General features: G+C 42.3%; 2 protein-coding genes across 4 annotated transcripts; both read right to left on the reverse strand.

Moving 5' to 3' along the window:
• Nucleotides 1-21,879: 21,879 nt before the first annotated feature.
• Rassf (Ras association family member) lies at nt 21,880-100,888 on the reverse strand. 3 transcript variants are annotated; one of them, XM_076191045.1, is made up of 11 exons: nt 100,783-100,888; nt 100,307-100,550; nt 98,072-98,166; nt 97,710-97,843; nt 97,442-97,517; nt 92,836-92,985; nt 81,633-82,007; nt 81,223-81,415; nt 68,274-68,395; nt 67,613-67,710; nt 21,880-28,097 (listed from the first exon to the last, which is right to left on the reverse strand). In XM_076191045.1, exons 2-11 carry the CDS (start codon nt 100,344-100,346, stop codon nt 28,043-28,045), a joined length of 1,338 nt encoding a protein of 445 aa, XP_076047160.1. In that variant the 5' UTR covers nt 100,347-100,550; nt 100,783-100,888; the 3' UTR covers nt 21,880-28,042. The 3 variants fall into 3 exon arrangements, with proteins under 3 accessions (XP_076047160.1, XP_076047161.1, XP_076047162.1); XM_076191046.1 differs by having other exon boundaries at nt 100,789-100,821; XM_076191047.1 differs by lacking the exon at nt 100,783-100,888 and adding an exon at nt 100,663-100,782.
• A 1,007-nt stretch (nt 100,889-101,895) lies between these two features.
• Nucleotides 101,896-103,176, reverse strand: LOC143028123 (uncharacterized). Its single transcript, XM_076189756.1, has one exon. It carries the CDS (start codon nt 103,174-103,176, stop codon nt 102,070-102,072), a length of 1,107 nt encoding a protein of 368 aa, XP_076045871.1. The 3' UTR covers nt 101,896-102,069.
• Between the last annotated feature and the right edge of the window lie 14,774 nt (nt 103,177-117,950).

The raw sequence follows: 117,950 nt of genomic DNA on the forward strand, positions 1-117,950 counted from the left end.
GCCGGTCGGAGCTCAGCAGGAGACCACGCTAATTGAAGACGTCTCCACAAGCAAGACACATATTAAGTACAAATAATTTAACAATTACATAAGCTAGGAACGCGCGCAGGGAATAGATAGGATGTATGTATGAAAGCCAACTGTTAAAACCCTTATTTAATGTCAAGTAGCATATTTCTAGTGTTTAATTATTTAATTCATTAAAACTTACAATAGGAGTTCTGGGTTTCATTGGACTAGGACGGTTCACTTAATGAGTTGTCCCATCATACCCCTTACCCCTCCCCCTCTTTGATTTACTCTCACGCTTGCCTTGGAGGGAAGGCGAGTGGTCCCGAGATGTGATACAAATCGCCTGGACTTCGGTTCCCCAACTGCAGCTATCTTCCCCCTCCCTTCATCAATCACTTAAGGTACGTGTTACCCACACCACCTCATCTACCACCTTCTTCCACTGTCCAGGAATTTGCGTAATGCATAACAAAGCAGTTGAAGAAAATAGACAATATTTAAAGCACTTAACAAACGCAGTGTTATACCTGTGTAAACAAGAGTTACCTCTACGTGGACATGATGAAGGAAGTGACAGCCTTCATAGAGGAAATTACCGTGAACTATTGCAGTGCTTTGCTGAAATCGACAGCGTGTTTGCTTCTAGACTCTCTACTAAAGAGGGGACGAAACAGTTTTCAGGTATCTCAAGCACAATACAAAATGACCTAATACTATGGTAAGTGTCCGAATGGTTAGGCTATTGACTAAAACACATAGAATGTGTTAGCTCTTTTATTATGTAGCACAGAATATGAATGTGTTGCGGAGGCTGAATGGGGAAGAGAACTATCGGCAACAAATGAATACCACACTTACTCTTGCGTTCTGTAACCAGCACCTGCTTGCGTATACGTCCATCTACTAGCGTAGTCAGAGAGAATCTCTTTTGTCTGGCCGCGGCCTAGACGCTTCAAGCGTCGGCCTAGCACGTCTACCAATCAGCTGCTAGCATCTGGGTCACGTGATGACGCGCCGCACATTAATAGTAATTCTAGGTCGCGTCCCACGCTGACCTTACGCGGGGATGCTACGAACACACGTGACCTAGCGTGACTCTCAACAAAATAGTAACGCCGATCTCGGCGTTGCCTTTACTCATACCACAATACAAGCGATTGGAAATGTCATCTCTGATGAAATTAGAAGCGAAGTTGATAAAGCTCCGTTTATGTCTGTACAAGCCGACGAAACTACAGACTGTGCAATGCATGCCCATCTGTCGATCATATTAAGATATGTATATGAAGACAAAATATGTGAACGATTTCTTGGCTTCTGTGAAATCAGTGATGATAAAAGTGCTACAAGACTGGCTGATGTAATCGCAACTGCGTTGAACTCTTTCAATGACGCTACAGATAAATTAGTGAGCCAGACTTACGATGGAGCAGCTGTAATGGCAGGAACGCTAAACGGAGTACAGAGCAAGCTAAGGGATAAAGGATTTAAACACGCGCACTTCATTCACTGCCATGCACATAAACTTAACTTAGTCTTGAATAAAAGTGCAGAGAAGGTGAGTGGAGTCAAAATGGTTTTTTTTTTTTTTCATTTACGCTCATTTAGCAAATTAACATCTTCCAGTACCAAACGGAAAAGTGTTTTCAGACAATTCAATGTCAGTATTCCATCACTGTGTGAAACAAGATGGTGCTTTTGGTCAAGAACGGTGTCATCCATAAAACTATTGTATGAAAACTTGAAAAATGCTTTCACAAGTATTCTAGACTCTAGTGAAAAGTGGGATGAAGATACACTTTGTCAAGCAGACAATCTATTGGCAAAGTTGAATGATTTCACATTCATGTTTTTCATCAATTGCTTTGATAACATACTTTCTCAGGCTGGAAAACTGTTTGATGTCTTACAGTGTAAGCTACTTGACATAAAGTATGGTCAGAGTAAACTAAATGACTTCATTCATTGTGTTGAAGGTTATCGTAAGGACGAACATTATGAAAACATTTTGCGCGATACAGCTGCTGTAGTTGAACAGGCGGATAAGTTCGATCCTCCTCCCAGAAAAAAAAGTCCGAGGTGAGCAAATTGATTACAAAATTACCTATTTCACAATAATTAATAACATTCTGATGTCCTTACGAGAGCAATTTTCTGGCATGCAGGAGTATGCATTTTTTTAATTACTAGACGTTAATAAGTTTGAAGAGTTTGCTAACTCATTTCCCATGCAACATATGGACTGTCTAAAAAAAAAAGTACCCCGGTATTTTTTACTGTAAGAGCTTAGTGAACGAGCTAAAATATATGTATATTGACAGTGATTTCAAAAAGTGCAAGTCAATCAACACCATTTTAGAATTACTGTATAAATTGGAGCTGACTTCCGCTATGCCTGAATCCATTAAACTAATTAAGCTACTGCTGACCATCCCCTTAACATCAGTTGCTAATGAGAGAAGTTTCTCCACGTTGGATAGAATCCGCTCATATCCGAGAAGCACAACGTCTCAAGAACGGCTGTCCTCATTGGCTCGTATTACCATCGAGAAAAGCATTTTGAACGACTTAGACAACAAAAAGGAGCTGTACGACATGATATTACAAGAGTTCGCCATCAAACCAAGACGACTGGAGTTCATGTATAAATGAAGTGAGTAATTTTTATTAAAAGTATACTTCTGTCTTATTGTTAAGTTATCTGTGATGGTGGTGGTGGTGGTGGTGGTGGGAGGGGGGATAGGGTAAGGGGAATATAGGGGGATAGGATATGGGTGTAGTGGTAGATCAAGGTAAAGGATAGAAAGGAAGTATAGAAGTAAGATAAAGAACGGCGCAGCTGCGTAGTTGTTTGTTTGATATTTATATTTGATATGGATATATTTTATTTGTTATGTGTGATGATTTGATTGTGTATGTATGTTTTATTATGCTATGGGTTATGTCTGACAATGTCGTATATGGGGTCGGGTGGTAAACTGTTAATATATGGCGCTATTCTACGCCAACAATAGTGATCCCTAGTTATCTGTGCACATATAAGTCTACGATGTGCATTACGTCTCTTACCTTCATTTATTCATGTGTCTTAGGCGAAATCTGTGATGAGCCCGAGTGACGTTGATGACCTGGAGTCGCCTCTGATATATATATACATATATATATGTATATAAATATATATATATATATATATATATACATATATATATATATATATATATATATATATATATATATACATGCAAAGAAATCACAAAACACACGTGATGAACTATTTTTGCAGAAACCACCGGGAAATTGAAAAAAAAAAAACAGATACCGAACGTTTTCGTCTATTAAGACATTTTCAAAGGTACCTTTGAAAATGTCTTAATAGACGAAAACGTTCGGTATCTGCTTATTCAATTTCCCGGTGGTTTCTGTAAAAAATATATACATATATACACACCCACACACACACACATATATATATATATATATATATATATATATATATATATATATATATATATATATATATATATATATATATATATATATATATACTCGTATGTATGCAGAGCCTTTACGTGCCTTAGTGCCGCTCCGGGGCAAAGTTCTCAGTGATGACCACCCTCCCCCATCACCATGACTTCCTATCTCCACCATCCCTTACTGCCATTGGCTTGCGAAATAATTAAGAAAAATAAAAGTGTTATCTAATGTCCCTATTGCAGAAAGGATATGGGAAAAACAGTATATATTCTGTTGATTCTAACGCAAAATTCGCACATTATGGTAATATATTCAGGGCTTCATTGACCTTGTAGGTGCCATGTCCAGACTAGAATTGCCGTCCATATATATGTGCCGCCCCAGGGCATATGCACCCCCCCCGCCCTCCCCCATATCGAGGGCCCTGTATGATTGTATATATATATGTATTATTTCACTGAACTTCAAAGAAGATGAGATCGCCTTCAATCCTGATTCAGAAACAGCAATTATATCAGTTGCCAGAGGATTAACGGACTGAAACTATCGAGGGGGCTGCCTATTTGCCTGATGATTAATCCAGACTTGGTTGAAATAAGGTTTAGTATGTTTCAACGGGGAATAAACTTTTGACGAAGTAAAAAACTTGGTCCAGGGGGGCGAGTATGGATTTGCGATTTCTGTCGAATTAAATTGGCTTTACTATTTTACACAGAATTCAAATTATCATTCTCATTGCACTCCATTCTCAATTGAGAGTACTTACTCGGTATCTCTACGGAGAATGGTTCCAATATGAGCATTCTTGACTCCTCTGTAGGCTTTAACAGTCCTATAAAAGGCTATAATGTCTACTTATGCTTTTCAAAGACTTTTATAAAGTTTAGATATAGATTAAAGAGTTCATTTAATTTCGTATTTTTACTTCAATCGACTTAAATTAGTTCACACGTGCAATACAATTTTATATGGTCTTTTGTTTACTGGTTCATTTTCTTTTAATTTTTAGAATGAGTAAGAGTACGAATAAATTTAGGGCTGACAGTTATTTTGCATAGCTACCCTTATTTGTCACAATTTTTTAAATTGTGACACCCAGCTCGTTGTCTCCCTTCCCATTTTCTCGTCTGTTTTCTCTCCGTATCAGCCCTTAATTCCCCATACTCGGGGGAATTTCCAGTCCTTAAGACTTCTAGTAGCAACATCCTGTCTTTTCTCCTCCTCGATATCCTCTTTATTTGTCATGTCATTTTTGACAACCAATTCAATGCCTTAACGAAGGGAGAGACTTCTAATATCTAGAAACACCCCCCCCCCCTTTTGATTTGTGTTCTCGGAGCCATGCTCAACGATTCGCACTCACACAAAGCACTCAAACACACCCCCTTCCCGCCCCTGCGCGCTGCCACATATTTGATTAAGCTAGGCAATTAGAATTATTAGGACTGTGTTTAACCCGCTCGTGAACAGTGTCTACCTCAAAGAACACTTGGAACTGTGTCACCCTCCCGCATGAACATTATTCGTAGTACCCTTCGCAACTAGGGACGGAGACATAGTACTATTGGCAACGTCGGAAGCCGGCTAGCGGACATCGTGACCTGACCTGTCGCAGGACACAGGCAGTCTAAGCATCGAGTTCGAAAAAGGAGGTCAGACCGCTCGATCTCGGAATAGTAAGCGCGTCCTTTCCTCCCTCAAGTGACTGTTGGGGATTTATATCCTCTTGAATAAATCGAGTGTCGATTATTTGGGTATAAACCCCTCAAGCAAAAACTGAGTGTAGTGCGATTGACCGGGAAAAGTACGCCGACGAAGTGACTTACAACCCCCATCACAGCGCGCCCAGGCCGTCCACTCCCCGCCCCCACCAAACGAAGTGGCGCCGATCGAAGCTCAGCAGATCATGCTAATTGAAGACGTCTCCACAAGCAAGACAATTATAAGTACACATTAAATAACAATTTCTTAAGCTAGGAACGCGCGCAGGGAATAGATAGGATGTATGTATGTATGTGAACCCAACTGTTAAAACCCTTATTTAATGTCAAGTAGCTTAATTTTAGTGTTTAATTATTCAATTCATTAAAACTCACAATAGGAGTTCTGGGTTTCATTAGCCTAGGACGGTTCTCTTTATGAGTTGTCCCCACACCCCTCTTTGATTTACGTACATACACGCTTGCTGTGAGGAAGCAAGCGTGGTCCCGTGTGGTAATGCGAATTTCCTGGCCTTCGGTTCCCCACTGAGATTATCATCCTCCTCCATTCTTCACTCCCTTGAGGTACGTATTTCCCCACGTTCCCTCAACCACCTCCTCCTCCTTCCACTGTCCAGGAAATTTGTAATACGACATGATTAGTGGTCCTTCGAACCGGATATTCATTCCATTACCTATGTACAGAACTCGTAAATTAATGCGACTTCACTAGTTCAATAATCAGTATGACAACTCATGAAGTAGATCACAACATGTTTCCCTGCGCATAGGTTAGCAACTCAATGCACTGTACAGGAGTCACTCCTGCTCGTTAAGGCACGCACTAGGTCAACCATGATATAGTAATTTTATGTCACATTAATTTACCCTTCCTACTTTTACCTTTCTCTTGTGCAACATTTCGCCCCCTAAGTAGAATTAGATTGTGCTGAAATTACACTGGTCCCTTTTTCACGGGTAATTCCGCCCGGCCTCTTCATTCAGCGGCATCCTCAGCCGCACATCGTAATTTTAAGTTCAGCCATTTTCGGCTTAATTTAGTTTCGGCTCGGCCCAGCCTTCCAAAGCGGCGCAAATACCCCCCCTTTTGGCGCCATCCGCCACCACGTCCTTGTGTTAAGCCTAGCCGTTACCGTTACGGATGACCTGACGCTAACGGCTCGCATCGGCCCGGATTCAAGCGGCCTTATATTTAAACTTTCGCGGTTTCACGCGAGTATCCTCTCTCCCACCTCCTTTGTCAGACCAGCTCGTATGACAGCACAATCTTCTGTAGTCACCCCCTTCGATTCTCCATTTTCGTCGTGCGATTCTTTCGCTCGACTCTGCATCGTTCTTGAGAGAGAGAGCGGACACCCCCCCCCCCTCTCGGCTTATGATTCAGTGACCGCAAGCATACTCAGACGGCGGCCACCATGTCTTATTACAGCCCTAACGAAGACGCAATTACGAACGCAACACTGACCGAGCTCATTGCCATCACGCAGAATTTCCTTGACGCTGTCACGGAATATTCTGAAACGTACGGGACTATCAACGTTGAGAGCCTGAGTCCCAGTGCGGCTACGGAAATTCTTCAAGAAGGTCAAGACCATCACCAAACATGGCGGTTATTGGAGCCCGCCTGGGCCCGTAACACTCCAAATGATCAGCTCACAAAACTAGAACAGGAACTGAGACCCCTCAAGAAGGTCCTATTAAACCTAAAAGTCCGAGCAGATGCGCGAGTGAACGGCGCAAATACCGCCGTTCAAGCGTCAAACAGCCAGCTTAATCAAAGCCCACTTGTCACATACATAAGGGAAGAAAATCATACCCCCTCTTTCGATGGGGATCTGGAAATGTTCTCCAGCTGGTGGAGCATTTTCAAGACAATTGTTCACGAAAGCAATAGGTACACAGAGGGAGAAAAGTTCAGCGCTCTCATGCGCTCTCTAACGGGGCGTGCCAAGCGTCTTGTTGGATACCCCGTGTTCAACAACACCGCGTATGAACACACCATCCGACGGCTGCATGATGCCTATGACAAGCCCTTGGCAGTACGAAGAAGTCTGAAGGAACGCCTCGTCGCCATTCCCGCACCTACGGACGAATGTGAGGACTTGTCGAGGTTCCTCGCCGATTGGGATGAGTTGGGCGAAAGGTACAGGAACGCAGTAGGACAAGCCCTCTCCGATGAATTTGTAGAGGATGTCCTAGTGCCGAAACTACCCCGACAGGTTCTTTCATCAATATACCTGTTCAAAGGCACTTCTGAACTAAGTGCACCAGAGCTTCAATCAGCACTCAAAGTTTACTCGGGTGCCATCACGGGCAGTCGACTCCATACCCCGGTGTTGGTACGCCCAGTTGCCGCAGCTACCCCCACACCCGTTCCTACTCAATCATCAACACGCCAGCCTCGACAGACATTGACGTGGGCTCCGACGCCACCGAGGAGTCAAGGTCATACGTCAAGGCACAGCACTGGACGGCCTGTACCCACGCCCCCACAACCGGCATCTCCGGTCCCCGACGAAGCACAGCTTCGCGCCAACTGTTTGTTTTGCGGCGGCCCACATAGGCCGTCACACTGTACCACGTACCCGGACATCTCCACCCGCACCGACAGACTATTAGCACTAAACAAGTGTACCATCTGCTACTCGAACAGGCATCTGAAGAACCGCTGCGACTTCCAGGCAGGCTGTATGAAATGTGGCCAGCGCCACAAGGCCCCCCTATGCCCTCAAGCCATCAGCATAACAACCAACGGCATCATCGTTTCCCCTACACAGAATGCAGTTCCTCCTCACCTCTGGAACCAGGCTCCGTTAAGCCACGCCCACACTCCCCCCTACAGCGCGGCTTCATCTCAGCCTCCTGCTGGTTACCCACAAGCTCCAGGATACCATCCGTATTACCCCCCCTTCTATCAGTATCCGGGGGCCTACCCCCCACATCACCAGTCCCCCTACCATCCTCCGTTACAACCAGCGCCACTTGGCACGAGAACAATGCAAGATGGCACCACAACCCCCACACCATCAACCTCTACCAGCTCCCACGACGCCCTCAGAGCACCGCCAGAGGTAACCCACGCCCCTGCTTCCACCAGTGCTCCCTCTTCAATATACATGGCTCCCATCCTAGTAACTCCAACCGTCTTGGAATCCTCTTCAGCACCCACTGAAGTAGTGCTTGAGCACCCTCTGACGACCACAGTCCCCATCACGACGTCGGTTCAAACTTCCGCTGTACCTGATATCCCCTTGCATCAGGACCCGGAACCAGCACCAGTCCTCGTCATTGAGAATGCACAAGTTGCCACTGACACTCCAAGCTCTCAGAGCACCTCTGCTCCCACCACATCAACGTCTGTCAGCTCTCACCACGACAGCTCCTGTGCCACGCCCCCAGTAGGTCACACCCCGGAAGCCACCTGCACCCACTCTTCATCGCACTCGGCTCCCATCTTACCAACTTCAGTCAGCGCTTCCACGGCACCAGATGCCACTTTATCTCAGGACCCGGAACCAGTACCAGTCCTCATTGATAATATACAAGTTGCCACTGACGCCCCAAGCTCTCAGAGCACCTCTACTACTTCAATAACGTCTACTAGCGCTCGCCTCGACAGCTCCTGTGCCACGCCCCCAAAAGGCCACGCCCCGGAAGTCGCCTGCACCCCCTCTTCAATGCACGCGGCTCCCGTCCCGCAAGCTGCAATCCGCACTTACACGGCACCAGATGCCACCTTATATCAGGACCCGGAACCAGTACCAGTCCTCATAGAAATTACTCAAGATGCCACCTATGCTTCTACTTCATCCACGGCTGTCAGCTCTCAACATGACGGCTCCTGTGCCACGCCCCCAGTAGGCCACGCCCCGGAAACCACCTCCACCCCCTCTTCATTACACTCGGCTCCCATCTTAGGAACTTCAATCCGCGCTTCCACGGCACCAGATGACATTTCACATCCAGAACCGGAAGCAGTCCCGATCATCGTTGGGACTACACCAATTGATAAAGACGCTCGAGGTCCTCACATTACACCATTTGATCCTGGAACCACTGTTACGGTCCCCAGAGAAGACGATGTCATCAGCTCCGTAGGAGTCCGCACTCTTAAAGGAGAATACGAGCGGTCTGTCATACGAATCATCCCTCGAGAGATCAATTCGAGCGCGGACACGCCCCCTCATTCCCACGCGGACCGTCACGAACCGACCGCGGAGCACCTTCCCCCCGCGGGGGAAGGCGAAGCGGACACCGTAGACGACGGAACCTCTCCGGCGGCGAACGACCCGATTGAAGTCGCCTGTGAACACGAGTACCTCACCACGCCACCTACGCTACAACCCCGCACGGCCTCGATGACCGACGTCACAACGAGAGCTTCAGCCACGTCACTCAACGAGCCAGCAGCGGCTCCATTAACAAGAGCACGACCAAGAAGAACGGCCGCCTAGCAAGCCAGAAACTGGTTCTCCACTCTTGATGAATGACCAGGCCGTCCACCCACCGCCCCCCCTTTTCTGGTTCATAACCTGTGTCACAATTTTTTAAATTGTGACACCCAGCTCGTTGTCTCCCTTCCCATTTTCTCGTCTGTTTTCTCTCCGTATCAGCCCTTAATTCCCCATACTCGGGGGAATTTCCAGTCCTTAAGACTTCTAGTAGCAACATCCTGTCTTTTCTCCTCCTCGATATCCTCTTTATTTGTCATGTCATTTTTGACAACCAATTCAATGCCTTAACGAAGGGAGAGACTTCTAATATCTAGAAACACCCCCCCCCCCTTTTGATTTGTGTTCTCGGAGCCATGCTCAACGATTCGCACTCACACAAAGCACTCAAACACACCCCCTTCCCGCCCCTGCGCGCTGCCACATATTTGATTAAGCTAGGCAATTAGAATTATTAGGACTGTGTTTAACCCGCTCGTGAACAGTGTCTACCTCAAAGAACACTTGGAACTGTGTCACCCTCCCGCATGAACATTATTCGTAGTACCCTTCGCAACTAGGGACGGAGACATAGTACTATTGGCAACGTCGGAAGCCGGCTAGCGGACATCGTGACCTGACCTGTCGCAGGACACAGGCAGTCTAAGCATCGAGTTCGAAAAAGGAGGTCAGACCGCTCGATCTCGGAATAGTAAGCGCGTCCTTTCCTCCCTCAAGTGACTGTTGGGGATTTATATCCTCTTGAATAAATCGAGTGTCGATTATTTGGGTATAAACCCCTCAAGCAAAAACTGAGTGTAGTGCGATTGACCGGGAAAAGTACGCCGACGAAGTGACTTACAACCCCCATCACAGCGCGCCCAGGCCGTCCACTCCCCGCCCCCACCAAACGAAGTGGCGCCGATCGAAGCTCAGCAGATCATGCTAATTGAAGACGTCTCCACAAGCAAGACAATTATAAGTACACATTAAATAACAATTTCTTAAGCTAGGAACGCGCGCAGGGAATAGATAGGATGCATGTATGTATGTGAACCCAACTGTTAAAACCCTTATTTAATGTCAAGTAGCTTAATTTTAGTGTTTAATTATTCAATTCATTAAAACTCACAATAGGAGTTCTGGGTTTCATTAGCCTAGGACGGTTCTCTTTATGAGTTGTCCCCACACCCCTCTTTGATTTACGTACATACACGCTTGCTGTGAGGAAGCAAGCGTGGTCCCGTGTGGTAATGCGAATTTCCTGGCCTTCGGTTCCCCACTGAGATTATCATCCTCCTCCATTCTTCACTCCCTTGAGGTACGTATTTCCCCACGATCCCTCAACCACCTCCTCCTCCTTCCACTGTCCAGGAAATTTGTAATATTATTATTGTGGTATATATACTGTATATATATATATATATATATACACACACACACACACATATATATATATATACATATAAATACAGTATATATATATGTTTTCCCTAAAAAAGCGTAGACTCAGAGGTGACTTGATACAGGTCTAAGATTTTAAAGGGAATTGACATCGTGACAAAATTTTCGCATTGAATGAGAATCGGACAAGAAACAATGGTCTCAAACTGTCCGTAAATAGATTCAATTTGGAGGTAGAAATAAATTTGCCAACCGTGTAGTTAATGAATGTAATAAACTTCCTGCACAGGTAGTGCAATGTAGTTCAGTTCGAAGCTTTAAGAATCATTTAGATAAACACCTAAGCAAGATGCTGTAATGATTATAATTTATCTTATATTATTTTGTTTTGTTTTGTTATCATTTGTCTGTCTGATTTTCATTTATTATAATAAATGCATAGGTATAGTTAAATAATAAACAAACAGGTAAATAGTACATAATAATAAATCGACATATAACTAATAATTATTAGTTATATGTCGATTTATTATTATGTACTATTTACCTGTTTGTTTATTATTTAACTATACCTATGCATTTATTTATGTATTTTATTTGTTATTTACATTATAGTTTTTATTTATTATTTTATTAATATGATCTTTTTCACATCCGACCTAGATATGGACCAAAAAGTCTCCTGTCGGCATGCTCCGCCTTTGATATATATATATATATATATATATATATATATATATATATATATAATATATATATATACATATGTAGTATTTGGTTCGGAACAACGGCAGGACAAATAAAAAACAAAATATCTACTCTCTTTTGGTAATTAGCCACAAGGTGCGACACTAGAAGGGTCACATGAGAAATGTAGGTGAAGCTCGGACTAAGGCCACAACTTAGTGGAGCTTATGGTTGTAGCTGGACGTGGAGCCTAACGTCAGCGAGGCGGTAGCAGATAATGACGGCGAGGCTCGATGGGACGGCTAGAAGATTGGACGAGGAGATGTTGTTGTGTGCGCTGGTTGGTACTGTTCTGCCCATCTCGGTGAAACGCCGACCTTTTAAAGGAGGCTGGCGGGAACGTGAGGAGCTTTGCAAGTTCCTGATTGGCTGACCGCTGGCTGGTCGGGACGTCCTTGCGAACTACGCACTACGGGAACTTGGAAAGGCTAGCTCCGAAGATTTCTTTGTTCAGTGTGTGACGGGTTGTAGGGTGCGTCACGTCACTATATCACTCCCCCCACTCTTCGCAAGCAGGCGTCGAGGAGGATAGGGAGTGACGCGCGCGACGTACTTGAACCGGTCTGGCCTTCGGATCAATCGCCCCGAACGAGTGGTCATGCTGTCAGGGGCCATGTCTGGCGAGGAGGGCCTTGATGGAGGGGGGCTCGAGTGCAGGGTGGTGTTGTCGAGGTCGGAGGCCTGGTAATGGGAGGTCGGTTGAGTATGGAGCTGTGGAGACATAAGGTTGGGTGAGAATTGTTGCATTGCATGGTAGAGCGGGGGCGTGGGGTGGGGAGGATCTTGGGGAGTGCCGGGAACAGTTGTAGAAGGGTGTGGTTGTGGGATAGGAGAAGGATAAGGTTTCGCCGTCGCGTACGCGTGATCTGTGTGAGTTTGGGGGGGAGGCTGCTGCAGGTGCTGTGGAGTTAGGGGCAGGAGGGGAGTATTGGTTTGGAGGGGAGAGTTTTTCGGGGGTGGGGAATGACTTGATTCGGTGGTGAGGATGGGGTTAGGACCATGTTGTAAGATGTATTGTAGTGGCCCTGGAGGTTTGGTAGGGGGAGTGGTGGGGAGGTGGGCCGGCTTGAGCCTGTCGATGGAGACACGATCCGGTTTGGCATCTCGGTTGATCACGAAGTGTTTTGTTGATCTGGTGAGGACTCGGAAGGGGCCATCGTATGGGCGTTGAAGAGGAGTTCGTTTAGAGTCTCGCCTGAGGAAGACGTAGTCGCTTGTAGACAGGGCCAGGGGAAGGTGCTCCGGTTGAGGTTGTGGTGGGCGAGGGGGGATTGGACGGGTGTTGGCGAATGTCTCTTTGATAAGTTGGAGGAGGGCGTAACGATCAGGATCGCCGACGGCAGGCGTGGCAATTTCCCCAGGGAGGCGAAGGTTCTCAGCGTAAAGTAGCTGAGATGGGGAAATGTCGTTGTCGACCTTTGGTGTGACGCGGATCGTGAGAAGCACCAGGGGAAGGGCATCGACCCAGTCGCATGAGGGTTGTGCCTTCAGCGACTCCTTCAGTTGGCGGTGGAACCGTTCCACGAGTCCATTGGCTTGGGGGTGGTAAGCGGTAGTCCGGTTGCGTTTGGTGCCAAGGAACTTGAGGAGGCTGGACCATAGGTCAGATTCGAATTGAGGGCCCCTATCGATGACAATGATGTGAGGTGCGCCGAATCTGGATACCCAACTGGAGAGGAAAGCACGGGCGGTCGTCTCGGCGGATATATTCGGAAGGGGGATCGCTTCTGGCCACCTGGTGTACCTATCGATACACGTAAGGAGGTAACGCATGCCACGAGAAGGCGGAAGGGGGCCCACAATGTCTACATGGACTGACTGGAAACGTGCCGTGGGTGTAGGAAAACGCTGGAGTGGTGCGTGGACGTGGCGCGTAACCTTGGCCGTCTGGCAGGGGAGGCAGGTCCGGGTCCATTGTCTGACATCCTTGTTGATGCCTGGCCAGACGACTCGATCCGTGATGAGGCGTTGTGTCGCGCGGATGCCAGGATGACTGTGGTCATGGAAGGAGGTGAAGACGTCCTTACGGTGGCAGGCGGGGATGTACGGGCGGGGTTTGCCTGTGGAGACGTCACACCACAATGGTACGGGGTTGTTAGGAAGCTGTCTTAGCTGTAAGGATGAGGTGTCGTGCATACGTAGGAGGCGGAGTTCACTGTCATTATTTTGAGATGCGGCGATGCGTGAGTAGTCTATGTTGTGGTCAGGGAGGATGTTGGATGTGATTCTAGACAAGGCGTTGGCCACCTGGTTATCCTCTCCCTTGATATACTCAATTCGAGTATCAAATTGGGAGAGGAATGACAGCTGCCGAGAGACTCTTGGGGAGTGATGGTCGGAGACCCTGTCTTGGGCATGGGTGAGTGGCTTGTGGTCTGTAAGGATGACGAAAGGCCGGCCTTCAAGGAAGTAAAGGAAGTGCTTGACGGCCGAGACTATTGCTAGCAGTTCCCTGTCAAAGGCGCTGTAGCGAATTTGAGGAGGGTCCAGACGTTTGGAGAAAAGGGCGATAGGCTGGAGCTGGCCGTTGATCTTCTGTTGGAGGACGGCGCCAATTGCTGAGGAGGAGGCATCGGTGGTAAGGAATGTGGGGGCGTGAGCTACCGGGTAGGACAAGCGGGCGGCCTCAGCGATTGCCGCCTTGACTTGCCCGAATGCTTGGGTCGCTTCGGAAGACCACTTCACAGGTTTGACCGACCGCTTGGAATGGTTCTTCGTGAGGTCGTTCAAGGGAGCGAGTTTTGCAGCTGCGTCGGGGACGAACCTATGATAATAATTGACGATTCCAAGGAATCGTCGGAGCAGTTTGATGGATGTTGGCTGTGGGAAGTCTTTTATGGTGTCGATTTTTTGAGGGATAGGATACAGGCCTGCCGTTGAGATACGGTGTCCGAGGAAGTCGAGAGATGAAACTCCGAGGAGACACTTGGACGGGTGTACCCGGAGACCATAATCTTGGAGGCGGCGAAAGAGGAGGCGGAGGTGTTGGCGGTGCTGGTCGTGAGTATCGGAGGCTACGAGGATGTCGTCGATGTAAACGGTGATGAAGTCGAAGTCTCTCAGGGCATGGTCTATGAACCTTTGGAACGTCTGGGCAGCATTCCGGAGACCAAAGGCCATCTTCTTCCATTCGAAGAGGCCGAACGGAGTGGCTATGGCTGTCTTCTGGACGTCTTCCGGCGCTACAGGGATTTGATGAAACGCCCTGACCAGGTCGATCATAGAGAAGACCTGTTTCACGTGAAGCTTGAAGTGGAAGTCCTGAGCGTGAGGGATGGGGTAGCGGTCGGGCTTCGTGATGCGGTTAAGTTGACGGTAGTCTCCGCAAGCCCGCCATTGGTTGGGCGGTGGGGGTGGCTTGGGAACCATGTGGAGTGGTGATGCCCAAGCACTCTCCGATGGTTGGATGATGCCCTGGTCTAGGAGTTCTTGGAACTCCTGTTTGGCAGCGGCCAACTTTTCTGGGGAAAGTCGTCGAGGCTTGCTGTATACTAGCGGTCCAGATGTCTGGATGTGGTCCATGATGTTGTGAGGGGTGGTGGTGGTGTTGGTCTTGTCTGGCGATGTTAGCTGGGGAAACTCCTGCAGGATGCGTGCATAATCGCCATCGGGCTGAAGTGACGATATCTGGTGGGTAGTTGCGTTAGTGGTGGTTCCTGGTATGCTTGTTGTGCCATGGTACAAGCAGTTATCCTTGGCGCTAACTACTATATTGTAGTGCTGGAGGAAGTCGTAGCCAAGGATGGGTTCCTGTACCGCTGCTATGACGAATGTCCAAGGGAACTTGACATCGTGGAGTTCCAGGACGCTGTGGTGGCTGCCGTACGTTGCGATGGGCGTACCATTGGCTGCAAGCAGGTCGTAGGATGGCCAACGTATACCGTGGTTGGGTTCTTCCGTCGGGGGTATGATGCTGACGGCTGAACCTGTGTCTACCAGGAAGGATAGGCCAGAATGGCGATCATGCACTGAGAGGAGGGTGTGGGTATGGTTAGCGGGGGTAGGGGTGGTTACTGCCCCCCGCGTTTGGCGTTTCCCTGCGACCAGCTGCATGGTTGCGTGCATCTGAGCGCCTCGGCTCCGAAGCGGGTATGGTACCGGCAGGAGGTAGTATCCTGTCGTGGAATGGGGCTACGTGGTGGTTGATGGCTTCCCTTCTCGGCTAAAAACTGGTTGAGCAAAGTCTTCATGTCGGCCACTTCCTGTCGTAGCTGCTGCACAGTTTGGTCACTGGAACTATATGACACGGGAATGTTTTCACTCACAGCACTAATGTCACTAACACCTGGATCGTCACTACACTGAACACCTTGCACTGGTTTGTCATTGGGGTGGAAGCTGCTGGTTGACCGGACTTGTACAGAGATATGACGTTGGAACAATCTATCTGCTATTTCGCAGTATTGTTCGTCGTCCTTATCGCCGGCTAGAGCTTCCAGGTGTAAGTGGAGGGCGTCCGGCATCTTGGAGAGGTGAATGGAGCGGAGGAGTTCCTTGGGCAATGACACCTTTGCCCGGGTGTTGAGGGCGGCCATACGGTTGTATAATTGTGACTGGGTGGTGTCGCCGAGTTCACTATGCTGGATATCTCGGTAGAGCTGGTCGTCGGGCTTGGTGTAAAGCTTCCGCAAGGCAGTCTTGAGGGCGGAACACTTGCCTTCTTGCGGAGGAGAGGAGACGACGTTACGGACAAGGGCGATGATGTCCGTTGGTAGAGCGGCGATGTACGCGCCGAAGGCTTGGAGGTCCGGCACGTTACCTTGAGTGGCTAAGTAGGCCTCTGTGTGAATTAGCCAGCTCTCCAAGTCACGGGAGAAACTGGGAAGTTTCACTTGTGTGCTTTCCATAATCCTGGTTGTCCTTCACCGGGGTCACCACTTTGTAGTAGTATTTGGTTCGGAACAACGGCAGGACAAATGAAAATCAACACAAACTATCTAATCTCTTTCTTTTGGTAAATAGCCACAAGGTGCGACACTAGAAGTGTCACATGAGAAATATAGGTGAAGCTCGGACTAAGGCCACTGCTTAGTGGAGCTTATGGTTGTAGCTGGACGTGGAGCCTAACGTCAGCGAGGCGGTAGCAGATGATGACGGCGAGGCTCGATGGGACGGCTAGAAGGCTGGACGAAGAGATGTTGTTGTGTGTGCTGGTAGTCACAGTTCTGAATCTGAATCTCTAGGAAAGACCACCTCGCTTGCGCGGGATCGGTTTTTGTGGGAGGGCAAGAATGTCTGTTGGAAAATGAAAAGATAGTAGCGTATAAAAGAGGGTTATTGCCACCGGGCGAATTGCGAGCCATTAGGGGTTTATTGGTGGTCGTGGCTCGGGAGAAATGGACCGGGAGCTTGGAGGGCAGCGCTTGACGCCGGGGTTAGGATTAGGATCACCAACGAAAGTTTAGAAAATGGTAGGAGGCGTAGTAGTAGAGAAAGGTGGAAAAACGGAAAAATCTTTAGTGGGAGGTAAACTGAAATGAGAAGATGTAGTAGAAGAGAAAGTTAGAAAGGAAGCGAATTTTAGTCGAAGAAAAAGTAAGTGTAGATGTTTGTGCGTGTGTTGTGGCACTGTTTGTGAGAGGTGTATGTGTGTATCTTACGAGAATTGAGTTGAGTTCACTTCCCGCGTGTAGAGGGCGGTCCTGATAAGCCACACGTGGGGCGAGCGTAACCTGTTTTTCCCCAGGGTTTGGGTTTGAAGTCCTGTAGAGCTGATCCAGTGGCGGTGCGAGGGGGGGGGGGGCAGACGGGCGGTGCACACCCGCCTGCCGACGTCAACGAAGATATCGGTCCGTAACCAGACCGGCAGCGGCAAAGGAGATAACTCCTCGCCACCACCGCTGGCGAGCGCGTTCCTGATGAGCCACAGGTGGGGCGAGCGTTGCCTGTTTATCCCCAGGTTGGGTTTGGGTTCCAGAAGAGTTGATTCAGTGGCGGTGCGAGGGAGGGGCAGACGGGCGGGTGTTGTATGGTCTCTTTCCTTCCAATCACAACTCTGAAAACAGAGAATTACGCGATTGGGAATTGTGTGTAAATGTCAGAAGTGTAAACTCGCAGCGTCAGCGAGAGGCCAGCGTTAGGTTGCGGGCCGGTTGGACAGAGAGGTGTCCCAAGTCTCTCCGTCTACCAGCCTGCGATCAGATTGAGCGTTCTGAGTGAGACGGTTTGGGCCTCTGCTTTTGCCAGCGAGCAAGTGTGCGTGTGCCTCTTTTCTTCCAAGCACTGCTCTGAAAACAGAGATTTACGTGACTTGGGAAATGTGTGTATTTGTCTTGGTGTAAACCCGCCTGCCGACGTCAGCGTAGAGGTCGGCCATACCAGACCGGCAGCAGCAAGGAGATATCTCTCCCCACTACCACCGGCCGGCGAAGATTCCTTGGAGCTTGTTGAGAGAGCTGGTAGAAGAAACGTCCGACCTCTACGAGCGCTGTGTTGGGATGCGTCACGTCACTACAAGATAGTATTTTTGCTTTAGTCTACAGTTGAAATCATAAATATCCTACTGTTTGGCAACACAGCAGTGGGAGAAACCACGAAACTGATGGAGTGATGGAAACGACGCATATGGAACTTGACAGGAATATTACAGCTCTCGTGACTGTGTGTCAACAGAAGGTGTAACATGGAGGTGTTTATCTAATTTATTCAAGAAATACTTTGGATGTTTATCGTTCTATGTATAAATTTGAAAGCCAGCGTTGCACAAGGACGTTTTGGGGGTTTAGTGGAATGACCACGAAGATAAGACGATGAGATTTATTACATTTTATAAAATTATTTTCTTTATATAATCTACTTATAAGGAGTGTGCACTGCATAACTCTACAGACAAAACGAAGACATTACAAAGATTAAATTTAACTGGAGTCGGAGTCTGTATATTTTTACCGACTCCGACTCCAGTGACACCGTAATTGCTTCCGACTTCAGTGACCGTAATTGCTTCCGACTCCGACTCCACAGCCCCTGCATATATATATATATATATATATATATATATATATATATATATATATATATATATATATACATACATACATATGTAGATGAACTGGGTAGGACAGACTGGTCGCCAGTACTAAATTGTACCGATGTTTATGAGGTCTGGTCTAATTATAAGTACCGTACACATTTCTTACTATTATTGACAGAGTAGCGCCTCTCAAAGAGATACGAATAACACAGAGGACGGAACCATGGATGAAACGAAGTATTAAATTATCATATCGTCGTCGTCGTCATCGTAAAGTCGAACAATCGTAAGTCGCGGCCATCGTAAGTCGACGTTTACCTGTACTGGGTTTAATCCACCAAACACAACTTCTCTGGTGCAGCCCTGTGACCAAGGAATCATTCAAATATTCAAGTCCTACTACCTGAAGTCTACAATGGCTGCAGTAGTGAAGGCAACAAATGAAGACAACGTGACACTGCGAGATTTCTCGAGGGGTTTCACTGTCAAGGATGCCATAAAATTCATAAAGCAGGCCTGGGAAGAGGTGCCAACAAAATGTTTGAATGGTGTGTGGAATAACGTGTGTCCACAGTTTGTGCATTTATTCAAAGGTTTTACTATGGAAGAAGTCGTTGCCAAGGCCAACAAGGACACCGTCACCTTTGCAAAAGATCTCAGCCTTACAGAGGTGGAAGAAGAGGATGTTGACCAGCTCCTACAGTCACACAGGAAAGAACTAACCAACGAAGACCTGCTGGAAATAGAAGCTGAAAGCAAACGGGAAAGAGAAGAGGCAGAAGCGGCAGCAGAAATAGTGGCAGCAAACGACACTCAAGGACAGGGATTGACAGCCAAGGGACTTAGTGAAGTGCTGGCACAACTTAAGGACTCTATTGACAAATTTGAAAACATGGACCCCGATGTGGAACGTAGCAGCACAGTTATAAGACAAGTCATGGATGCAGTGTTCTGCTACACACAGAATTTCAAAAGAAACAGCGCCAGACCACCATGTTGAAATTCTTCAAAAAAGCACCAGTGCAAAAAGACATGAAGAGTATGTGATGACCCTGCAGCTGTGGAAGTGCAGGTGGATGTAGATGTGCCAGAACAATTGGACAGTGAGGGTAGTGGGTGACTGTTGTGGTGTGAGTGATGTGTGGTAGAACTACATAAGTAGTACAGTGTGCAATTGTTTTTCTCTTTTATAAATACATTAGAAGGTTTAGAATTAGATATTATTAGTACGAGTATTTTACAGTATGTACTGTACGTTTATTACCCAAATAAAATGTGTTTTTTGTACAAACATTGCAACTTTTATGGACCAAATCCCGCATACCCCCCATATTCCATTGTTTCTTATGGCAAAAATTAATTTGATTTACCGTATTTTCCGGCGTATAGTGCGCGACTTTTTTCCGTTGGAAGGGCCTAAAAATGGGGGGTACGCATTATCCGGTGGTGTGCATTATCTACGGCCTATGATAAAAATTCTGCGGCTGTGTGTGTAATTTTTTTCACAACAACGTGACGATGTTGGCCGTCACAAAGTCGGGACGGCACACTTCTCCGTGACGTTCTGTGAGAACAAGAAGAACAGCCATGGTGACATGAAAGAATACGCCAGCATGGGCTACCGTATATAAATGTTTGGTATAGGTAGGTATCTATCAAATATTATTTTTCATGTTTAAATAGGCCTAAACTCCATGAAACAGGATCAATATTCATGATATTTGCCCATGTTCACAGCATCCTAGTTTGAATTTTTATGTTGGCTTTGTTGCTTCACTTTAGGTATGGTACAAATTCTGTTGCGGCCGTTCATAAACTCGTGTCAAACACCTGACTACAACACCCTCTTTCGGGAGTTATATTAACTAAACGTCACCTTGATGAGAGACTGTCCTATTTCACCACTGTCATTACAGGTTCAAAGCTAAAATGAAACAGTCTGTAGTTTGTTTCAGTATTAAATAAAAAATGGTAAAGGCGAATTATTTCCTCAAGATATAAAATGAACATTTTCTGTAAAAATCCCAAAATTTTTCTGTATATTTTACTTTCAATAAACTTTTTTTAGATCATATTTCCTACAAACTATTTAAGCTACAAAGTAATAAGGGACCAACGTTGAGATGTGGAACTAAAATTGGTTCTCGATTCTCTCGCTAGATGGCGATTGGGCATGCGCGTTATAAGTCGGTGCGCGCTATCTGTGTACTGAGATAACGAAGTGCATGGGTGCGCATTATAACCCGATGCGCATTTTAAGCCAGAAAATACGGTACACAATTTTGATATACGCGACGTCTCTAGGAACCTATATCTTGCGTAAATCGAGTTACCTGTACACACGAAAAGGGCTGCAGAGGTCCTTGTGAAAAGTTGTCTTGGGATCCTGAGGGAGTTGATAGATGACTTCGGTGTAAAGATGAGGGTGATGGAGGTGCCATCAGGCATGTAATTATAGGAAATCTTAATTCAAAAGAAAGAAGTCTTTAGACATATCTAAGGGATATCTAAGAAAGGCAGTTGAAGAAGGTACCAATAAATAGTCTGTTCGAGTGGGAAGAGCATTATCTGAATGCATTGATGGAGTGTCTTTGCCAAGCTCTTTGGGGGAAGAGTAGGTTTTGACATCAATTAGGACTGGGTGGTTGTTATGGACTGTGATTTACCAGTGTTTCTATCACTGAGGTCAACCTTGTGATGCCATCATATCTTATATATTTCATGTGTTGGTCTGGGTGATTGAGGTTTGGTTTTAGTTGAGATTTTATATTTTCCTTATGGAAGTTGTGCACCTTCCTTAACTTGTCACAATGTGTGAACCCCTGACCAACCTCACCTCCTGAAGGAGATGAGGATATTGATGGGATTACAGGGTTAGTAGCAGGGAGATGATTCTCTCCATCATTTACTCGTATTTTGCAGAATGACTTTGTGCAGTTTCCCATCATTGGTCTCTAAAGACCAATGATATTCGTAGACCAAACTCAAAGAATCCATTTCAATCCACAAAAACCTATATAAATATCTGGTTTATGTATTTATTTTTGTTAACTTTGTTAACACTTTCAGAGTTACTATATAAAGGATCTTTAATTGAAGTTGGCTGTCTAAACATCTCTTAATTATTGGCAACCTATATTTCACAATTATTACAGACAGGTTTATTAATGTTTGGTGTGCATTTTTTTCTTTAAAATCTTATCATTTACTGTTCACAATAAGTAATAATAATAAAACTAACAGTTATATCTATAACCACCTTATAATTCTAAAACCTGCTTGTGCAACCAGTTCTTCCAAAAAGTCAACTTTCTCAAAACCTGTTTGCTGTTGTTTTTTAGAAGATGTTTCTTTAGGTTTATACAATTTATGGGAAGAAAATAAATACTTCCAGTTATCCTTACATGCACTTTCCAATTCTTCTATATAAACCCTAATTCTTTCCATTCCTTTGAGGCAATACTCTTTATCTTGTTAAATGAATGAAAACATTATCAAATATGCAGGCAGAAGTCACATAAACAATACAGGACTTGTGCTTTGTTTACCAAATAGCAGCTTTCATTTTCAATCATCATTTCATATGAAATCTCACTGTAAATAATGAACTTTGTTTAACACAAGAATTTTTTCTTTACGAACAAGGTCAAGACCATTGTAACATACTCCACATTACCAAAAAATCTGGATGTATCCTGCAGCAAAGATATATGCCATACCAAAACTGTAACAATAAGTATATTATAAATATGAAAATATAGATGGATTCTGACAGTAGAAGTTCAGAAGATAGCATGTTCATCTAACAACTGAAACGGAATTAGTTATTAATTTTTCAGTAAATTTGTATGAAATACCTATGAAAATATATAAGAAACAATATTGAATAACTAGAATTAATATATACATAATATTTATAAATGTATATACATATATGTGTCAACAGGTGTGAAACTTATACATGGAAAGTTCATGTCTTCACAGAAGATGCAGCACATGAGTAATATGCAAGCCCCTATCTATTACAAAATTCTGGTTGCATTTTTTATATCTTTGAATCAAATAAGTTGAAAGTAGTTAAATATTGACTACATTTACATGTGCATACTGACATCCTGATGAAATAATAAATTTCACATAAGCATATGCAATTGTGAGTGAAAATCTGACCATGAAACATTGTAATAACTCCATCCTTGTGGTTCTTTTCCACAACCAGAGATTAAAGACATGAAAATAATACCAAGTTGCTATTCTTTTTGTTCATTTAGTAAGTGTCTGTAAAAACATGGCTGTAAAAACAGAGCCATAATTTTGCTATTACTGCAACATACAAGATATAACCAGAAATAAGATAAAAAATTAACCAAATATTGTGTTCTTACTAATTGTTACATCTGAGCAATATCTAAAACAGAATATTGTTCATAACTCAATAATAATAAATACCTTGAGTTTCACTGACTGGAAACATGGCCCCACAGTGGCTGGCAACAGTCTTCAGGTCTTCTCATAGATCTTTCTCAGAAGTAAATTTGGACTACTGTCTGTATTGTATAACTTAAGAAAGTTTATACGTCTCTAGCTTATAATAGCAGAAGAGCTGTCAACCAGTTGCTAGCTCACCTCACATGGAAAAGTGAAGGTAATACAGTTGATGCAGAGAGTGAGAGAACTTGAGTCAATTCCAGACAGAGAGCCAGGCTCTTAGGGATGCATTTCCAGATGCCGAGAGTTCTGAAGACGGGTGCCAAGGAAATGATTCTTCTTGACATCCATCTTGTAGGACCACCATTTGCAATTACCCATCATTGGTCCTTGGTCATACCTAGCACACATATATGGTATATACAGTGTATATATATATACATACAAGATTAGAATGTCAAAGTTTAATAATGCAAATAAAATTAGAATAATGTTACTTAAAATAACTGGACTAAGATAACTTTGTGTTACTGAACTGCCATCTTTTAGTCTTTATGACATAAGTGAGATTAATCACATTACCTATGCATTCTATACAAGCAAGTCATGTGTCAAGTTTAGCCGTCTCAGATACCTTCAACCAAATTCTTAAACTTGTACTCTCAAGCTTGCTTACTTTATAATACAAATGTATTAGGCAGTTGTGATACTGAATCACAATATCCTGAATACGAAGCTGTGGATTAATGTTGGAAATGCTCGTAATGCATTACTAACTCAATGGAGAATCTTCTGCTGTACTGAAAATGGAAATTGCCTTGAGTCACAAGATTCAATTACTTAATTTTTGTAAAATTAAGTTTGGTCATCAGCATAACTGGAAGTTAGGCCTTACTAAATACTGTGAATTTTCTTTGTTTCGCTTAGGATTTTTCAGTATTATTTGCAGAGACAGCCAGAAAACTGGGGAGGGAACTATGGCATTAATGCATGCTAAAATGTACTTCTAAATACATCCTTCTTCAACATTTATAAATATACATCCAAAAGGTGCTCATTTTCACTTTGGAGTAAAATTAATAGAATTAGACATTTTATTTTGGTTGATATGTTATGTTATACAATTCCTCATTCAGTTATGATTGTCAGTCAGTGCAAAATAATTAAGTGTTTTATCATATCTTTTCAGTTATAAGAAAGAAAACAATTTCAGAACTTCCCCATGTTTTTTCTTTTTTGTAGAAAGTGCAAAATCATACAAAATATAAAAAAAGTGAAGGTCCTCAGTGAACCTACTATCCCTAAAAGCACTGTCTGGCATTAAACTAATCATTTTAAAAATTGTAAGACAATCTTACAGGACCATCACAGTGGCAGACTGTACACAGTGGTCAACTGCATACAGCAAAGATGAAAATGTTTTGAAAGACAGCACTATCACTAAGAAATTTCTGATACCAATAAAATCTGTGCTAAAAACATAGATGAAATTCTCCATGACCATCAGGTGCTCAGTAAAGGTTAATGGTGTAGGAGATGGCACCTGTTGGACCCTCAACTGAAATTCCTGTGTAAAGAAGTTTATCCTGAGTTACCAGAGCTCTAGCAAGAGTACAGGGATGATTTTTTGGCAAGAAATCCTAAACAAAGAAGAAAAGAATGCCACACCTGATTTATACAGACAAAACTAAGATTTGAGATAGCCTAAAAATAGATGGGAAGCCAAAAAACACCTTAGTTTTCATTAAGGAATGTAAACAATTGAATGCATTTTTAAGCATGTCAAGGCATAATTGTTATTATGTACACACCAAGTTAACCAATAAAAAAAAAAAAAAAAAAAAAAAAAATGTATTCTTCATCATTATTGTAGCATAACAGAAATACTTCTTCCTGACAACAATGACCTAAATGAACACAGCTATAAGGGAACAATTATTTTGTAAAGTTGTGCAAAAACAATGTAGGCCTACATATTCAACTGGCTTCTGAAGTTAGCAATAGTTGATCAAGGAGATATGCCATAAGCTGACAGGTCTCCTGTGGACTGGTGAATACTGGCAACAAAGAATGCTCATCATAACAAAGTATATATGAATAAAAATGATACTGCATTAACTGGTGGTGCCAGGGGTGAAAGAAAGGAGTAGACTATGGAAGAAATTGGTGGATGGGGTAAATAAATTCATACTAACTTATGGTCAGGATGTTGAACAAGCACAAATATCCATAAGTGACAGTTAAGAGAACATATAGATTAAGGTAACAATCTGTTCCACGAGAGAAGTGCACTGGGGATGAACAAGCAGTAATACTGGGAAAGTGATGTGTAAGTTTTGCACATTTTAAGCAGGATTTTCCTCTTGTGCCACAGCCATCTTGCTTTGTAGGTAATGGATGATTGGATGGAGGGTTGTTGTTGTTGTTGTTGTTAAAAATGACACAAAAACCTTACCCAAAAGCAAGTGTTTCACTTCTACACATCTGGCAATCATAGAGATAAGTGCACATTTTGTTTCTACACCCTGGCACAGCTGGGGAGTGAAACAACAGAAATCCAAGTGCCCCGACTGAACTACAATGAGCAAAATCGTCATCATTACTGGCTCTTCCTCTAAAGATTTTTTAATATAACTTGCAGAAGCCACAGTGATCTCACTGAACAAGAGAGATAACTGATGGCAATCCATTTAACCCCTTTAACAGTGGCATATCTTGCACTACTGCTGTAGCTAAGGCAAGAAAATTTTATTCAAACAATGAATTGACTTGGGACTGATGAGTACTCAACGAGTTAAAAGCCCTTTTCAGTCCAGGGTTTACCTTTCAGCTGACAACTGCCCAGTACTTCCTGGAACAAAATCTATAAGGTATGACATCTTAATGAGGTAAATGACATCAACTGCCTCTTGTTGGCTCAATGCATCCTTACGACATTAAGAACAAAACTACTGTAGCTGTGCACATCAATTAAAGCTAAAATTTGCAATCCTATTAATGTAATAACTTTAATACCATCTGCTAGAACATATAACCTTAGAAGTCAATGGAATGAATATCATTAACTAAGCTATTACACTGCATCTTGAATTTGAAAAACAAAGAGAGCACATCACTTATACCTACATTTTTTTTTCTTCCATCACTTTGGATAAACAAAATGGGGGATCATGATGGTAAAGTGGACTAGGGTGCTAGCATATGGAGAGATGAAGCCTGAAGAAGGGTAGTTTGAACCCCACTACAGACCATGTACAACAGCTGTAAAGGCATACAGCTTTAAATCTCCATGCTCTGACAATGACATCAATACCTAGCCACCTCACAGAGCAGGTCACAGCTAGGGAAAAAAGTTCAGCTTCCTAGAAATGTCCTGGTACTACTGATAATGCTGAAGAGTACACTGCCCTAACATTGTCCTCTATGTGCTCTGCCAACCCTGCACCTCACACTTATAAACAATCACAGTTGCATGATACATATAAAATTAGAACTTTTCAATACATAGTATACTGTAATATGTTAGGCATCTGTTCTAATGTGTAACATACAGGAAACACATTTTGTCATTTGCCTCAAATTACACTTCTCATGCTACTCACTCTAAAATGAGCATATTTACTATTAAATTGACTTTTAATTGTCATAAAATCACTAAAGCTTGAGTAACTAATCTTAAGATATATATTCAAAGAAAGTTATATCATAACAACTTACTTTTTAAAAAAGTCCTCAGTAAATATTAAAACCCCCTACAAATTATGTGAATTTACTTTTCTAAAGAACCCCGAATACTTCTATAATTCCTCTACCTATTCATTCTCCTCACATCTTCACCATGAACATACAAAATTAGAAATACTGAAACCTGTTTTAAATATTTGAGCACACATTTGAGTTTTGTGACAAATATTTTATCTTGTATCAATAATATCAAGTTTGAGAGCATAAGAGTATATTTTTGTTCATGAGAGGGAGTTTTCCTCTGATTTGTCATGTTGTAAAAGCTTCCGACATACTTTTTTTTTAGGGACCCAACCCACAGAGTTAATGGTCCCTGATGTCATATTCAACATGATCATAAATTTCTTTCAAAATTGATTCAAGAAATAAGTGTCAACATGTTAAATTGAAAATTATAGGGAAGAATCCCTAACCAGAGGGTCTTTCCCATCTTGGTCCCTCCAATACTACACAGGGTCATGCCAAAAGCACCTGTAATTACAGCCAATACTAACCTCTCCACATAAATATTTGTTACACATCTACACATCACGTCCACTGGATATGTATTTTCATATGGCACAAATGCATGCAATTATTCTTTTGGTCCCATAAAAAGGTTGGGGAGTTTGCACAAGTTAACCATACCAATAAGGCATTTCATGTGAAGGTAAAGGATCTATGGCTTAAGAAAATATGATGCCTAGTTTTCATGTAAAGATCTGCACTTACGGGACCTGATGGATTGTGTTTTAATCAGATCCTTTCTAGCATTATATGAAGATACATTATAATTTATATCACAATTTAAGAACAAGAAACCCCCTCCATTCCAGTTGCACATTCATGAATATTTTTTCTTTTAGCATATCTAATCCTTCATACTATATGAAAAAGAAAGGAAACTGCCATACAAAAATTCTTCTTCTGGTATGCACTGCCAGGAAAGTCCAAAAACAAACTTAAGGAAATCGTAAACATCTGAGCCTGCACTGCTGTACTCAGTAACCTTTAAACCTTAAGTATTTAGCCCATGAACCACCTAAGGCAACGGCACCATCAGCAACACTTATCCATCTTTCCAGGTGTTCTTTAAGTCCTTTTTTCTTCGTTGTAACATTGCAGAATTTTCAGGCTCTCAACTGCTTCATTCGATATTCAATGTATAATTTCATATCATCATACCTGAAAAATTATAAAAAGGATGGGATTTTAGTATTACATCAATAGGGGGGGTGATTGGAGTGCACGCATCTTAGGCTAAGCTATTCTTAGCCTTCCTATAGCCTCTCCTCCTAACTGCTTGCATGCTACCTTCCCGTGGTCCCCCTGTCTATTACAGAAAGTATGTAAGCGACCGAGTGTCAGACGGTATAATCAGACCCCCCTGCTGCCTTGTAGGGTAGGCCTCTTTAGGTAAAGGCTAGAAGGAAAACTCCAAAATAAAACCATGCCAGTTGGTCTGGCTGGAAGGCGAGATCTGGTGGACTAGATTATCGGCAGACTGATGCAACTCCACACCACAGTCTTGCACATCACATCTATGTGCCACAGGAGGAAGGTGTAGAGCCAGAGTGTGTGGGCATCACTCTGGGAAAATGTTGTCCACCCTAAACAAAGTCATGCCAATGGCCTTTTCAGTCTAACTAATGTCTCTCTAACACCCTCCTTATTTCCTTTCTCTTCCTTTCCTCCTAACCCTACCTAAAAAGACCAGTGGCAATGGGACAAGGGTGGTGGGAGTATGCATGGTGTAGCTGGAAGCTCTTAGCCTGGACCTGCACACTGATGGCAGGCATGTGATGGCCACTTCTCCTGTGACTGTGACCACACAGGAACTCAGTCCTGCACCTGTGACTGAGCAGGCCTATTCAAGATTACAGCTGCTCACCCCAACTGGGGAAGGCCCTATAAAAAGTGGGCTAAACATCGGTGGTCACCCCATCCCAGTCATCAGGCAGCTGCACCCAATGAAGCACCATATATGCAGCCATGAAAGAAGGAATGATTATGGTAAATTGTACCTTAAAGTAGGTGAATAGAATGTGTGCACCCTTATGAATGCCGGAGACACAGACCACCCTGAAAGACGAACAGCCTTAGTCTCAAGAGAACTCACCAGATTCAACGTTGCTGTGGCTGCTCTCAGCGAGACTAGAATACCTGGCGAAGGGCAAATAACAGAAGTTGGGTCAGGAAAAGGAAAAACCCGGAAAACCACCACTCCCAGGGTGTTGGCTTTGCAGTTATGACCCAATTAGTGAAAGCCCATAACCTGACACCACATGCGATTAATGAAAGAATCACCTCACTAAGACTACCACTCCCGAAAAACCAATTCATCACACTAGTATCAGTATGAGCCCCAACACTAGATGCAGAAGATCATGTCAAAGGTGCCTTCTACCAACAGCTTGACACTGTCATATCCCAAATTACAGCTGGGGACCATCTCCTTCTCTTAGGGGATTTTAATGCCAGAGTGGGGCGAGAACATGAACTCTGGCATAACATAATCGGTAGGCAAGGCATGGGTAACTGCAAAGATAATGGCCTCCTCCTCCTTGGCCTCTGTGCTGAACAGGAACTGTTCATCACAAACAAGCAGTTCAGACTCCCGAATTGATTTAAAACCACCTGGAAACATCCTAGATCAAAACACTGGCATATCTTAGATTATGCCATTGTCAGACAACAACACAAAAATGAGGTTTTGATCATGAGAAGCATGCCTGGAGCCGATGACTGCTGGACAGACCACCGGCTGCTCATCACAAAATTAAAACTAACCATCTGAAGGAAGCCACATAACATCCAACAAAATGAAGCCAGAAGAAGACATGACACTGGTAAATTAAAAGATCCTGATATATCTCGAGCTTTCCAAGCAGCAATCCAGCAGAACCTACCAGCCAGAGAACCTTCAATCGACGCTAATGGACTAACAAATGAGATGCCATCAATGAAGCTGCTAGAACCGTAATTGGCTACCAGAGCAAACAGCACAAGGACTGGTTCGACGACAATGACGAAGATATTAAGTCCCTCATTAACGCCAAAAGGAAAGCCCACTTAGCCCTCAACTAAGACCCTAATTCCCAACCAAAGAAGGCTAGATATGCACAAGCAAAGTCACAGTGTCAAGCCAGGCTTCAGGAAATACAAAATGAGTGGTGGCAGCAAATGGTGCAAGACCTACGAGGTTATGCCGACAGCAGGAACCTTAAAAGCTTCTTTGTAGGCACAAAGAATTTTTTTTGGACCAAAGCACACTGCTGCAGGGACACTTCTGGCAGCTGACAACACTATCCTCACAGAAGACAATGAGATCCAGACCTGTTAGATAGAACATTTCAACACCCTCCGAAAAGTACCACAACATCCACCCCAACTATGGATGTCCCAACCACCATTTCAAGAATTCAATGCAGCATTAAAATAAAAGCGCCAAGGGAAGGCCACTGGACCAGACAACATTCCCACTGAACTTCTGACCCATGGAGGTTTAGTCCTGAAGATGCATCTTCATTCCCTCATGCTAAAAACATGGGAAGAAAAACAGGCCCCCAATGATTGGAAAGATGCACTCCTTGTCACCATCTTCAAAAAAGGAGATAGAAGAGAATGTGGGAATTATAGAGGGATATCCTTGCTATCAATTGCAGGGAAGGTTTTGGCAAGGATCCTACTAAATAATTACAAAACATAGCAGAAATAATCCTGCCAGAATCCCAGTGTGGTTTCCGCCCATCTATGGGAACCATAGACATGATTTTCTGTGCTCGCCAACTACAGGAAAAATCAAAAGAACTGCAAAAACCCATATTCCTAATTTTCTATGACCTCGAACAAGCATTTGACAGTGTACCAAGAACAACCATGTGGTCTGTCCTCAATCGCTTTGAAATCCCTGAGCCTTTTGTTGACATGAGCAAAGCCCTACATTATGGGATGACAGCTAAAGTAATCCACCAGAGTAGCCTGTCAGCCCTTTCCCAATCACATGTGGACTAAAACAAGGATGTGCAATGGCACTGACCCTTTTCTCTTTATACTTAGCTGCCATGCTATATGAAGTACCCCACAACAATCCAGAGGTTGCAATAAAATACAGATTAGATGGAGGAATTTTTAAACTAGGCAGACTCAAATCATGACATAACATCAACACCATCAATGTGACAGAACTACAATATGTGGATGATAACGCTGCCATAGCCCCCACCCAAGCAGGACTCCAAGAATCAGTGGATAATTTCCATGCTGCCTACACATGTTTTGGCCTAACAGTTACAAGGCCAAAACTAAGATATTGGCCCAACCAAGACCAGGGGAAAATCCACCAGCAACTAACATCACCATGGATGGAACCAGCATTGAATGTGTTGAACACTTCCCATACCTGGGAAGATTAAAACAGGTTACAAGCTGGCCACACTGCATATGGGAGACTATCCACCAGGGTGTTCAAGAACAAAGACCTAACCACCCATACAAAGGTGATGGTATAAGTATCTAACCTGTTATATGTATGTGAAACTTGGACCCTTTATAGTAGGGACCTCAAAAAACTGGAACAATTCTGCCAGAAAAAACTGAGAGCAATAATGAAAATCAAATGGAACGAATATGTGTCCAATACAGCAGTCCTTGAAAGAGCCAACGTCACCAGCATCGAGGCCATGATCATGAAACACTGCCTAAGATAGTCTGGCCATGTGGTGCATATGGAGGACACAAGACTACCAAAGAAAATTCTCTTCAGTGAGTTAAATACAGGTGATCGCCTTAGAGACCGCCCTATGCTCCGATTTAAAGACCAACTCAAGAAATCCCTCAATGAAGCTAACATAGACCCAAACACCTTCAAAGTTTCAGTGAATGACAAGAATGAGTGGAGAAGCAAAATTAAAGTGGGCATGGACCTCTTTGAAGAGAATAGAAGAGCCAACCTGGTAGCTAAACAACAGCAACGGTCCTGGAGCTGCAGCGTCTACGTCGTGGGACCAACCCCAAGAGTTGGGGGCCAAACAGCAGCAACCACCCCTAGCCATCAGCTCTATGCAGGTGGCACCGATCCCCAAGAGGAACGCCTGCCTTGGGGAGTACCACAATCCTTTTTCCCAACATGCAATGTTACGTTTTTTTCTGCACCGAGGGGTGATTTTCCGGCGATCACCCCTCTTCTTCTACTTTTAGCCGGAGATGTAGAGAGCAATCCTGGGCCCACCACAAAATACACATGCCCAACATGCTCTAAACCCATTACTTCGAGCAGACAGACAAAGGGCTCAGTTCAGTGCAATATGTGCAAAAACTGGGCCCACCTCACTTGTACAACACTTGCTGACACAAACCAATACACAAACACTTGGACATGTTCTACCTGCCCTCCAGTAACCCCACTCCCACCTCCCCAACCACAGCCAGCACCCTTACCCACTCCCAATTTCCCTTTGCCCTTATCCCCGATCAGTACTCCCCTTCCTTTGTCCCCGATCTCTCCTTTCCCCCCCTCTAACCCAGATCCTACACCTTCCCCATTACCACCCCAACCTCAACCCCAAACGGCAACATACAACACATACAAAACACACAACATCAACATATAACAACACAACATTGACGGTATTAACACAAAAAAACATGAACTTGAACACTTTCTTAAACAACACAACATACACATTGCGATTATACTAGAAACAAAACTAAGACACTCACACAAAACACCATCATTTCATAATTACACCACCATCAGACAAGACCGGACCGACGGCAATGGCGGAGGACTCATCACCCTGATCCATCACTCCATCTGTTTTGTGGACACAAGTGCCACAACCAAAATTCTCCTCCCAACCACAGATAACACAACAGAAATCCAATCCATTCGAATCTGCACAGGCAACAAATCAACACTGACAATAGTTAACATGTACATTCCCCCACAATCATCCCCCACAGTTCCAAACACCTTCAGGCCTCAACTTAGCCAACTAGCCTCAATCCCCAACCTGATCATGGGTGGAGACTTCAACGCCAAGTCGTCTGCCTGGTATGTCGACAACCCTGACACAGACAGAGGGCTTGATATACAGACTCAGTTTGACTCATTGACTATCATGAACAACACACATAATCATACACATATCCCACACCAAGCCCTCTACACTCCCTCCTCTCCTGATATCACCTTCTGCTCCCCCTGCCTAACCCCAACAACATCATGGAGAGTGGTCGGAGCCCTTGGCTCTGACCACCTTCCAATCATCATCACCACCAAAACAAGATGCACCCCAGTTGGCCACAGACACACATACACCAATTACAAGAGAGCTAACTGGGAAGCTTTTACTGAAGAGACAGAACAACATTTTGAAACACTTAACAGTACACCAATCACAAACATAAACAATGCTGTGCACACTTTTAATACAATCATACAAAACGCAGACAAGAGATACATCCCTAGAGGCAACAGAAAATCACACAACCCCAACTTCACACCAGAAATCCAAGACCTCATCACACAACGTGACACACTTAAACACGATACCCCCACACATATCCCTCAAAACATAGCAGACCAAATACAAACACTAAACACTGTGATTGCTAATAAAATACATGAACAAAAAACAAAATTGACAACTTTATCAATGCACTTGATCACAAAACAAACACCAGCAAATTGTACAAAACACTCAACAGCATTACACTATCCAACAGTAACACTACACGCTCTCACGCAGCAATAATCACAACAACAGATAATCTACCCTCAAACAGACAACAAGCAAACGCACTCATACGTCATTTTGCACAGACAAGCCATCTCACTTCTCACCCTGACGACCGACGCACTATTCGACGTAAGAAAGACTTCCCCACAGACTCAGACTATACACCCTTCATAGACAGTCAGACAAAACTCATAATACATAATCTCAAGCACTCATCTGCCTGTGACCCTGATAACATAAGCAACATCCACCTAAAACACATTGGACCACAAGGTATACACGCACTCACAAACATTGCAAACTACAGCTATTCACACCACACTATACCTGACATCTGGAAGCATGGTAAAATAATCACCATTCCAAAACCGAACAAAGACCCAACAATCCCAACATCGCACTGCCCAATCACACTTCTCTGCACCCCCTCTAAAGTCACTGAACGCCTAATACTTAAACTTGTCACACCACATATTCCCCTTGCTGACACACAACACGGTTTTAGGCCACTACACTCCACAAACACTCTTCTGATAAACCTCACACAAAGAATTTTAGATGGCATCAATTCAGATAGGCCCCACCCCAGAACACTTCTTATAACATTGGACATTAGTAAAGCTTTTGATGCTATCCCCCGCCACAACCTAACAAATAAAATATATAACACAGACATGCACAATAACACCAAAAGATGGCTGGCCAATTATCTGGCAGGTAGGAATGCTTACGTGTCATATAATGGCCAATCATCGCACATCAGAAACATTAAGAATGGAGTACCACAGGGTTCAGTTCTATCCCCCACACTATTTAATCTATACATGCATGACTTACCCATACCAGACAACTCAGAAATACAAATCTCTTCCTATGCAGACGACATAACAATCGCATGCACACATCGTAACACAAAGCTGCAGAAATAATCCAGCCATACCTTGATACACTCAACACATGGTTCATCACAAACAGACTCAAAATAGCTCCAACCAAATCTACAGCAACACTTCTCACCAACTGGACAAAAGAACATAAATACATACCTCATCTCTACATCAACAACACTCTAATACCACACACAAACACACCGAAAATTCTTGGTGTAACATACAATACATCCAAGTCTTTCAAACAACACATCACAAACATAAAAAGCAAATGCACACCTAGACTTAATGCACTTAAGTCAATCACTGGAATGACATTTGGACAAAACAAAGAAACTAATATAACAATATACAAAGAATGCATACGCTCAGTGTTGAATTATGTGAGTCCTGCATGGGCTCCTAATCTCAGTGAGACACACCACAACACCCTTCAAATCATACAAAACAAAGCCCTAAAAACAATTACAGGCTGCACAAATACAACACCAACAGACCATTTACACCATGAAACAAAAGTCCTCAAAGTCAAGGACCACCTCGACATGAGAGGCACACAAACACTTGCCGCAGCCACCACAAACACATCACACCCGCTACACTACATAGCAGAACACTCACACACACCAAGAAACATTAAAACAACACCCAAAGACCTTTATTACGCACAAATACTCTCCTCTCTTCCTCCACAACCACCAAATACCAGCCTCCGGAAACATATTCATAATCATATCACTCACCGCTCCATTAACACACTGAAAGACAACACACTGCTACATGCCAGACCCCCTGATATCCACCCTTCTGAATCCTCTCTCCCACGAAAGGGCAGAGTCCACTTGGCCAGACTGCGGTGCGGCCACCACCCAGCACTTCTAAGCTACCAGAAGAGGCTGGATGACTGCATTGTGAACAGCTGCCCAGGATGTAACACTTCACCCCATACCATACAACACATAATGGAAGACTGCATTATACACAATCATGCACGCAAACAACACAACATACACTCTATAAAGGATTTGTAGGAAAACCCAGTTTCGGCTGTAGCATTCCTTGGGGAGACGGGACTGCTCGGACAGACAGTCTAGGGAACGACAACAACAACAACAACAACAGCAACGGGCAGAAAGAACAAGTAAACCACAACCACCTCCCACGATTCAGTGCGATCAATGCCCTCGATTGTTCAGGGCACGAATTGGTCTTATGAGCCATGAGAAGGCTCACCACCCTAATAATAACTAACCTATTATGACCCCCTCCTCTATTCAACCTTCTATTGGGACTGGAAACTATGATACTCGCATACGAGTACATGCCAACGCCGACAATAGGGGACTCCACCCCATTTTCCCCATCTTCTCTATTTTCTGTACGAGGGGACAGGGGACTGGGGGCTCATTGATAAAGTGAAGTGGCCTGTTGTGAATGTACTGTGTCCTGCTGCATTGCTTCTGACATGGGCAGGAGTCAGGGATGACCCTTCATCCATGAGGAGCTAAGATAAAAAGGGAAACAAGGGTGGTGAATGGGAGTGGGTGTGTGGCTTTGACTTAGCTACCTCCCTTATATGTGGAAAGAAGCCCTTATTATATAGATAGAATAGATAGGTAAATTAAAAGGGAGACACAGGGAAATACATACATACATATACCAAGGCTTTTTCCCCCTTACAAGGGAGGTAGCCAAAAAGGAAAAGGCATAAAACCATTCCCACCCATTCCATCCCTGAAAACACTCCACACCCCTCCACCCTCCCTCCCATCTTAGCACCTCCTAGATGACGGGTCATCCCTGCACCCTGTCCACTGCCCTGGGTCAGAAGCAGTGTCACAAGACACAGCACATCCACAGCAAGGCCGCTTCATTAAATCGGCGACCCCCCCTCTCCATCCCCCCATATAAAGGAGAGGACGGGGAGAAATCCCTTCGGGCTGCGTCAAAATTTTGCTCACACACACTACCTCGCCACCCATTCCCCCGTCCATTCCACTTCATGCATCACAACATTTTCCATATACAACCATTCTCAATTCACCCGTCTTCTGTCCTCTCCCGTCCTTCCTCAACAGACATTCCCCTCTTCCCCAAAGCCCCCTTCACCCCATCCATCCACCTCATCCTAGGACGTCCCCTCATGTTCACACTCCCTCCACATCTGCCTTCCATACCTCCTTTACTAGTCTTTCTTCACTCATTCTTTCCATGTGTCCAAACCATCCTAATACTCTTTCATTAACCCTATCTCCCAACTCCCTTTCCACCCCTGTTCTCCTCCTCACCTCCTCATTTCTCACTCTATCCAGCCTAGTAACCCCTATCATACTTCTCAGACACCTCATCTCAAACACATTCAAACTCCTTCTCTCTTCTTCTCTTATGTTCCATGTTTCTGCTCCATACAGTGCTGTTGGCACAATCACTCCTTCATACAGTCTCCTCTTAGCATCCATTCCCAAATTTCTATTCCTCATTACACTTTTTAATCCACCAAGGCATTTACTCACTTCTCTCAATCTACATTCTACCTCCACCTTTACTCCACCTTTTCCTGCCACATTTGCACCCAAGTATCTAAAACTATCCACTTCCTCCAGTTGCTCTCCCTTAATGCTCACTTCCAGATTACTGCCACTTTCACCCCTTGTACATCTCATCACCTTACTTTTACCCACATTTATCTTCAGCTTTCTTCTATCACACACTCTCCCAAACTCTGTCACCAACTTCCTCAATCCCTCCTCCAATCCTGCCACAAGCACAGTGTCGTCTGCAAACAACAGCTGGCTCACCTCCCACTTTTCTCCATTTTCTTTAACTATCTCCAATCCCTGACCCACTACCCTTGCATTTACCTCTCGCACTACCCCATCCATGTATAAGTTGAACAGCCAGGGTGACATAACGCATCCTTGACGAAGTCCCACCTTTACCTCAAACCACTCACTCTCTCCATTTCTAATCCTGACACAAGCTCTACTACACTCATAAAAACTCTTGACAGCTCCCAGAAGCTTTCCTCCTATCCCGTATATCCGCATAACCTCCCACAGTGCCTTTCTGTCTACCCTGTCGTAAGCCTTTTCCAGATCCATAAAGGCCCAAAAAACATCCTTCCCCTTTCCTATAGCTTTCTCACATATTTGTCTTACCACAAAGATCTGATCTACACAACCTCTACCTGTCCTAAATCCACACTGTTCCTCACCAATTACTCCCTCTGTTCCTCTACTAATCCTCTCAATCAAGATCCTCCCATAAGCCTTCCCAACTACACTTAACAAGCTAATCCCTCTGAAACTACTATATTCACACTTGTTCCCCTTTCCCTTGTAAAGTGGAACTATACAAGCATTCCTCCAGTCCTCCGGCACTCTACCTTCTCTCCAGCAAACATTAAATAACCTCACCAACCAGTCCACCATCACTGTACATACATACACATATACATACCATAAGGTCTTTCCCCCTTATAAGGAGTTGGGCAAGTCAAAGCATATACATATACCAAAGGCATTTTTCCTCCTTATAAGTGAGGTAACCAAAAAACAAAGGTATAAAACCACTCCCACCCATTCCATCTCTATCACACTCCACTACACTCCACCCTCTTCCCTCTCTCTATCTTGGTACTTCCTGGATGACAGGTCATCCCTACATCTCACCCACTGTCCAGTGTCAGAAGCAGTGTTGCAAGACACAGCACATCCACAGCAAGGCCATTTCATTATATTAGCGACCCCCTCCTCTCTGTCCCCTCATGCAGAAAAGGAGATGGGGAGAAATCCCTTTGGGCTGCATCAATTTATTTTTCACACATACTCCCTCACCTCCCATCCCCCACCCATTCCCCCTCACGCATCACAACATCATCCATATAAAGCCATTCTCCATTCACCCGTCTTCTGTCCTCTCCTGTCCTTCCTCAACAGACATTTCCCTCTTTCCCAAAGCCCCTTTTATCCCATCCATCCACATCATCCTAGGTTTCCCCTCATGTTCACTCCTTCCACACCTCTTTTATTAGTCTTTCTTCACTCATTCTTTCCATGTGTCCAAACCATCCTAATACTTTTTCATCCACCCTATCTCCCAACTCCTTTTCCACCCCTGTTCTCCTCCTCATCTCATTTCTCACTCTGTCCAGCCTAGTAACCCCTACCATACTTCTCAGACACCTCATCTTAAACACATTCAAACTCCTTCTCTCTTCCTCTCTTATGTTCCATGTTTCTGCCCCATACAGTGCTGTTGGCACAATCACTCCTTCATACAATCTCCTCTTAGCATCCATTCCCAAATGTCTATTTCTCATTACCCTTTTTAATCCACCAAGGCATTTACTCGCTTCTCTCAATCTACATTCTACCTTGACTCCTCCCTTTCTTGCCACATTCACACCCAAGTATCTAAAACTATCCACTTCCTCCAGTCTCTCTCCCTTAACCTCTTCAGTACGGACCTTAAATCTCGCGGGCAGCAGTCGCTGCCAGCTGTACAATGTGTCGTAATAATACTCGCATCATAAAATATAGTCACCGCTTATATCGATCGTTCTCTCTTTCACCCGTGAATTTTGATAACCATAGAAAATGTGATTAAAGACAGTTTAGAGAGTATGTCATTACGCAGGGGCAACTACAATAAATATAATCAAGACGCCGATATGGCAGCCTCGTGTATCCACTTGCTCCTCATGCCGCCAACGTATGTGGCACCGTATGGAAGGGGTTAATACTCACTTACAGTCTGCTGCCACTTTCACCCCTTGTACATCTCATCACCTTACTTTTACCCACATTTATCTTCAACTTCCTTCTCCCACATACTTTCCCAAACTCTGTCACTAACTTTCTCAATCCCTCCTCTGATCCTGCTACAAGCGCAGTGTCATCTGCAAACAACAGCTGGCTTATCTCCCACTTTTCTCCATTTTCTTTAACCATTTCCAATCCCTGACTCACTAGCCTTGCATTTACCTCTCACACCACCCCATCCATGTATAAATTGAACAGCCAGGGCGACATAACACATCCCTGTCGAAGTCCCACCTTTACCTCAAACCACTCATTCTCTCCATTTCTAATCCTGACACATGCCCTACTACTCTCGTAAAAACTCTTGACTGCTCCTAAAAACTTTCCTCCTATCCCGTATATCTACAAACCCTCCCACATTGCCTTCTGGTCTACCCTGTCATAAGCCTTTTCCAAATCCATAAAAGCCCAAAAAACATCCTTACCTTTTCCTGTAGCTTTCTCACATATCTGTCTTACCACAAAGATCTGATCTAAACAACCCCTGACTGTCCTAAACCCACAATGTTCCTCACCAATTACTCCCTCTGTTCCTCTCTTAATCCTCTCAATCAAGACCTTCCCAACTACACTCAATCAAGACCTTTCCAACTACACTTAACAAGCTACACTTAACAAGATCTGAAACTACTACACTCACACTTGTCCCCTTTTCCCTTGTAAAGTGGAACTATACAGACACTCCTCCAGTCCTCCAGCACTCAACCCTCTCTTAAACAAACATTATATAACCTCCATCATCACTGTACCGTCTGCCCGTCTGGGGTATTGGCTGCATGTTACTATGGCAAAGTAGCATGCAATTGATAATATAGGGTCTATATGGGGCGCCCCTACAGACCTGAGCAACACATCATTTTGTCTGTGATAGAGGAAAACTATGTTCATAGAGAAATGATGACACTTTTATACTACTATTGTCCCTCTTTTATGCTGTCCTCCAACCCCTTGTTACTGCCCTGTAACATTTCTCTGAATATTCATTTTCTTTTTTTGCCTACCCTGTGGTGGGGAAAAGAATGCTACCACCAAGTCTTCCCACTTGAGATATACTATAAGAGGGGACAAAAAACGGGATGGGGGATGGGATTAGGAGTCATGTAACCTATAGCCCCAAAGGGGGCATTCCTAAAAAAAGTAAAGGCATAAAAGGGTCTGGGAGTTTTCCAACCAGTACCCTAAGGTTTGGGTCTTTTAATGTGCATGGATGTGGTACAGATGAGAGTAAAAGGGAGGAGATAAGCAGTATGTTTGTGAGAAGAAAGATGGATGTGCTGGCTTTGAGTGAATCTAAAATGAAAGGAAAGGGCAACTGTGAGTTTGGGAGTGTAGTTGGGAGGTTCTCAGGAGTGAAGAGGAGATGAGGGAGAAAATGGGTGGCTATACTAGTAAGTGAAGAGGTAAATAAGCATATAGTGGAGTGGAAGGAGGTTTCTTCAAGATTGATGTGGATGAAGGTGAAGCTGAGAAGGGAGATGTGGGTTTTTGTAATTGCGTATGGGCCTAGTAGTGAGAAGAGCGTAGAGGAAAGGGAGGCATTTTGGGTAGATTTCAATGAGTGCATAGAGGGATTAGGGAGAAATGTCAATGTAGGTGTATTGGGAGACCTTATTGCTAGGGTAGGAAACAAACCAATAGACAGAGTGATTGGGAAGTATGGAGTTCCAGGTAAAAATCGTAGTGGAGAATTGATGGTGCAGAAGTGTCTTGAAAGAGAGTTGATGATAGCAAATACAGTGTTTCGGAAGAAAGTCAAGTACAGACGCTCTTCAACTTACGTTTTAGTTACGTACCGAAAGGCCGAACGTAAGTTGAAAATGAACGCAAGTTGTTACTGTACTATACATCCGTAAATTCTATTACCGTATCTTATAAACACCCCTAAATCATTAATTATACACATAACATTGTAAAATAGTAACATTAATTTCAATTAAATTAAATTCAAGCAACATAAATTGAGATGGTGAAGGAGGAGGGGGAGGAGGATGAGGCTAAGCATTATCAGTTTATCGTTTGTGAAATGTAAACAATGGACGCAGCGTCATGCGCAAGTATCGTTTGAACTACGGAGAGCGCGCTAAACTTAAAAATTCACTCAAATTTTTTTTTTACAATTTTTTTTTTTTTTTTTACAGTTAGTTCAAAAGTAAAATCGAAAAAATGTAAAACGAATGAACGTAAGTAGAGGAGCATCTGTATAAGTACACATGGGAGACGGTGGTGGATGGAAGGGTGGTAGATGGAGCGTTAATGGACTATATAGTGGTGACAAGGAGAATGGTAGAAAGAGTTAAGGATGCACATGTTCTAAGGGGAGAGAGTGGGGGAATATCAGATCATTTTCTGGTGGAAGGTAAATTGAGAGTAGAGAATAGGTGGAGAAAGAGGAAAAGGGCAGAAGATAGAGAGGTACTTAAAGTGAACTGTCTAAATGAGAAAGAAAAGGAGAAGGAGTATAAGAAACTGAGAGAGGGGTGGGAGGGAGTAAAGGATAGAGTAGAACTAGGAGTGGAGGAGGAATGGGGATGGTTTAAGGAGAAAGTAATATGGTGTGCAAAGATGGTGTGTGGAACAAGGAGGGTGGGAGGAAATAGAAGGAAGGGTAGCAAGTGGTAGGATGAGGAAGCAAAGAAGGGTGTAGAAGAGAAGAACCAGGCTTTTATAGATTGGCTACAAATTAGAATGAGGGAATCGTATGTGAGGTACAAAGTAAAGAGAAGGGAAGTTAAGCATAAGATAAAAGAAGCAAAGAGGAGAGCAGATGTGAAATGGGATAAGAGTATGACAGAAAATTTTGAAAGTAATAAAAAGATGTTTTGGAAAGAATTTAAAGACAAAGAGGAGGCGAATCAAGTAGAGAAGAAAAGGTAAAAGGTGCAGATGGAGAGATGATAATGGAAGAGAGAGATGTACAAGGGGAGAGAGTGACAGCAGGCTGGAAGTGTGCATTAAGGGAGAGAGACTGGAGGAAGTGGATAGTTTTAGATACTTGGGTGAGAATGTGGCAGGAAAGGGAGGAGTGGGGGTGGAGGTAGAATGTAGATTGAGAGAAGCGAGTATATGTCTTGGTAGATTAAAAGGTGTAATGAGAAATAGACATCTGGGAATGGATGCTAAGAGGGTGTTATATGAAGGAGTGATTGTGCTGACAGCACTGTATGGGGCAGAAACATGGAACATAAGAGAGGAAGAGAGAAGGAGTTTGAATGTGTTTGAGATGAAATGTCTGAGAAGTATGATTGGGGTTACTAGGCTGGACAGAGTGAGAAATGAGATGAGGAGGAGAACGGGTGGAAAGGGAGTTGGGAGATAGGTTGATGAAAGAGTATTAGGATGGTTTGGACACATGGAAAGAATGAGTGAAGAAAGATTAGTAAAAGAGGTGTGGAAGGCAAAGATGGAAGGAGTGAATATGAGGGGGGCATTCTAGGATGAGATGGATGGATGGGGTAAAAGGGGCATTACAAAAGAGATGGATGGATGGGGTAAAAGGGGCATTACAAAAGAGAGGAATGTCTGTTGAGGAGAGATGGGAGAAGACAGAAGATAGGGGTGAATGGAGAAGGGTTGTGTATGGATGATGCTGTGATGCATAAGGGGGAGTGGGTGGGGGATGGGGGGTGAGGAAGTAGGTATGAGAAATAATTTGATGCTGCCCGAAGGGATTTCTACCCATCTTCTCCTTTTCTGCATGAGGGGACGCCGAATTAATGAAGTGGCCTTGCTGTAGATGTGCTGTTACTTACGACACTGTTTCTGACCCAGGGCATATGGACAGGATGCAAGGATGAGTCGTCCCATCATCCAGGAGGTGCAAAGATGAAAGGGAGGGTGGAGGGGAGTGGAATATGCGGGGGAGAGAATGGATGAGAGTGGTTTCTATGCCTTTTTCTTTTTGGCTACCCCCCATGTAAGGGGGAAAAAGCCTTTGGTATATGTATGTATGTATCACTGTACCTCCTTTTTTCAGACATTCTGCATGACATCCATCCAGACCAGGTGCCTTACCTGCTCTCATCATCTAACAACTGCCTTCACCTCATCCTTCCTTATTTCTCCTCCATTATCATGGTAATTTTCTTACCACCTCCCACTGCAACTACCTTTCCCTCCCTATCCTCCTTCACATTTAGTAACTCCCGAAAATACTCTGCCCATCTTCCTCTTGCTGCCTTCTCTTTCATTATCATCTCTCCATCTGCACCTTTTACCTTTTCTTCTCTACTTGATTTGCCTCTTCTTCCTCTCTTAATTTCTTTCCAAAACATCTTTTTATTACTTTCAAAATTTTCTGTCATACTCTTACCCCATTTTACTCTAAACTCATCACACACCTCTCAAACACCCATTCATCATCCCTCTCATCTTTGCATCTCATAGATGATGAAATATCACACTCAGGTCAAAGTCCATGCACCAAGACACAGTGTTTCCACAATATGGCCTGATAGTCAGAGCTGCTTTACCCTCACCATTTCAATATTTGGCCACATCCCTCCCCATTCACTCAAAATAATTTTCAGAGCAGATAAGAACATCCCTTTGGGCAGTAACATCTCCATCTATTTACAATCATTCTCCATTCACTCCTCTCCTTTGTGCACTCTCTTCCTTGCTTGATATGTTCCTCTTGCATCTAATGCATCGTTCACCCCATTCATCCACCTCATTCTTGGACTTCCTCTCACATCCACTCCACCCATTTTTACTTCCCATTTTTTAAAACTTCTTACAACTGGGGTATTGGCTGCTTGTTATTGTGGCAAAGTAGAATGCAGTTGATACTTTAGGGTCTATATGGGGTGCCCCTACAGATCAGAGCCACACATCATTTTGTCTATGATAGAGGAAAACTCTGTTCATAGAGAAATGATGACACTTTTATACTACGACTGTCCCTCTGTTATGCTGTCCCCCAACCCCTTGCTGCTGTCCTGTATCATTTCTCTGAGTATTCATTTTCTGTGGTGGGGGAATTCCCTGTGGTGGGGGAAAAGAATACTGCCACCAAGTATTTCCACTTGGATCGTAAGAGGTGAGAAGAGAGGGACAGGGATTGGGACTAGGCATCCTTCTCCTTGTAGCCCCACAGGGGATATTCGTAAAAGAAAAAGCAAAGGCATAAGAGGGTCTGGGAGTTTTCCGACCAGCACCCTATGGTTTGGGTCTTTTAATGTGCGTGGATGTAGTACTGATGAGAGTAAAAGGGAAGAGATAGGTAGTATGTTTGTGAGAAGAAAGATGGATGTGTTGGCTTTGAGTGAAACTAAGTTGAAAGGGAAGGGTGAGTGTAAGTGGGAGGTTATCAGAAGTGAAGAGAGGGCGAGGGAGGGAAGGGGTGGCTATTCTAGTAAGTGAAGAGATAGGTAAACGTGTAGTGGAGTGGAAGGAGGTTTCCTCAAGGATAATGTGGATGAAGGTGAAACTGGGAAAGGAGATGTGGGTCTTTGCAAGTGCATATGGGCCTGGCAGTGAGAAGAGTGTAGAAGAAAGGGAGGCTTCTTGGATAGATTTAAATGAGTGCATAGAGGATTTAGGGAGAAATGTCAATGTAATAGTACTGGGAGACCTTAATGCTAGGGTAGGAAATGGTCCAATTGATGGAGTGGTTGGGAAATGTGGAGTTCCAGGAAAGAATCGTAGTGGAGTGTTGATGGTGGAAATGTGTCTAGAAAGAGAGTTGATGATAGCAAATACAGTTTTTCGGAAGAAAGTCAAGCACAAGTAAAAATGGAATAGGGTGGTGGATGGAAGGGTGGTAGATAGAGCGTTAATGGATTATGTACTGGTAAATAGGATTATGATAGGAAGAATTAAGGATATACATGTGCTAAGGGGAGAGGGTGGAGGAATATCAGATCATTTTTGGTGGAAGGTAAGTTGAGAGTGGAGGATAGATGAAGAAAGAGGAAAGGGACAAAAGGTAGGGAGGTGCTTAGAGTGAACTCTTTAAATGAAAGGGAAAAGGAGGAGTACAAGAAGAAGCTGAAGGAGGAGTGGGAGGGAGTGAAGGATAGAGTGGAGCTAGGTGTGGAGGAATGGGGATGGTTCAAGGAGGGAGTCACAAATTGTGCAAAGATGGTGTGTGGAACAAGAAGGACAGGAGGAAATAGAAGGAAGGGTAGTGAATGGTGGGATGAGGAAACAAAGAAGGTTGTAGAAGAGAAGAAGAGAGCTTTCACAGATTGGTTACAAAACAGGATGAGGAGTCATATGAGAGGTACAAAGAAAAGAGAAGTAAAGCAAAAGGTAAAGGTTGGCAAAGAACAAAGCAGATGTGAAGTGGGGTAAGAGTATGACAGAAAATTTTGAAAGTAATAAAAAGATGTTTTGAAAAGAAATTAAGAGAGGAAGAGGAGGCGAATCAAGTAGAGAAGAAAAGGTAAAAGGTGCAGATGGAGAGATGATAATAGAAGAGAAGGCAGTATGGGGAAGATGGGCAGAGTATTTTGGGGAGTTGCTAAATATGAAGGAGGATAGGGAGGGAAAGACAGTTGCAGTGGGAAATGCGAAGAAAATGACTGTGATGAGTGAGGAAAATGGAGGAGAAATAAGGAAGGATGAGGTGAAGGCAGTTGTTAAGATGATGAAAGCAGGTAAGGCACCTGGTCTGGATGGATGCCATGCACAATGTCTAAAAAAAAGAAGGTACAGTGATGGTGGACTGGCTGGTGAGGTTATTTAATGTTTGCTGGAGAGAGGGTAGAGTGCCGGAGGACTGGAGGAGTGCCTGTATAGTTCCACTTTACAAGGGAAAAGGGGACAAGTGTGAATGTAGTAGTTTCAGAGGGATTAGCTTATTAAGGGGATCCCCCGCCCCCAGATTTAAGAAGAAAGAAAAAAAAAAAAAAAAAAAAAAAAAAAAAATTGTTTTATTGCATAACTACATAGTAGGGATCTTGCTCTAGATGCTGGTAATGTGTTTTTATCATACCGCCATTTTTAAAGGGTTTAAAGGGCCTACCCTCCCTCCCCCCGGCAGCCACATGCTGCGCACGACCATTGTTTACATACGTTTTGACCATATTTTACTCTATTTTTTTGCATTTGATGCACTCATAAAGTTTTCTCTTACGTCCGGCATGCACGTGAGTATATGGTGTGAGGAAGTTCAGCCTGCACAACTGGCAGTGGCCTGAGCCTTACAAAGTAAAGGACATGTACACGTTAGCTTGCCGCGTTCACTAATTTGCCGTGTGAAATTCGCATCTATTTTTCAGTGAAGAAATATTTGAAGATATTAGCCATGCCTAAGCTATCCAAACAAAAGGCACACTTGCAGAAGATAAGAACGTCTACATTAGCAACTCAAGGGAAGAAAGAAAGAACCCCAGCATCAACTTTGTTATCACCACCTCTGCCACCACCACTAGTACTCCCTCCAGCAGCTCTCTCCCTGCCATCTACATCCACATCCTCAGCAACTGATCCTCTGTTCTCTACACCTATATCAGACACATTGTCTCTATGCAAACAACTGTTTGCTAACAAGTGGCTACAAGGATGCCTCCTTGTTGCAACACCTTGGTGTTTAGAGTCTCAAACCTCACAGTGATGTCCCTGATGCAGCAAGAGCCTGTTCCAACACCAGAAAGGAAACCCAAGAAAAGAGAGCTGATTCCCAGCAATCAGACTACCTTGCTGGGTCATTCTAGACCAAGAACTCAAACTTTGCGACAAAGAGTGAGGTGGCGGCTTATGAGACCCTCACTTTGAGTGAATAATATCCTACACTGTAGGAGGGTACAAAGTGCCTGAGTTACTTGAAAGATGCAAAATCATCATCAAAATACAATGGAACCTGTTTTCAATGGGTCTTAGGAGGTCCAATGTAAAATTTAGTCAAACTAAAAAAAGAAAAAACTTTAACACTTGTTTCTGAAAAATGTAAGTTTTTGATACAAAGTCTATCTCCTCCCTCAATTTTCAACTGATTTTTGCATATGAGGTCTCTATTAATAGCTAGATAAATGACAAAAAATGAAATAGAGAGTTTTTTTGCATATGTTAAATAGAACAAATCTAATAACGTGTCAAAGTCAAAATTTTGCTCTTTTTTTTCGATAATTTTTTATATTTTTTTCCCTCGGCGTTAAACAAACATATTAAAAAAAAAATTCTATTTTGTTTTTTTATATATGTAGAAGATTCTTTTGCTGTAAAATGGAAGACATCGAATAAAAATTGTATGAGGAGATAGGATTTGAAAGAAGCCCAAAAATATGGTATTTTTTATGTTTTTTGAAGGCAGATGTGGAGGGAGTGAACATGAGGGGACGTCCTAGGATGAGGTGGATGGATGGGGTGAAGGGGGCTTTGGGGAAGAGGGGAATGTCTGTTGAGGAAGGAAGGGAGAGGACGGAAGACAGAGGTGAGTGGAGAATGGTTGTATATGGATGATGTTGTGATTGCATGAGGAGGAAGGGGCAGGGGGTGGGGGGTGGGGTAGTATGTGTGAGTAAATTTTGACGCAGCCCGAAGGGATTTCTCCCCGTCCTCTCCTTATATGCAAGGGGGGACGGAGAGGGGGGGTCGCCGATTAAATGAAGCGGCCTTGCTGTGGATGTGCTGTGTCTTGCGACACTGCTTCTGACCCAGGGCGGTGGGCAGGGTGCAGGGATGACCCGTCATCCAGGAGGTGCTCAGATGAGAGGGAGGGTGGGAGGGGTGTGGAGTGTATGTAGGGATGAAATGGGTGGGAGTGTTTTTATGCCTTTCCCTTTTTGGCTACCTCCCTTGTAAGGGGGAAAAAGCCTTGGTATATGTATGTATGTATGTATGTATTAAAAAATAAAAAAAACTACTGGTCAGATCTGAATAAAACTCAAGCTGTGAAGGTTTCCTCAGACCTAGATATCACACAGAAAAAATCAGCAAGATCCTTCTGAAAAAAAGATTTTGGGCGGGGGGGTCCCCTTAAATGTAGTTGGGAAGGCTTATGGGAGGATCTTGATTGAGAGGATTAGGAGAGGAACAGAGGGAGTAATTGGTGAGAAACAGTGTGGATTTAAGACGGGTGGAGGTTGTGTAGATCAGATTTTTATGGTAAGATAGATATGTGAGAAAGCTATAGGAAAGGGGAAGGATGTTTTTTGGGCTTTTATGGATCTGGAAAAGGCTTATGATAGGGTAGACAGAAAGGCACTGTGGGAGGTTATGCAGATATACGGGGTAGGAGGAAAGCTTCTAGGAGCTGTCAAGAGTTTTTCTGAGAGTAGTAGAGCTTGTGTCAGGATTAGAAATGGAGAGAGTGAGTGGTTCGAGGTAAAGGTGGGACTTCGTCAAGGATGCGTTATGTCGCCCTGGCTGTTCAACTTATACATGGATGGGGTAGTGTAAGAGGTAAATGCAAGGGTAGTGGGTCAGGGATTGGAGATGGTTAAAGAAAATGGAGAAAAGTGGGAGGCGAGCCAGCTGTTGTTTGTGGACGACACTGCGCTTGTGGCAGGATTGGAGGAGGGATTGAGGAAGTTGGTGACAGAGTTTGGGAGAGTGTGTGATAGAAGAAAGCTAAAGATAAATGTGGGTAAAAGTAAGGTGATGAGATGTACAAGGGGTGAAAGTGGCAGTAGACTGGAAGTGAGCATTATGGGAGAGCGACTGGAGGAAGTGGATAGTTTTAGATACTTGGGTGCAAATGTGGCAGGAAAAGGTGGAGTGAAGGTGGAAGTAGAATGTAGATTGAGAGAAGCGAGTAAATGCCTTGGTGGATTAAAAAGTGTAATGAGGAATAGACATTTGGGAATAGATGCTAAGAGGAGATTGTATGAAGGAGTGATTGTGCCAACAGCACTGTATGGGGCAGAAACATGGAACATAAGAGAGGAAGAGAGAAGGAGTTTGAATGTGTTTGAGATGAGGTGTCTCAGAAGTATGATGGGGGTTACTAGGCTAGATAGAGTGAGAAATGAGGAGGTGAGAAGGAGAACAGGGGTGGAAATGGAGTTGTTGTTGTTTTTGTTGTTGTCATTCCCTAGACTGTCTGTCCGAGCAGTCCCGTCTCCCTAAGGAATGCTACAGCCGAAACTGGGTTTTCCCACAAATCCTTTATAGAGTGTATGTTGTGTTTGCGTGCATGATTGTGTATAATGCAGTCTTCCATTATGTGTTGTATGGTATGGGGTGAAGTGTTACATCCTGGGCAGCTGTTCACAATGCAGTCATCCAGCCTCTTCTGGTAGCTTAGAAGTGCTGGGTGGTGGCCGCACCGCAGTCTGGCCAAGTGGACTCTGTCCTTTCGTGGGAGAGAGGATTCAGAAGGGTGGATATCAGGGGGTCTGGCATGCAGCAGTGTGTTGTCTTTCAGTGTGTTAATGGAGCGGTGAGTGATATGATTATGAATATGTTTCCGGAGGCTGGTATTTGGTGGTTGTGGAGGAAGAGAAGAGAGTATTTGTGCGTAATAAAGGTCTTTGGGTGTTGTTTTAATGTTTCTTGGTGTGTGTGGGTGTTCTGCTATGTAGTGTAGCGGGTGTGATGTGTTTGTGGTGGCTGCGGCAAGTGTTTGTGTGCCTCTCATGTCGAGGTGGTCCTTGACTTTGAGGACTTTTGTTTCATGGTGTAAATGGTCTGTTGGTGTTGTATTTGTGCAGCCTGTAATTGTTTTTAGGGCTTTGTTTTGTATGATTTGAAGGGTGTTGTGGTGTGTCTCACTGAGACTAGGAGCCCATGCAGGACTCGCATAATTCAACACTGAGCGTATGCATTCTTTGTATATTGTTATATTAGTTTCTTTGTTTTGTCCAAATGTCATTCCAGTGATTGACTTAAGTGCATTAAGTCTAGGTGTGCATTTGTTTTTTATGTTTGTGATGTGTTGTTTGAAAGACATGGATGTATCGTATGTTACACCAAGAATTTTCGGTGTGTTTGTGTGTGGTATTAGAGTGTTGTTAATGTAGAGATGAGGTATGTATTTGTGTTCTATTGTCCAGTTGGTGAGAAGTGTTGCTGTAGATTTGGTTGGAGCTATTTTGAGTCTGTTTGTGATGAACCATGTGTTGAGTGTATCAAGGTATGGCTGGATTATTTCTGCAGCTTTGTGTTACGATGTGTGCATGTGATTGTTATGTCGTCTGCATAGGAAGAGATTTGTATTTCTGAGTTGTCTGGTGTGGGTAAGTCATGTATGTATAGATTAAATAGTGTGGGGGATAGAACTGAGCCCTGTGGTACTCCATTCTTAATGTTTCTGATGTGCGATGATTGGCCATTATATGACACGTAAGCATTCCTACCTGCCAGATATTTGGCCAGCCATCTTTTGGTGTTATTGTGCATGTCTGTGTTATATATTTTATTTGTTAGGTTGTGGCGGGGGATAGCATCAAAAGCTTTACTAATGTCTAATGTTATGAGAAGTGTTCTGTGGTTGGGCCTATCTGAATTGATGCCATCTAAAATTCTTTGTGTGAGGTTTATCAGAAGAGTGTTTGTGGAGTGTAGTGTCCTAAAACTGTGTTGTGAGTCAGCAAGGGGAATATGTGGTGTGGCAAGTTTAAGTATTAGGCGTTCAATGACTTTAGAGGGGGTGCAGAGAAGTGTGATTGGGCGGTGCAATGTTGGGATTGTTGGGTCTTTGTTCGGTTTTGGTCCTGGAGCTGCAGCGTCTACGTCGTGGAACCACCCCCGAACCCCAAGAGTTGGGGGCCAAACAGCAGCAACCACCCCTGGCCATCAGCTCTACACAGGTGGAAAGGGAGTTGGGAGATAGGGTTGATGAAAGAGTATTAGGATGGTCTGGACACATGGAAAGAATGAGTAAAGAATGACTAGTAAAAGAGGTATGGAAAGCAGATGTGGAGGGAGTGAACATGAGGGGACATCCTAGGATGAGGTGGATGGATGGGGTGAAGGGGGCTTTGGGGAAGAGGAGAATGTCCGTTGAGGAAGGAGGGGAGAGGACAGAAGATAGGGGTGAATGGAGAATGGTTGTATTTGGATGATGTTGTGATGCATGAGGTGGAATGGGAGGGGGATGGGGGGGGTGAGGTAGTATGTGTGAGCAAAATTTGACGCAGCCCGAAGGGATTTCTCTCCATCTTCTCTTTTTATGCATGGGGGGACGGATAGGGGGGTCACCAATTTAATGAAGTGGCCTTGCTGTGGATGTGCTGTGTCTTATGACACTGCTTCTGACCCAGGGCAGTGGACAACGTGCAGGGATGACCCATCATCCAGGAGGTGCTAAGATAAGAGGGAGGGTGGAGGGGTGTGGAGTGTATTCAGGGATGAAATGGGTGGGAAATATTTTATGCCTTTTCCTTTTTGGCTACCTCCCTTGTAAGGGGGAAAAAGCCTTGGTATATGTATGTATGTACATCTTAACCTGTATAAACCAACATTACAAACCAATGGATAGAAAATAAATACATACATACATATACAAAGTACTTTTACCCCTTACAAAGGAGGTAGCCAAATTCAAAAGGCATAAATCCACTCCCAACCATTTCATCCCCACATACTCCACTCCCATTCACCACCCCTCCCTCCCTCTTTTCTTGGGTCATCCCTGCATCGCACCCATTGCCCTGGGTCAGAAGCAATGCAGCAAGACATAGCACATCCACAGCAGGGTCGCTTCATTTAATCAGTGACCCCCCCCCCTCTCTGTCCCCTCATGCAGAAAAAGAGGAGATGGGAAGAAATCCCTTCAGGTTGTATCATAATATCATTCATACATACTCCCTTATACCGCCATCTCTAATCCACTCCCTTCTATGCATCACAGCATCATCCATACACAACCATTCTCCACTTGCCCCTATCTTCTGTCTTCTCCCTTCCTTCCTCAACACACCTTTTACACCATCCATCCCTCTCATTCTAAGTCACCCCTTCATGTTCACTCTATCCACCTCTACCATCCACACTTCTTTTACTAATCTTTCTTCACTCATTCTTTCCATGTGTCCAAACCATCCCAATACTTTTTCATCAACCCTATCTCCCAACACCTTTTCCACCTCCTGCTCTCCTCCTCACCTCCTCATTTCTCACTCTATCTAGCCTAGTAACCCCCACCATTCTTCTCAGACATTTCATTTCAAACACATTTAAACTCTTTCTCTCTTCCTCTTTTATGTTCCATGTTTCTGTCCCATACAGTGCTGTCAGCACAAGCACCCCTTCATGCAATCTCCGCTTAGCATCCATTCCCAAATGTCTATTTCTCATTACACTTTTTAATCTTGATTTGCATTCTACCTCCACCTCCACTCCTCTCTTTTTCACCACCTTTGCCCACAAGTATCTAAAGCTATCCACTTCCTACAGTCTCTCTCCTTTAATACATACATATACCAAAGGCTCTTCCCCTTTACAAGGGAGTAGCCAAAAAACAAAGGCATAAAATCCATCCTCACCCATTCCATCCCCACATACTCCACTCCCATCCACTTTCCTCCCTCCTTCTTATCTTTGCTCCTCCTGGATGATGGGTTATTCCTGCATCCCTCCCACTGCCCTGGGTCAGAAGTAGTGTTAAAAGACACAGCAGGAAGTTGAAGATAAATGTGGGTAAAAGTAAAGTGATGAGATGTTACAGGTAAGAGGATGGCAGCAAATTGGAAATGAGTATAAAGGGAATACAATTGAAATAGTCCCTTAATACTCACTTCCAATTTGCTGCCATCCTCTCCCCTGGAACATCTCACCATCTTGCTTTTACCCACATTTATCCTCAACTTACTTTTTTAGCACACCTTCCCAAACTCTGTCACTAACTTCCTTAATCCCTCCTGTGATCCTGCTACAAGTGCAGTGTTGTCAGCAAACAACAAGTAGCTTTAACCATCTCCAATCCCCAGCCCATTACCCTTGCATTTACCTCTGGCACCACCCCATCCATGTATATATTGAACAGCCATGGCAACATGACACACTGAATGAAGTCCCACCTTTACATCAAACCACTCATTCTCTCCATTTCTAATTCTCACACAAGCTCTACTACTCCCATAAAAAACTCTTGATTTCTTTTAACAGCCTTCCTCCTATCCCAATCTGCAATACCTCCCACAGAGCCTTTCTGTCAACCTTATCATAAGCCTTTTCCAAATCCATAAAGACCCAAAAACATCCTTAACTTTTCCTAAAGCTTTCTCAATATATGCCTTACCATAAAAATATAAAACTAATAATACTGTGTATATACATGCTTTACCACAAAAATAAAATACCAATAACACTGTTTATTGTACATACACATACAAAGACCTCCCCTTATAAATGGGTGTGGTGAGGTCAAACAGAACTTTTTACCGACACTTTAGTACATACATACATATACCAAGGCTTTTTCCCCTTTCCAAGGGAGGTAGCCAAAAAGGGAAAGGCATAAAAACACTCCCACCCATTTCATCCCTAAATACACTCCACACCCCTCCCACCCTCCCTCTCATCTGAGCACCTCCTGGATGACGGGTCATCCCTGCACCCTGCCCACCGCCCTGGGTCAGAAGCAGTGACGCAAGACACAGCACATCCACAGCAAGGCCGCTTCATTTAATCGGCGACCCCCCTCTCCGTCTCCCCTTGCATATAAGGAGAGGACGGGGAGAAATCCCTCCGGGCTGCATCAAAACCCACTCACACACACTTTAGTGGTAGAAAAAAAAAGGTCACAGTCCCTCTGTCCAACTCCATTTAATCACTACTTATGATATGCAGTACAGCATGGTGGTGGTATTCATGTTCTCCACTACAGCCAAAGTCTAACTATATAGCAGAAGCTTCTTCCACTTTATAAGAGATGTAGCCCAGTCAAAGGCATGCACCCACTCCCACCCATTCCACTCCCATCCACCAACCTCATTTCCTTTTTATCTTAGCTCCTCATGGATGAAGGGTTATCACTGTCTCCTGCCCACTGCTTGGGCTGGAACCAACACAGCAGGACACAGCACATCAACAACAAGGAAAATAAAGAAGCCCCTTTCACCCCATCTATCTCATCCTAAGTTGTCCCCTGAAGTTCACTCCATCCACCTCTGTTTTCTACACTTATTCTTTCCATGTATCCAAACCATCCCAATATCTAATCACCCCTATCTGCCACCTTCCTTTCCAACCCTGCACCACACACTACAGGGAATGAACTATGAAAACCTTAGAAAACAAAAACGCAGTTTTGATGGTCAGTTACAATTTGAATTCCATGAGTGAATGATATTTTGATGCAGCCCAAAGAGATTTCTCCCCATCTTCTTTTTTCTTGCATGAGGGGATGGAGAGGGGGGGGTTGCCAATTAAGTGAAGCAGCCTTGCTGTGGATATACTGTGTCTTGCTGCAGTGCATTTGAGCCAGGGCAGTTGGTGGATGCAGGGATGACCCATCTTCCATGAGGAGCTGAGATGGTAGGGGGGGGGGGGTGAAATGGGTGGGAACAGTTACATGCCTATGACTTAGCTACCTCCCTTATAAGGGAGAAAAAGCTCTTGGTATATAGATAGATAATATTGTCAAAGAACCACTCCTTTAAGAAGTGCAATTAAGGCAATGTAACAATGCCAAACTACCTCAGGCACAGTGACCCAGACATTCCAACCAGCTTCTAGTGATTCAAATCCCTCCATTTCTCCCTGCAGGAGCTGCTTAGCCTCCCTTACAAACCCAGCACTCACTATTTCACACTACAATTTCCTTCATTCCAGTACTAATTTTCATTATCAAGCAGAACAGCATACTGTTACCTGTCCTCCCACATCTACAAATTGGTGAAAATAAAACAAACCCAAACCCTCATACGTCCTACATATATAAGACCCATCTCATATTTACACACAATGCAACACATACCACTTGTTAGTCTACTTAGAATGCACCACTTATCAACAATGAACAAACAAAAACTTGAACCCACTCCCAGTGGATATCTAAATCCTCAGCCAAAATCACCCCAAATACAAAAGAAGCACCTAATCATTCATGAATACATATACCAAAAAGGCCTTTCACCCCTTGTAGGGAATGCTCACCCAACACCCATCCCACAGTCATTTGCTGTCCTTTTTCTCTTGAGAGAGAGAGAGAGAGAGAGAGAGAGAGAGAGAGAGAGAGAGAGAGAGAGAGAGAGAGAGAGGAGAGAGAGAGAGAGAGAGAGAGAGAGAGAGAGAGAGAGAGGAGAGAGAGAGAGAGAGAAGAGATAGAGAGAGAGGAGAGAGAGAGAGAGAGAGAGAGAGAGAGAGAGAGAGAGAGAGAGAGAGAGAGAGAGAGAGAGAGAGAGAGAGAGAGAGAGACGAGAGAGGAGAGAGAGAGAGAGAGAGAGAGAGAGAGGAGAGAGAGAGAGAGAGAGGAGAGAGAGAGAGAGAGAGAGGAGAGAGAGAGAAAGACAGAGATAAGAGAGAGAGACAGAGATAGAGTAGAGAGAGAGAGAGAGAGAGGAGAGAGAGAGAGAGAGAGAGAGAGAGAGAGGGGGGGGAAGAGAGAGGAAGAATGGGCAAGAGGAAGAGAAAGAGAGAGGAAGAGAAAGAGAGAGGAAGAGAGAGGAAGAGAGAGGGAGAGAGATAGAGAGAATGAGGGGGGAGGGAGAGAGAAAGAGAGACAGAGAGAGAAAGGGAGGGAGGGAGAGAAAGAAAGGGAGACAAGAGAAAGGGAGAGAGAGAGAGAGAGAGAGAGAGAGAGAGAGAGAGAGAGAGAGAGAGAGAGAGAGAGAGAGAGAGAGAGAGAGAGAGAGAGAGAGAGAGAGAGGGGGGGAGGAAGGAAGAGGGAGGGAGAGAGAGGGGAGGGAGAGAGAGAGAGAGAGGGGAGAGAGAGAGAGAGGGGGGAAGAGAGAGTAAGAATGAGCAAGAGGAAGAGAAAGAGAGAGGAAGAGGGAGAGGAAGAGAGAGGGAGAGAGATAGAGAGAATGAGGGAGGGAGGGAGAGAGAAAGAGAGACAGAGAGAAAGGGAGGGAGGGAGAGAAAGGGAGGGAGGGAGAGAAAGGGAGAGAGAGAGAGAGAGAGAGAGAGAGAGAGAGAGAGAGAGAGAGAGAGAGAGAGAGAGAGAGAGGGGGGAGACAGAGAGAAAGTGAGAGAGAGAGAGAGACAGGAAGAGAAAGTGAGGGGGGTAGAGAGAGTGAGAGGGAAAAAGGGAAAGAGAAAGAGAGAGAGAGATACAGGAAGAGAAAGGTGATGGGGGAGAGAGTGTGAGAGAGAGAGACCATTGTGAGGGTCCTGCTTTCCATACATACAATCGAACCTCGAAAATCCGGACCCCGAATGCCTGGACCCTCGTATGACCGGTCGAAATGAATAAAGGCCGGACTTTTCAAGCAAAGTTCCCTATTTGTCCGGTAGGTGGCAGCGACGGCCGTACACGTGTACTCAAACCCGGCCCAGTCAAGCCGCCACCAGAGCTGCCGTTTCGTAGAATTTTGTACCAAAATGTAGTAAAATAGCAGCATGTGGCAACTGCACAAAGATATGAGGAAATTTTTTCTACATATCAGCAGGCTGTTAAAAACGTTCAAAAACTCAAACTTTGGTTTAAAAATCATAGAACTAGTTATCAAATAATAAATAGTACATCAAAATATGACTTTTATTGGTAATTGTGTTACTTATAGAATATTATACCCCAAAAGATACGTTTTGACCATGTAGAAAAAAATTGTACGCTAAAGTTTCAGCTTTCTTTTAGCAATAATAAAAAATATATATATATATATATATTTTACTGAATATGTTAGGGTATATATACATTCAAGAATAAAAAAACTAGAACCAACATTTTGTCAAAGTTTGACAAGTATATCTTGCTATGAAAGTCTGCACACACCCGAGAAAAATGTATGCCCCGGTATGGCAACACTCCCATTCTACACGGCAGTGTAGAAAACGCGGCAACCCTGGCCGCCACCACTGTCCCGCGTGCATACCTTCCGATATTTTCAGTGTACGTAATAAAAATACAGTACAGTACACTGTATATACAGTTGTTGTTGTTGTTGTCGTTCCCTAGACTGTCTGTCCGAGCAGTCCCGTCTCCCCAAGGAAGGCCACAGCCGAAACTGGGTTTTCCCACAAATCCTTTATAGAGTGTATGTTGTGTTGTTTGCGTGCATGATTGTGTATAATGCAGTCTTCCATTATGTGTTGTATGGTATGGGGTGAAGTGTTACATCCTGGGCAGCTGTTCACAACACGGTCGTCAAGCCTCTTCTGGTAGCTTAGAAGTGCTGGGTGGTGACCGCATCGCAGTCTGGCCAAGTGGACTCTGTCCTTTCGTGGGAGAGAGGATTCAGAAGGGTGGATATCAGGGGGTCTGGCATGCAGCAGTGTGTTGTCTTTCAGTGTGTTAATGGAGCGGTGAGTGATATGATTATGAATATGTTTCCGGAGGCTGGTATTTGGTGGTTGTGGAGGAAGAGAAGAGAGTATCTGTGCGTAATAAAGGTCTTTGGGTGTTGTTTTAATGTTTCTTGGTGTGTGTGGGTGTTCTGCTATGTAGTGTAGCGGGTGTGATGTGTTTGTGGTGGCTGCAGCAAGTGTTTGTGTGCCTCTCATGTCGAGGTGGTCCTTGACTTTGAGGACTTTTGTTTCATGGTGTAAATGGTCTGTAGGTGATGTATTTGTGCAGCCTGTAATTGTTTTTAGGGCTTTGTTTTGTATGATTTGAAGGGTGTTGTGGTGTGTCTCACTGAGATTAGGAGCCCATGCAGGACTCGCATAATTCATCACTGAGCGTATGCATTGTTTGTATATTGTTATATTGGTTTCTTTGTTTTGTCCAAATGTTGTTCCAGTGATTGACTTAAGTGCGTTAAGTCTAGGTGTACATTTGTTTTTTATGTTTGTGAGGTGTTGTTTGAAAGACATGGATGTATCGTATGTTACACCAAGAATTTTCGGTGTGTTTGTGTGTGGTATTAGAGTGTTGTTGATGTAGAGATGAGGTATGTATTTGTGTTCTTTTGTCCAGTTGGTGAGAAGTGTTGCTGTAGATTTGGTTGGAGCTATTTTGAGTCTGTTTGTGATGAACCATGTGTTGAGTGTGTCAAGGTAAGGCTGGATTATTTCTGCAGCTTTGTCTGTGTTACGATGTGTGCATGTGATTGTTATGTCGTCTGCGTAGGAAGAGATTTGTATTTCTGAGGTGTCTGGCGTGGGTAAGTCATGCATGTATAGATTAAATAATGTGGGGGATAGAACTGAGCCCTGTGGTACTCCGTTCTTAATGTTTCTGATGTGCGATGATTGGCCATTATATGACACATGAGCATTCCTGCCTGCCAGATAATTGGCCAGCCATCTTTTGGTGTTATTGTGCATGTCTGTGTTATATATTTTATTTGTTAGGTTGTGGCGGGGGATAGCATCAAAAGCTTTACTAATGTCCAATGTTATAAGAAGGGTTCTGTGGTGGGGCCTATCTGAATTGATGCCATCTAAAATTCTTTGTGTGAGGTTTGTCAGAAGAGTGTTTGTGGAGTGTAGTGGCCTAAAACCGTGTTGTGAGTCAGCAAGGGGAATATATGGTATGACAAGTTTAAGTATTAGGCGTTCAATGACTTTAGAGGGGGTGCAGAGAAGTGTGATTGGGCGGTGCGATGTTGGGATTGTTGGGTCTTTGTTCGGTTTTGGAATGGTGATTATTTTACCATGCTTCCAGATGTCGGGTATAGTGTTGTGTGAATAGCTGTAGTTTGCAATGTTTGTGAGTGCGTGTATACCTTGTGGTCCAATGTGTTTTAGGTGGATGTTGCTTATGTTATCAGGGCCACAGGCAGATGAGTGCTTGAGTTTATGCATTATGAGTTTTGTCTGACTGTCTATGAAGGGTGTATAGTCTGAGTCTGTGGGGAAGTCTTTCTTACGTCGAATGGTGCGTCGGTCGTCAGGGTGAGATGTAAGATGGCTCGTCTGTGCAAAATGACGTATGAGTGCGTTTGCTTGTTGTCTGTTTGAGGGTAGATTATCTGTTGTTGTGATTATTGCTGCGTGAGAGCGTGTAGTGTTAGTGTTGGATAGTGTGATGCTGTTGAGTGTTTTGTACAATTTGCTGGTGTTTGTTTTGTGATCAAGTGTATTGATAAAGTTTTGCCAATTTTGTGTTTTTTGTTCATGTATTTTATTGGCAATCACAGTGTTTAGTGTTTGTATTTGGTCTGCTATGTTTTGAGGGATAGGTGTGGGGGTATCGTGTTTAAGTGTGTCACGTTGTCTGATGAGGCCTTGGATTTCTGGTGTGAAGTTGGGGTTGTGTGATTTTCTGTTGCCTCTAGAGATGTATCTCTTGTCTGCGTTTTGTATGATTGTATTAAAAGCGTGCAGAGCATTGTTTATGTTTGTGATTGGTGTACTGTTAAGTGTTTCAAAATGTTGTTCTGTCTCTTCAGTAAAGGCTTCCCAGTTAGCTCTCTTGTAATTGGTGTAAGTGTGTCTGTGGCCAGCTGGGGTGCATCTTGTTTTGGTGGTGATGATGATTGGAAGGTGGTCAGAGCCAAGGGCTCCGACCACTCTCCATGATGTTGTTGGGGTTAGGCAGGGGGAGCAAAAGGTGATATCAGGAGAGGAGGGAGTGTAGAGGGCTTGGTATGGGATATGTGTATGATTATGCGTGTTGTTCATGATAGTCAATGAGTCGAATTGAGTCTGTATATCAAGCCCTCTGTCTGTGTCAGGGTTGTCGACAAACCAGGCAGACGACTTGGCGTTGAAGTCACCACCCATGATCAGGTTGGGGATTGAAGTTAGTTGGCTGAGTTGAGGTCTGAAGGTGTTTGGAACTGTGGGGGATGATTGGGGGGGAATGTACATGTTAACTATTGTTAGTGTTGAATTGTTGCCTGTGCGGATACGAATGGATTGGGTTTCTGTTGTGTTATCTGTGGTAGGGAGGAGAATTTTGGTTGTGGCACTTGTGTCCACAAAACAGATGGAATGGTGGATCAGGGTGATGAGTCCACCGCCATTGCCGTCAGTCCGGTCTTGTCTGATGGTGGTGTAATTATGAAATGATGGTGTTTTGTGTGAGTGTCTTAATTTTGTTTCTTGTAAAATTGCAATGTGTATGTTGTGTTGTTTAAGAAAGTGTTCAAGTTCATGTTTTTTAGTGTTAATACCGTCAATGTTGTGTTGTAATATGTTGATGTTGTGTGTTTTGTATGTGTTGTATGTTGCCGTTTGGGGTTGAGGTTGGGGTGGTAGTGGGGAAGGTGTAGGATCTGGGTTAGAGGGGGGGAAAGGAGAGATCGGGGACAAAGGAAGGGGAGTACTAATCGGGGGTATGGGCAAAGGGAAATTGGGAGTGGGTAAGGGTGTTGGCTGTGGTTGGGGAGGTGGGATTGGGGTTACTGGAGGGCAGGTAGAACATGTCCAAGTGTTTGTGTATTGGTTTGTGTCAGCAAGTGTTGTACAAGTGAGGTGGGCCCAGTTTTTGCACATATTGCACTGAACTGAGCCCTTTGTCTGTCTGCTTGAAGTAATGGGTTTAGAGCATGTTGGGCATGTGTATTTTGTGGTGGGCCCAGGATTGCTCTCTACATCTCCGGCTAAAAGTAGAGATGTAGAGAGCAATCCTGTATATACAGTACATTTACATGCCTGTATCACAGTTATTATTACAGAATTATTAGTATTATAGCATTATTATTACAGTACAGGTAGTCGTTGACTTACGACAGAGTTTGGTTCCGACAGACAGGTCGTAAGTCGATCTATATATATACATACATACATATACCAAGGCTTTTTCCCCCTTCCAAGGGAGGTAGCCAAAAAGGGAAAGGCATAAAAACACTCCCACCCATTTCATCCCTAAATACACTCCACACCCCTCCCACCCTCCCTCTCATCTGAGCACCTCCTGGATGACGGGTCATCCCTGCACCCTGCCCACCGCCCTGGGTCAGAAGCAGTGTCGCAAGACACAGCACATCCACAGCAAGGCCGCTTCATTTAATCGGCGACCCCCCCTCTCTGTCCCCCCTTGCATATAAGGAGAGGATGGGGAGAAATCCCTTCGGGCTGCGTCAAAATTTACTCACACATACTACCCCCCCCACCCCCCCGCCCATTCCTCCTCATACAATCACAACATCATCCATATACAACCATTCTCCACTCACCTCTGTCTTCCGTCCTCTCCCTTCCTTCCTCAACAGACATTCCCCTCTTCCCCAAAGCCCCCTTCACCCCATCCATCCACCTCATCCTAGGACGCCCCCACATGTTCACTCCCTCCACATCTGCCTTCCATACCTCTTTTACTAGTCTTTCTTCACTCATTCTTTCCATGTGTCCAAACCATCCTAATACTCTTTCATCAACCCTATCTCCCAAATCCTTTTTCACCCCTGTTCCCCTCCTCACCTCCTCATTTCTCACTCTATCCAGCCTAGTAACCCCTACCATACTTCTCAGACACCTCATCTCAAACACATTCAAACTCCTTCTCTCTTCTTCTCTTATGTTCCATGTTTCTGCCCCATACAGTGCTGTTGGCACAATCACTCCTTCATACAGTCTCCTCTTCGCATCCATTCCCAAATGTCTATTCCTCATTACACTCTTTAATCCACCAAGGCATTTACTCGCTTCTCTCAATCTACATTCTACCTCCACCTTCACTCCACCTTTTCCTGCTACACTTGCACCCAAGTATCTAAAACTATCCACTTCCTCCAGTCGCTCTCCCTTAATGTTCACTTCCAGTCTACTGCCACTTTCACCCCTTGTACATCTCATCACCTTACTTTTACCCACATTTATCTTTAGCTTTCTTCTATCACATACTCTCCCAAACTCTGCCACCAGCTTCCTCAATCCCTCCTCTGACCCTACCACAAGCGCAGTGTCGTCCGCAAACAACAGCTGGCTCACCTCCCACTTTTCTCCATTTTCTTTAACTATCTCCAATCCCTGACCCACTACCCTAGCATTCACCTCTCGCACCACCCCATCCATGTATAAGTTGAACAGCCAGGGCGACATAACGCATCCTTGACGAAGTCCCACCTTTACTTCAAACCACTCACTCTCTCCATTTCTAATCCTGACACAAGCTCTACTACTCTCATAAGAACTCTTGACAGCTCCCAAAAGCTTTCCTCCTATCCCATAAATCTGCATAACCTCCCACAGTGCCTTTCTGTCTACCCTATCATAAGCCTTTTCCAGATCCATAAAAGCCCAGAAAACATCCTTCCCCTTTCCTATAGCTTTCTCACATATCTGTCTTACCACAAAGATCTGATCTACACAACCTCTACCTGTCCTAAATCCACACTGTTCCTCACCAATTACTCTTTCTGTTCCTCTCCTAATCCTCTCAGTTAAGATCCTCCCATAAGCCTTCCCTACTACACTTAACAGGCTAATCCCTCTGAAACTACTACATTCACACTTGTCCCCTTTTCCCTTGTAAAGAGGAACTATACAGGCACTTCTCCAGTCCTCCGGTACTCTACCCTCTCTCCAGCAAACATTAAATAACCTCACCAACCAGTCCACCATCACTGAACCTCCCTTTTTCAGACATTCTGCATGGCATCCATCCAGACCAGGTGCCTTACCTGCTTTCATCATCTTTACAACTGCCTTCACCTCATCCTTCCTTATTTCTCCTCCATTCTCCTCACTCATCACTCTCATTTTCTTCGCATTTCCCACTGCAGCTATCTTTCCTTCCCTATCCTCCTTCACATTTAGCAACTCCCTAAAATATTCTGCCCATCTTCCCCTTACTGCCATCTCTTCCATTATCATCTCTCCTTCTGTACCTTTTACCTTTTCTTCCCTACTTGATTCGCCTCCTCTTCCTCTCTTAATTTCTTTCCAAAACATCTTTTTATTACTTTCAAAATTTTCTGTCATACTCCTACCCCATTTCACATCTGCTCTCCTCTTTGCCTCCTTTACCTTTTGCTTTACTTCTCTTTTCTTTTCTTTGTACGTCTCATATGACTCCCCTGTCCTCTTTTGTAACCAATCTGTGAATGCTCGCTTCTTCTCTTCTACAACCTTCTTTGTTTCCTCATCCCACCATTCACTACCCTTTCTTCTATTTCCCCCTGTCCTTCTTGTTCCACACACCATCCTTGCACACTTTAAGACTCCCTCCTTGAACCATCCCCATTCCTCCTCCACACCCATCTCTGCTCCATCCTTTACTCCCTCCCACTCCTCCTTCAGCTTCTTTTCGTACTCATATTGAATAAAATCCTATCATCTTTGACCTATGATATTTAATACTGTATTTGTTAACCTTTGTATTATTTTACCATCACACTTTCTTTAGGAAACGTATGCATACTGAATAAAATCTTATTATCTTTGAGCTACATTGTTTAATATTCATTAACTTTTTATAATTTTCGTTAGGAAACGTAGCCTAGGTCTACGCATACTGAATAAAGTCCTGTCATCTTTGACCAACAAATCCTATTTTGTTGGTTACATTAAAATCATTGTTAAGCAAAATTAGGAAAAAAATATTTTGAAACACATTCTTTTCGTTTACGTACTGTACCGAAAATATTGTTATCGACAACAGACTAGGCATAATCAAAGTTTACTGTTACATTTTATTAATCGTAAAACATAGAAATACAAAATGCTGTGCCGAACATTTTGTCAACGACAACAGACTAGGCATAAAAAAATAGTAACATTTTATTACAGATGCTCCTCTACTTACGTTCATTCGTTTTACGTTTATCGATTATACGTTTGAACTGACAGTAAAAAAAAAAAAAATTGTAAAAAAAAAATTTTTGAGTGAATTTTTTAGTTTACCGCGCTCTCCGTAGTTCAAACGATACTTGCGCACGACGCTGCGTCCATTGTTTACATTGCGCAGACGAAAAACTGAACATGCCTTGCCTCCTCCTCCTCCCCCTCCTCCTCCACCATCTCAATTTATAAGAACATAAGAACATAAGAAATAAAGGAGACTGCAAAAGACCATAAGGCTTGAATTTAATCTATTTGAAATTAATGTTATTATTTTACAATGTTATGTGTTTAATTAATGATTTAGGGGTGTTTTATAAGATACGGTAATAGAATTTACCGATGTAGAGTACAGTAACAACTTACGTTCATTTTCAACTTACGTTCGGCCGTTCGGAACGTAACTAAAACGTAAGTTGAGGAGTGTCTGTAATTGCAAAACATAAAAATACAAAATGTAAGGCAAAATTAGGATTTTTTTTATTTCAACAAAACATATTCTTTTCGTTTAAGTACTGTACTGAACATATTGTTATCGACAACAAAATAGCCTAGGCATAAAAAGTTTGTTATATTTTATTAATTGCAAAACATACAAAAATACAAAATGCAATGCAAAATTAGGAAACATTTTACTTCAAACAAATAAAATGAAAGAATATTTAGCTGGCTGGGATGCTGACACTGCCGGCAGCCTGCGAAAACTATCGTACTCGCGTCTCGCAGCGTGCGGAGTAATGTACTGCACTGCCAGGCATAACATTGCAATTCTATTACTCTATTAAATGTTAGATATTATTGCACCATCTCGTGGTCGTAAAGTCGATCAGTCGTAAGTCGCATAGGTCGTAAGTCGACGACTACCTGTATTGTTATCATTACAGTGTTAGAGTATTATTCTTGTGTGTTTCTATGCCATATCATACATTACCTACACATATACCGCTATGAAAATCTACAGGTGTTAGGGCGATATTTTCGATGACCGGACGTTTGGCATGACCAGACCACCCTTCCCCCCAATTAGTCCATGCTTTCGAGGTTCGACTGTACATATACATATACCAAAGGCCCTTTCCACCTTACAAGGGAGGTAGCCAAAAAGAAAAAGGCATAAAAACCATTTCCACCCATTCCATCCCTAATACACTCCAATCCCCTCCACCCTCTACCCTCCCTCTTATCTTGGCACCTCCTCGATGACGGGTCATCCCTGCATCTTGTCCACTGCCCTGGGTCAGAAGCAGTGTTGCAAGAGACAGCACATCCACAGCAAGGCTGCTTCATTATATCAGGGACCCCCATTCTCCATCCCCTCATGCAGAAAAGGAGAACATACATACATACATACATATACCACAGGCTTTCTCTCCCTACATGGGGGGGTAGCCAAAAAGAAAAAGGCATAGAAGACTGGGAGAAATCCCTTCAGGCTTCGTCAAATTTTTCTCACACATACTACCTCACCCCCCATCCCACCGCCTGTTCCACCTCATGCATCACAACATCATCCATATACAACCATTCTCCATTCACCCCTATCTTCTGTCCTCTCCTGTCCTTCCTCAACAGACATTCCCCTCTTCCTCAAAGCCCCTTTCACCCCATCTATCCATTTCATCCTAGGTCGCCCCCTCATGTTCACTCCCCCCACATCTGCCTTCCATATCTCTTTACTAGTCTTTCTTCACTCATTCTTTCCATGTATTCAAAGCATCCCAATACTCTTTCATTAACCCTATCTCCCAACTCCCTTTCCACCCCCGTTCTCCTCCTCACCTCCTCATTTCTCACTCTATCTAGCCTAGTAACCCCAATCATACTTCTCAGACACCTCATCTCAAACACATTCAAACTCCTTTTCTCTTCTCTTATGTTCCATGTTTCTGCCCCATACAATGCTGTTGGCACAATCATTCCTTCATGCAATCTCCTTTTAGCCTCCATTCCCTAATGTCTATTCCTCATTACACTTTTTAATCCACCAAAGCATTTACTTGCTTCTCTCAATCTACATTCTACCTCCACCTCCACTCCTCCCTTTCCTGTCACATTCGCACCCAAGTATCTAAAACTATCCAACTTCCTCCAATCGCTTTCCCTTAACCCCTTCCATACGGTGCTGCACACATAGGCGTCATGAGGAGCAAGTGGATTCGCGACGCTGCCAGATCGGCGTCTTGATTATATTTATTGTAGTCGCCCCTGTGTTTTTACATTCTCCTAATCTGCTCTTAATCCCATTCTCTGTGGTTTTCAAAATTCACGGGTGAAAGAGAGAACTATCGATATAAGCCGTAACTATATTTTATGATGCGAGTATTATTACGACACGTCGTACAGCTGGCATTGGCTGCTGCCCGCGAGATTTAAGTCCCGTAGTGAAGTGGTTAATACTCACTTCCAGTCTGCTGCCACTTTCACCCCTTGTACATCTCATCACCTTACTTTTACCTACATTTATCTTCAACTTTCTTCTTTCACACACTTTCTCAAACTCTCTCAGTAACTTCCTCAATCCCTCCTCTGATCCTGCTATAACCGCAATGTCGTCCGCAAACAACAGCTGGCTCACTTCCCACTTTTCTCCACTTTCTTTAAACATTTCCAATCCCTGACCCACCACCCTTGCATTTACCTCTCACACCACCCCATCCATGTATAAGTTGAACAGCCAGGGCAACATAACACATCCCTGATGAAGTCCCACCTTTACCTCGAACCACTCACTCTCTCCATTTCTAATCTTGACACATGCTCTACTACTCTCATAAGAACTCTTGACAGCTCCTAGAAGTTTTTCTATCCTGTATATCTGCAATACCTCCCACAGTGCCTTCCTGTCTACCTTGTCATAAGCCTTTTCCAGATCCATAAAAGCCCAAAAAACATCCTTACCTTTTCCTACAGCTTTCTCACATATCTATCTTACCACAAAGATCTGATCTATGCAACCTCTACCTGTCCTAAATCCACACTGTTTCTCACCAATTACTCCCTCTGTTCCTCTCCTAATCCTCTCAATCAAGATCCTCCTATAAGCCTTCCCAACTACACTTAACAAGCTAATCCCTCTGAAACTACTACATTCACACTTGTCCCCTTGTCCCTTGTAAAGTGGAACTATACAGCCACTCCTCCAGTCCTCCGGCATTCTACCCTCTCTTGAACAAACATTAAATAACTTTACCAGCCAGTCCATCATCACTATACCTCCTTTTTTCAGACATTCTGCATGGCATCCATCCAGACCAGGTGCCTTACCTGCTCTCATCATCTTAACAACTGCCTTCACTTTATCCTTCCTTATTTCTCCTCCATTTTCCTCATTCATCACAGTCATTTTCTTAGCACTTCCCACTACAACTATCTTTCCCTCCCTATTTTCCTTCTAGTCAGTGAAATTCAAGAAAATTCTTAAAATCATTTCATTCCATGCTACAAAGTCCCCTGCAAGGGGCACTGTCCCAGCCTCCCAATGCAGGGGGGTAGAATTTGTGATGTTAAACCAAATTTATTATTTTGCAAGGCCTAGGCATAAACTAGTCACTCTCATCCATAATACATGATTAAGAAATGCTCACTTTTTCTTGAGGCTTTCCAACTGACGCTGCTCTTCCCGATGATACTGCAACAAGATGGCTCTGCATTCTGCAAGACTCAGGTTTAGGAATTGGGCAACCTATAAAAACATACATAATAATTTATAAATATCTGCATTATACCAAAAATGATACTTTCAAAATTATAGTCACAATATTGTAGAAATATTCTGATAAATGGTAAAATCCCACAATCCTGGAAGTGAAAAAAGTAAATTGTAAATATATATTTTCTATATTTTCAGCCACCAATAAACAGTACTTCAATGCTGGTGGCATCCATTCACAACCACTCTCCACTCATACCTGTCTCTTGCTCTCTCCCTTGTCTAATCAATACATTTTCCTTTAGTAACCAGGACCCCCTCAACCTATCCATCCACCTGCTAATCAGTCTTTCCCTTAAGTTCTTTCCATCCACTTCTGCCTTCCACACTCTCCTTGGTTGTCTTCTTCACTTATTCTTTTCATATTCCCAAACCATATCAACCCTGTAAGTTTCCTTTTCACACTAGCTCTCTGATTCATTTCTTCATTTCTCAGTTAATTTCAAATCATCCTGCTTCCCTTAAATTAAAAGTCTCTGTTCCATAAAGTGTTCTGGGAAAACTGTTCTCCACTCACACAGCTAATTCTGGCTTACCTGTGGTGACACCTCTTGAGTATACTGTGCATCCATAATGAAAAATTTTGCCACTTCTTCATGAGGTCCCAACATGACACGTGTGATCAAAGGATACTCATCTTCACGAATTCGCCGGCATTCTGAGGATGATGACATACCATCAGAAAAAGTCCCAAATTACTGACAATATAATGGTATCTTCAGAGCCCTCAAAAAATACACCTGCATTGAAACAAATAGATTTAGATAAGAAAATATATATACAGTAGAAGCCCAATTTAACGGATATCAATTTAGATGATATGTTTGAAAGATAGAAATGGAGAAATAATTAAATGTAGAGACAAAATGGTAAAAAGAGTAGAAGAATTTTACCAAGAGCTTTACTCGTCGAAGGCTGTAGTTGAGTCAGTAGATTCATGTGTAGACGTTAGTAGTGTACCAGATATTACAAAGGAAGAAGTAGAATTTGCTCTAAAAACTATGAAAAGAGGAAAAGCACCTGGGGAAGATGGTATATCAATAGATCTACTGAAAGACGCTGGTGAATTAGTTCATATTAAATTAGCTAAGTTGTACACCCAGTGCTTACGTCAAGAGAGCGTTCCGGATGCGTGGTGCAATGCTATAGTGATTTTGCTTCATAAAAAAGGAGACCAGAAGGACCTTAGTAACTATCGACCGATTAGCTTGCTATCAAACGTATATAAAGTATTCTCCAAGATCCTTACAAATAGACTGAGTCAAGTTTTAGATGGAAACCAACCGAGAGAACAGGCAGGCTTTAGAAGCGGATATTCAACTCTAGACCATTTGCAAGGTCCTGGAGCTGCAACATCTACGTCGTGGGACCACCCCCCAACCCCAAGAGTTGGGGGCCAATCAGCAGCAACCACCCCTGGCCATCAGCTCTACGCAGATGGTGCCGATCCCCAAAGAGGAGCTACGCCTACCTGGGGGAGTACCACAATCCTTTTTTCCAACATACAATGTTACGTTTTTTCTGCACTGAGGGGTGATTTTCCGGCGATCACCCCTCTTCTTCTACTTTTAGCCGGAGATGTAGAGAGCAATCCTGGGCCCACCACAAAATACACATGCCCAACATGCTCTAAACCCATTACTTCGAGCAGACAGACAAAGGGCTCAGTTCAGTGCAATATGTGCAAAAACTGGGCCCACCTCACTTGTACAACACTTGCTGACACAAACCAATACACAAACACTTGGACATGTTCTAACTGCCCTCCAGTAACCCCACTCCCACCTCCCCAACCACAGCCAACACCCTTACCCACTCCCAATTTCCCTTTGCCCTTACCCCCGATTAGTACTCCCCTTCCTTTGTCCCCGATCTCTCCTTTCCCCCCCTCTGACCCAGATCCTACACCTTCCCCATTACCACCCCAACCTCAACCCCAAACGGCAACATACAACACATACAAAACACACAACATCAACATATTACAACACAACATTGACGGTATTAACACGAAAAAACATGAACTTGAACACTTTCTTAAACAACACAACATACACATTGTGATTTTACAAGAAACAAAACTAAGACACTCACACAAAACACCATCATTTCATAATTACACCACCATCAGACAAGACCGGACTGACGGCAATGGCGGTGGACTCATCACCCTGATCCACCACTCCATCTGTTTTGTGGACACAAGTGCCACAACCAAAATTCTCCTCCCTACCACAGATAACACAACAGAAACCCAATCCATTCGAATCTGCACAGGCAACAATTCAACACTGACAATAGTTAACATGTACATTCCCCCCCAATCATCCCCCACAGTTCCAAACACCTTCAGACCTCAACTTAGCCAACTAACCTCAATCCCCAACCTGATCATGGGTGGTGACTTCAACGCCAAGTCGTCTGCCTGGTATGTCGACAACCCTGACACAGACAGAGGGCTTGACATACAGACTCAATTCGACTCATTGACTATCATGAACAACACGCATAATCATACACATATCCCATACCAAGCCCTCTACACTCCCCCCTCTCCTGATATCACCTTTTGCTCCCCCTGCCTAACCCCAACAACATCATGGAGAGTGGTCGGAGCCCTTGGCTCTGACCACCTTCCAATCATCATCACCACAAAAACAAGATGCACCCCAGCTGGCCACAGACACACTTACACCAATTACAAGAGAGCTAACTGGGAAGCTTTTACTCAAGAGACAGAACAACATTTTGAAACACTTAACAGTACACCAATCACAAACATAAACAATGCTCTGCACGCTTTTAATACAATCATACAAAACGCAGACAAGAGATACATCCCTAGAGGCAACAGAAAATCACACAACCCCAACTTCACACCAGAAATCCAAGGCCTCATCAGACAACGTGACACACTTAAACACGATACCCCCACACCTATCCCTCAAAACATAGCAGACCAAATACAAACACTAAACACTGTGATTGCCAATAAAATACATGAACAAAAAACACAAAATTGGCAAAACTTTATCAATACACTTGATCACAAAACAAACACCAGCAAATTGTACAAAACACTCAACAGCATCACACTATCCAACACTAACACTACTCGCTCTCACGCAGCAATAATCACAACAACAGATAATTTACCCTCAAACAGACAACAAGCAAACGCACTCATACGTCATTTTGCACAGACGAGCCATCTTACATCTCACCCTGATGACCGACGCACCATTCGACGTAAGAAAGACTTCCCCACAGACTCAGACTATACACCCTTCATAGACAGTCAGACAAAACTCATAATGCATAATCTCAAGCACTCATCTGCCTGTGGCCCTGATAACATAAGCAACATCCACCTAAAACACATTGGACCACAAGGTATACACGCACTCACAAACATTGCAAACTACAGCTATTCACACAACACTATACCCGACATCTGGAAGCATGGTAAAATAATCACCATTCCAAAACCGAACAAAGACCCAACAATCCCAACATCGCACCGCCCAATCACACTTCTCTGCACCCCCTCTAAAGTCATTGAACGCCTAATACTTAAACTTGTCACACCATATATTCCCCTTGCTGACTCACAACACGGTTTTAGGCCACTACACTCCACAAACACTCTTCTGACAAACCTCACACAAAGAATTTTAGATGGCATCAATTCAGATAGGCCCCACCACAGAACACTTCTTATAACATTGGACATTAGTAAAGCTTTTGATGCTATCCCCCGCCACAACCTAACAAATAAAATATATAACACAGACATGCACAATAACACCAAAAGATGGCTGGCCAATTATCTGGCAGGCAGGAATGCTCATGTGTCATATAATGGCCAATCATCGCACATCAGAAACATTAAGAACGGAGTACCACAGGGCTCAGTTCTATCCCCCACATTATTTAATCTATACATGCATGACTTACCCACGCCAGACACCCCAGAAATACAAATCTCTTCCTACGCAGACGACATAACAATCACATGCACACATCGTAACACAGACAAAGCCGCAGAAATAATCCAGCCTTACCTTGACACACTCAACACATGGTTCATCACAAACAGACTCAAAATAGCTCCAACCAAATCTACAGCAACACTTCTCACCAACTGGACAAAAGAACACAAATACATACCTCATCTCTACATCAACAACACTCTAATACCACACACAAACACACCGAAAATTCTTGGTGTAACATACGATACATCCATGTCTTTCAAACAACACCTCACAAACATAAAAAACAAATGCACACCTAGACTTAATGCACTTAAGTCAATCACTGGAACAACATTTGGACAAAACAAAGAAACTAATATAACAATATACAAACAATGCATACGCTCAGTGATGAATTATGCGAGTCCTGCATGGGCTCCTAATCTCAGTGAGACACACCACAACACCCTTCAAATCATACAAAACAAAGCCCTAAAAACAATTACAGGCTGCACAAATACATCACCTATAGACCATTTACACCATGAAACAAAAGTCCTCAAAGTCAAGGACCACCTCGACATGAGAGGCACACAAACACTTGCCGCAGCCACCACAAACACATCACACCCGCTACACTACATAGCAGAACACCCACACACACCAAGAAACATTAAAACTACACCCAAAGACCTTTATTACACACAGATACTCTCTTCTCTTCCTCCACAACCACCAAATACCAGCCTCCGGAAACATATTCATAATCATATCACTCACCGCTCCATTAACACACTGAAAGACAACACACTGCTGCATGCCAGACCCCCTGATATCCACCCTTCTGAATCCTCTCTCCCACGAAAGGACAGAGTCCACTTGGCCAGACTGCGATGCGGTCACCACCCAGCACTTCTAAGCTACCAGAAGAGGCTGGACGACCGTGTTGTGAACAGCTGCCCAGGATGTAACACTTCTCCCCATACCATACAACACATAATGGAAGACTGCATTATACACAATCATGCACGCAAACAACACAACATACACTCTATAAAGGATTTGTGGGAAAACCCAGTTTCGGCTGTGGCCTTCCTTGGGGAGACGGGACTGCTCGGACAGACAGTCTAGGGAACGACAACAACAACAACAACGACACGTCGTACGGCTGGCATTGGCTGCTGCCACCGAGATCTTAGTCCATGACGCCTACGTGTGCGGCACCGTATGGAAGGGGTTAAGCAGTTCACTCTAAGTACCTCCCTACCTTCTGCCCTTTTCCTCTTTCTCCACCTATTCTCCACTCTCAACTTACCTTCCACCAGAAAATGATCTGATATTCCCCCACTCTCTCCCCTTAGAACATGTACATCCTTAACCCCTTCCATACGGTGCCGCATACATAGGCGTCATGAGGAGCAAGTGGATATGTGAGGCTGCCATATCGGCGTCTTGATTATATTTATTGTAGTCGCCCTTGCGTTTTGACATTCTCTATAAACTGCCCTTAATAACATTCTCTATGGTTTTCAAAATTCACGGGTGAAAGAGAGAACGATCAATATAAGCGGTGACTATATTCTATAATGCGAGTATTATTACGACACGTCATACGGCTGGCATTGGCTGCTGCCCACGAGATTTAAGGCCCTTACTGAAGAGGTTAACTCTTCCTACCATACTCCTGGTTACCACCCTTCCATCTACCACCCTCTCCCATGTGTACTTATGCTTGACTTTCTTCCTAAACACTGTATTTACTATCATCAACTCTCTTTCGAGACACATCTCCACCATCAACTCTTCACTACGATTTTTCCCTGGAACTCCATACTTCCCAATCACTCAGTCTATTGGTTCATTTCCTACCCTAGCATTAAGGGGGTTAACTCTCATTTCGGTGATTTGCTCGATCGGATTATGCATTTCTGGTCCTCCCAACCTTATTTTTTTATGTAAGACAATGTAAATTTAACACAATGTGCAGGGAAATTGGATGCATCTGTGACAGAAATTTCATTGAAATCCATTAGGAAATTTTTACACAACAGACGATTTACTTGCAATTTTGAGTTATTTTTGAAATAACGTTTATTTTTCCAAAGGTATGAGGAGAATAATGATTTCCTTTGGTGTACAGTTAGTAGACATCCAGATGTACCTAAACTAGTATACTCGTAATTCTAAGTGAAAAAGAAAGTCAGTCAGCCTTACAGCAAATTATAAAAAAAAAAAAAAAAAAAAATCACAACTTTAAAAAATTGTCAAAAATATATATCAAGTAGGTTAAGAATGAATTTACTAGTTTTGTTAGATATAAGTATCACGATCATTTTCCAACAAGAATGATCAAAATTGCTTATTTACACACAAAGTTATAGTTACTTTTGTGCGAAAAAACTAGTTTTGAGAAAATAGCATTTTTATCTTTATATATTCACTACTCCATAAAAGTGCCTCCAAAGAGTATCAAATGCACATATCTACTTACATAATGCTTTTACCATTTCTGGGAAGTAAGCAGCAGATGTTCATTACATTTCTTTTCTACCCATGCCAGCTGAGAATCTTGACAATCCTAACCTTCCATATCTTTCACATAATGAATGGTACACATGCATTACAATTCCTTTGCTAAGGTGAGTATTCTTGCACTTCTCAGGTTCAGAATGGAGCAAAATACTTCGGCAACTATCACATCTGACATATTTAGTTATGGGGTGGTGAATTTATAAACAAGAAATGTATAAAACAGGATAGCACGTGGAGAAATAATGCACGCATACGCTGAACCCTTTTTCGATCGCACTGAGTGTGGTGACTGCTGCCTAACCTATCGTACAACAATATCAGAGTATAAAATTCTAAAAAAAAAAAAAATACAAGGAAAACAAACCATAGCAAAGAAAGGGGCGTGGCTGACGGGCGGACCTTTAAATCTCTGGCCCTTTAAACTCGCCATTACCTGAGAAGGGTGGCGTTATACGTCTGGAAACCAGTCCTGCGGTGTTCAGGGACACCGCACCAGTCCACACACGAAATTTGACAAAATCGAATATTTTTCACCGAAATGAGAGGCAACCCCCTTAAGGTCTCTTAATACAACTATATTGACATTTCTCCCAAATCCCTCTATGCACTCACTTAAATCTATCCAAAAGCCTCCCTTTCCTCTACGCTCTTCTCACTACCAGGCCCATACGCACTTACAAAAACCCACATCTCCCTTCCAAGCTTCACCTTCATCCACATCAACCTTGAAGAAACCTCCTTCCACTCCAGTACATACTTACCTATCTCTTCACTTACTAGTATAGCCATCCCTTCTCTCCCTTGTCCCCTCTTCACTCCAGAGAACCTTCCAACTACACTACTCCCAAACTCACACTCGCCCCTACCTTTCAACTTAGTTTCACTCAATGCCAACACATCCATCTTTCTTTTCACACATGTACTGCCTATCTCTTCCCTTCTACTCTCATCTGTACCACATCCAAGCACATTAAAAGACTTCTCAGAGGAGGAAAATACAGACCAGAGGATCCCCAGTCTCCTTACTCCATCCCTTTTAGTCACCTCTTATGATATATATGAGAACATGGTGGTAGAATTCATTTACCCTAACACATGTATATACCAAAGGCCACTTACCCCCCTTATAAGGGTACAAAAAAAAAAATAATAATAATAATAATTATAATAATATATATATATATATATATATATATATATATATATATATACATATATACATATATATACATATATATATATATATATATATATATATATATATATATATATAGTCACTATCCGTGTTACGATGTACGCGAGTTACGACCACCCGTACTTACGACCCCATCTAGCAGATGCCTACTATGAGTTTACTGTACATGTCTGGCAGCACAGCACGTAAGATAGTTGTGGCAACCGGCATCGCGTACGGCAGTTATGGCAGAGATGGAAAAGTTGCTATACACGTGGTTGGAAGATAATAGGGAAAGAAATGTAAGAGTGACGTTGCAAGCCGTGCAAAGTAAGGCTACAAGTTAATTTCACATGTTGAAAGAACGTGCAGGTGAAGAATATGCTTCACATGAGTTCATAGTGAGTGCTGGATGGTTTCGTTGCTTTTGAGAGCGTTACCAGGTTCACCACGTGTTGTTGAAAGGTGAGGCTGCTAGCAGTGATGCGCCTGCAGCTAAGGCATTTGTGGAAGAGTTTGATAAATTATGGATGAAGGATATTTACGTACTTATGACCACGTCTAGCTGATACCTATTATGAGTTTACTAATACGAATACACTAAGTATTTTCTTTCTTTAACTTACCATATCATATCAACAACTAAGCAACTGAAAACAATACTGTATACAACTGTAGGAGAGAAGCCAAACACAGAGTATGGGATCCAATGTATTTAACGTTTCGCTCACCAGGGCTTCTTCAGAAATAACAGTGGACAAACATCTGACTCCTTATAAAACCCGAGCTTGCGGGGAGAAACGAACATGAAACTGGTGTTAAAGAAAAAAAAAAAAAATTAGAGAATGAACAACTTCACACCAGGCTTAATGATCCCCTTATGGGTCGATAGCCTTAAAAAAGTCCACTATGTTATTTCAGGAGAAGCCCTGCTGGGTGCAACGTTAAATACATTGGATCCCATACTCTGCGTTTAGCTTCTCTCCTACAATGCTGTTGCAGTCGTTGCTGTACCTATATCTCACACTTAGAATGGATTGAAATGGATGAGAAAAATAGATCTTAAAATTCACATATATTTAGAGTACATACAACAATTAAAGAATTAAGAAAAAATTATTAAAAGGAAACTACAATTTAAAAACTTAAAACTGGTAAGCAAGGTTATATTTAATACGTGTGTGTGTGTGTGTGTGTGTGTGTATACAGGTATAGTATATACATACAGTACCTGCATACGTATATATACTGAAATACAGTACAGTATTAAACATTTAAAGATATATAAAAAAATATAAAAATGAAACTAAAAAGCATTGATAAATAAACAGTAAACAGCTTGTATTTAATAGTATTCAATAGAAAAAGTTACTTAAAAATGCAACAGATTGATATCATGTATCCTAGAGTAGAACCCTCGTGTCGGCCATTTTGAATAGGATCCGACTTACGACCAATCCGACTTACGACTGGTTGGTCGGAACCTATCTAGTTCGTAACTCAGATAGTGGCTGTATATATATATATATATATATATATATATATTATATATATATATATATATATACATATATATATATATATACAGGTAAGCGTCGACTTACGATGGCCGCGACTTACGATTTTTCGACTTTACGATGACGACGATGACGATATGATATATTTAACCCCTTCCATACGGTGCCGCACACGTAGGCGTCATGAGGAGCAAGTGGATTCGCGACACTGCCATATCGGCGTCTTGATTATATTTATTGTAGTCGCCCCTGTGTTTTTACATTCTCTCAAATGTGCCCTGAATCCCATTCCCTGTGGTTTTCAAAATTCGTGGGTGAAAGAGAGAATGATCGATATAAGCGGTGACTATATTTTATGATGCGAGTATTATTACGACACGTCGTACGGCTGGCATTGGCTGCTGCCCGCGAGATTTAAGTTTCGTACTGAAAATATATATTATAGTGTTTGAATATGGTAAAAAGGATAAAAATAATTAAATAAACTACTGTACATGTTTAATAGGCTATATTCAGTATCTCTGGTGGTTGATATACAGGTAGGCTAGGTACAGTGACCACAGAACAGAGTGATACACAAATTGGGGATCGACTTATGATGAAATCATCTTACGATGGCTCTATCGAAACCTAATGACATCGTAAGTCGACGTTTACCTGTATATATATATATATACAGGTAGTCGTCGACTTACGACTGATCGACTTTACGACCACGAGATAGTGCAATAATATTTAACATTTAATAGAGTAATAGAATTGCAATGTTATGTCTGCCAGCACAGAACAATTACTCCGCACGCCACGAGACGCTAGTACGAAAGTTTTGGCAGGCTGCCAACAGCGTCAGCATCCCAGCCAGCTAAATATTCTTTCAATTTTTTATTTGAAGTCAAATCTTTCCTAATTTTGCATTGCATTTTGTATTTTTGTATTTCTATATATTTTGCAATTAACAAAATGTAACAATATTTTTTTATGCCTTGGCTAGTTTGTCGATAACAGTATGTTCGGTACAGTACTTAAACGGAAAGAATGTGTTTTGAAATAAAAAAAATCCTAATTTTGCCTTGTATTTTGTATTTTTATATGTTTTGCAATTAATAAAATGTAACAGTAAAACTTTTTTATGCCTAGTCTGTTGTCGATAACAATATGTTCGGTACAGCATTTTGTATTTTTATGTTTTGCGATTAATAAAATGTAACAGTAAACTTTGTTTATGCATAGTCTGTTGTTGATAACAATATTTTCAGTACAGTACGTAAACGAAAAAATGTGTTTTGAAATTTAAAAAAATGTCCAAATTTTGCCTTGCAATGATTTTATTGTAACCAACAAAAAAGTATTTGTAGGTCAAAGATGACAGGACTTTATTCAGTATGCGTAGGCCTAGGCTACGTTTCCTAACGAAAATTATAAAAAAGTTAATGAATATTAAACAACATAGCTCAAAGATAATAAGATTTTATTCAGTATGCATACGTTTCTTAAAGAAAGTCTGATGGTAAAATAATAAAAAGGTTAGAAAATACTCGTGCAGTATTAGATATCATAGGTTAAAGATGATAGGATTTTATTCAGTATGCTTATGCCTAGGCTACGTTTCCCAAAGAAAATAAGATGAAATTATAAAAAGGTTAAGAAATACTATACAACATAGTTCAAAGATGCTAAGATTATTTCAGTATGCTAAATATAATATACAATACAGGTAGTCGTCGACTTACGACCGAGTTCGGTTCCGACAGACAGGTCGTAAGTCGATCTGGACGCAAGTCGGTCTATACAGGTAAACGTCGACTTACGATGGCATTAGGTTTCGATAGAGCCATCGTAAGACGATTTCATCGTAAGTCGATCCCCAATTTGTGTATCACTGTTCCGTGGTCACTGTACCTAGCCTACCTGTATATTAACCACCAGAGATACTGAATATAGCCTATTAAACATGTACAGTAGTTTATTTAATTATTTTTATCCTTTTTACCATATTCAAACACTATAATATGTATTTTCAGTACGGAACTTAAATCTCGCGGGCAGCAGCCAATGCCAGCCATACGACGTGACGTAATAATACTCGCATCATAAAATATAGTCACCGCTTATATCGATCGTTCTCTCTCTTTCACCCGCGAATTTTGAAAACCACAGAGAATGGGATTCAAGGCACATTTGAGAGAATGTAAAAACACAGGGGCGACTACAATAAATATAATCAAGACGCCGATATGGCAGCGTCGCGAATCCACCTGCTCCTCATGACGCCTACGTGTGCGGCACCGTATGGAAGGGGTTAAATTATCATATCGTCGTCGTCGTCGTCGTCATCGTAAAGTCGAACAATCGTAAGTCGCGGCCATCGTAAGTCGACGTTTACCTGTATACTGTATATATTACCCTTTATATAATATATATATATATTGTATATTTAGCATATTGAAATAATCTCAGCATCTTTGAACTATGTTGTATAGTATTTTTAACCTTTTTATAATTTCATCTGATTTTCTTTGGGAAAACTATCGTACTCACGTCTCGCAGCGTGCGGAGTAATGTACTGCACTGCCAGGCATAACATTGCAATTCTATTACTCTATTAAATGTTAGATATTATTGCACCATCTCGTGGTTGTAAAGTCGATCAGTCGTAAGTCGACGACTACCTGTATATATATACAGTAACAAAAATATTTAAAGGGTAATATATACTGTATATATATATAAAGACCGACTTGCGTCCAGATCGACTTACGACCTGTCTGTCGGAACCGAACTTGGTCGTAAGTCGACGACTACCTGTATATATATATATATGTATATATATGTATATATATATATATATATATATATATATATATATATATATGTATATTATATATATATATATATATATATATATATATATATATATATATACAGTCGAACCTTGAAAGTCCAGACCCTGATTGCCCGGACCCTCGTATGACCGGTTGAAATGAACAAAGGCCGGACTTTTCAAGCAAAGTTCCCTATTTGTCCGGTAGGTGGCAGCGACGGCCGTACACGTGTACTCAAACCCGGCCCAGTCAAGCCGCCACCAGGGCTGCCGTTTCATAGAATTTTGTACCAAAACGTAGTAAAATAGCAGCATGTGGCAACTGCACAAGGACATGAGGAAATTTTTTCTACATATCAGCGGGCTGTTAAAAACGTTCAAAAACTCAAACTTTTGTTTAAAAATCATAGAACTAGTTATCAAATAATAAATGGTACATCAAAATATGACTTTTATTGGTAATTGTGTTACTTATAGAATATTATACCCCAAAAGATACGTTTTTACCGTGTAGAAAAAAATTGTACGCTAAAGTTTGTTTTCTTTTAGCGATAAAAAAAAAAAATTATATCTTACTGAATATGTTAGGGCATATATACGTTCAAGAATAAAAAAACTAGAACCAACATTTAGTCAAAGTTTGAAAGTATATCTTGCTATGAAAGTCTCCATACGCCTGAGAAAAATGTATGCCCCGGTATGGCAACACTCCCATTCTACACGGCAGTGTAGAAAATGCGGCAACCCTGGCCGCCACCACTGTCCTGCGTGCATACCTTCCGATATTTACGGTGTACGTAATAAAAATACAGTACAGTACACTGTATATACAGTACATTTACATGCCTGTATTACAGTTATTATTACAGAATTATTAGTATTATAGCATTATTATTACAGTGTTAGAGTATTATTCTTATGTGTTTCTATGCCATATCATACATTACCTATATGTATACCGCTATGAAAATCTATGGGTGTTAGGGCAATATTTTCGATGACCGGACGTTTGGCATGACCGGACCACCCTTCCCCCCAATTAGTCCGGGCTTTCGAGGTTCGACTGTATATATATATATATATATATATATATATATATATATATATATATATATATATATATATGCAAGCAATCACATCACCGTGATACAAAAATGCAAAATAACCACAGGAGAAAGGAAACTTGTAGACAGTAAGTACTTTCGTATATTACATCTGAAGATGTAATATACAAAAGTACTTACTGTCTACAAGTTTCCTTTCTCCTGTGGTTATTTTGCATATATATATATATATATATATATACACAAATATACATATGTATATATATATATATATACATATATATATAAATACATATATATATATATATAAAATATATATATATATATATACATAAATATATATATATATATATATATATATATATATATATATATAAATAAAAAATAAAATAAACCCTACCTCCATTGTCCTTGAGCACAAAGAGAGCAAAGTTGGAGGCTGACATTTCCACTTTGTATTTTTCAAGAAACATGTTGAGAACTTCATTAGCTGTCACAAGGGAGGTGACCCAGATAGTGCAGGGACAACCATATGGGGGAGTGAACACACTTGTCTCTCGCAGGTAAAAATGACCATTGATAGAGCACCGCCTCTGTGGTAGATTGTTTCTTAAGTATCTGTTCAATGCTAAATATTCATTAGTCAAAGCTAAACACTACTGTTTCAAGTTATCCTTATGCAGGGCATGCCTTAAAGCTCCTAAAGGAAAACTCATTGATGCTTACGATAGAGTCCCCCCTACTCCCATGCCCCAAGTTATCATATCCTCCATTCACATGGGCTTTTGAATTTATATCTATGAGTTTTACCTTTAGCTTAGACTTATCCATTCTCCTTCCAGGTCGTCTCCTGATTGCTGTACTGCCGCTCTTGGTCGGGGTCCTAGATGTACGTGTGGAAGTAAGTGTACCTTCTGCAGGCTTTCCATTTGGGTCAGATAAAATTTCATTAGAATTGCACAGAGAGTTTTTAGCATTATCTATAGCCTCTATACTGTCCTGTTCTGTCATGTGGTCCAGCAATGTAGATTTGCAATTAATAAGTGTTCCATCACTGGATGTGCTGGGCGAGCTGGGTGTATTTTGGGTATCTTCTGGTGACTGTACACAAGATGTCTGGGGAGAAATGCCTCGGCTGATAGATGGTGAGCAATTTGGTGAATCATCTCTCCACATAAAGTTCTCCTGTTTGAGAAATAATCAACATTACCATATATTCAACATTCATGTTATTCACTATAAACAAAATAATTTACATACCTAAAAATTTTACCTTTAACATAAGCTACTGGAATTAATCAATGTTTGTATGAAACTATCTCTACACCTTGACAATCCACAAGGCACTAAGAAAGTCCTGTATTTATTTGTTCTTCTCCAACAACTAATTATTCAGACTTCTCTGATGACCAATACAATATGGGTGTGTGGATGGATATATGCTTTGACTCACCCACCCCCATTTTTCCATTACTCCTATCTTTTACATTTTCTCCATCTTGCTCAAGAAGGTTTGGAGAGTGGTCTGTAAGATGTATTGTATGGGAAGGGAGCTTTATTTTTCAAGTGACCAAAATGATATAATAATTTCACTTACTGGTTAAGGTATAAAATGGACAATGATAAAGAAGATAGACAAAAATATAGTGAACCAACAAAGAGAAGTCTCAATGTAAGCAGGGTTGAATCACCATTAGGTGTCATCCCAAAAAAAAAGTTACATACATATACCAAGGCTTTTTCCCCCTTCCAAGGGAGGTAGCCAAAAAGGGAAAGGCATAAAAACACTCCCACCCATTTCATCCCTAAATACACTCCACACCCCTCCCACCCTCCCTCTCATCTGAGCACCTCCTGGATGACGGGTCATCACTGCACCCTGCCCACCGCCCTGGGTCAGAAGCAGTGTCGCAAGACACAGTACATCCACAGCAAGGCCGCTTCATTTAATCGGCGACCCCCCCTCTCCGTCCCCCTTTAAATCCCTTCGGGCTGCGTCAAAATTTACTCACACCTACTACCCCACCCCCCACCCCCCTGCCCATTCCTCCTCATGCAGTCACAACATCATCCATATACAACCATTCTCCACTCACCTCTGTCTTCCGTCCTCCCCCTTCCTTCCTCAACAGACATTCCCCTCTTCCCCAAAGCCCCCTTCACCCCATCCATCCACCTCATCCTAGGACATCCCCTCATGTTCACTCCCTCCACATCTGCCTTCCATACCTCTTTTACTAGTCTTTCTTCACTCATTCTTTCCATGTGTCCAAACCATCCTAATATTCTTTCATCAACCCCATCTCCCAAATCCTTTTTCACCCCTGTTCTCCTCCTCACCTCCTCATTTCTCACTCTATCTAGCCTAGTAACCCCCACCATACTTCTCAGACACCTCATCTCAAACACATTCAAACTCCTTCTCTCTTCTTCTCTTATGTTCCACGTTTCTGCCCCATACAGTGCTGTTGGCACAATCACTCCTTCATACAGTCTCCTCTTCGCATCCATTCCCAAATGTCTATTCCTCATTACACTCTTTAAACCACCTTCTCTCAATCTACATTCTACCTCCACCTTCACTCCACCTTTTCCTGCTACACTTGCACCCAAGTATCTAAAACTATCCACTTCCTCCAGTCGCTCTCCCTTAATGTTCACTTCCAGTCTACTGCCACTTTCACCCCTTGTACATCTCATCACCTTACTTTTACCCACATTTATCTTTAGCTTTCTTCTATCACATACTCTCCCAAACTCTGCCACCAGCTTCCTCAATCCCTCCTCTGACCCTGCCACAAGCGCAGTGTCGTCCGCAAACAACAGCTGGCTCACCTCCCACTTTTCTCCATTTTCTTTAACCATCTCCAATCCCTGACTCACTACCCTAGCATTCACCTCTCGCACCACCCCATCCATGTATAAGTTGAACAGCCAGGGGTAAGAGTATGACAGAAAATTTTGAAAGTAATAAAAAATGGTTTGGAAAGAAATTAACAGAGGAAGAGGAGGTGAATCAAGCAGAGAGGAAGGGGTGGGAGGTGCAGATGGAGAGATGATAATGGAAGAGAAGGCAGTGAGAGGAAGGTGGGCAGAGTATTTTAGGGAGTTGCTAAATGTGAAGGAGGATAGGAAGGGAAAGGTAGTTGCAGTGAGGGATGCTGGGAAAATGAGTGATGAGTGAGGAAAATGGAGGAAAAATAGGGAAAGATGAAGTGAAAGCAGCTGTCAAGATGATGAGAGCAGGTAAGGCACCTGGGTTGGATGGATGCCATGCAGAATGTCTGAAAAAAGGAGGTACAGTTATGGTGGACTGGCTGGTGAGGTTATATAATGTTTGTTTAACCCCTTCAATATGGTGACGCCTACATAGGCATCATGAGGAGCAAATGGGTATGCAAGGATGCCGATGTTGGCATCTTGATTATATTTTTTGTAGTCGTACCTATGTGACCCCCATACTCTGTAAACTGGCTTCATCATATTTTCTATGGTTATCAAAATTCATGGGTGAAAGAGAACGAGCTATATAAGTGGTAACTTTATTTTTTATAATGCGAGTTTTATGACGCAACATCGCACGTCTGGCAGCTAATGCTGCCCGCGAGATTTTGGCCCGTAGTGAAGGGGTTAAGAGAGGATAGAGTGCTGGAGGACTGGAGGTGTGCCTGTACAGTTTCTTTTTACAAGGAAAAGGAGGACAAGTGTGAGTGTAGTAGTTTCAGAGGGATCAGCTTGTTGAGTGTAGTTGGGAAGGCTTATGAGAGGGTCTTGATTGAGAGGATTAGGAGAGGAACAGAGGGAGTAATTGGTAAGGAACAGTGTGGTTTTAGGACAGGTAGGGGTTGTGTAGATCAGATTTTTGTGGTAAGACAGATATGTGAGAAATCCATAGGAAAAGGTAAGGATTTTTTTGGGCTTTTATAGATTTAGAAAAGCCTTACGACAGGGTAGACAGGAAGGCACTATGGGAGGTATTGCAGATATATGGGATAGGAGGAAAGACTGTTAAGAGCAGTCAAGAGTTTTTATGAGAGTAGTAGAGCTTGTGTTAGGATTAGAAATGGAGAGAGTGAATGGTTTGAGGTAAAGGTGGGACTTTGTCAGGGATGTGTTATGTTGACCTGGCTGTTCAATCTATATATAGATGGGGTGGTGTGAGAGGTGAATGCAAGGGTGGTGGGTCAGGGATTGGAGATGGTTAAAGAAAATGGAGAAAAGTGGGAGATAAGCCAGTTGTTGTTTGCTGACGACACTGCACTTGTAGCGGGATCAGAGGAGGGATTGAGGCAGTTAGTGAGAGAGTTTGAGAAGGTGTGTGAAAGAAGGAAGCTGAAGATAAATTTGGGCAAAAGGTGATGAGATGTACAAGGGGAGAGAGTGGCAGCAGACTGGAAGTGAGTATGAAGGGAGAGAGACTGGAGGAAGTGGATAGTTTTAGATACTTGGGTGCAAATGTGGCAAGAAAGGGAGGAGTGGGGGTGGAGGCAGAATGTAGATTGAGAGAAGAGAGCGAATGTCTTGGTGGATTAAAAAGTGTTATTAGAAATAGACATTTGGGAATGGATGCTAAGAGGAGGTTATATGAAGAAGTGATTGTGCCGACTGCACTGTGCGGGGCAGAAACATGGAACATAAGAGAGGAAGAGAGAAGGAGTTTGAATGTGTTTAAGATGAAATGTCTGAGGAGTATGATAGGGGTTACTAGGCTGGATAGAGTGAGAAATGAGTAGGTGAAGAGGAGAATAGGGGTGGAAAGGGAGATGGGAGATAGGGTTGATGAAAGAGTATTGGGATGGTTTGGACATGTGGAAAGAATGAGTGAAGAAAGATTAGTAAAAAAAAAGGTGTGCAAGGCAGAGGTGGAAGGAGTGAATATGAGGGGGCGTCCTAGAATGAGATGGATGGATGGGGTAAAAGGGGCATTACGAAAGAGAGTAATGTCTGTTGAGGAAGGACAGGAGAGGACAGAAGATAGGGGTGAATGGAGAAGGGTTGTGTATGGATGATGATGTGATGCATGAGGGGGTGGGGGATGGGGGGTGAGGGAGTATGTATGACAAATAAATTGACACAGCCCGAAGGGATTTCTCCCCATATTCTCCTTTTCTGCATGAGGGGACTGAGAGGGAGGTCAACGAATTAATGAAGCAGCTTTGCTATGGATGTGCTGTGTCCTGCGACACTGCTTCTGACCCAGGGCAGTGGACAGGATGCAGGGATGACCTGTCATCCAGGAGGTGCCAAGGTGTGAGAGAGGGAAGAGAGTAGTGGAGTATATAGGGGATGGAATGGGTGGGAGTGGTTTCTATGCCTTTTTCTTTTTTGGCTACCTCCCGTGTAAGGGGGAAAAAAGCTTTTGGTATATGTATGTATAAAAGGCATTTGATAAAATACCACACAAAAAGCTATTATGAAAACTCAAAATAACAGGAGGTATACAAGGAAATTTATTGAAATGTATGAAAGATTTCTTGCACGGGAGAAAAATGAGGGTGGTACTATGAGACAAAAACTATTTGGGAAGAAATGATAAGTTGAGTCCCACAAGGTTCTGTATTAGCTCCAATAATGTTTGCTATATATATACATGACATGGATGAAGGTATGGAATGTTATATGAACTTATTTGCAGATGATGCAAAACTACTAAAGAAAGTTAATTCATTTTTCATTTACCAAGGCTTTTTCCCCCTTCCAAGGGAGGTAGCCAAAAAGGGAAAGGCATAAAAACACTCCCACCCATTTCTTCCCTAAATACACTCCACACCCCTCCCACCCTCCCTCTCATCTGAGCACCTCCTGGATGACGGGTCATCCCTGCACCCTGTCCACCGCCCTGGGTCAGAAGCAGTGTCACAAGACACTAAAGAAAGTGAGTACAGAAAAAGACTGAATCACTGCAGAGACCTGGACAAAGTCTGGGAATGAAGCCAAATGTGGGAAGTGAACTTCAACATCAAGAAATGTAGTATGATGGAGTTTGGAAAAAAGTGAAAAAAGAATATCAGGACAATATATAATTGGTGCAAAGGAAGTGGATGTACTGTGCCTTGCAAAACTGCTTCTGACCCAGGGCTGTGGGAAAGGATGCAGGGTGGAAAGGGAGTTGGGAGACAGGGTTGATGAAAGAGTATTGAGATGGTTTAGACACATGGAAAGAATGAGTGAAGAAAGACTAGTAAAAGCGGTGTGGAAGGCAGAGGTGGAAGGGTCAACTTAGGATGAGATGGATGGATGGGGTAAAAGGGGCATTTGGAGAGAGGGGAACATCAGTTGAGGAAGGACAGGAGAGGTCAGAAGATAGGGGTGAAAGGAGAATGGTTGTGTATGGATGATGCTGTGATGCATGAGGTGGAGTGGGTGGGGGATGAGGATTGAAGGAGTATGTGTGAGAAATAAATTGATGCAGCCTGAAGGGATTTCTCCCCATCTTCTCCTTTTCTGCATGAGGGGACAGAGAGGGGGGTTTGCTGGTTTAATGAAGCAGCCTTGCTGTGGATATGTTGTGTCTTGTGACACTGCTTCTGACCCAGGGCAGTAGGTGAGATGTAGGGATGACCCGTCATTCAGGAGGTGTCAAGAAAAGAGGGAGAGACAAGGGTGGAGGGGAGTGGAATATGTTAGGGATGGAATGGGTGGGAGTGGTTTTTATGCCTTTGTTTTTTGGCTACCTTTGGTATATGTATGTATGTACATACAAACATATACATATGCCAAGGCATTTTCCCCCTTACTAGGGAGGTAGCCAAAAAGGAAAAGGCATAAAATCATTCCCACCCATTCCATCCCTGAAAACACTCCACACCCCTCCACCCTCCCTCCCATCTTAGCACCTCCTAGATGATGGGTCATCCATGCACCCTGTTTACTGCCCTGGGTCAGAAGCAGTGTCGCAAGACACAGCACATCCACAGCAAGGCCGCTTCATTAAATCGGCGACCCCCCCTCTCCGTCCCCCCCATATAAAGGAGAGGACGGGGAGAAATCCCTTCGGGCTGCGTCAAAATTTTGCTCACACACACTACCTCACCCCCCATCCCCCCGTCCATTCCACCTCATGCATCACAACATATTCCATATACAACCATTCTCCATTCACCCCTGTCTTCTGTCCTCTCCCGTCCTTCCTCAACAGACATTCCCCTCTTCCCCAAAGCCCCCTTCACCCCATCCATCCATCTCATCCTAGGACGTCCCCTCATATTCACTCCCTCCACATCTGCCTTCCATACCTCCTTTACTAGTCTTTCTTCACTCATTCTTTCCATGTGTCCAAACCATCCTAATACTCTTTCATCAATCCTATCTCCCAACTCCCTTTCCACCCATTCTCCTCCTCACCTCCTCATTTCTCACTCTATCTAGCCTAGTAACCCCCATCATACTTCTCACACACTTCATCTCAAACACATTCAAGCTCCTTCTCTCTTCCTCTCTTATGTTCCATATTTCTGCTCCATACAGTGCTGTTGGCACAATCACTCTTTCATACAGTCTCCTGTTTGCATCCATTCCCAAATTTCTATTCCTCATTACACTCATGGATGATGGGTCATCCTTGCATCTCCCAACTGCCCTGGGTCAAATGCAATGCAGCAAGGCTGCTTCACTTAATCAGTGACTCCCCCTCCATCCCCTCATTCAGAAAAAGAGAAGACAGGGAAAAATCCCTTCGGAGCTGCATCAAAATATTATTCACACATAAGCACCCCCTATCTCCCATCCCTCCCCTCCTTGCATAACAGTATCATCTATACACAGTCATTCTCCACTCATCCTTATCTGCTGCTTTTTCCCTTCCTTGTTCAACAGACATTCCCCTCTTTCTCAGCACCTTCACCCCATCCATCCATCTCATCCTCGGTTGTCCCCCTCAAGTTCACTCTCTCCACCTCTACCTTCCACACCTCTTTTACTAATCTTTCATCACTCAATTCTTTACATGTGTCTAAACCATCCCAAAAATCTTTCAATAGCTCTATCTGCCATCTCCTTTTCCATTCCCACTCTCCTCCTCACCTCCTCATTTCTCACTCTATCCAACCTAGTAACCCCTACTATACTTCTCAGACATTTCACCTCAAACACATTTAAATTTTTCCTTTCTGCCTCTCTTAAATTCCAAGTCTCTACTCCATACAGTGCCATTGGCACAATCAGCCCTTCATACAATCTCCTCTTTGCATCCATTCCCCGTTGCCTATTTCTCATAACACTTTTTAATCCCTCAAGGCTTTTATTTGCTTCTCTCAATCTACAATTTACCTCCACCTCTACCCATCTTTTTCCTGCAACATGTGACCCCAAATACCTAAAGCTATCCACTTCCTCCAGCTTCTCTCCTTTTTTACAACTCACTGCCACCCCTACCCTTGCACATCTCATCACCTTATTTTTACCCACATTTACCTTCAACTTTCTCCTATCACATACCTACCCAAACTCTGTCACTAGCTCCCTTAATCCTTCCTCTGATCCTGCCACAAGCACAATGTCATCAGCAAACAACAACTGACTCACCTCCCACTTTTCTCCATTTTTGCCTTTACCTCACATACCACCCCATCCATGTATACATTGAGCAGCCATGGTGACATAACGCAGCCCTGACACAGTCCTACCTTTACCTCAAACCACTCACTTTCTCTATTTCCCATTCTAACATAGGCTCTACTATTGTAAAAATTCTTAACTGCCCTTAACAGCTTTCCCCCAATCCCATATATCTGTAAAACTTCACACAGTGCTTTCCTATATACCCTTTCATAAGCCTTTTCCAAATACATAAGGGCCCAAAAAACATCCTTACCTTTTCCTAAAGCTTTCTCACACATCTGTCATACCACAAAAATCTGATCCATGGAACATCTACCTTTCCTAAACCCATGCTGTTCCTCAACAATTACTCTCTTTGTACCTCTCCTAATCCTCTCAATTAAAACTCTCCCATAAGCCTTCCCAACTACACTCAAACTTATCCATCTGAAACTACTACTCACAATTGTCCCCTTTTTCCTTGTAAAGTGGAATTATACATGCACTCCTATAGTACTCAGATACTCTACTCTCCCTTCGACAAACATTACACAACCTCACTAGTCAGTCCACTATTACTGTACTTCCTTTCTTCAGACACTGCATGACATCCATCTACAAATGTTCTTATAATTTTCAGAGCTACTTGTTCCTTATCTTTTCTTATTTCTCTTCCTTTTTCCTAGGCACATAAAGACCAAAATCTTTTCAATAGAACAGTACATGAGGATGATTGACACACCGTTATGCAAGAGCACTCAATCCTATCTGTCCCACCAAATAAGCACAACCAGCTGAATGGAAGAACATACATATACCAAAAGCTTTTTCTCCCTTACAAGGGAGGTAGCCAAAAAACAAAGGCATAGAAACCACTCCCACCCACTCCATTCCCTACATACTCCACTCCCCTCTACCCTCTTCCTTCCCACTTATCTTGGCACTTCCTGGATGATGGGTCAGAAGCAGTGTCGCAAGACACAGCACATCCACAGCAAGGCTGCTTCATTAAATTAGCAACCCCCCTCTTTGTCCCCTCATGCAGAAAAGGAGAAGACAGGGAGAAATCCCTTCGGGCTGCATCAATTTATTTCTCATACATACTCCCTCCCCCTCCTCCCACTTTTCTCCATTTTCTTTAACCATCTCCAATCCCTTGCCCACTACCCTTGCATTTACCTCTCGCACCACCCCATCCATATATTAATTGAACAGCCCAGGTGACATAACACATCCCTGATGAAGTCCCACCTTTACTTCAAACCACTCACTATCTCCATTTCTAATCCTAACACAAGCTCTACAACTCTTGTAAAAACTCTTGACTGCTCTTAACAGCTTTCCTCCTATTCCATATATCTGCAATACCTCCCACAGTGCCTTCCTGTCTACCCTGTCATAAGCCTTTTCTAGATCCATAAAAGCCCAAAAAAATCAATTGCCTCAGATACAACCACCAAGCAGAAGACATAGAGTACCTGCCCTTTACTCACCCTGACCAACAACACAAAATCTCCATCAAGCGACTTAAGGGGGGCCACCCCCGAAAACTCCTTGGGCTTATATCTCGCTTCTGGTTCATCCAATTGCTTTGAAATTTTAATATGTTGTTTGTTGGTGTAAAGAAATGCTATTCTGTAAATTTCATGAAATTCTGATGAATGGTAGCGGCTACCAAAAAAAAAAAAAACGTGTTTTTCTTTTTTTTGTTTCACAAGATTCATTTTTCACTTAATTGCTTTGAAAAAATTATCATAGAAACTTTGTTCATATATCTACATTTTGTTGGATTTAATTTTCAATTTTTTTGTTTTGTCTTTGAAGGATTTTTTTTTTTTTTTTTTTTTCTAAAAAAAAAAAAAAAAAAAAAAGTCTCCTGAATCCCGTTTTTTTGGACAAATTGAAAAATCTAATTCCAACAAAAAATTCTATTTTTGTTGAAGTATAAATTGATACCTAACATAAGTTGATCAGAGTTTTTACCAATTTTGTGAAAATATTTGAAGTTCAAAAAACAACATTTCGAGATATCAGCTTCTAGTTTTTTTTTTCGATTTTTTCCTTTTCCTGCCATGTGTTTTCATCTGATTGGCATGAAATTTTCACATATGATTGTGTATATATTGTTGACTTAGTGGAGAATGAAGAGAAATGGGGGGTGACTGCTGTTGTGGCGTGGGTGGGAGTGGTGGCGGAGGAGGAGGTGATAAGCCGGATGGCGATAACACGCTCTCCCCTTCATCTCTGCTAATTTTTCCTTGATCTGAAGAGTCTTGATGCCCTTTACTCTTCTTGAAGTTGGATATCCTCGATAACGTAAGCTTACGTTTGTAAGTCATCTTGCAAGACGAATATAAAAGAAATATTACAGGAACGCAGCGTTGCGTTGTCTATAATGTCTCCGTATGTACTGTACGTGAGTAGCTAGGAATACCACACGCATGCGGGGAAGAGATGCCATTTGTCGAAATTTATATAAAGAAAAAATTATTTTAATGATAGTTCTACATAGTTATAAGCATTGAATGATACCTCATTTTCTAACGCACGCGTCAGGCTATGACGCAACACCCCGGGTCATTTAAAAATGGCATCTGAGGGGGAAAAAAAAAAAATCAGAAAAAAACTTCACCAAGTGATAGTTTCGGGCAGGACTGACATCTTGAGCCGATAAAAGTGAAAAGTGAAATTTTAAAAATATTCATGAAAAATTTACCAGGGTGGCCCCCCAGGGCTGAACTGATTGCCTCATAACACACCCAATACAAAAACAGACTCCAACTGCCCCAGATGTAACCACCACACATAAGACAGATTAGCTTAAACTACACTGCCCCACCCCACAATCATCCCTGCCATATAAAAAAACATCTTTGCTGAATGAATTATGTGTCTCCAGCAAGAGAATTGGGGCAACAGACTGGTTTATTGGATCACATACACATACTAAAAGACATTTCCCTCCTTATAAGGGATGTGGCAAAGTGCACACCCACCCTACAGCTGACCATCCCAAACCCATTAAAGATAGATCAATAAATAAAGAAAGAAAATAGGATACAATAAATAAATAAATCATTGTCTCTTCCATCTCGGTTCCTCATAGATGTAAGGTCATTCCAACCCCCTGCACACTGTTCATTTCAGAGGCAATGCAGTAAGACAGCACCTCCACAGCAGGTCCTGACAGCCAGACCTGGCTTACCCTTACCACTTTATCAAATGTAGACCTGACCCCTTTCATCCACTCAAAAATGATGGAGAATGACAAAAAGAAATCCCGTCAAGCCATATCATCCCCCCCCCCATTCACAACTGCTCTCCATTCACTCCTGTCTTATGCATTCAGGAATGATTGGATTAACAGTCACCAATAATACAGACTATTGAGAAATTTGAAGTCTCAATTTACCTTTAACTACACATTAAAAAAAATAAACATGAATCCAAAAGGAACAGGCTCAAGATAACATACCTCACTGTCAGAGTCAGAGTAATCTTTGGGAATTAGTGATCGCCTGAAGGTTGTTATGGTACGCTGGTCATCCTCTTCTTTCAAGTGGATTGTACTGCGAACACCCCAATAGATGCGTAGTACACCTTCCAAGATGATACGTCCATTGGCCTATACAATGAAACAATTCAAATTATAAAATTGTTCAACTACGTAAACCTATTTACTCGCCAAATTATTTTGGTAGACAAACCATGAACTTGTCCCTTCCCAATACATGTGACTGGTAGATAGGAGGTGGACAATGGCACAGGAATGGCAGGCAGAATAGGAATTTATCCACTTATCAGTTACATACTCTTTCCACACACTATCAATCAATACTCTCTGAATCACAAGTAAGAGTATGTAAGAGGGGGATTCTATTTGGTAAAATCTGAGTATATTCTTCAACACAACAAATATATATCAATCAACCCTGTTATGTACATACATATACCAAAGGCTTTTTTCCTTCTTATAAGGGAGGTAGCCAAAAAACAAAGGCATAGAAACCACTCCCACCCATTCCATCCCTATAATACTCCACTCCCCTCCACCCTCATATCTTGGCATGTCCTGGATGATTTGGTCATCCCTGCATCTTGCCCACTGCCTGGGTCAGAAGCAGTGTCACAAGACACAACACATCCACAGCAAGACTGCTTCATTAAATTGGCAATCACCCTCTCCATCCCCTCATGCAGAAAAGATGGGGAGAAATCCCTTCAGGCTGTGTCAAATTATTTCTCACACATACTCCCTCACCCCCCATCCCCCACCCATTCCACCTCATGCATCACAGCATCATCCATATACAACCATTCTCCAATCACCCCTATCTTCTGTCCTCTCCTGTCCTTCCTCAACAGACATTCCCCTCTTTCCCAAAGCCCCTGTTATATACTATGCCATATTCATCTCCTTATGATCAGTAATTCATAACCAAAACATACATACACACATACATATACCAAAGGCTTTTCCCCCTTACACTGGGGTAGCCAAAAAGAAAAAGGCATAGAAAACCACTCCCATCCATTCCATTCCTTATATATTCCACTCCCCTCCACCCTCCCTCTTATCTTGGCACTTCCTGGATGACAGGTCATCCCTGCATCCTGTCCACTGCCCTGGGTCAGAAGCAGTGTCACAAGACACAGCACATCCACAGCAAGGGCACTTCATAAATTTGGTGACCGCCGCCCCCCCTATCCGTCCCCTCATGCAGAAAAGGAAAAGATGGGGATAAATCCCTTTGGGCTGTGTCAATTTTTTTCTCATACATAATTCCTCATCCCCCACCCACTCCCCCTCATGCATCACAGCATCATCCATACACAACCCTTCTCCATTCACCCCTATATTCTGTCCTCTCTCGTCCTTCCTCTCTTTTGTAATGCCCCTTTTACCCCATCCATCTCATCCTAGGACGCCCCCTCATATTCACTCCTTCCACCTCTGCCTTCCACATCTCCTTTACTAATCTTCCTTCACTCATTCTTTCCATGTGTCCAAACCATCCTAATACTCTTTCATCAACCCTATCTCCCAGCTCCCTTCCCACCCGTTCTCCTCCTCACCTCCTCATTTCTCACCCTATCTAGCCTAGTAACCCCAATCATACTTCTCAGACACCTCATCTCAAACACATTCAAACTCCTCTCTTCCTCTCTTATGTTCCATGTTTCTGCCCTGTACAGTGCTGTTGGCACAATCACTCCTCCATTTAACCTCCTCTTAGCATTCATTCCCAGATGTCTATTTCTCATTACACTTTTTAATCCACTCACTTCTCTCAATCTACATTCTACCTCCACCCCCACTCCTCCATTTCCTGCCACATTCACACCCAAGTATCTAAAACTATCCACTTTCTCCAGTCTTTCACCCTTAATGCTCACTTCCAGCCTGCTGCCACTCTCTCCCCTTGTACATCTCATCACCTTACTTTTGCCCACATTTGTCTTCAGCTTCCTTCTTTCACACACCTTATCAAACTCTCTCACTAACTTCCTCACTCCCTCTTCTGATCCTGATACAAGCGCAGTGTCATCAGCAAACAAATGGCTTATTTCCCACTTTTCTCCATTTCCTTTAACTATCTCCAATCCCTGACCCACAACCCTTGCATTCACCTCTTGCACCACCCCATCCACGTATAGATTGAACAGCCAGGGCAACATAACACATCCTTGACGAAGTCCCACCTTTACCTCAAACCATTCACTCTCTCCACTTCCAATCCTAACACAAGCTCTACTACTCTCATAAAAACTCTTGACTGCTCTTAACAGCTTTCCTCCTATCCCATATATCTGCAGTACCTCCCACAGTGCCTTCCTATCTACCCTGTCATAAGCCTTTTCCAGATCTATAAAAGCCCAAAAAACATCCTTTCCTTTTCCTATTAGGTTTCTCACATATCTATCTTACCACAAAAATCTGATCTACACAGCCCCCACCTGTCCTAAAACCACACTGTTCCTCACCAATTACTCCCTCTGTTCCTCTCCTAATCCTCTCAATCAAGACCCTCCCATAAGCCTTCCCAACTACACTCAACATGCTGATCCCTCTGAAACTACTACACTCACACTTGTCCCCCTTTCCCTTGTAAAGCAGAACTATACAGGCACTCCTCCAGTCCTCCGGCACTCTACCCTCTCTTAAACAAACATTAAATAACCTCACCAGCCAGTCCACCATAACTGTACTTCCTTTCTGCAGACATTCTGCATGGCATCCATCCAACCCAAGTGCCTTACCTGCTCTCATCATCTTATCAGCTGCTTTCACTACATCTCTCCCTATTTCTCCTCCATTTTCCTCACTCATCACTCTCATTTTCTTAGCACTTCCCACTGCAACTACCTTTCCCTCCCTATCCTCCTTCACATTTAGCAACTCCCTAAAATACTCTGCCCAACTTCCTCTCACTGCCTTCTCTTTCATTATCCAATTCATAAAATTGGAGAAACTGTAAAACTTAAGATGCAAAGACCAATCCTTTGAAGTTGTTCAGTTACAGATCCCAGAGTCTGGTTCATGTTCTAGCAAGGGTAATCATTTGTCATAATAAACAATTTATCTATAAACTTTAACCACTTCACTCCGGGCCAAAATCTCGCAGGCAGCATTAGCTGCCAGACGTATGATGTTGCGTCATAATACTCGCATCATAAAAAATAGTCACCGCTTATATCGATCGTTCTCTCTTTCACCCGTGAATTTTTATAACCATAGAAAATGTGATGAAGCCAGTTTAGAGAGTATGTCAGTTACGCAGGGAAAACTACAATAAATATAATCAAGATGCCGATATGGCAGCCTCGCGTATCCACTTGCTCCTCATGCCGCCTATGTAGGCGGCACCGTATGGAAGAGGTTAACCACTTCAATACGGGACTTAAATCTCGCGGGCAGCAGCCAATGCCAGCCGTACGACATAACGAAATAATATTCGCATCATAAAATATAGTCGCCGCTTATATCGATCGTTCTCTCTTTCACCCGCGAATTTTGAAAACCACAGAGAATGGGATTAAGGGCGCATTTGGGAGAATGTAAAAACACAGGGGCGACTACAATAAATATAATCAAGACGCCGATATGGCAGCGTCGCGAATCAACTTGCTCCTCATGACGCCTACGTGTGCGGCACCGTATGGAAGGGGTTAAGGGAGCAATGATAGGTATCTGCACAGGGTGGTCATACAAGATAGGCATCAGTCATCTCCCTGCCACCTATTTTCAAACCCCATCAATGTCTTTACTTCCACTTGGATGCTTGGTCTTCAGACTGGGCAAAAAAAAAAAAAAAAAAACTCTCTTTATCAACTCTGTCTCTATTTCCTTCACCTTTAAACATTAGAAGAGCTGACAACTGATGACTGCTCCCTTCCTTCAACTACTTTCAGATGGTATCATAGATACAGTCCCACACTAATTCAATGCAGACATCAATCTACAATTACTTTCCACAGATATCTGTGGGATGGCCTGAGGAACATCACCAGTTGTTGTGGTACTGCAGGTTTCCAGTTAACAAAATTCTATGCAACAACTGAACTGACTTGAACTATAACTAATTTCATGCACCACATTTATCAACTAGATACAGACTTGTGACCTGATAGTGGGAACAGTCATACCCAGGGTTAGAAATGCTAGGCTAACTCAAACATGGGAATGCTGGATCATGAACCAAGGCCACTCAATCATGACCCCCAGGTTAAGAACCTGTGTCCTGGGGATAGGAACCTGGATAGTGAATCAAGGTTAGGAATATAAGGTCATGACCCAAGGTGAGGAATATTGGGTCATGACTCAAGGTTAAGAATGGCCATGACCTACGGCTGGGAATGCTGAATCATAACAGGATACTGAAACCTGCGGTTGGGACCATGGGACCAATTGTTGTTACTGGAGTTTATGACTTGATGTTGTGACCATTAGACCAAGACCTAATGATAGGACCACAAGACCTGAAGTTGAGACCATGGGTGTTGGTCATACCCTGAGCTTGGAAACTTAATCCACTGAACTGACTTGACTGAAGGTTGGAAAGGGCAAAGAGAACTGATACCTCTCTACTCTTCAGTTCCACAGGTTTTCCCTCACAATGTTGGTTATAAGTCTTCAACTTGACCTCCAGATGTGATCTGCAATACATGGAAGAATACATCAGACACAGCATAACACTTGGCCATATTCTTTTTCACTGCTCTGATCCAACTCCTTAGTCTCATTTTTCCATTAAAAAATACAATTACCATGCACTAATCAGACTGTAAGCACATAATCATACACTCAAATTAAAAACTGATGTGAAATTAGCAAGAATTGATGCATACCTTTTCACCTGTCCATCTCTATTCTCCACTTTACCAAAGGAAGTGTGACATTCATTGCGTGTACCATGACCAAACAGCTGGGGGCCAAAAAGTGCCCCATAGCATGGATGGTGACAATATGGCACACCTTTGTGCTACAAAGAGAAGAGATACTTTACTTAAACATTTACTGTTTTCTATTTCAACACTAAAAGCAGAGGTACTATAACCACAGGTATACATACTGTACTATCTATCTATATACCAAGTGCTCCTTCTCGCTTATAAGGGAGGTAGCCAGGCATAATAACACATCACAGAAATACTGAAAACAGGATGTGCAAGCCAGAAATATGTACATACTACTAAGAAAAAAAACATACCTCAGCATGTTGTCCTGGGTTAAGTCTCTTCCCACATTCTTCACATCTCAGACATTTGGGGTGCCAGTCAAACCCAAGAGACTGCTTTCTTTCAGCTGGAAGCAAAATACCAATATTAGCCCTAATCCTCTGATTTGAGCTAAATATTTGTCAATTCATTAAAAAGTACGAGTAAGGTGATGAGATGCACAAGGAGAGAGGCCAAAGGAAGTGAATAGTTTTCAGTATTGGGATCATACATATTAGGAATTGGAGGGGTGGGGGAGGTAAACTATAGAGTGAGGGAAGGAAGTAAATATCTTCAGGGAAAAGTTTCATGAGAAATAAGTAGCTGGGGATGAATACAAGAAGACTATATGAAGGAGTGACTATGCCTATGACACCATATGGGGCAGAGACTTGAAATATATAGAAGACAGAAAGGGGATGTCAAAATATGTTTGAGAAACATGATGGATAAAGTGAGAAATGAGGTAGTGATGCAGAGTAATGAAACAATGTGGGTAAACCTGCTTCAGCTGTGAGACTTTGCTACAGTGCTGTGTCTTGCTGTATTGCCTCTGACTCAGGCAGAGGGCAAGGGCAGGGATGGCCCCTTATCCACAAGGATGGGATGAGTGAAGTGTGGGTGCATGCCTTGGCTGGATACTTCCTTTATATGGGAGAAGAGATGGGAAGGGACTGACAGGGTTTCCTTTTTGTGTGATAACAGTGTGTACTCTGGCTTACTCAACCCTCTTACAAAGGAGAAAAAGCCTTTGGTAAATTGGAAAAAACAACCAGTAACTTCTCCCTTCTTCCTACTACTACAAGCTGGTGATATATATATATAATTCTACACTAATGCAACATGGTCATCAGACCAAAGATTCTTTCCAGAGCGATCTGTGGGAAGGCCTGAGGAATGCTGCCAGCCACCTTTTGACTGTAGGTTTCCAATCAGTAAATCATCAGGCAGCAACTGTTGTTATTACAGAGTCTGTCACAAAATAAAGCAATAACACTTATGATAGACTACAGTGACATACGTTACACATGTATTGAAAAACACTTATACATAAAAAAAAATTATTTCCTGTGCATAACTCCCTTACATTATAAACATACATATACCAAAAGGCCTTTTGCTCTTTGTATGGGAGGTGGCTAGCCAAGGCATGCACCCACCCTTCACCCATCCCAAACCCATTTGTTTTCTTTTACATTTTAGCTCCTTGTGGGTGAAAGGCTACCTTGCTCCCTGCCCATTGCCTGGGTCAGAGGCAATGCAGCAACCTCAATAGCAGGACCCAACAGCCAAAGCTGGTTTACCCTCACCACTTCATTATATGGCAACCCTTCCCTTTAATCTACTCATGAGTAATAGTGAAAAGACAAGGAGAAATCCATTTGGGCCACTTCAATTTATCATCCATGTACAACCACTCTCCACTCACACCTATCTCTTGTCCTCTCCCTTCCCTGCTCAACATTACAATAACATTCAGGGGTGTTACTTTACTCTTGGCAAGTTCTCTGAAGTTCTAGCTAGTATGATCTCACCTGATCCCAGTACTCTTCATGCACTTCTGCTCTCCCCTTTGTTTTAAATGCAAACTTTGCCATATATTTTGCCATAATATTTAAGATTATAATTTTTTGCTACATTTTTTTTACTGATCTTTTCATTAGAAAAAATAAATTAATGAGTAAAAATAATAAAGTAAATAAACTAAGAAAGTAAAATAATATACTATCTGAATTATGAAATCCTAAAAATAAAAAATAAAAATTATATTCTAAAATATTGCTTTTACTGTATATTACTACAATAGCACAATTTTGTACAACTGCATATCTGTCGATGCTGTGTTACTTGCTTTTGAGCCTCTCCACTACATCCTTCATATCAAAATATTTGTAGTTTATCATAAACACTAAAACCTAAGTAAATTATTATCCATTTGTAGCTATTTATATATTTTTTTAAATAAAGTTCATAAAAAACTTGCTCTCAGAAACAAAAACAAACAAATTTAAAGTGAAAAAACCCTATATGCAAACTTGGAAGAATATTTTATTACTTTTTATGTACTTCAAAAGCCTTTTGAAGTATAGAAAAAAAAAATTAAATGTTCTTACTTCTTCCAGGTTTGCATACAGAACAGGGATTTTTCCCTTACATTTTTTTTTTTTTTAGAGAGAGAGAGAGCAAGTATTTCTATGAACTTTTGAAAAGGCCAATATCTTGCTTACCAAAGAAGACTGGTTTGCCACATTTCCGGCACTGCCACATTATTGAACCCAACACAATTGCGAGCCCATGGGATGCCTTTTAGCTGACGGGTCTCGCAATGGGTATCAGCTGTTGTTACTTATTGCCTATTCACCATCCCCAATACTAATCCTTAAAATAATGGAGCAGCACCTGCCAGCAGCCATCGCTCTTCTTCACGACCAATTTATACGGTATATATGCATGCCTCCAGAGCATTGAATTCTGCAAAAACCAGATCAGTTGGCGTAAGAAATGTTCAAAACAATTTGACAGTTTAGTCATGATGATATATGATAAACATTTCATGTATTCAAGAGTAATGGTAATCGCTTACACCTAGAAAATAATTATTATATTCCACTGAGATTTTTTGATTTGTCAAATACTTCTTCTGAATAAAAATAATAGTTTGGTTTTTCAATTATGACTACAATACTAATGAACTGCAACACACCCCTACTTGCTTTAATGGTACTTGTTTACACACTAACAGTGCTATAACATCAAATGGTCCGAGAAATTGATGGCCTTAGAGGACTCTGGTGAAGATTCTTTCGGCCCGGTATATGTACTGTATATATTGCACATTTTGGGTATTAGTAGAAACAGTAGTTAAAATAATAATAAGTATTTAAAAAATAGGCCCACACAGTGAATAATGCAAACGATGGTTTAACTTTTACAAAACGCTCGCAGCTAATTAGGCTAGTGAAACTACATTCATACATTGATTAAGATTTTTTGTCAAAATATTTATAAAGAAGTGCACTGCTATAACTCTATCAGAACAAAGTACTTTAAAATCCCTGTTATATGTACATTTTCTAATAGTTGCGTTCGTAAGGTTTATACATTCATATAGACAACTGAATCACCATTGAAGAATGTAGGGGACAGCATATGGTGCTATACATTAGTAAGCAGGGCTGCCAACTCACACATACTGTAAAATATCAGAAATACCCCAATAGAATGTAATACTGATGAAGTAAGTGTTGTTCCTCAAATAAATAAATTGTCTTGGTTCCTTTCTCTTTTTCCACACACTTCAACTCCGGTATGATGCAGCATATACATTTTGATTTTTGCAAGCAATCACATCACCATGATACAAAAGTGCAAAATAACCACAGGAGAAAGGAAACTTGTAGACAGTAAGTACTTTCGCATATTACACCTTCAGACTAAATGACAGAGATACAGAGTAGGGTTTAAATATAAATATCAGGTGGCAACCATATGGGGGGAAGGGGGGAGACAATACAATGTGAGGAGGGGGGTGACCTTACCCCTATCGACCTGACCAACACATAAGGGTCAATCTGGCGGAAAGATCTCGGTGACCATTTGGGTTATCAATTTATCACATTCAAAATTACCATAGCTTAAGTTTATATTTTTGTCAAACGTGCCTGATATTAAGCAAGATTCCATTATATTTCTTTCTTGCAAGCTTTTCCTTTAGCTAAAATTGTTGCCTTAGACCAATCAATATGATGGTTGTGTAATGATTGATGTTGGAATAACGCATTGTTTTCCTGGGCAGATCTCCCTAGACGGACAACTCGTCCACAAAACTGCAAAGTAGGACAACTCGTCCACAGGAATATGGACATCTCGTCCAATGACTTTTTTTTTTAAGAATAATAAACATAATTTGCAGAACAATAAAACTTTATTTACATATTTATATATACAGAATACAGGTGTGTAATACAGAATAAATATGCAAGTGTAAGGTCTAGATGTTGGGCTTGCCACCACGGAGGTTGTAGCTGACACCACGCAGGAACTCTGGAAGTGTTTTCTTGCCAGCCTTCAGGTCGCCCACCAAGTTGCACAGACGTGTCTGCAGCTCAGCGTAGCACTTCTTCCTTCGCTTCACAGGGCGGATGCCACGCTCATCCTGGAGGAGAACCGAGTCGACGTTGGATGCTTCTGCTTGAAGGCACTCGATAAGTTTCCAGATGGTGGGGTTGGAATGGCCCACCAAACTGGAGAACTTATTGTTCCACCCCTCACATATGTTGTTTGTGCGTGGCTCATTGTTGAGGGTGGCGTGATGTTGGTTCCACCGCTCAGGTAGGAACATCGGTGGAGTGCGCCGAAGCCGAACTGGTTGGATGACTCTGCCTGGGGTGGGGGTGACTCGGCGCTGGTGGCGGAGCTGGCCGAAGACGTAAGTGGAGTCGAAATACTCCACTAAGGCTGCTGCTTCGTTGGGCATGGTGGACCGCAGATGTTTCATGCCTTCATGGACGTCCTCAGTAGGAAGAAAGGCCAGGGCATCCAGCTGGCCGCAGAAGAGCCGGAACTCGTCGTCTGACTCGTACAGGTTCTTGAGACCCAGGCCCTGGATCTGTCTCCAAATAGACTGGCTGAGGTGGTAGAAACAGAACCGGACCTGGATCTCCTCTCCAAACACTGCACGAAGGCCCAGCTCCACTGGCCTCTCGAAGTCCACGATGACGGTGCTGGGGTCGCAGCCATGCTGTTCGAGAACACGGAAGAGCTCCTCATAGGTGGTCTGCGTCTTGCGCTGGAGCAAGGCAAAGGCCAGAGGAAAGTAGCCTTCACCGATGCGACCTTGGACGACGTACAGTTGGGTGAACAGTCTGGGAGCGACTGAGAACGTGCCGTCCATACACCAGTCGTCACAGGCTGCGAGCTGCTCTAGATGACCAGGGGAGGCGAAGACGATGATGCGCTCATCAGCTGCAGGACCGTTGTCGTAGAGGAGGTTGGAAGCCCAGGGGCCTGTGATGTCCAACTCTTGAAGGGACTGCGGATCCTTTGGACCGTGAGCAGCACGGACACGCTTGCTGGTGTCCGGCCTTGACCTGATCATCAAGCTCTAACGGTGAAGCTGAGGATGTTGTTGGGGCGGTCGTTGGTGGTAGCAGCCTTCCTCTTCATATATTGGCGAGCTTGCTCCACATCACATCTCACACGGTCTGCAATGTGGCTGTGCTCACCAACAAGCCTATGGTCACTAAGGCTCTTGGTGGTCTTCAAGCGGGCACTGCATTTGACATCACGTTGGATACAGCGCCAGACAACTTCATCAGCTGACTTGGAAACATGTTTCTTAGTGTACATGAATCCACCCAGAAGAATCTTTTGGGCACCTCTCTGCGTTGTTACAACCTTAAGCTCAGCTGACATGACTGAGTAACTACTTGAGTAAAACTGACATGACATGACATGACAAGCTAGCTTTATATACAGAACTGAGGTGTGACTGAGCCAGTTGAGGTGTGATAGAGGTGTGACAAAGGATTACAAAGGATTACAAAGGCGGAGCATGCCAACAGGAGACCTTTTGATCCATATCTAGGTCGGATGCAAAAAAAAAAAAAAATCATAATAATAAATTAAAACTATAATAATGTAAAAATAACAAATAAAATACATAAATAAATGCATAGGTATAGTTGAATAACAAACAAAAAGGTAAATAGTAAATGATTATAAATTGACATATAACTAATAATAAATGAAAATCAGACAGACAAATTATAACAAAGCAAAAACAAATAATATAACATAAATTATAATAATTACAGCATCTTACTTAGGTATTTATCTAAATGATTCTTAAAGCTTCGAACTGAACTAAATTGCACTACCTGTGCAGGAAGTTTATTCCATTCATTAACTACACGGTTGGCAAAGTTGTTTCTACCTACTTCCAAATTGAATCTATTTCCGGACAGTTTGAGACCATTGTTTCTTGTCTGATTCTCATTAAATGTGAAAATTTGGTCACTTTTGATGTTGTCAATTCCCTTTAAAATCTTAAAGACCTGTATCAAGTCACCTCTGAGTCTACGCTTTTTTAGGGAAAACAGATTCATGTGACAAGCTCTTTTTGAGCATAGTTGGGGTAAATATTAGGTGTAAATATGATAGAGTTGTGATTATTTCTTTTTTTTTTATCATAGGTGGACATATTCTAGGGTGTTAAAATAAGCATGTCCATAACATTTATAAACACATCTATTACTTACCAAAATATACCATCTAAAGCAAATTTTAATGAAATAACATGAAATATCATTAAAAAAAGGTAATAAAATAATTTTCTAAAAGTTTTTTGCAATCTTGTCCGTGGACGAGTTGACCACCCATGGTGGTGTCTGTGGACAAGTTGTCCTACTTTGCAGTTTTGTGGACGAGTTGTCCAGGGACGAGATATCCGTGGACGAGTTGTCCTACAATCGCAGATCTCACACTATATTTATGTTGGGAAATCCTTGTTTCCAAGTTTTTCCCATTTCTATTTTTATCTTTTATTTAATTAATCATGCATTAGTGATAGCGTGGCATTGCTTTAGATATAAAGAAAAGATATATAAGTGCGGGGTGTCGTCTCAATCCTAGAACACACTAAACAAGTTGAGAACAAAAATAGACTACTGTTTAAGAACAATGCATTTAATTGTTGTACGTACTGCAAGGGAAACAGATTTAATACAACGTTAAAATGTGACAGAGTAGAGTGCCAGAAACAGAGAGAAGCTAAAACAGAACAAATACAAACATAGTGAGAATGGAAACTAAGGAATTAAAAAACCTTTAATACAGTCATAAAAAAGACTGTGGTGTGAATTTAGTGAATGTGGCACGGACTGACGCGCGGTTGGCACCCCCCGTGGAGAGGGAGGGGTCAAAGGGCGCGTGGAGTTGGTGACCCCAGAAGTGGGGAATGTCCGCGCGTCGGAGTGGGTGCCAGTGTGTAGCAGGGGCTACGAGTATTTACCTAGTTGTACCTAGTTGTATTTTGCGGGAAGGGGAGCTATGCTCGTGTTGTCCCGCCTTTGTATCTTGCAGTGTCTAGTTTGTTTTTAAACTCATGAATGGTTTTTGCGCATACTATTTCATTGTCCAGTTTGTTCCAAGTGTCCAAAACTCTATGAGGAAAACTGTTTTTCTTCAGTTCTCTTCTATAGCTATGTTTTTTTATTTTCTTTCCATGTCCTCTTGTGTTTCTTTTGTCCCAGTTAATTAAGTTCTCACTATCGAGTACCTCTGTGCCTTTCATGATTCTGTAGATGGTCAATAGGTCACCTCTCTCTCTTCTTTGCTCCAGTGTCGGTAACTCCAGTTTAGCCAATCTCTCTTCGTATGATAGGTTTGCAAGTGCAGGTGCCATTTTTGTAGCTGCTCTTTGGATTCTTTCTATTTTCTTTATATTCTTTTTGGTACTGGGGGACCACAATGTTGCTGCATACTCTAATCTAGGCCTTATCAATGTAACCAATATTTTTTTCATCATGTCTTCGTCCAAGTATGTAAACGCCACTTTTATTGATCTTAGCAAGTTGTAAGTCTCCCCGACAATTTTGTTAATCTGTATATCATAGGACAAGTCGTTCGTGATAATTACTCCCAAATCTTTTTCGGATCCTACTTTCTTTACTTCTTTGGTTCCAATTGTATATTTTCCTGATATTCTGTTTTTGCTTTTTCCAAACTCCATTATGCTACACTTCTTCGTATTAAAGTCCACTTCCCATTTCTGACTCCAGTTCCATACCCTATTTAGGTCTTCTTGCAGTGCTTCACAGTCCTCATCAGTTTCTATTTTCCTTAGTAGTTTGGCGTCATCGGCAAAGAAGCTCATGTAGCAGTTCACGTCCTCATCCATGTCATTCATATAGATAGCAAACATTATTGGTGCCAGCACAGATCCTTGCGGTACTCCACTGATCACCTCTTTCCAGTCTGAATATTTTTCTCTGAGCACTACTCTCATCTTTCTACCAGTCAGAAAGTCCTCTATCCATTTTAGTAGGTTTCCCTGTATTCCTCCTATGTGTTCCAGTTTTTTTAGTAGTTTTCTGTGTGGTACTTTGTCAAAGGCTTTTTGCAAGTCTAGGAATGCACAATCAGCCCATCCATTTCTTTCTTGCACTATGTCTATTAGTCTTGAGTAAAAGCATATTAAGTTTGTGGAGCATGATCTTCCTTGTCTGAATCCGAATTGTCTTGGGTTTAATATGTCATTGTCTTCCAGATGTTTTACCCATCTATTCTTGATTATTTTCTCACAAATTTTGGCAATGGTGCTTGTTAGTGATACTGGCCTATAGTTGGTGGGTTCTTCTTTGTTTCCTCCTTTGTGTATTGGTACAATGTTAGCGTTTTTCCAGTCCTCGGGTATCTTTCCTTCTTTGAGTGAGCTGTTTATTAAGATGTGTATTTTGTCTGTTAGTTCTTCTTTGCACTCCTTTAGAATCCAATTTGCAATACCGTCCGGGCCATGTGATTTTCTGACATCCAGTCTTGATAAATGTTCTGATATTTCCTTTAGTGATGCTGTAAACTCATTCATGAGGGGAGATTTCTTGTTTTTGTCTATGTCACAATTCGGTATTTTCTCTCTGGTGAAAACAGATTTAAAGTGATTGTTCATGACTTCGGCCATCTCTAAATCTTCTGTGTATTCTATGTTTCCTTGGCATAGTTTCACCAATTCCTGTTTGTTTTTAAGTTTACCATTCACATACCGATAGAATAGTTTGGGTTGCTCTTTGCATTTGTCTATAATATCCTTCTCATGGTTCCTTTTCTCCTCTCTTCTCACATTAACATACTCATTTCTATAGTTAACATAAATTTGCCATTTGCTTTGTTTTTTGTCTTTTCTCCACTTTTTCCAAGCTTTGTCCCTTCTGTCTTTTGCCTCACTGCATCTTTTGTTGAACCAACATTTAATGTACTCTCTCTCTCGCTTTTGTCTTGGTACATGCCTGTTTACCCCTTCATTGTAGTTTTCCATCAATATATTCCATTTCTCTTCCACTGCTGTTTCTTCCCTGTAAAATATTTCCCAGTTTGCATTCCGGAAGAATGTCTTTAGTTTTGTAAAGTCTGTTTTGTTGTACCTCAGTCTTCCTTTCCTATGCTTTTCGTTCCTCTCTATGTCTATTTCTTCCTTTAGTATAGTTTCGATGAGTACATGGTCACTCTTTCCAATTGGTGTCTCATACTGGACTTTATGCACTATTTCAGGCTCTGTTGTAAATATTAGATCTAGTGTGGATATGTGTGTAAGTGGACGAAGGTGCGAGACGCGCAGAATGGGTCTTGTTAGAAGTTAGACGGCAGGAAATTTAGCATAAGGACCGTGCTGTGTGTATCCAATGAGGATTAAGGACTGACGCAGAAGCAACCACAGGAACGGGATTTCTACGGGAAACAAGTAAATAAATCACCTTCCCCGCCAACAAGCTATGTAGGCACCAAAATGACCGCCACAACGAGCTCCAGGGAGCCATTCAAGATGAACAATATCATCCTGAGGCCATTTGACGGCAATGGAAACGTCGAAGGGTGGCTTAAAAATGTGGAGTTGGTCGCGAAGCTAACAGGAGTGCCGAACGTGGCGAGTTATATTGCCCTTAATTTGGAGAACGACGCATTAGCTATCTATCTGAAAATATCGATCGATGATCAAGCGGATGCGGGGAAAGTGAAGAAGAGATTAAAGGAGGCTTTTGGTGAGAGTCCGTTTGATGCGTCTTATCAGCTGAAAAGAATGCGACGGTCAGGTGAACAAGTTGATGTGTTCGCCAACGAAATCAGAAGGTTAGCAAGCCTATCGACGTTCGAGGGCGAAGGTTTGGAGAAACTAGTGAGGAAATAAGTAATGCAGTGATGGCGAGTACGGGCGAATTGATAATCTCAACATGCTCAACGTGCTGCTTCATGACAGGATCAAATTTAGCAAGCAGCTCTACCTCTTAAAAAAAATCATTATTTTGCAGGTGTAACGTGTTTGATAAACCTCTAAATGCAAGATTCTCTCAGCTAGAGATTGGATGATGGAGATTAAGCGAGTCAGGACATCTCACCAGCGCCTCTTTTCAGCCTCCAATAGTGTCCTTTCTGCCTGGTCTATTGTCTTTCCAGTTTGCAAATGAAGCTGTAAATCTTTTCAAGTCGCCATGTGTGATGTGTGTTCTGGACTGCTTTCATGACTTTTCAAAAGTGCACCTAAGTTTTTCCAGTCTGTCAGTCCTTCTGTCACTGATTTGTGTTTGTTTGTTGAAAATAATTTATAACAAAAGCAGTAGAGGGCATTTTTTGTGTTTGAGTAGAAAAGCCAAGTCCGCTTTACCTTTTCCCCACTAACCAATGTTCTGTGAAAATAATGATGATGAAACCTTCTGTCGTCTTCTTTTTTGGGGAATGTGAAATCAGAACTAATCTGAAATGGTCCTCTGCCTACTGCATCGGTCCTGAATGAATCGGACAGAATTGGTGGCCAGTCAGCTGGATCTACTGGCTTAGAAAAACAGGCAGCGGAACATGTAAATGTGCAGATGATACTTCATGAGGTATGTGATGGTCCGAGAGCTTCCTTGACAGAAGGAGGTCCTGAAGAAAGGGATGGCCCTGGAGCCTCCTGGTCAGGAAGTTCAGAAGATATCTCTGGCTCATTGTCTGGAGCTCCAAAATATTTTAGAATTGCTCCTACAAAGACAAACTTCAAAGGATTACATAGGCGGAGCATGCCGACAGGAGACCTTTTGGTCCATATGTGGTTCGGATGCGAAAAAAATCATAATAATAATAAAATAACAAATAAAAACTATAACAATGTAAATAAAAATAAAATACATAAATAAATGTATAGGTATAGTTAAATAATAAACAAACAGGTAAATAGTAAATAATAATAAAGTGACATATCTAATTATAAATGAAAATCAGACAGACAAATGATAACAAAACAAAAACAAATAATATAAAATAAATCATAATCATTATAGCATCTTGCTTAGGTGTTTATCTTAATGATTCTTAAAGCTTCGAACTGAACTACATTGCACTACCTGTGCAGGAAGTTTATTCCATTCATTAACTACATGGTTGGCAAAGTTGTTTCTACCTACTTCCAAATTGAATCTATTTCCGGACAGTTTGAGACCATTGTTTCTTGTCTGATTCTCATTCAATGCGAAAATTTTGTCACTTTTGATGTTATCAATTCCCTTTAAAATCTTAAAGACCTGTATCAAGTCACCTCTGAGTCTACGCTTTTTTAGGGAAAACAGATTCATATGTTTTAGTCGATTTTCGTATGATTTATTTTTGATATTTGGAATCAGTTTTGTGGCTCGCCGTTGTACTTTTTCCAGTCTGTCAATGTCTTTAATGAGATTCGGTGACCATACGGAAACAGCATATTCCAAATGTGGACGAACTAACGATTTATATAGCTTGTTAATGAGTGATGGACTTTTGAAATCAAAAGATCGCGCAATCAGTCCTAGAATTTCATTTGCTTTCTCAGAAGCTGAAATACACTGCTTGGATGATTTGAGGTCGTTACTGATAATTACGCCGAGATCTTTTTCACTATCCACTTTTGTTAACGAATTTCCAAATAACTTGTAATCGTACTTACTGTTATTTTTTCCTATGTGCATTACCTTGCATTTACTTGTGTTAAATTTCATTAGCCACTTTTCAGACTATTGCTGTAATTTACCAAAATATTCTTGAATATCTAATTGGTTTGAGAGATCATTTGCCACTCCGCACAGTTTTGTATCATCAGCAAATTTGGAAACAGTAGATTTTAGTCCATGGTCTATATCATTTATATATATACTATGAATAGAAGTGGTCCAAGAACGGAACCCTGAGGAACTCCACTTGTAACATTTTTCCATCCAGAAGTTTTTCCATTTAAAACAACTCTGTTTACGACCATTCAACCAATTACTAGTCCAACCTAATAGTCCAACCACTTATTCCGTGTAAAGCTAATTTAGTAAGTAGTCTTTCGTGTGGGACGGTATCAAAAGCTTTTGCAAAGTCTAGATATATTAAATCTATATTGTTTCTTTTGTCATAATTCGAGATGACTGTGTTGTAGAATTCGAGTAAGTTAGTCACGCAAGAACGTTTCCGTCTGAAACCATGCTGGCTATCATTTATCAAACGGTTACTTTCTAAATGATATAAATAACAAATAAAATACATAGATAAATGCATAGGTATACTTAAATAATAAACAAACAAGTAAATAGTAAATAACAATAAATAATAATATAAATAACAAATAAAATACATAGATAAATGCATAGGTATAGTTAAATAATAAACAAACAGGTAAATAGTAAATAATAATAAATTGGCATATAACTAATAATAAATGAAAATCAGACAGACAAATGATAATAAAACAAAAACAAATAATATAAAATAAATTATAATCATTACAGCATCTTACTTAGGCATCTATCTGATTCTTAGAGCTTCGAACTGAACTACATTGCACTTCCATCCAGAAGTTTTTCCATTTAAAACAACTCTGTTTACGACCATTCAACCAATTACTAGTCCAACCTAATAGTCCAACCACTTATTCCGTGTAAAGCTAATTTAGTAAGTAGTCTTTCCTGTGGGACGGTATCAAAGGTTTTTGCAAAGTCTAGATATATTAAATCTATATTGTTTCTTTTGTCATAATTCGAGATGACTGTGTTGTAGAATTCGAGTAAGTTAGTCACGCAAGAACGTTTCCGTCTGAAATCATGCTGGCTATCATTTATCAAACGGTTACTTTCTAAATGATATAAATAACAAATAAAATACATAGATAAATGCATAGGTATAGTTAAATAATAAACAAACAAGTAAATAGTAAATAACAATAAATAATAATATAAATAACAAATAAAATACATAGATAAATGCATAGGTATAGTTAAATAATAAACAAACAGGTAAATAGTAAATAATAATAAATTGACATATAACTAATAATAAATGAAAATCAGACAGACATATGATAATAAAACAAAAACAAATAATATAAAATAAATTATAATCATTACAGCATCTTACTTAGGCATCTATCTAACTGATTCTTAAAGCTTCGAACTGAACTACATTGCACTACCTGTGCAGGAAGTTTATTCCATTCATTAACTACACGGTTGGCAAAGTTGTTTCTACCTACTTCCAAATTGAATCTATTTCCGGACAGTTTGAGACCATTGTTTCTTGTCTGACTCTCATTCAATGTGAAAATTTGGTCACTTTTGATGTTGTCAATTCCCTTTAAAATCTTAAAGACCTGTATCAAGTCACCTCTGAGTCTACGCTTTTTTAGGGAAAACAGATTCATGTGTTTTAGTCGATTTTCGTATGATTTATTTTTGATATTTGGAATCAGTTTTGTGGCTCGCCGTTGTACTTTTTCCAGTCTGTCAATGTCTTTAATGAGATTCGGTGACCATACGGAAACAGCATATTCCAAATGTGGACGAACTAACGATTTATATAGCTTGTTAATGAGTGATGGACTTTTGAAATCAAAAGATCGCGCAATCAGTCCTAGAATCTTATTTGCTTTCTCAGAGGCTGAAATACACTGCTTGGATGATTTGAGGTCGTTACTGATAATTACGCCGAGATCTTTTTCACTATCCACTTTTGTTAACGACTTACCAGATAACTTGTAATCGTACTTACTGTTATTTTTTCCTATGTGCATTACCTTGCATTTACTTGTGTTAAATTTCATTAGCCACTTTTCAGACCATTGCTGTAATTTATCTAAATCTACTTGAATATCTAATTGGTTTGAGTGATCATTTGCCACTCCGCACAGTTTTGTATCATCAGCAAATTTGGAAACAGTAGATTTTAGTCCATGGTCTATATCATTTATATATACTATGAATAGAAGTGGCCCAAGTACGGAACCCTGAGGAACTCCACTTGCAACACTTTTCCATCCAGAAGTTTTTCCATTTAAAACAACTCTCTGTTTTCGACCATTCAACCAATTACTAGTCCAACTTAATAGGCTACCACTTATTCCATGCAAAGCTAATTTAGTAAGTAGTCTTTCGTGTGGGACGGTATCAAAAGCTTTTGCAAAGTCTAGATATATTAAATCTATATTGTTTCTTTTGTCATAATTCGAGATAACTGTGTTGTAGAATTCGAGTAAGTTAGTCACGCAAGAACGTTTCCGTCTGAAACCATGCTGGCTATCATTTATCAAACGGTTACTTTCTAAATGATGTTCGATAGCATCTCTGATGATAGTTTCCATTATTTTTCCTACGATTGAAGTCAAACTTATAGGCCTATAGTTATTTGGCTTCTTTTTGTCACCTTTTTTGAATATGGGAGTAACGTTAGCTAGCTTCCATTCTCTTGGGACATCTCCGGATATGATGGATTTCTTGAAAATAATTTCTAATGGAACAACAATCTCATTTTTCATTTCCTTTAAGATTCTTGGATGCCAACCGTCAGGCCCTGGTGTTTTATTAACTTTGAGTTTGTCTATACATCTTTTAATTTTCTCTTTTGTTATATTTACCGTAGTATGTTTACTCCAGACTTTTCACAGGTTTCAGTTTGGAATTCACTTTGAGGTGTTTCGTTTACGAATACCGAGCTAAAATAATTGTTTAAGATATTACACATTCCTTCATTTGAATATTCAAGTTGACCGTCAGCAGATAATAGTGGACCAATGTGATTCCTAACAACCTTTTTATCTCTAATGTAACTATAGAATTCTTTGGGATTCTCTTTGAATTTATCAGCGATGTTCATTTCGTATTGTCGTTTTCTTTTTCTTATTGTCTTTTTTAAATCTCTCTGTATTGATACATAACTTTCATAGTCATTAGGTGCACCCGAGCACTTATATGTCTTATAAGCCTGTCTCTTTTTAGCAATACTTTTTTTCATTTTCTTTGTCGAGCCACTTTGGGCGAGCCTGATTTGGGGGACGTCTGTCCTTATAAGGAATGTAAGTTTGAATCATCTTAGTAAGCGTATTTTTAAATATTTCCCACATCTGATCTACAGGTCTTTCGTTTAATTTTGCCTCCCAATCTGTAAGCTGAAGCTCCTGACGTAGTCCTATGAACTGAGCTTTACTGAAATCGGGTATTTTAGAAACACAAGTATCTATTCTAAAATTGTTTAGGAGTTTGAATCTAAGTTGTGATCGCTATTTGCAAGAGATTCACCGACTTCTACATCAGTTACCATGCTTTCGCGGCTAGTGATCAAAATATCGAGTAAGTTTCCATATCTTGTGGGCTCTTTTACATGCTGAATTAAGTAATTGTCACTAAGAAAATCAATCAAGCGACTACCTATATGGCCATGTTCAAGGGTCATCCAATCAATGTCAGTAAAATTGAAATCACCCATTATCAATAAATCCCGGTTGCAGAAACTAGACAGTTCTTGAAATAACAGTTTGTCGTCTGCTAATGATAATGTCTTTGGCCTATATATTACACCTATATTCATTTTTTGTCCATTTGTTTGGGTTAACTCAACCCACAAACTATCATATGCATCCTGTTTCACTTTCTCTAAAACACAAGCATGAACATTGTTTTTAACGTACAATAGAACACCCCCACCTTTCTTGTGGTCTCTATCCTGATGAAAGTGTTTAAATCCCGCAATATTAAATTCAGCTTCGAACTCTGTACCATTTAACCATGTTTCAGTTATTCCTATCATATCGGGATTTTCGCTTTTGACATACGCCTGTATTTGATGCCATTATTGTGTATTTGTTCTGTTTAATCCTCTCGTTCATGGGAATGATGGGTCTAACTTATCACATAGCTGAACCTTGGCTGTATTATTCACCGTGTTCGACTTGTGTAATTTCAGCTAACCCAATTCAACTGAACCACGATTTTCAAACAGAAATTTCAACTTTTTATCAGGGGGTCCTAGGCAATCGCCTAGTCCGCCTATAGCTAGAAACTGCCCTAGTAGCGAGACACAGCACCTCCTGACCAGTAGTGCTGGGCAAATACCGCTAATTTCAATATCGAAATTATTGGTGAACAACAATACAGTTACCGAAATTACCGACAGTTTACCGGTAAAAGACTCGTGAGGTCTGAAAAGTGGCTAATGAAATTTAACACAAGTAAATGCAAGGTAATGCACATAGGTAAAAATAACAGTAAGTACGATTACAAGTTATTTGGAAATTCGTTAACAAAAGTGGATAGTGAAAAAGATCTCGGCGTAATTATCAGTAACGACCTCAAATCATCCAAGCAATGTATTTCAGCCTCTGAGAAAGCAAATAAGATTCTGGGACTGATTGCGCGACCTTTTGATTTCAAAAGTCCATCACTCATTAACAAGCTATATAAATCGTTAGTTCGTCCACATTTGGAATATGCTGTCTCTGTATGGTCACCGAATCTCATTAAAGACATTGACAGACTGGAAAAAGTACAACGGCGAGCCACAAAACTGATTCCAAATATCAAAAATAAATCATACGAAAATCGACTAAAGCACATGAATCTGTTTTCCCTAAAAAAGCGTAGACTCAGAGGTGACTTGATACAGATCTTTAAGATCTTAAAGGGAATTGACAACAAAAGTGACCAAATTTTCACATTGAATGAGAATCAGACAAGAAACAATGGTCTCAAACTGTCCGGAAATAGATTCAATTTGGAAGTAGGTAGAAACAACTTTGCCAACCGTGTAGTTAATGAATGGAATAAACTTCCTGCACAGGTAGTGCAATGTAGTTCAGTTCGAAGCTTTAAGAATCATTTAGATAAATACCTAAGTAAGATGCTGTAATGATTATAATTTATCTTATATTATTTGTTTTTGTTTTGTTATCATTTGTCTGTCTGATTTTCATTTATCATTATCATTAGTTATATGTCAATTAATTATTTACTATTTACATGTTTGTTTATTATTTTAACTATATCTATGCATTTATTTATGTATTTTGTTTGTTATTTACATTATTATAGTTTTTATTTATTATTTTATTATTGGTATGATTTTTTTTTTTTTTTGCATCCGACCTAGATATGGATCAAAAGGTCTCCTGTCGGCATGCTCCGCCTTTGTAATCCTTTGTAGGTAGTAGTGACGTCACAAGTTCGAGTTGAGTTCGAAAAATCAATGTTTTTGTCCTTTAATAAGCTATATATCTGGTTCTATTTTACCTATTGTTTTTATTGTTATGCCATTGTAAAGGGAAAAGGTCATACTTTAATTGGTGCTACTATAGTATGCTATCTACGGCGCGAGTAAGTGAATGGAGGGTGTCTGTGGTGTATACATTTTCGTTCGCATCCGTCTGTATGCATGGGTTCATGTTTGGAGGTGGTAGTGGTAGGCAACTACCGGTAAAGTTACAGGTTTTATCCAACAACCTTTACGATAGCTTACCGGCAAACATTCTGCTACCGTTAAAGCTTCGTTAACCGATAACTCGATAAGCTATACCAAAACATTCAGAGAGCGGTAAGCACGTCTCGGCTTGGTGGTACTGAGTGACGGTGGCGACGGGCCCAGTGCCCCGCTAATTTTACCGGTTAAACTTTTAACATTAAGCAAGTATGTACCGCTAAGGTCTCGGTCATTTTTTCCCATTAAAACTGTTTTTTTCGGCACTTTTTTAATTTCTCAATAGAATTAATTTTATTTCTGTGATCAGCATACGAAACTGTATTAATTGTGAAAGTTTCATAAAAAAAATTCCGCGTGTCGCCAAAAGAAGAACCAAATAACATATGGGTCTTCGTTTGGCGACACTCAGTACCACCAAGCCGAGACGTGCTTACCGCTCTCTGAGTGTTATGGTATAGCTTATCGAGTTATCGGTTAACGAAGCTTTACCGGTAGCAGAATTTTTGTCGGTAAGCTATCATTAAGTTTGTTGCCGATAAAACCGGTAATTTCACCGGTAGCTGCCCACCACTACTGGTTGGGTATCTAGATTCGGCGCCCCTCACGCCATCATCACCGACAGAAGCGTCCAGTTTGAATCTGATCTCTAGTCCAGACTCCACTTCCTGAGCACTTGTAGTAGTTTTAGTTCGGAACAACGCCAGGACAAATGAAAATCAACACAAAATATCTAATCTCTTTCTTTTGGTAATTAGCCACAAGATGCGACACTAGAAGTGTCGCATGAGAAATATAGGTGAAGCTCGGACTAAGGCCACAGCTTAGTGGAGCTTATGGTTGTAGCTGGACGTGGAGCCTAACGTCAGCGAGGCAGTAGCAGATGATGACGGCGAGGCTCGATGGGACGGCTAGAAGATTGGACGAGGAGATGTTGTTGTGTGTGCGGGTCGGTACTGTTCTGCCCACCTCGGCGAAACGCCGACCTTTTAAGGGAGGCTGGCGGGAACGTGAGGAGCTTTCCAAGTTCCTGATTGGCTGACCGCTGGCTGGCAGGGACACCCTCGCGAACTACGCTTGCCAACTACAGGAACTTGAAGATTTCTTTGATCAGTGTGTGACGGGTCGTAGGATGCATCACATCACTACACACTCACCGCAACCGGACCACGGCGTACCACCCACAGGTCAACGGACTCGTGGAAAGGTTCCACCGCCAGCTGAAAGACTCACTCAAAGCACAACAGCCCTCTTATGGTTGGGCCGATGCCCTTCCTCTTGTGCTCCTCTCCATCCGTAGTACTTCCAAGGTCGGTAGCGACGTGTCTCCGTCCCAGCTAATGTATGCAGAGGACCTTCGCCTTCCCAGGGAGATAGCCACCCCTGCTATCGGAGACCCCGACCGACCAGCCCTCCTTCAACTACTCAAGGAGACCTTTGCCAACAACCGCCCCCCCCCCACCACCACCACGGACGACACACACAAACCCAGTGTATGTTCCCCCATCCCTCGAGTTAGCGGATCATGTCTTCGCCAGGCGGGACTCCAGACGAGCCCCTCTCCAGCGCCCGTATGATGGGCCCTACAGGGTCATCATTAGGTCGGCGAAGCACTTCCTCATTGACCGGGGTTCTAAGCCAGACTGCATTTCCATCGACAGGCTCAAACCAGCGTACCTCCCTCCGTCTTCCTCTCCACCTTCCCATTCCAACCCTTCTTTCCACCTCCACTCCCTCCTACAACACATCCCTGCCACTAGCCCACAACAAACCAGCGCACCCCCTCCTACCACCACAATTGTTCCCCCTAATCCTCAATACATTTCTTCCCCTCCCGACTCACTTTCTCTTTCACTTTTACCCCACTCATGTAACCGCCTATCTCTACAGCTCCATGCCCACCTAGGACCCTCTCGTCAAACCCATGACCACTCCTACAGCCGGCTGCCGCCCTCTCCATCATCTAGCCCATCCTCTCCAGAGATCTCGTTCGATGGCACACTCATCCGCTCCGGCCGCCTGGTCAGAAGACCTGCCTGCTACTCCCACTCCGCGCGGGCGACTCCTTAACCTCCGCGCTTCCAAAGAGAGAGAGAGGGGGGGGGGGTTAGTGGTGTAGTGACGGTACTGCATCCAACACCGACCACATCCGAAATAACCATCTTCCATGCAAATTGAGCCAGGACTGATGACGTCACCAACGCGAGCAGAATGTCGCGCACTCACCAGGGCACGCAATTGGCCCATGGCCAAAGGGAAGGCGGCCAATCAGAAGACTCACCAGAAACCGGGACCTGGCTGTGAGCCGCTACCAGGATTTAAAAGACTGTTACATACCTCCAAAACCACGACCCCATGAAATAAATATCCTTACATCGCCCCGTGGCAATAGTCCTCTTTTATACACAACTCTTTTCATCTTCATAGACAGAT

The sequence above is a fragment of the Oratosquilla oratoria genome, chromosome 9 (assembly GCF_046742065.1).
Source record: "Oratosquilla oratoria isolate Oo_2021 chromosome 9, ASM4674206v1, whole genome shotgun sequence".
In the NCBI taxonomy this organism is placed as follows: domain Eukaryota; kingdom Metazoa; phylum Arthropoda; class Malacostraca; order Stomatopoda; family Squillidae; genus Oratosquilla; species Oratosquilla oratoria.

Bases quoted from the DNA above. Each gene is read 5' to 3' on its own strand.
- Rassf (XM_076191045.1), bottom strand. From the start codon at position 100,346: ATGTGGCAGTGCCGGAAATGTGGCAAACCAGTCTTCTTTG. The intron at 98,167-100,306 runs GTAAGCAAGATA...TTTTGCTTCCAG, and splicing joins TGGCAAACCAGTCTTCTTTG to CTGAAAGAAAGCAGTCTCTT. The intron at 97,844-98,071 runs GTATGTTTTTTT...TTCTCTTTGTAG, and splicing joins ACCCAGGACAACATGCTGAG to CACAAAGGTGTGCCATATTG.
- LOC143028123 (XM_076189756.1), bottom strand. From the start codon at position 103,176: ATGATCAGGTCAAGGCCGGACACCAGCAAGCGTGTCCGTGCTGCTCAC.